At 50.1% G+C, this 141,693-nt stretch overlaps 4 protein-coding genes across 9 annotated transcripts; 1 reads left to right on the top strand and 3 right to left on the bottom strand.

Moving 5' to 3' along the window:
* Positions 1-4,901: 4,901 nt before the first annotated feature.
* Positions 4,902-6,029, top strand: NPY4R2 (neuropeptide Y receptor Y4-2). Its single transcript, XM_040970490.1, has one exon. It carries the CDS (start codon positions 4,902-4,904, stop codon positions 6,027-6,029), a length of 1,128 nt encoding a protein of 375 aa, XP_040826424.1.
* A 17,664-nt stretch (positions 6,030-23,693) lies between these two features.
* LOC121149768 (uncharacterized protein NKAPD1-like) lies at positions 23,694-25,713 on the bottom strand. Its single transcript, XM_040970335.1, is given in 1 exon segment — positions 23,694-25,713. A coding segment is annotated over 1 exon segment (891 nt). The 5' UTR covers positions 25,696-25,713; the 3' UTR covers positions 23,694-24,804.
* Positions 25,714-62,130: 36,417 nt separating this feature from the next.
* Positions 62,131-76,798, bottom strand: LOC121149817 (annexin A8). Of its 6 annotated transcripts, none has more exons than XM_040970406.1 (12): positions 76,670-76,798; positions 73,421-73,515; positions 72,584-72,779; positions 71,523-71,636; positions 71,142-71,232; positions 70,496-70,575; positions 70,049-70,108; positions 69,684-69,777; positions 69,504-69,599; positions 67,914-67,972; positions 66,798-66,920; positions 62,131-63,008 (listed from the first exon to the last, which is right to left on the bottom strand). In XM_040970406.1, exons 1-12 carry the CDS (start codon positions 76,688-76,690, stop codon positions 62,949-62,951), a joined length of 1,089 nt encoding a protein of 362 aa, XP_040826340.1. In that variant the 5' UTR covers positions 76,691-76,798; the 3' UTR covers positions 62,131-62,948. The 6 variants fall into 6 exon arrangements, with proteins under 6 accessions (XP_040826340.1, XP_040826341.1, XP_040826342.1 ...); XM_040970407.1 differs by having other exon boundaries at positions 72,584-72,678; positions 73,425-73,515; XM_040970408.1 differs by having other exon boundaries at positions 69,762-69,777; positions 72,584-72,678; positions 73,425-73,515.
* Positions 76,799-83,730: 6,932 nt separating this feature from the next.
* Positions 83,731-125,929, bottom strand: ANTXRL (ANTXR like). The gene is made up of 17 exons (XM_040970390.1): positions 125,688-125,929; positions 117,198-117,269; positions 115,799-115,870; positions 113,739-113,820; positions 113,599-113,632; positions 112,621-112,700; positions 112,474-112,542; positions 112,373-112,427; positions 109,157-109,255; positions 106,484-106,553; positions 105,889-105,967; positions 100,448-100,534; positions 97,646-97,756; positions 97,009-97,035; positions 95,944-96,051; positions 94,675-94,755; positions 83,731-84,096 (listed from the first exon to the last, which is right to left on the bottom strand). Exons 1-17 carry the CDS (start codon positions 125,927-125,929, stop codon positions 83,758-83,760), a joined length of 1,707 nt encoding a protein of 568 aa, XP_040826324.1. The 3' UTR covers positions 83,731-83,757.
* Between the last annotated feature and the right edge of the window lie 15,764 nt (positions 125,930-141,693).

Below are 141,693 nucleotides of genomic sequence, written 5' to 3'. Positions count from 1 at the left end.
AGCTGGGGAGTGTCCTGCGCCAGAGGTAGAGCGCGCTGCAGAGACCCAGAGCCAGAGCGCGCGGCTGTCACTGGAGAAGGTAAGAGAAGCAGGGCCAAGTGTGGGTGCTGTGGGCAATGGGACAGAGTGGCATCCCTGGACAGATGCAAGCCCCGTTGGCCATCCTTTCCTTCCTGGGAGCTGCTCATTCTTCCAGGCTCCTTGGTTTCCCCTGACTGCAGGGGGTCTCTTTAGGAGAGAGGGGGATGGTAACCATCTCTGGAATCTCTTTGTACTGAGCTTGTGTGCTGATCTGCTGTCCTCTCCCAGGCCTTCGATCCCCAGGTGTGTGCTGATGGTCCCCTGGTTCAGGGTGCCCCCCAGCCCAGTTGTCATCACTGGAGCTGATCCAGGGGTTTGATGTGAGAGCTGAGGGTCCTTACAGGAGGCGGCAAGAAGGAGGGAGGCAGACAGAACTGGTAGCAACCTCTGAGGGCAGATACCTGTGCCCGACAGCCCTTCATGCTGCATCTCTCTTCATCCCAGATGCTGGACTCTGTCTTCTGCTAAGATGAAGTCTCTGAGGATCCCTGTGGCTAGGGGGAAGGCAGCCGCATCTAATGGTGGCATTGCATTTGGCAAGGGTGTGAGGCTGGAGACCAATGGGCCGTCTTTGGAACTACACAGTATTGGGTTTCTGAGCCACAAAATAGGAGTTATGGGCAATGGGCTTTGATCTGGCTGTCACCCCACCCACCCCGCAGGAGCCCCAGGGCATCAGGGCCACCTTCTCATTCAGCTGAGTCTTAGCCTAGTCCTGCAAGGAGTTCAATGTGGCCCTTAGCTCCAAGAGTAGCATGGGCCAGTGAACCTACATTGTCCATTTCCAGCTGCTCTGTCCCTCGCCTGTGCCTGCCCAGGCCACTGGCTCTCTGCCCTCCCTCTCCTGTCTGCCCTTCCAAAGCCCCCTTCTCTGCTCTCTCTCTGCTCTCAGAACTCCCCCTCATATGGTGCAGTGCATCCTCAGTCTGCTTGGGCATGTCGTGGATGGGTTCCCTGGCCAGAGTCAGAACAGAGGGCTCGCTGTGTGCTGTGATCACTGCCTTCCCTACTGCCTCGGCATCCTCAGTGTCCTGGGGTCTCAGATGGACCAGTGTGGGTGGGGCCAGTGTGAGGCTGTCCTATGCAGCCTCCAGCTACTGGCTGGCTGAGTTGGGGTCTGTCTTTGGCTCTGAGTGGTGCAGAGGGGAGAGAGTGATGGGAGAGCAGCCCTTTTCCTTCTTCGCAGGGGCACATGGAGGGCTGGAACAGGAGGACTCTGTCCTTCTGAGGTCAGTACTTGGATGGGAGTGGGTGGTGGGGCCTGGCCCAGGGCCCTCCGTTGAGGAAAAAGCCTCAGTCATGTCAGGTCAGATCCCATCCCCCGTCACACACCACTCAGACCAACTCCATATGGGGTTGTACTCTCTGGATGACAGCAAACTTGTTCCTGATTACCAGTGGCCCTCAGATGACACAGGGTCCAGGCCTTTAGCTGCACCCAGGTGGCATGCCTCCTTGCAGCCACCAGCCCCCTCCAGCTGTCCCTCACTCAGCACTATTTGCTGTGTGCAGGGCCATGACGGATCACCCACAGGTCTGGTGGCACCTGAGCCTGCCTCCTTCCCTGGGAGCCTCCTATCTGGGGCATGCTCAGCTCTAGCACATTTCAGAACAGGGCCCAGCCTTCCTGATGATCTGTGCCCTAAGAATGTGGGCGGCTGCCTCCAGCCTCTGCAGTTTGCTTCTGGAAATGCTTAGTCCCCATGCACCCAGCTATCCTCTGCTGTTTTTCCCCGGTGCATTCATGGGGAGCCGGATTGGAAGTGGAGCAGCTGGGACACAAGGCAGCACCAAAGCAGGCAGGCAGGGGCTTAGCCCTACTGTGCCATCATGCTCCCTCCTTCCCCCACCACCTCATTTCTGCTGTTTCCTTCAGATACCGTGCTTGCAGTTACTCAGGACTGCTTGATACTCTCAGGAGGCCCTGCTCTTTCCCGCCTGAGTTGCCTTTGCTTGTGCACTCTTCTCCATTTGCATGATTGACTGCTCTTCAGCCTTTGGGTCTGCCCACTTCCTCTCATCTGCCTGCTTCCTGTTCCTTCTCTGATATTCCAGCTAGAGCAGTTATGCCATGGCCATGGCTTGGAGCCTCGAGGTCCGTCTGCATTCTTGGTGCTCAGTCTCTGTCAGCTTTGCAGCCCTTGTCTCTAGCTTGGCACTGGTGCGTGTTTGCTGAATGAATGAAGTGAATGTTTCCTGGAGTCTCCCTGCCCGGTCACTGCACACCGATGGTGCTGCACTTGGAATTGCCGGTGTTGTTCCCACGGCAGATCCAGCCCTGGCTAACAGTCAGCCAGAGCCTTGGCTTCTTGTCCTGTTTGCTGTGTCTGAGGCCAGTGCACCTGCTGCAGGTTTAGGAAGCAACAACTAGTTTTTGCCTTCAATCTTAGACCTTGTGTTTGACCGTGTGGTACACCTTGCTGTGCTATGCATAGTGCGCTGTCACAGTTTCTGCTAGGAGTCTGTGATGTGAGCTACGAGGCAGGTGCATGCTTTGATCTTGTAAGAGCCTCATCTTCACAAGTTAGATCAAATACACAGTGAGACATTGAGGAAGAGCTGACAGGTGGATTTTATGGGTCTCTGAGTAGTTTGGCTCATAACTCTGTGAAGCTGCCTTCCGCATGGCATGTGATCATAAAGATGTGCATGCTCAGCATTGGGCCTAGGTGTGGCTGGGAACTTAGAGAAGATCTGCAACCAGGATGTTCACCCATGAACAGTATTTCTCACTGGGGGGTCCAAAGGTCAAATGCATCAGAATCACCCACGCTGCTTATTCAAATGAGGATTCCTGGGCTCCATCTTGGAGTCACTTAACTGCACGTGCTCTGAGGGGCCAGGAGAGCTGCACTTTTGCCATGCTCCCACAAGGACTCTGAGTAAGTGAAGCTTAGAGAGCTGCCACTCTCAAAGCCTATTTATTTAAAATGTGGAGTTACAAAAGGAGAAGAAGATGGGGGATAGGGAGAGAGGCCTTCCATCTGCTGGTTCACTCCCCCAAATGACCACAATACCCAGGACTACACCAAGCTGAAGGAGCCTGGAGGTTCATCCAGGGCTTATGTGGGCACAGCATCTGGATCATCTCCCACTGTATTAGCAGGGACCTGGTTTAGAAATGGAGCAGCTGAGACTTGAACCAATGTCCATATCGGGTACCAGTATCACAGGAGATGGCTTGCTATTCCACAATGCTCCACCCCCATCCAACTTTGAAGGATTAATGACAAGCAGAGACCCTGTGAATTCAGTCACAGTGAACTGATGTTGCAATAGAGAGGCCCCTTTAAATTTTTTTCCCCTAAGGTTCATTTGTTTATTTTAGGCAGAATTACATTGAGAGAGTTTTTTTCCAGATTTATTTATTTATTTATTGGATAGGCAGATATACGGAGAGAATGAAATACAGAAAGAAAGATCTTCCATCTGCTGGTTCACTCCCCAAGTGACCACAATGGCTGGAGCTGAGTCAAGCTGAGCCAGGAGCCTGCAGCTTCTTCCGGATCTCCCACATAGGCATAAGGTCCCAAAGCTGTGGATTATGCTCTACCACTTTCCCAGGTCACAAGCATGATCTGGATGGGACGTGAAGCAGCCAAGACAAGAATTGGTGCCCATGTGGGATCCTGGCAGATGCAAAGTGAAAGTTCAGTCATTAAGCTATCAAGATAGATTTTCCATCTACTGGTTCACTCCTCAAATGGCCTCAATAGCTGTGGTTGGTTAAGGCTAAAGCCAGGAGTCAGGAACTCCATTTAGATCTCCTGTGTGGAGGGAAAGGATCCCAAGCATTGAAGCCATCCTTCACTGCTTTCCCCAGCCACATTAGCAGGGTTGGAAGTGGAGCAGCCAGCACTGGAATCTGTGCCCACGGAGGATGCTGGTGCCCCAGGCAGTGGCTTAGCCTGCTGTACCCAATGGTAGACTTCCTTGTGCCAAAGAGGGCACAGAGGAAGGGAGTTCTGTGCCAGGGCCTGGGTTAGCAGAGCCATCTAGTGGTGTGACTTTCAGGGCACCCTGGTGGTCATCCTGTGACCTTGGTCAGATGAGTGTGTGCACAAGGTCAGCAGAAGTAGGAAGCTGGGAGCTGATGAGCCAGTGTGTTCCTGTCTGGGAGTGTTTACCTTTGCCTCAACATTACCTAGGAGACAAGGCTGTTGGAGCAGGTGGGGGCTGAGACCAGCCCCAGGGCTTGGGCTGTGTCACAGGTGCTACAGGAGGACTCTGCCAGTCCTCCTGCCCAGCACTGTTCACTTCTCTCTTCACTTGGACAAGATGTGCTCCCAGATCATTTTGTCCCTGAACTCTGCATGCCGCATCGGTAGCTTTTGTTGGCTTGTTTACTGATTTTTGTTTTGCAGGTGGGGGGTGGGGGAGGGAATACCATTTTAGATGAACATTATTGTTATCTGCAAAACAGTCAGGAATCTGAAGGCCGGAGGTATCTGTGGGACCAGTTCTGGCGTCAGATGACTTTGAGGACCCCATTACTCGACAGCTGCTTGGCTGTGTTCAAGCTGCTTTATAAAGGTTGCCGTACATCCCAGAACACATTAACAAACACAGGCAAAACACCAGTGTCTAGCACGCAGTGAGTGCCTCTCTCAGGCTAGCAATGCTTGGATGCTGTCAGTTACGTTGAGGCTTCTCCAGGTGCCAGCCCAGGGTTGAACCGTGGCCTCTCTCCCTGGCACCGGCTCCTCCCCAGGTTCCAGCCCGGAGGCTTGAGCCTTGTTTGCTGTCTGTTTGCCTTGCAGGCATCCTCCCAAAGTGGGTCCCTTTAGTTCCAGAACAGCCTCAGACACCTCATTTTCGTCATGAACACCTCCCATGTCCTGCCTTGGCCATTGCCAGGTGCCACACATGGTGTGAACAAGAGCAAACTCAGGGGCATCCCTACCAACTTCACTGACCACTGTGAGGACTCTGTGGACCTGACGGCCTTCATCATCACCTCATATGGCCTTGAGACTGTTCTGGGGGTCCTGGGGAACCTGTGCCTCATCTGCATAATGCTGCGACAGAAGGAGAAGACCAATGTGACCAGCCTGCTCATTGCCAACCTGGCCTTCTCTGACTTCCTCATGTGCCTCCTCTGCCAGCCACTCACTGTCATCTATACCATCATGGACTACTGGGTCTTTGGTGAGGCCCTTTGTAAGCTGTCAGCTTTTATCCAGTGTGCATCAGTCACAGTCTCCATCCTCTCGCTCGTCCTGGTGGCCCTGGAGAGGCATCAGCTCATTATCCACCCCACAGGCTGGAAGCCCAGCGTCCCCCAGGCCTACCTGGGGATTGTGGTCATCTGGGTCATTGCCACCTTGCTCTCTCTGCCCTTCCTGGCCAACAGCGTCCTTGAGAATGTCTTGAAGAAGAACCACTCCAAGGCACTGGAGTTTCTGGCTGACAAGCTGGTGTGCACCGAGTCCTGGCCACTGGACCAGCACCGAGTCATCTATACCTCTTTCCTGCTACTTTTCCAGTACTGCCTCCCACTCGTCTTCGTCCTGGTCTGCTATGTGCGCATCTACCTGCGCTTGCGGAGGCAGAGGCGTGCCTTCCGCAAGGGTGCCTACAGCTGGCGGGGCGGGCAGATGAAGCGGATCCATGGGGTGCTCGTGGCCATGGTGGCCGCCTTTGCCGTGCTCTGGCTGCCTTTGCATGTGTTCAACAGCCTGGAGGACTGGTACCACGAGGCCATCCCTGTATGCCATGGCAACCTCATCTTCCTGGTGTGTCACCTGCTGGCCATGGCTTCCACCTGTGTCAATCCTTTCATCTATGGCTTTCTCAACACCAACTTCAAGAAGGAGGTCAAGGCCCTGGTGCTCACCTGCCAGCAGAGTGCTCCCCTGGAGGAATCTGAGCACTTGCCTCTGTCCACAGTGCACACGGAGGTCTCCAAAGGATCTCTGAGACTAAGTGACAGGTCCAACCCCATTTAGCCATGACATTTGCTGGGCACTTTAGCTTGAGCTAAGTGGGCAGGCTACGAGCTGAAGGTGGGGCCATAAGAGGCCTGGCTTTCTGGGAGACCAGAGAAGCTGGTAAGAGCCTGGGTGGGTATCCAGCTGCCTGTGAAGTCTGCTTTTCATATGGTCCAGCTGCCTGTTACTGGGAGGAAGTTGAGTCCAGATGCCAGGTCACAGTGTGCCTGCAGCTCAAGCTATGAGATGCCAGAGCCGGAAATGTCTGCTTATGCCGGGCTGAATTTGTCTTGGTAACTCAGCAACAGATACCTGGCCTGGGAGCCCAGGGATGTCACCCTACCAGAGAACTCATGAGGCCACTGTGGGGATGCGGGAAGGAGTGCTCAGAAGCAGGGCTGCGGGTCTTGCTCACTTCCTGACCTCTCTGGGAGATGATGTCATTGCATGTGCAGTGCAGATGCAAGGCAGTGGCATTTGTGCTGCCAGATAAGAAGACAGCCCCTGCTGGTCTCAGGCTTCGGGTTACACTGCAGCAGGGATGCTAGAATTCACGCTCTCCTTCATCTTTTTGTGATACTGTTTTCTCAATCACCGAGTTTACCACTGGAAATGAACCTTATTCTGCATGAAGACTGTGACACCCTGAGGGTGGCATCTGTATATCATCTTAGAGCTTGGGCTCTCAATGCTTAGGACAGGCCCTGGCACAGAGAAGGGACTGCAGGAAGCTGTTTCCACGGTGGGCTGCTGGTCAAGATGGCAGTCCTTGTACTTCAAGAGCAGGTGCCTGTGCTATGGCCCAGCAGGGCAAGGGCTTGGGGTCCAGGCTGCTGCACCTGCAGCCTCTCTCCTGTGCTTCCTGCCTTGCTGACTCTGCCTGGGCACAGCAGCTGGGCATGGTTCTCCCTAGGCTGGGACAACAGCATCCTTCAGCCATGCTCCAGTCACTGAGCCAACTAGCCCCAGCAACTATGCCACAGTCCCCTCCCCTCCCCAGAGCTGCCCCAGAACCCTGGGCATCCCAGAGGCCTTCACTGCGAGGCCATGGCTGACAAGGGCTGGGGGAGGGAGTGTGGAGAGAGGGCTGTAGTGAGTGTAAATGTTTCACCTGAGGGGTGCCTACCCTACATGCTGAACAAGAATCAGGCCCAAGGCTACTTCCCTGTGGAGCCAGAAAGTTTGTCTTTGAGGGGAGGCAATGCCAAGTTCACTGCAGCCCCAGGGGAGTGGAAAGTGTCAGGACCCACCAGGGTCCCCCAGGGAAGAGTATGCAGGTGTTGGAGCCCAGTATTGGCTCTGCATAGGGGATCTGGCCCAGGGGATACAGCAGCAGGGGAGTACAGGTCTGGCCCCTCAAATAGAAACCTGCACGGCTGCTAAGTCAAGACCTTGGTGTTAGGAACTGGGACCGTGGGCAATGACTCCTGGGCTCCCCTTACCTTGCAGTGTAGGTTGATACCACTCTCTTGGCTGGCTGGCTGTGCTGTGACAATTCGGTTGCTCAGTTACCCAGCACCCTAAAAATGTGCCACATGAGGTATGGTCAGAGGAGCAGCAGCTTCGCCATTGCCCAGAGCCTGTTTAGATCCACAGGGCCTTGGCTGTCACCCAGGCCACCAAGCCGAACCTGCATTGTATCAAGCTCCTGGGTTCACTGCACATGTGTTCAAGTTGAGAAACTGCTCCTGGAGGGTAGGGGAGGGGCAGAATTGCATTACAGCCCAGAGTCCAAGGCACCCACCTGAAAACACCCACTCCCGGGATGTCTAATAGAGCTCTAGCAACCCTGGGTCTGCAGACATTGTTCAAGTTTGCTGTTGCTGAATTGGTGCACCCGGTTCTGGCATCTCTCTTCTCTGGCTGTGTGTGAGCCTTTCTTGGGAAGCTTTTTCCACCCTCTAATAAATATTTGCCAAATGCATTGTTTGCATTGTTATGTCCACAGTGAACAGGCCCTTTTGTATCCTGCTCTGTTTCGTGTAAAATTGTTTTGTCAACATGATTCCACCTTACCAAAAGGATATTTTTTCAGTTTTTAATTGTTATTTATTTTTTCTTTTTTGAAGGCAGAGAGAGTTGTGGGGTGGGAGTGGGGAGGAGAACTCTGTTTGCTGCAACAACTGGAGCTGGGCCAGGCTGAAGCTTGGAGCAGAGTGGCGGCAGAGACTCACCTGCTCAGGCCGTCGCTTGCTGCCCCCTAGATGTGCAGCAGCAGGCAGCTGGAATCAGAAGCAGAGCTGGACCATGAACCCAGGCACTTTGAGAAGGAATGCGGGCATCCCAAGAGGCATCCACTCTACTAGGCCAAATAGAATTTCAACAGCTACTTAAGGGTAACAGAAGTCACTCTAGTGAAAGCTGGCTCCTCTGGCTGCCACAGGGGCTTCCCCCAACCCACATGCCAGCTTGAATTCTGGATGCTGCACTTCTGCACCAGATCCCTGCTACTGGGAAAGCAGGTGCTTGGCTCATGACACCCATGTGGGAGGCACAGAAGAAAGTCTGGTCCCTGGCCTTAAACTGGCCCAGCTCTGGCTATTGTGGTCATCTGGGGACTAACCCAGGGGGTGAAAGATGCTCTCTGTCTGTAACTCTGTCTTTTTAATAAGTAAATCTTTTTTTCTCAAGCCTTTCTTTTAAAATAAATGACCTTTCAAGCACTTTAAGATCTCTAAAAAGTTATTTATTTGAAAGAGTGACTGGAGACTGTGGGATAGAAGTGGAAGAAGAGAGAGAGAGAGAGAGAGAGATAAATAAAGATCTTCCATCTGTTGCTTCACTCAACAAATGGTCGCAAGTGCCAGTGCTGGGACAGACTGAAGCCAGGAATCTAACTACATTTGGGTCTTCCACACAAGTCTCAGTGGCCTTTGTGTTTGAGCCACCATCTACTGCTTTCCCAGGCTCATTGCTGAACTGGTGCTCTGTTAGGGATACTGATGTCACAGGTGGCTGCTTAAGTCTCTGTGCCACAACTCTGTCCCCTGGTGACAACTTTAACCTTGAAGATTCTAGTTTCTCCAAGAAGGGTGCGCTCTTTACAGCCTTATCAAAGGACAAGTCAAGACAAAAACGGTCATCTTATTAATAAGTTTATTTCAAGGGTATGCAAAAGTAGAGTAAGGAAAGATAAGTAAAAGGAATAAATAAAAGGGTAGACAAAAATAGGCTAAAAATTTACTCAAGCACAAAACTCTAGGAATGAACTGAGCACCTTGTATCTGTGGAGGAAATGGTCCAAATGGCTTGGGAGACAGTCCCCGTAGGGTGACATTGCTGTGAGTGCAGCCTGAGTCAGGTCTCCAACAGTGAAGTGAAGGGCCCTCTACTCCAACAGAGCCCCCCAGGAGAGTGTTTCTTCCAAGAGCATCCTCCCAGGGGGTGGAGTCACAGCAGTATATGACCCAGAGGACCATCAGAAGGCCCCCAGATCTGCCATCTCAGGAGCTATGTCAGTTATCTCAGCTCCCAGATGTTAGCCTTGTAGGGTGACATCCCTGAGCCCACCACCCCACTGTATGTTGCCAGCTGGTCACTGAGGGGTTAATGTGGCAGCCAGCTGGCCAGTGCCAAGGAGCACGGTCGCTCAGCCACATGGCTTGGCTCCCATTCATGTGATGCGCACATACCCAACATAAAGTTAGCACTGTCAGAGCAAATGCCCATTGATCATAATCAAAACATTGATGCCCTTAGATTCATACCATACTAGAGCCCATCACATCAAGTAATCAGTGATGCTGACCTTGTCCCTGCGGTATGGAGCAGATAGGCTATTGGTGGCACACATCCTTACACATCCATGTCTTGTGGCATGCATGACCCTTGGTATATAAATTCTGGAATGAATATCTATGTAGAGAATAGCTCCGTGGCTGGAAAGTGTTCCTTAAGCAAGATCCCTTGAGAGGAAGGGAATTAGGGACTAAGGGGACGGATGTTTTTTCCAGGCTTTTGATGTGTTTTCCAAAGAAGCCAGAATGATTCACAATCCTTGAAAAGTGCTCATTTCATTGTCTCCCAGCCACTGTTAAGGAGGATCTGCCGTTAAGCAGAGAGAGCTGGGATTAAAAGTACCTGGACCATGGGATGTCCTATCTGCTGCCTCAGGCCCCACCAGGCATTGTTGATTGACCTTTTCTTAAGGATTTACTTTTATTTGGAGGACAGATTTACAGAGAGAAGTAGAGACAAAGAAAGATCTTCCATCCACTGGTTCACTCCACAAATGGCCACAGTGGACAGAGCTGAGCCTATTCGAAGCCAGGAGCCAGGAACTTCCTTGGGATCTCCCATGTGGGTGTAGGATCCCAAGGCTTTGAGACATCCTCCACTGTTTTCCTAGGCCACAAGCAGGGAGTTGGAGTGGAAATGGAGCAGTGGGATCATGAACTGGTGCCCATATGGGATACCAAAACTTGCAGGTGGAGGATTAGTTTATTACACCGCTGCCCTGTCCCTATTTTTTCTTTTTAAAATATTTACTTATTTGTTTGAATGGCAGAGTTACAGAGAGAGAGAAAGTAAGATCTTCCATCTGTTGATTCACTCCCTCAAATGGCCTCAATGGTCAGAACTGGGCTGAGCTAAAGGTGGAAGTCAGGAGCTTCTCTGGGTCTCTCACATAGAGTGCAGGGCTCAAGCACTTGCCATCCTCTGCTGCATTCCCAGACACATTAGCTGCACTGGAAGTGGAGTGACTGAAACATAAACTGGCACTATATGGGATGCTGTTGGCACTACAGGTGGAGGCTCAAGCTGCTACACCACAGTACCTGCCTCAGGTACTGACCTTTCCAAGGCCATCCTGACAGTGTCCCTCTGAAAGCTTCAGAGGCTCCCTGGATCTTGAGGGTTGCAGGGCCTTCTAATGCATCACCCAAATGAGGCTGCTTGAGAGGATGCTGTTAATCACATTGAAATGACACACCAAACCACCCCAGGAAATCTGCATGTGAGCCCATTCTACTATAGACAAATCCATACCATCTCTTTTTTAGTATTTGTTTATTTTTATTGGAAAATCAGATTTACAGAGAGAAGAAGAGACAGAGGGAAAGATCTGTCTACTGATTCGTTCCCAGACTTTAGGCCATCCTCTACTGCTTTCCCAAGCCACAAGCAGGGAGCTGAAAGGAAGTGGGAGCAGCCGGGATATGAACCTGTGCCCACATGGGACCTCAGTGCATGCAAGGAGAGGACTTTAGCTGCTGGGCTACCAAGCCAGGTCCAGATCTGGGCCCAAGCCTTTAGCAGGGCTTGAACTCAGCAGCCCCACCACTTAGCTCCAATTTGCTTTTCCCATCTTTTTGCATCCTGGCCAGGAGCACTTACTTGGTCAAGCCAGTTACCCAGAATGTCTTGGGATGCTCTCTTTTTGCAACACTTGACTCCACCACTTCCTGTTCCTGCCTCTACTGCCTCATCCTCTGCCAGTTGATAATGCTGCTTTCTCCATCTGTACAAGTCTGAATGCTGCTCTGCCTGCAAAACACAACTCACATTCATTATTGAATTCACCTGACAGATAATAAATGTTAGGGACATGGTGACAAAACTGAAAATATTCTGCCTCCCTCAGACCTGTAATTTGTGTGTACACTGGGATCAATGGTCATGAAGAGTGACATGCAGACATGTTACCTGTTGTGGTTCTGTGCAGACATCCAACACCCCAACAGCCTATGAGAGTAAAGCCCATGAGACCCCAACTCAGTCTGCCCCACACCCTTCATTCAACAAACATCTGCTAAGACTTTCTATTGAAGGCCCTGTTTGACTCTGATGAGAATTCTCTCATAACAGCTACTAGATGCTCCATAAGACTCCACTGGGTCAGAGGGTAACACAGACCCTAGTGGAATTCCCCTGGGATGCAGCTGAGAGGGAGTTTATGTCTCCTGATTTCATACTACTGCTTCCCTTGAGGCCACAAAGTTACAGAGAGGTTGATTGAGCCACTGAAGACATCAGAACAAGGGAGACTCAATGTTCGATGATGGGTAACTTGAGGTGCTGGAGCTGGGTGCTAGAAGGAGGGGATAGAGTTGTCAGAGACAATGCCCACCTGATTCCTCTCCCCACCAAGACCTCTGTTGTCTCGCTATCTACCTGATCTACCCAAGCTCATTTCTTTGGCAATATCAGTGTCACTGCACTTGGCAGTTAGTCACGCCCCTGTCCTTGACACTTCTGTGTGTGGCTGGCATCTCTGCCCCACTGCTTGGGTCTCTCTACCTTGCCAGACACTCCTCCTCATCCCCCTGTTCTGGACTTTTGCTACCTGACTTTGAAATTTGAAGCATTCTCAGGGGGTCATAGGCCATCTTCTTGCATTCCCTAGGTGAGCTTAAATGCCACTGAACACCAGTGCCCCAAATGTGACTCACTGGTCTGGATTTACCACTGACCTCTGGGTTTGCATATTCAGGCATTGATTTGCCTTAATTGCACATCCAGTTGGCACCTCAGACTCAGCATCTTCAAGGGGTTGGTGTTGTGGCATAGCAGTTAGGCTGCTGCCTGAGACGCCAGCATCTCAAGTTGGAGTCTTGGCTGGCATCTTGGCTTCTGTCTTCCATTTGGCTTCCTGCTGATGCCTCTAGAAAGATGAGGGAGGATGTGGAAGATCAGAATGGAGTTCCTGGCTCCTGGTTTCTCTTCCCATTGGTTTGGGCTATAATCTTGGGGATGATGAACCTTCTGTCCACACTCCATTCAGTCCCTCAGCAAGTTATACAAGGTTCGCCTTCAATATGTATTCATACTGACCACTTCTTACTCTCACTCCCCAAGCTCTGCTGTCTGTGCATGCCGCTATGATGTCCACTGAGGTTGTTTCTGGGACCTCTCTGGTGTCCCTCAGTCAGGTGATCCTTTGAAAGCAATGTCAGATGCCTCTGCATCTCTTTTCAAAGCCCTGCAGTGACAATGGCTTTCCGTAAGAGCAGGCCTGCAGCAGCTGGCCACGAACAGGGTGATGGAGAGTACCACCCTCATCTCTTCAGCACAGCAGGCTTCTCTGCTGCCTCTGGAACACCCCAGGATTGCTCTGACCCCACCCCTTTGTACTTCCCACTCTTGCTACTAGGACACACCCTTGCTAGCACCTTTCTCCATCCTCCAAACTCTTGCTTTATCAGAAGATTGTAATGTTGGCCACGCTGTAAATATCCCACCATCCTCACTTTCCATTTCCTTCCTCTGCTTGCTTTATGACACAGGATTTGGTGTCTCTCTCTGTAACAGAATGCCAAAGGCCTCATAATTTAGGAATATAGTTTTATTGGTCTTACACTGGCAGCTGGAATGTCCAAGGATACAGCACCAGCTTGGCTTGGTATTTGGTGAGGTCCTTGCTAGCAAAGGGGAGAAGGCATCTCATAGAGAGTTGGAGCAAGTATGCAAACTTGAGGGTCTCTTACTCTTCTGAGATAGCCATGAGGAACCCAACCTCGCAATCCCAACTCAAGGCCCCATACCCAAGTACTATGGGTTTGGAAGCATATCCAAAGTATAGCATTCAACATCCTCCAACATGTCGCACATGTTCTGGCATGTCTCATGCCCACAGTAGAAGGTAAACCCCATGAAGGGAGAGTTATTCTCTCTTTGAAGAGTGCAGGTTCACCAACATTGCAAAAGAAATGCCTGTAGTGTGAGTATACTTAGGACTTTGTTGATTGTCACCCTTTAATTTGTGGAGAACAGGACTCTGGTTTTGTTGAGATTCAGTTTCCAGTTGGCCATGTGGCATTTAGCTGCTCCCCTTGAATCTTTCCACTCTTGCAATAGTTCTGTGTATTTAGTGCCCCAAATGCCAGCCCTTTCATATGCATAGCCTCCCCCAAATCCCAAGATCAGGTTGATGACAAGTCTGAGGGTTACTATGGAGGCAGAATAATTGCATCAATATCTTCAATGAGAATGAGACTCAGGATGCTCTGTGACTGTATTTCAAGGCCTCAGGCTTGAAAAGAATCTATCAGATAAGCTCTAGGTTGTCTTCCAGTTCTTGGCTACAGACTTTGAGCTTCATGGGCAATGGAGAGGCACAGAAGGGTTTGGTTCAGGGAAATGGCCTGGGCAGGTGCCATTTAAGAGAGGGACAAGTGGCTACATTAGCATGGATTCCCTGGAGAGCAGTAGTGGAGGCAAAGACTATGGATTTTTCCTTTATTGAGGAGTATAATTGCAGGCAACTCAGATAGCAAAGCAGGAAAGAAGAGAACCAATCTGAAGAGTTGATACTGAGCTGACACTTTCTAGGGAGCGTCTGTTACTTGGTATCTCGTGTGGAATCCAAGGAGAGTCTTTCTAGAAGGAAGGGAGCAGTGAGAATGTATACCCTGGCTTCCAAACTTCACCCAGCAAAGGTTTGTGCTGTGGAGTGTTTATATCACACACATGCGGACACCGAACACATTTAGGTTTGACCAGAGAAGGGAAACCAAAGGCATGAGGGAAGATGCCCTTGGGGTGACAGCTGTGTGTGAAGTTGGTCAGTTCCCTTTACAGTTGGTGCTCTCACTGCTAGACCAAAAGGCAGGAGGGATGAGAGGCAGGGAAGCCAGCAGGAGCTGCGTCTGATGTATGATGGAGCTGGTCCTGGGATGGGAGGTGCTGGAAGTCGAACTGTGTTTTCCACCCAACTCCCATGTGGAAGCCCTGACATCTAGAATCGAACACATCTTTATTTGGAAGTAGGTAGGTTCCAATAGGATTTGTGTCCTTATGTAAAAAAAAAAGGTTGAAGCCCAGATGCTGATACCCAGGGAGGATGCCATGAGAAGACATGGGCAGAGATGGGGGCGATGCTTCTGTTAGCCAAGGAAGGCCAAGGATGGAAGCCGTTACTAGGAGCCAGGATAGAGGTGCGGGTATGTTCTCCCTCCCAGCCTCAGGGTCACCAGCATAACCAGGGCCTTCATCTTAATGTCTAGAACTGAGACAAATGATATCTCCAATGTTTATGCACCTGCCAGCCTATCATGATTGGTCCCAGCTCCTGAAACGGACCAAGACCGCCAGACCCTTGAGTGTGAAACTCCCTGGAGAGCCAAGGCCAAGGTCTGACCCAGCCATGCTATCTGGGTGTGGGCTGATCTGGAACTGGGCACTGGGCCAGACACCATCTAGTTCCCAGATTTGAACAACAGGTCACCAAGGATGCCAAGCAAGTTCTGAAAGAGTGGGGAGGTACTGGTGGACAAACCATGACAGAGGAGCCAGGGCCAGAGAGAAGATGACAGATAAGCTGCCCTTTGCCTGTTTGCTGTAGCCTTAGTCCTTTGGAGAATCAAGAGCAGCTTCAAAGTCAAGGTCCTTAGCTGGAAGGTGGGAGTCACCATAGGACTTGTTACATGGTAGGACTAGGATGGTGCTTGTGAAAATGCTGAGACACCTGCCACTTCCCCAGCAAGATCCCCTCAGGTGGAGATGGAGGGATTAGTGCAGTGGTCACCTTCCCGTCTTCAAGTGGGTTGTCTATCTTACACCTTGTCACAATGACAGACCTAGACCAGACTGGGGGCTCATGGGTCCAGAGAAGATACTGGGACCAGGGTCTGTGTAGCTGACAGCAGCCAGGTGTTTCTTATCTTGGTTGGCTAAGCAGCAGGCATTTGCAGGGTGAACTTACCAATGAACCAGGGCAACACTGTCATCATAGACTTGTGGTTTCTCGTTGTCTAAATGTCACCATTCATCTGAAATGCATTCCCGCTGACTTTGAAAACAGTTTATTGATGTAATTGGGTGCCAGCTCTAAGCTCTCTGAAAATATGTCTTCTCACTCATAGTGTTATTAATGGGACATTAGATTAGTCATTCCTTTCGCTGCCAAGGAGACTATATTGAAAAGAATGCACATATTCAGAACAAGGAAGTACAACTCACTGGCCTAACCTCACGATAGCCAAATCTCCCTTGCCAGATAAGTGAGCTAGCTCTGCCACAGCCTGCAGCCTGCACTGCCTTGTATATAGGATTTTGCACCTCTTTCTAAGCTTTATGACAGTGTGTGTGTGTGTGTGTGTGTGTATGGTAGACCCAAAAAGGCTTTCCCAAAAAGAACATCTGCTTGAAATACCTTGTGTTTTATGGATGGACTGACCATGCTGCCTCTGCACTTACCTGCAGCAGGTGGAAGACCTGGGCCTGCGCTGGCACCTGTCTTCTTTCCTCCAGGTTCCATGGCACTGTCAGAACATGCTGTCACCGACCAGTGGGAATTTGGGCTTATTCCAGGGTCAGTAGGTCTCCCTGTTCAGAGGTCTCTTCTACTTTTGGTGTATATCTTTGAAACAGTGGCACAGAGAAATTGAGACTACAGAGTTAGACTGGAGTTAGACTCAAGACCTTCTTTGCTTTCTTGCACCCAGCAGCCCACTTGCCTAGCACACATCTCTCCTCTGCCCCTAACTTCTTTGGCCCTCCAGATACTGTCCCTCCATATCCTCGTCATAGCTGAGCCCAATTTCTTTACCCTTGTTGACTTTTCAATGCAAACCTGTGGGCCTCCCACTACACTCAGGGTGACAGGTTGATCTTAGTCTCATTTCTCACCCCAATGGCTTTTCTGTTCAAGTGTGAACTTGACACTGACTGGGCAGGTATTTCTTCAGTGGGGGTGGGATAGGAGGGTAGAGAGTACCACAGGTCTGACTCTGGGTATGTCTGGAAAGCTGCAAACTGGAGGGAGCGGCTGCTGCTTGTGGAGAAGCCTTTCTGGATGATGTCTCCAGGAGGCAGCAGCTTGGCTAGCAAGCTCTAGCCCCTGCAGCCTCAGTTTCACTCCCATGCCCTATATTGTCAGATCCCTCTAGGAGCAGCTGGCCATACAGAAACAGTATTCAGAACCCTGACCCTCAAATTGTGATGTAGAACAGAGAAAAGGGGATAGTCGGCCCAACTGCTGGTGAATCACAACTCAGACAAGACCTCATCTGAGCCCCAGCATGGTTCAAATATGGCTCAAGGGCATTCCCCAAGAATTCACATGCTAGAAGCTTGGTGCCCAACATGGTCATGCTCAGACATGGCCCTAGTGGGGGTGCATTTGGCATATTAAGAGGCTGTACTTACTGTGGAACACTGGTTCTGGTGAGAGTGAGATGAGGCTTGCACAGTGGTATAGCAGACTAAGCCTCTGCCTATATAACTAGAATCCCATGGGGGTACAAGTTCATGCCCCAGTTGCTCCACTTTCCATCCAGCTCCCTGATAATGACCTGTGAAGCAGCAAAGAGCTTCTCAAATCCCTGGATCACTGCATCCATGTAGAAGAAATGTCTGGCTCTGGATCAGCTCAATGCTGATGATCATTGCAGCTATTTGGGGAATGTACCCCAGGTGGACTCATTCTCTCTTCTCTCTCTCTCTCATTCTCTGTAACGTCCTTTCAAACAAAAGTAGATAAATCTCAATAGTGAGTGAAACCCTCTCCTCTCCCCTGGCTTTCTTGCCAGGTGGTCCCTCTTGCTGCCCTGTGATGTCATCTGCCATGTGTTGTAGCTCAGGGGACCCTTGTCAGAAGCATAGTGAAAAGACAGCCTGATCTTAGGCTCTTAGCATCCAAAACTGTGAGCTAAATAAACCCAATTTCTCAATAAAGTGTCAGGCAAAGGGAACGAGCCAGTTCAAGACCTGAGTTTGATGCCACAGGGTTGGTGTGCAGCATGGCTTCTGTTACAGCCTCTGGTCTGTGGTTCTGGGCTCAGGTGAGGGTAGACTATTAGATTCAGGGTCCAGGGTAGGTTGGAATGTGCCATTTCTAGGCAATCTGGTCTTTCATTGGGTATGTATTTCCAGGAATATATGCCCTGTGTATGGTGAACTCAGAGCATCCAATGCACTTCCAGAGATGTGGGAGCACGTGGAGATGTCTGGTGACTTTGGGGGAAGAAATGCTGGTCTCTCCTCCCAGACTCTCAGCTTGGAGAGTCTTCTGCTAAGGTTGCTGTGGCATCCGTTAGGGTCAGAGGCTCCTGTGCTGATCCCAAACCTTACTGTTGTGGTTGGAACGTGGTGTGAAAACTTTCTTCTTTTGATCACTGCCAGAAGCTGGGCCTTCAGACTCCTCTGAGGGTGTGTGTCTTTTAACCAACACAGACTCCAGATATGTAGAATTACATGTGTCTACTGTATGGCATCACACACATGTAGAATTACATTTGTCTGTCATATGGGTATCACATATGTTAAATGTACACTTCTGCCTGTGGAATGATGTGTTTCTGCCATATGAGATCAAACACATGTGGAATGACCTGTGTCCATCATATGGCATCACATACATGTGAAATGAGGTGTGTCTGCTGTATGGTGTCACACACATGTGGAATGATATGTGTTCTTATAATATACAATGCAGAATAATGTGTGTAGATCATACGATATTACACACATGTGAAATAACATGTGTCTATCATATGATACCATGTACTTTTGGAATGGGTGTGTGTGACATATGGCATTACACATGGGTCTCCATACCTTTTGAGGCTTGATAGAGCATTTTTTTTCTGGTTGAGAGTTATTTCATTGTCTGCATATACCATAGGGTAACCATTCACCTACTAGAGTTGTTTTCGTGACTTCCAAGTGTTTTCTAGCACAAATGTGGCTGCTGCATTCACCCGTGTGCTGGTTTCTAGCAGACGTAAAATTCAAACTCCTATGTGTTAGGTATCAAAGAGCAAAGATCCCATTGTAAGGGCGTGTTGGGTTTGGAAGGCATTGCCAGACTCTCTTCCCTGTTTTGCACTCCCGCTGGCTGTTAATGAGCACGCCTGTTGCTCCACTTCCTCTCCAGCATTTCAGGTGGTCAGTGTTCTGGATGTGGGTGATTGTAATGAGCAGGTAGCTGGGTCCTTGCCTTCACTGTGTTCAAGTCCTAGCATCTGCAGCAGACGAGTGCTGGGCAGGAGCAGATGCGGCATACACACTCTGATCTGGACATTTCTTGGTGCTTCCTTTGTACATGATGGGACTGTGACCCCCCTCACTGGTGGGCAGCCCTGGACCAATTGCCATGTACAGCGATGAGTGTAATCAGAGTTGGCTGAACTCCCCCCAGAGCTCCTGTAGGAAGGCTTGGCCAGGCATTGGCCAGGCAGGCAGTCTGGAGAAAGTTAGAGCATGCAGTATGACAGTGGGAGGCAGGAAAGCACCTGACACAGCGTGGGGACCTGCACAGAGCAGAGGCAGGGCATTTAGGAGTGGGAGTGAGTTAAGAGAAAACCTGGTTGGAAATGAGATGAAATGCAATGTGGAATGCCCCCTATCTCAGATCAAGCAGCTAAACTGGGCCATGTGCACTTCAGGGCTTTCGGCAGCGGTTGCCACAGTTGAGCTGGAGGTTTAGGAAGCTTTCGAGGCTGCTCACTATGTCTTTGTGGCTGGGAGGGTAACGCAGGCATGCAGCTGATGGTGGGCAGACATGGCAGACACTAGTTTTGTGTAGGGCTGCAGGGAAGTCGGCTCCAGCTGAATCCAGAAGACAAGCAGCCCTGGTAGAGCACCATGTCCCAGGTGCTGCATACTAGAGCAGGTTGCAGGCCCTAACCGTGCTTGTGGCTCTGGAACGGGGCACACCATGCTGAGTTCAGCCACCACCTCTTGGTGGTAGGATCCTATGTTCTGTTCTCCCATGTGAGGAGCTCTGCTTCTGTGGTCGTAGAAGCTCAAGGTCTGAGGTCACTGACCCTGGAGTTCAACATCAGCCAGCCTGCTCCACTACCCCATCGCTTTTATTTATAATGTCTTATTTATTTAAAAAGCAGAGCTACACACAGAGAGAAACATCCAGATATAGAGTGAAGTCTTCCATTTGCTGATTCACTCTGCAAATAGTTACAGCAGTTGACACTAGGCCAGGCCACAGCCAGGAGCCTGTAACTCCATCTAGGACTCCCATGTGAAGGCCAACTTTTGCTACTTTCCCCAGTGCATTACCAAGGAATTGGATCAGAAATGGAGCAGTTGGGATTTGAACTTACTGTACCTTAATGCTGCCTGCTGATTCCTGTACACAGCACTGGAATATATCCTTGGTTCCTGAGCTTGTCTCTGGAGTCCTTTGCTGTTAAATCCTCTCCAGGAGGCAGTGTGGGTCACCAAATCATTTTCCCTTGTTTGTGCAATGAGTTTGGAATTCCAAGCCCATTCCCACTGTCTTTAGCTTTAGCTTGCCCAGGGTGGGCTGCATCTCTTACAACACAAGTTCTGACCATTGCAGGGGTGAGGCTGGATGGGGAGCATTGGGTACCATGGTGATGCTGCGTATGCACGTGTGTCCACTGCCTCCTGTGATCCTCCTCTCACGGCCCACTTGCCCTCCCCACAACGCATTCTTCAGGTTCTGTCTAGCTCTGAGCCCCACGCTTTGATTGTCTTTGTCTTGTTGCTGGAGGCATAGCCAGAACAGCTGCTCACCAATAAAAGTTTGGAAGCAGCTCTCTTCCCTGGAATTCCACTGGCATCTCATGGAGGATGTGGACTAGAGTCTCTTTAGGACTCTGTGTCTTTTTAAAAATACTTATTTATTTTTATTGGAATGGCAGTTACGGAGCGAGAAGAAGAGATAGAGAGAGACGCTTTCCATCCATAGAATCACTGCCCAAATAGCTGCAACATCTGGAGTTGAGTGGCCCAATGCCAGGAACCAAGAGCTTCTCCTGGGGTTCCCACATGCATGCAGGGACCCAAGGACTTGGGGACCACCTTTGCTGCTTTCTCTGATCATAAACAGGGAGCTGAAATGGAAGTGGAGCAGCCAGGACTCGATATGGGATGCTATCTATATGGGATACTGGCATCACAGAGAGAGGCTTAGCTTGTTATGCCACTGCACGAGCCATAGATTCTGGGTCTGCTAAGAGTCCATGATGCCTTTGTCTCCATGGGAACGGGAGGGATTCTGTGGCCCTCCACATTCATTATGGAATACAGCACAGATCTCATCAGCTATGCTGCACAGGACCACTGCATAGAGCATGAGGGACATAGTGCTGGTGATATTCAGCGTCATGTTCCCTTGAGGACTGCCCACACCTCTCTGGTCCCATGCCCCCAGGCTATGGCTTGACTTCCTGGCTTGTTTCATTTGTTAAGTGGACATTTGCTGGGTTAGAGCTGTGCAAGCAGTCATTCAATGATGTTATTGAGCCCTGATTGGTTCAGGCTGCCAACCCCAGAATATCGAGGAGTGTGTAACAACCAGGGACCCATGGCACGGCATTGCCGACCTGCTCCTGGGGGCCTTGCCTTGGGGCCTGGGTCTAGCAATACATTTTGTGAACTGCTCCTGTCTCTGGATGTCAGGAGGGAGTCCTTTTGTGAGCCTTCTCCCTCTTGCCTTGTCTGGTATGGACCAGGGAACATCCACGGATGCCAGCCTGTGGGCACTGGTGGGGCCAAAGCACCTATGGGTGATGCCTTTGGGAAGTTTGCCACAGCTTGTGACACCAACCAACCTGTCCCAGGCTCCCAGCTTTGGATCCCCATGGACACATTGTCACTGCAGGCTCAGCCCCACTTAAGGTAAATCCTATTTCCCTCAGAGCCACGCCCCTGGGGGTGGTACACATTCATGGCCTTCACTCTTCACTTTCTCTTTGCTTCTCAACAGATGCCTGAATCTGTTATTGGTGAAATCATGACCAGCATGGCCATCACCATGAGGTATGACTTCTCATTGTATCATTTCTTGGCTGTTTGGAGCTTGATGCCATGGCCCTGGAATTCATCCTTCCATTAGCTTCCATGACTCTGGTGTGTGCCATCCTTGTACTTCCCAGTAGCAGTTACATGTGTGCTTATGGCTTCAGCTGTCAGTGGAAAGCCGAGCATCCCCAGGTGCACACCTCCTCCACCTATATACTAGCCCAAGAAATGTCCTGCATGAGCTTTAAGCCCAAGTCCAAGACCAACTGGCCCTTCTCTCACGCTCCTGCTGGATTCCTCCACTTTCCTGTTGCAAACCACTTGATTTGCATCCGACTTGCTCTTGTTCCTTTTGCTTGGATTATTACAAGAACTTTCCTTAGGAGCTCTCCCGGCTTGATTTGCTGCCCAGTGGCACCTTTTCTGCCACAATCCTAAGCCTGACCTTGAGTCCTTTTTAAAAGATTTATTTTATTTATTTAAAGGCAGAGTTGAGAGATAGAGAAAGATATTCCATTTCCACTGGCTCACTCCCCAGATGGATGCAGTGGCTGAAGTTGAGCCAGTCCAGAGCTAGGAGGCAGAAGCTTCTTCCAATTCTCTCCCATGGGTGCAGGAGAAGCTCCTTAGCTCTCATCTGCTGCTTTTCCCAGCATATGAACAGGGAGTTGGAGTGGAAGTGGAAAAGCTAGGACTCAAATTAGTGTATGGGATGCCGGCATCTCGGGCAGCGGCTGAACCCACTGTAACACAGTGTCAGTGATCTTGGCTGTTAGCATTTAGTGGTCACCTCCCACCCACCCTGACCCCTGGCAGCCACCATAGTGCTCAGCCCAAGGTCAATGCCCCTTGAAAGGACACTCAAGGGCTTCTGTCACTAAGAACAGGCAGACACTGCAGACTGGAGGTTTGAGCTGGGCCACAGGGAGGAGCCAGGGGCCAGTTCAGAGACAAGCTCTTCTTCCCTGCAGTGCGCTGGACCAGGGCTGTGGCAGTGACTGACAGCCTCAGGCAGGAAGTAATGCTGCAAACCAAACAATGAAACTTTTTTTTGTGTGTGGAAAAATTGGTTTATTTATTTGGAATTAAATTCCAGGTTGTATCACATGCATTATTAAATAAATATCAATCCAACTTTTTTTTCCATCTCATTTTAGTATTTAATATATGGAGAGATCTCTGGTTGGTAGGAACCACTAGAAACAAATATGTTCCAAGGCCAATAGTGCAAACAGGAAGCTAAATTTTTGAAAAAACCACCCAGAGTTGTAGGTTAATGGTTTGAAGAACCATCAAAGCCCCCACCTAAGGCACAGAGAATTTGGGGTTGAGAACAGTGAAGAACAGAAAATAGCTTTATTGCTTATACATAACCAAAAAGTTAATTATGACCTCCCCGGCCAAAAAAAAAAAATTAAAAACCAAAAACAGGAAAGATGTGTATTCCTTGGGAAGGAGATAAGCCTGTTGGAATGGCAGAGGAACACCAAGACCCAAATAAAGCCAGCTTCATGGAGTTGCCTTGTTCTAGTGGCCCTCTGTCCCAAGTCCATGCTTAGAATCAGTATTCATAGAACACATATGAAATGCCAATTCATGGCTGAAAATTCCCAACAAAGATTCCGTATGCTCCAAGGAAACATTTGCTTTAGCTTCAGAGGTAGTGACTACTCTTCTTTCCTTTTAGTTTGCCCACGTGGGACAACTGAGTATCAAAGTATATTTCAAATAAATATCCCCAAAGATAGCACCCACTCATAATCAGGGATAGGGCACATCTGGCCAACCATGTGTAAAACCAAGCACTTTATTAGAAACCTGTTTCATAAAGAACAAACGTGGCAGTGAGGACTATGAAATACCACTTCATGGAATGCTGTATTCTGTTGCTGGTGTTAAACAGTCACACTAGCATGAAGTATCTATTTCGTTGGGGAAGTGAGGCCTGGGAGGATCACTTACCTGCACTGTAGCTTAACAACTGATTACTGGCGGAACCAAGAACAAGAGACTGAGTTTGCAAGATTTTTTACTCAGCCCATTAAGTGACAGCCAGAGATAAACAACAGTGAAGGTCATTTGATGTTTTCGCCCTTCACCAAAGTTTCACGTGTGTTCTGCCAGCCTTCTCAGGGGTAGCCTGGTTTAGGAATTAACACAGTAGGGGTCAACAGTACAGCAAGGGGAAATGATGTGGCCTCTGCTTGGTGCTTAAACTCTAACGGCAGACTGGAAGAAATGGTAATGTCCCCGAGAAGCCTGTTTCCATTTTTAAATGATTAACTTAGTTTCAGGGGAATCTTTAAAATCAGTAATAAAATTTAGAAATAAACAAGGAAGATAACATTCAAATGGCACTTGCTGCCCCGAATCCTGTTCAGGACAGCGTTAGACAGATGTTCCTAATGCTTTCTCACTTTCTACAACTGAAGTAATAGTCGCAAACACACATCCATTTAAACAACATAGAGCAATGTAACTAGAAAACTACTTACCACCCAATTACCGTGTTTGGGGAGTGGGGTATATTAACTAGCTCTTGACCCCGTCCAGCAGGGAAATTTGAGAAAATCCTAGTCCCTTCTAGCAACAAGTCAATGAATGTTACCACAAAGGGAAAAGGTATGTTCCTAGGCCAGTTTCTTCATTAAATAAACTGGACCACAACTGTAGGGTCAAAACATAAGGATCAAAGCACCTAGCATGAAAACAGGTCAGCTGTGAAACCTGCTGTGTTCCCATCATTCTGTTCTATTCACTGATGGCTCCAATCCACCTCCTGATCCCAGCCATTCGTTTCTCCAAATTCAACATTCTCATGTGTATACAGGCCATCATTAGGTTCAGCTTTCTATTAGTTTGGGATATATATTCTCTATACTATAGGTAATTAATCACCAAAAAATAATCTCTTCAAGAAGCCTTCGTAACATAATACCAGATTCTCCACTAACAAGTGGGGATCAGGTTTAACAGGCTTAAATGGAAGACAAGAAGGCTGTCAGAACACATACAGATGGCACAAAACAGCTCTGACCCTCTGCAGTGAATGAGTCACTGGCAAAACCCCAAGGCATTGAGTGCTGTCAATCTCCAGTCACTTGAGAAACAATTTCTTTCCCATTTAGTCATCCTCTGAGCTCTCAGCAGACCTTTCATCTGTAGCCACTTTCCAATTTGTGCGTTTGTTTGTCCTCCGCTGTATTTCATTGTTAGCTACAGGAATATGGACTTTATCCCCACTTTTCCTTTTGGCCTTCTTAGTGTCTCTTTCCTCACTCTCCTCAGAGCTGCTGGATGCTGAATCGTCTGACTGTGAAGTGTCATTTTCTGCTTCCATGATCGAAGCAGGTTTTTTGAGAGACTTTTTCCTGGATTTTTTCTTGCGCTTATGTGGTTGTTTCCGTTTCTTGGTACTAGAAGCTCCAGCGTCTGAGCACTCACTTGATGAATCTGCTGTTACATCTGTGGCTTCCTTTTTGCTTTTCTTCCGTTTTTTTTTTTTTTTTTGTGTGTGTGTGTGTGACCGTTTTTTCTGCTTCTTTTTGTGCGATTTCTTCTTCTTGTGTTTGTGAGATTAGTGAGTTGATGACTTTACTTGGGGAGAAGCTTTTTTCCCATTGGTAATATCTTGATGACCACTGTCTGTTTCAAATTCTTCAGGGTACAACTCTTTATAACCACTGTGACCCCATCTGTCTGGCACGTTAGCTTCATAATCATATAACTTCTTGTTCCGGGATTTAGCCTTAAGAAAATCGTCCTCCAGTGTCCCAGAAACTTCATTCTTTGGCTTCCAGTACTCTCTCTGACCTTCTTCATCAAAGCCATCACTACGCATCCGGCTTGAACTGCTGGGTAGCATTTTCCTTTTGTTCCCCCGGTAAGCATCTCCCATCTGTTTCTCTAGTTCTCTTATTTTCCACATATCTGATTCCTCCTGAATCTTATTGTGAGCATCTGTGCGCCGGATGACATTCCTCAGGAGGACTTTTCCCAAGGGAACACGGGACATCCTTCAATCCCTCGATCCCGAGGTAATCAGGCATCTTGTTAGTGCGAAACGAAGAAACACTTCTTTACAAGCTCTCCTCCGACCCAGGGCAGCTTCACCTTCCCAGCGCTTACGCCCAGGCCCAGACTGCCTCTCTCCAGCCCTGCCCGAGATTGGAGGGCATTCCCCGCCGATGCTCCGCTGGGCCCGACACCGCCGGGGAGGGTTGGGTTGGACTGCCCAGGACAAGAATGGAGGACGTTGTGGATGGGCACAACCTTCCGTTGGGCCCCAGGAAGTGTCTACGGCGTCTGAAGGGGCCTTCGGGGTTTCCACATAGAAGACAGAGCGGACACCCCCATCTCCGTCACCGGGAGCCCAGCCCCCCGGCGACCTCGGGGCTCCCGGGAACTGTCCCTAGCAACTCCCGCCCTACACAAATACACACAAACACACCCATACCGTGCGCCGCAGCCTCGCGTGGCTGGGGTGGGGGAGCGTGAAACTTGACTTTGGTGTCCAGGGGAACCAGGCTTGTCTGCCTGTCATTTAAGAAAGCAGGGCATCACCATGTAAATCTAGATGGGGAGAGGTGGCCATAGCTAGAGACAGATGGGGTGGTGGAGAGAGAGGGAGAAGGGTGAAGGAGAAGAGGAAGGCAGGCAGACCCCTGCCCCCTGCCAGTGCTTTGGGCCTTGGTGGAAGCAGTCCTGTCTTGGACTCAGGGCCTTGTCACCTGATGTTACTTCCTCTACTATTCCTCAGCAGCACTGTTGACACTGGACTTCACAGCATTTGTATAAACCCGCACGAAACAATGAACAAATGCTTGCACTCCTGTGCAAACATACAAACTTCCTTCTGCAGACGGGGGTCAGGAGACTTTTGCCAGTGCACTGAGAAATATGTAACAGGTGCCGAGTCCAAATGAGATGTGGGCCTGCTGCTGTGCCCTCCTTGCCACCAGAGGCCAGCAGCCCAGATCCACCTGTGTCTCTGGGTGTCAGCTGCTGGGCTCTGATTGTTTTGTTAGCAGACCTGATGGGAAGCAGCGGGTGGGGTGGTGTGGGGTGGTCTGTATGCATGGAGTGTGTGACCCAATTACCAGCCCCAGATGGGAATTGCTGGAGGGCAAGCTTGCTTCCTGGTAACCAGATGGCCAGGGAGGCTTGGTTCCCTGAAGAGATGGTCTCCCCAGGAAGCAGTTTGCTGGGGCCTTCTGAGCCAGGGGGAGGGGAGAACCCAGAAGGTAGGTTGCTTATGGCAGCTGGTGTGTGTGATCCAGCTGGCTTCTGCCTGCAACAGCCAAGGCTGGCCCAGGCTAAAGCCAGGTGGGAGCTCCATCTGGATCTCCCACAGCCTGGTTGGGAGGGACCCAAGCACTTGAGCTATGGCTTGTTACCTCCCAAGAGTGTGGGTAAACAGGAAGCTGGAGTGAAGGGTGGAGCTGGGAATCAACCCAGGCACTTCAGGCAGGGAATGTGGGCATCATAGTGGCATCCTAACTTTTACGTCAAACCCCTCCCCTTGAACAATATTTTGAAATAAGGTTATTAAATCATGGAGTAGGCTGCCCACTGTGCACTGGCACATTTGTGGGGGGAAAAAGAGCATCATTGGCAACACAGAAGCAAATTCTCAGAAGTTACAGGTTTGGAGTTTTTTTTATCTGCTCTCTTGGTGTTGTTTACATCTTCCTTGTCATCTACAAAACACAGACACTACATCTACGATCAGAAAAAGCTCCTTTACAAGCCCGCGGCACATACTGGCAAGCACGGGATCCAGGGTAGGGGACAGAACTGGTGGGGGTTATGGGAAATCGCCCCAATTAGGCTGCAGCTCGCACTGGTTTGTGTGAGGACCGAGTATGAAGTGGGTAGGATTGAGCTGGACTACAACACCCATTGGTTCACGAGGAAGACAGCGCTGGAAACAGAACTGACCCAGCAACAGCAACGACCAGCATGTGTATAAGCTGATTGGTGTGACGGACGGTGTTGGAGTCTGTACTAGCAAACTCACTCAAGAATCAGATCTGGGATCATCTCAGATGAAGTTTCTTTGGAGATCCCTCCAACTGAACTGCTGATCTTGGAACCACAACCATCAAGAGACTGTCAGCCAGTGGACTCTGAATAGGTTTCACTGCGATTGGAACTGTGAGATTGGCAGCAATCCAGAACTGTTGAACTATCAAAACTGTTTGAGCAGGACCCTAGGAGCGCACCTCCTGTTGGGGGATCTGGGATGGGTGGGAGGCTGGGTGGGGCTTTTCCCTTTGTTTCTCCCCTGACCTCAGATACAGGCAAAAAACAATCATGTTAGTGTGGAGACAATGGTATTACCCACTTTCACCCTGTAGCCCTTGACCCTTTGTACCCTAATCAACTAAGATTATTAAAATTAATTAAAAAAAAGAAAGAAAAAGAAAAAGCTCCTTTAAAAACTCCTGCCCTTGGGCCTGGTGAGGTAGCCTAGTGGCTAAACTCCTTTCCTCACATGCACTGGGATCCCGTATGGGTGCCAGATCATGACCCACAGTCCCACTTCCCTGCTTGTGGCCTGGAAAAGCAGTGGAGGACAGCCCGAAGCCTCGGGACCCTGCACCTGCGTGGGAGACCTGGAAGAGGCTCCTGGCTTTGGATCAGCTCAGCACCAGCTGTTGTGACCACTTGTGCGTGGAGGGGTGTGGCTCAGCAGACAGAGGGTCTTTGTCTCTCTTTCTTGCCTGCCCTTGGGGCTGGCAAACCACCGTCTGTAGCGCTAGCAAACCATATGGGTGCAGGCTCGAGCCCTTAGCTGCTCTGCTTCTAATTTAACTCGCTGCTAATGCACCTGGGAATACAGCAGAGGATAGCTCCAGTCCTTGGGCCCCTGCACCCATGTGGGTGGCCCAGAAGGAAGCTCTTGGCTCCTGGTTTTAACCTAGTGTAACCCCACCTGCAATGGCCGGAGCCAGGCAGTTCTGAAGCCAGAAGTCTGGACTTAACCTAGATCTTCTTCCATGTAGGTACAGGGGGCCCAGCACATGGCTCATTCTCTGCTGTTTTCTTAGGGGTATTAGCAGGGAGCTGGATCAGAAGTGAAGCAGCCAAGACTTAAACCAGACAGCCCCTGCATGAGATGCTGGTGGTACAGGTGGAGGCTTAGCCTGATACACTGTGGCGCTGGTCCGTATTCTTCTGTTTCTGTCTGCTTGCTGACCATGGGTCTGGGATCCCTGTTGCCTGCCAGGGCTCTCCCTGGGTCCCTGGTCCCTGGTTGCTTCAGTTAGACCCAGGCAGTCTGCCTTTTGCTTCCTTTTCTGCAGCCTTCTTAGCATGCACACAGTATAGTTTCAACACAAGTTGTATTATTTTTTCCCCAGGTGTGTCACAAATGGTACCAACTTCACATCTGAAAAGGAGCAATGGATGCATTCACTATCTGGGAGTCAAGGAGGCCTGGGGTGGGGGTGGGGAGCACCTCTTCCTGGGATCTTTTAGCTTCTGTGGCCTCAGGCACCATGTGTGGCAGTCTTTCCATGCTGTCTGCCCACCTGTTTGCTCTGCCTTCTCCTCTTTGTGTTCCAGCACTGGAATTCCTACCTGGCAAAGCACTAGGACCCAAACTGAGAAAGAGTCCCTGCAGCTCAGCTGTAAGAAGGTGCCTGACTAAAATGACTCGGCCAAGAGGTTCTTGTGAGGTCCTTGATTGATCTCTTTCCATGTATAAAGGCCACTGGTTCAAATGAGGACACAGTTACAGATATCTGAGAATTTGAATGTGGATGTAGCTTTTTTTAGGAGGCCACCATGCCATGTACTATGGAATCAGAAGAGTCAGAGACCTGGGACTGTCTTTATCTGGCTGGCTTGGCATAACCCTTCTTTATTTTAAAGATTTATTTATTCACTTTAAAGGCAGAAAGTTAGAGAGAGGAATGCAAAGACATCTTTCATTCGCTGGTTTACTTCTCAAATGACCAGTGCTGGGCAAGGTGGAAGCCAGGGTCCAGGAGCTTTCTCTGGGTCTCACGTGGCTGGCAGAGGTCCAAGGATTTGGGTCATCCTTGACCACTTTTCCAGGTTATGAGCAGGGAGTGGAGCATGGAAGTGGAGCAGCTGGGCCTTGAACCGGCATCTATGTGGGATTTGCTTCCTCTGCCACAGCCTCCGGCCTGACCGTCTTACCCCACAGACAATTACTGCAGACTTTCATCCTTCTTAATTCCTGGTTTCCCAGATGGAAGTGGGAAAAATGGAGTGCCCTTATTTTCTCCCTGAAAACTTTCCATTCACCTATCATGAGCCTTTTGGCTGATGGAGCATCCATGTCCTGAGCCAGGGGTGTTCCTTGGTTCTCCCTGGTAAACAGGTTACCATCTGGGAATTCAAGTCCTGGGGTGAGGAGGGCTGGGGTGGGCTGCCAGCTGAGCCCATCTGAAGGCAGAACCATGTCCTGGGATGCAGCAGCAGGCAGAAAGCAGCTCTGCAGGTGGGCGCTTTAGGGGAAGAACCCAGAGTGGCTAGGGAGTGAGACAGCCTGGGAGACCCCGGGGGAGCTGAGGGGAGAATCAGAGCTCAGTAAACAGTGGTCACCTGGAGGCTGGGGCTGGAGAAGGGACCCAGGAAGTCCCTGAAACCTCTTCAATACACAGATCTAAAAATGGAGGCAAAATTAATTTGTTTCTTTTTAAAAGCAGGTCATTTAATGAAATTTGTACTGAAGTCAACCTCCATATATAAAAGTATGCAAATTTCAAGTGCATGAGCCGATAAATTTGTGCTGAGTAAACCTGACAGAACCCAGATCAAGGAACAGAACTTCACAAACACCCAACAAATGCACCTGTGTCCTGTGCCAGTCATAATCACCCAACAGGAGCCACCTTATTGCCTGGAGTTCCTTGGGCATTGCCAGCAGACAGTGCTCCTCTCCTGAGTAGGACCACGTGTAGACAGGTGTGTGTGACACACTCCTGGCCAGCAACAGGCCTTCTGGCAGCACGGAGAGCAGACCTCTGCAGGTCAGCAGGCACACTCAACCTCACGGCCACAAGCACACCTCACACGGGGATAGGTGTGAACACTGCGGCTGCCTCTCCAGGCTCAAGTATGATGCCAGAGATAGACCAGTTATGTAATTCCTGGCCAAGAGATCTCAGGGGGCTTGGGCTTGTGGCCCTGGAAAATCTCTCAGTGTATGGCTTCAGGTCAACCATGGGCATGTGGGTATGTGTGAGTTCCAAGGATGCCCTGCCCTTGGAGTGCTCACAACTTCATCAGGGAGATGCAGGGTGAGGAAATCCCTCGGAGGCTGTGAAAATAGATTCATCCCTAAAGGAGAGAGGAGAGGAAGGACCTCCCTCCATCCCCCTGCAAAAGAGATGGAAAAAAGCCTGGTGTGTCCAGCCTAGTGACTGGATGTTAGCTGAGTGGAGTCTAGGACGGCTGGAGGTGAAGGAGGTGACAGGTTGTAGTCCCAGCTTCCTGGCATGGAGCGTTCAAGTGCTTGGGAGTGTCTGCAGTGGCAGAGGCCCACACGTGAATGAGGGTGTGGCTGATAAAGCACATGACTACAGGGCTGGGACTGTGGGCCTCTCAGAGGAAGGGTGAATCCACCAATTGTGCCTGCATTTGTGCACTCAGTTGAGTCCCATGATGGTAACCGTATGTTCCTGTGTCTGGTAGGTGACAATAGCCCAAGGACCTGGAAGCTTGAGAAATGGAGCATAGCAGAGGTGAGACATGGAGAACTTGAGGAGGTGGGGACTATGACCTGCTTGATGTCATTAGGGCCTGTTCAACTATCAGAAGAGGGAGCTACTGCTGGCATTATCCTGAGGCAGGTGCAGCTCAAAGCCATCATGTAAGTAAGACCACTCTCCCTCCTCCCACCAGCCAACCTTCCACTCTTCCCAATGATCACCAGGCAGTGACCACCATGCCCTGGGTCTTCCGACCACAACCCACTCACTCTTGAATTACATCGCTGCTAAAATTGCATTATCACCAGGAGTGTGCCTCCAGCCTCCCCTACCTTGACCACTAATGAATATCCTAATTTGATTGCCTCCAAATGAATGTGACGCAAAATTAAAAGATGCCAGAGGACACAATCATAAATCGACTGAGCTGGCTACAATTTATTATGTTTTGAATTCAATTAGAGTACTCCCATCCTCTCCCAATATTAATCCAGCTGCTGGCTACTCAGCTGTAACTGCATAGGAGAATTATAGTTTGGGTCCCAGCCTGGACCATTCAGCCTGGCATTCCAGCATTGGCATGGGCCGACAAACTTCATCCTGGATGTGCAGGGGTCAAGAGAGTTCAAAGCCAGCTCAAGCCTCCTGCCAGCCAGCCGGCCAGCCAGCCAGCCAGCCAGTCAGCGTGCTTCCTGTCGGGGAAGCGAATCAAAGCAATGTACCCGGTTAAAATGGTTTAAGAATTATTTTTAGTGCATAAACACTCCAAGAGACTGCATAGAAGGCAGCATGGGAGTTATGGACTTTGTCATGTGACAAGCCGCTGGGGACGTAGTGACCTGAGGGCTGGGTTCAGTTTTGCCACAATGTCCCAGGGTGACTTGGACAAATTATCTGCCATTTCCTGCCTTGGTTTTCCCACTTGCAAAATGAAGACGCTGTCTCCCAAGAACTGGATTCTATGTTGCTGTGTCCTCTCATTCCTGGTGTCTACTCACTACCCTCCTCTGTCACCCCAGCAGCCCCTCTTAGTGCCCTGGAAAACTGGCTTCTTCAGGCTGCTTCTGCAGTGTGCTTAAAAGGCTGATCAGAAGTTGGAACTGCTGTGGGGAAGCCATGGCTGTAAGGCAACAGTATAGGAATTGCTTATCTGTGTGGTCAGCATCCCCTATGTGGTGTCTCTCCTTGGCTACACTTCACAGGGATATCCCTGCTCACATCTCGCCATGACAACTGCTCCAAGTGAATGCCGGTTCCGGTCACTGCTCCAAGGAATTCAGACGCTTCATAGGCTTTTTGTTGGAGGTCTGCCATGAAAGCTGGCCCCAGGAGAGGGACCGCAGCTGAGACAAATGGGGATCCAGGATTGGGGTCCTGGCATGGAGTTGGAAGGGAGAGCTCTAAGGACTTGAAAGTCAAGATGGGCCTTAGGGAGGCCATCCCTGTAGGCACTGCCAAGGTCTCCTGCAAAAAGGGTGTCCTGAATGGAGAGGGAGGAGGTGAGTGCAGAGAAGGGCTAGCCAGACCTTCTTGGAGCAGAAGTAAGGCAGTGGGAGGACACAGGGCTGGAGGCTGGAGGGAGAGCATAAGTGGGATCCTGAGGGTCAGAGGGAGTGCTGGGAGAGCTGGGAGAGCTGGTGACACAGAGGGTCGGCTTGCTCTGCAATGGGGCTCCCAGGTGGAGAACTGGAAGGAGAGGGTCCTAGAGTACTAGGATAGAGGGGGAGGCACAGCTGCATCTGGCATCTGCATGGTAACTGAGGATTCTGGGGGCGGGGGTTGGCTCAGGAATGGGCCCCATGCAGGTTACTAAATGTTCCCGGCACGCATCATAGCCCCTGGAGAGGAGTGCAGCATTTTGGTTGGAATGTCTGGTCCAGGATTTCTGTTGGGAGCAGGGCAGACAGGCCTGGAGAAGCCCCCTGCAGAGTGACAGGCCTGGGGTTCCTCAGTGCCAGCCGCAGGCCACGGGCCAGTCAGCAGTGCAGGGCACAGTTGGTCACCTTGGGGTGGGTTCACTGGTCAGGCAGACAGAACTGTACCTCAGTGGCTCCCTTCCTCATCCAGGACCTTGAGTTGCCCGTTGGCGGGACAGAGAAAAACTTGGCTAGTGAATGCCAACTGACCTGGGTCAGTTTAGGGTTCCTCTGCTGTGTGTGCTCAAGGAGTGCAAAAGGCAGAGTGCTAGGAACAGCACTTGGGGGAATTTTAATGGACTTGGAACATCTGCCTTGTGTTGGAAGCATGACCTAGCAGATTCATCCTCCAGAGGTGCATCCCAGCAGGTGAGACACAAGGTACATAAGTCGTAGCTCCCACTGGTGAACATGTGGTCCAGACCTGGGGGTCGGACAAGCAGGGCAAAGTAACTGCCACAGCTGGGTATTGTGTCAATTGGTAATGGAACAGGGTGGACCGGGCAGGACTGAGCAAACCTTAGCCCACAAGCGAAACTAGAGACCAGGAGGGAGCACGGGTCATTCTGAGCTAGGTTCTTGCACTAATGGTCTGCATGAGCCAGGAACGCTAAGCCACAGTGTCTAAGGCAGAGGTCGGGACAGATGGGGGTTGAGCCAAGCTGAGTCAGAGCAACCACTGGCATGTGTGTGATCTATGGCTGGGAATAGGCCCGGTTGGGTAGCTAAGGGGACAACCCTAGCTGGGTTGAAGTTCCTACCAAGGGGCGCATGGGCTGGAATCGGGGCTGCATTCTGAACGGGAAACAGTTGTAGTCTCCCTTGGCACAAGTGTGAACTGGGATTGGATACACTGAGCTGGGCCAGACTCCAATACCATCTGGTGTTCTGGATGACCAGGGAAGACGTGGAATGGACTAGGCAAGGTCTCACCCCTACTGAGCCATATGTGAGCCATATGTGGGTATGGACAAGCCATGGCTGGGCTGAAACATTCAATAGCAAGGACCAGTTTGGGTTGAAGGCCATTCAGGAAAAGCCATTGTTGCTGCTAGGACAGGAGGTGAACTGAGTAGGGCTGGCTCATGGAACCCCTGTGTATGCACAAAGTCTGGCATTGGGAGAGGTTCTGATGGAGGAGCCTGGGCAACGCCTCTAGCAGGACACAGACCCGGCAGGTAAGCAAGAAACATGATAGGAAACAGCCCAGAACAGGCCAAGGAAAGTTACCCACTGGCATACATTTGGCAGGGGTTGGGGGCAGACCAGGCTGAATCTTCACATCATCCACTGGCAAATCCAAGCACCAGAACAGTGTGGGTCCAACCAGGTTCGGTTGCGACAAAAACAAGTGCACAATACGGAATGCCAAGGTGAGGTTGCCTGTACGGGAAGTGACCGCAGTGCCCAACCAGCATATGTGAGAATCAGGAAGGGAGGGGGCAGAGCCGGCAGGGGAATAAGGGAGGGTTCCTTTGCTGGACAGCTACTCCCACAAGAGAGCATGGGCTGGGATGGGGGCAGACCAGACTAAGCAGGGCTACAACACCTGTTGGCCTCATGTGGACTAGATCAGGGAAAAGCCAGGCTGGGCTGATTATTCCTACTGGTGCAAACAAAATTAGAGTGGGTGAGGGTTGTTTGGGCTTAGCCACAGCATCAGCTGGTAGAAATTGGCACTGGGGGCCTAGTTCTGTCAAGTCAAACCACAGAACTACCTGAGAGAGCATAATCTGGGAGTGGGAGAGGCCTGGGAGGGGAATAGTGGGCTCATCTCTCTTGGGTTACCACTCCCATGGGAGGGCACGAAAACCAGGACAGGGGCTGGGGTGGAATGGGGCGTGGGACAGACTGGACTACTGCTACACATACTGGCAAACCAGGGTAGGGGGCGGGCCTGGTGGGGGTTATTGCGGGTCGCTCCAATTGGGCTGCAGCTCCCACTTGTTTATGCGTGGGCCGAGTATGTGCTGGGCAGAACCAGGCCGGACTACAACACCCATTGGTTCCAGTGGAATTCGGGGCTGGAAACAGAACCGACCCAATGATTGTAACCACCAGTTGATCAGGGCAATGGACTGTGCCGGGCCCTGTACTTGCTAGCATATACAAGAATCTGGTTTGAGAACATCACAGATAAAGTTTCTTTGGAGATTTCCCCAATCGAAATGCTGGACTCAGAACCCTAACCAAGAAAAGAGTGAAGACAGAACAGGTCAATCAACCATCTCAGTTGTATGTTGGCAGCAAAATACGGGGCAAACAGAGACTCTATGATGGATTAGGTCAATCAGTGGATGCTTCAAAGACCTCACAGTGCTTGGAGTGGCAGGACTGGCAGTGATTCAGAACTGGTGAATTATCAAAACCACTTGAGCAAGAACCTCGGGGCATATCCTACATCCGGGACTCGGGGAGGGTGGGAAATTGGGTGGGCCTTCTCCCTTAATACCCCCCTTTTAACATGAAGGAAACAATATGGAAATAAGTCTTACCCACTTTCCTATAGCCCTTGAACCTTTTTACCCTAATTAACTATGTAAAGATTATCAAAAATATAATTTAAAAAATTGTGGGAAAAAAAGAAGCAGAACTCAAAACATGGATAAAGAGGATCCCAAGCATTATCCCCCTGTGCTCTGAACATTTTGTGAGCAATGCGATCAGGCCCTTAGATGCTGATCAGATCAGCACTTCCTACATGCAACCCAGGTTGTTCATCCAAACACTGAAAAACCCTGCACAGTCTTAGGATCAAGGTAATCACACACAGAGGAACAAATCAGATCAGAGAGAAGGGTTTATGATGAAAGAAAACAGCATCCAGCCTCACATGGCCCCAGTCCTGGACTCTTTGTCCACAGCCAGCTTGTTTTAAACATTTCCATTTTTAGCGCTTGTCCATAACCCCACATAGCGTTAGGTGCACTCTCACTCGCTTGCTCATTTGTCTGTGCAACATAATTTGGCCTCGTGGGATGGACAGTAAGACAGAGCTTCATGTCTGTGTCCCTCCTCTTCCCCTCTCAGTCTCTGCTTTTTATTGTTATACGAGAATTATTTGTGGCTCTTGAGTTATTTTCTTTGAAAACTATCAACAGCGTCATAACTTTGTGCATGCAGCCATTTGGGACCCATCCCGTACTCTCTGCCTACTTCCTTCTGAAATAACTCTTTCCTCCTATCCGAGTGAACCTCTGCCCCTGCCCGGCCAGTCACTACACACCACGTACTTGGCTCTAGCAAATGCTGGATATTGGGTATGTCCCCCCGGGTGTTTGAGAGCCTCCCCAGGCTTTCTCTGCGAACCCTGCTTTGTTTTCCACCAGTATCTCAGCCAGGAGGCCAACGCAAAGAGAAAAACGCAACATTGTCTCCAGGCAATGCAACATTGTCTCCAGCAAGAGTCTTCCAGACTTCTGCCAAGCGCCAGAGGTGGCCTGAGAAAACAAGCAGCGGAGCCAGCAGAGAGGAGGCTGCTCAAAGGGAATTCAGGTTCTGTTGATGATGTTGCTGGTTCACTATACCTGATGCCCAGATTGCTTTCTTAAAAAAAAAAAAAAAAAAAAAAGGAGATTGTGGGCCTGGTGCAATAGCCTAGCAGCTAAAGTCCTCAACTTGAACACTCTGGGATCCCATATGGGTGCCGATTCTAATCCCAGCAGCCCTGCTTCCCATCCAGCTCCCTGCTTGTAGCCTGGGAAAGCAGTCAAGGATGGCCAAAAGCCTTGGGACCCTGTACCCGCGTGGGAGACCTAGAAGAGGCTCCTGGCTTCAGATTGGTGCAGCTCCTGCTGTTGCAATCACTTGGGGAGTGAATCATTGGATGAAAGATCTTCTCTGTCTCTCCTCCACCTCTGTATATCTGACTTTGCAATGAAAACTTAAAAAAAAAAGATATTGCTAGATTTATCTATTGATTTGCAAAGCAGAGCAGGAGAAAAAGAGAAAGACAAAGAAACATTACTTTCACCCATTGGTTCACTCTACAAATGGCTGTACTAGCCAGATCTGGTTCACCCCAAAGCCACGAGCCAAGAACTGCTCCCTTGTCTCCCACATGGGTTGCAGGGACCCATACACATGGACCATCTTCCACTATTCCCCCTGGTATATTAGCAGGGAGCTGGGTTGGAAGTGGAGCAACTGTGGTTCAATCCAATGTTTTGTTATGGGATGCCAGCATAGCCAGCAGTGGTTTAACCTTTTGCATCACACCTCTCACCTGACTTGATTCTTCATAGTTACAGAAGCCTGAAATCCCATCTTTTACCTCTGGATGGCATGAGCTTGCAGACTGATCTGGGGCAATGTATGGAGTGCTGGGCATGCTGCCTTATGTAAAATGGGTGTTAGCACCTGTGCTCTCTGCCATAGCTTTCTCTTGCCATGGTGATAAATCAATGCAGCTTGCCACCTGAACCCTCTGGGATCTTACAGGATCTTGCAAAACTGGAAAGTCTGCAGTGTGCCTCAAGCAGCTGACATCCAAGGGTTGGAAGGACTGTATCCTTCTTTGGAGATGCTGGTGGGGAAGACCCCTATCCTGGTCCTGGCTTCTGGCTTCTGGCTGCTACCCAGGTTCCCGGCTGGGACCTTCTTCCTGTACTCACATGGAGAGCCACACTGGGCACCTCCACCCTTGTCCTCCATTTTAGCCATTTTCTTCCACCAACGGAAGCTCCACAGGCTGGCATAATCTTTGTATGTCAAGTTCATTAGCAGCCTGAATGCCTTCTGCTGCCCTCATTTCCCTTTTGCCATGTAAGCTAACCTATTAAGGTGCTAGGAATTGAGGCCTGGAAATTTCTCTCCGCATTTCAAATCCTGTTCCACATCAATTGGAATTGATGGATGGTGAACTGTATCTGTTTAAAGGCTCTCTCGGTCAACTACCCCAGCCAAATGTTGGCAATGAATAACTGGGCAGAGACTCTAAGGTGGATTATGTCAGTCAGTGAATTCTGGAGAGACTCATCGTGCTTGGAGTGATGGGACCGGCAGTAATTCTGAATGGTTGAACTATAGAAACCTCATGAGCAGGACCCTCAGAGCATACCCCACATTGGGGATTCTGGGGTGGTGCTGGGTGGCTGTCCTCCATCCCAGGGTGCAGAAGGCGTTTGGGAGGCAAGGTGTGGCTTCTCTCCTTGTCTCTCCCTTTCCCCCAGATACAGGAAGGAAAAAAAGGAGAATGTGGAAATGGTGATTTCACCCACCTTCCTGTAGCCCTTGACCCTAGTCACCCTAATCAACAGTGTAAAAATCATCAAAAATAAAAATAAGTAATAATTTTAAAATAAAGGCACACTTCAGTGAGCTTCAGCACACGCGCAAGCGCTCATCAGAAAGTCCATGGCAAAATGGAAAGAAAAGGGAAGTTTCTTTGGGATCTAAGGACAGCTTTTTCTTATTGTGTATGCTTTGTGAAATTTTTGAAGACCGCTCATAGGTCGATTTTAAACTTCTCATGGTGAAAGGCACATATTTTTGAATTCCATTTTCCATGAGCTTTTTGAAATACTCTTGTATCCACCCACGTACCTGACTATGTGATGGTCAAGGTCATGGCTCAGAAGTTTTCTTACACCCACTCCGACCACAGCTCCTGTCGGGAAGCAGCTATTGACTAAATGTGCTTGTTCATTCCAGACTTTCATATGAACAGAATCTGCTATATTTCTATTCCTATTTGTGTTTCACCACTAAACATAATTAATTATCTTGACAATAATTCAGGTTGCTGTGTCATTTCTTTTTTTAAAAGATATATTTATTTTTATTACAAAGTCAGATATACAGAGAGGAGGAGAGACAGAGAGGAAGATCTTCCATCCGATGATTCATTCTCCAAGTGAGCCGCAACGGCTGGTGCTGTGCCGATCCGGAGCCAGGAGCCAGGAACTTCCAGGGTCTCCCACACAGGTGCAGGGTCCCAAAGCTTTGGCCCGTCCTCGACTGCTTTCCCAGGCCACAAGCAGGGAGCTGGATGGGAAGCGTAGCTGCTGGGATTGGAACCAGCGCCCTTATGAGATCCCAGAGTGTTCAAGTTGAGGACTTTAGCCGCTAGGCTACCATGCCATGCCCTGTGTCATTTCTTTTTAGGGCCGAGTCCAGCATGTGGCTGGGCTGCGGTACTATTTTGTGTAGTCACAATGGTGTGTTTATGGTAATAGAAAGGACCTGGTACCCTGGCATAGTGGGTAAAACTGCCACCTGTATTGCTGGCAGCAATGTGGATATTGCTTCAAGTCCCAGCTGCTCCACTTCTGATCCAGTTCCCAGTGAATGGTCTGGTAAAGGTACCAAAAGGTGGCCCAGGTGCTTAGGTCTCTGCCACTCATGTAGAGACCTGGCAGAGGCTCCAGGCTCCTGGCTTTGGCCTGGCCCAGCTATGGCTCTTGCAGTCATCTGGAGAGAAAAGTAGCAGATGAAAGATCTCGCCCTCTCTCTGTCATTCTGACTTTCAAATCAATAAATTAGGGGGAAGGGGTAAAGGTGATAGACACCCTACTGGGTTATTCCAGGTATGAGACAAGTATCTTCTTCTATTGTGAAAATATCCAGGAATGAAATGGTTCCATCCCATGGCAGAGTTACAGAGGGAGAAGGGAGACAGAGGACAGAGAAAAAAAATCTTCATCTACTGGTTCACTCCCTGATCGCCTGCAGTAGTTGGAGCTGAGCCAGTTCGAAGCCAGGAGCCTGGAGCTTCTTCTGGGTCTCCCATGTGGGTGCAGAATTCTGTCTCCACTTCTCATCCTGCTGCCTACTAATTAACAATCCAGGAGGCAGAAGATGATGACGCATGTACCTGGAGACCTCAATGAAGTGTCTGGCTCCTGGCTTTGGGCTGACGCCTCCCTGGCTATTGCAGGCATTTGATGAGTGAACAAGTAGATGGAAGATCTCTCTCTTGGGTTTGTGCCATTTTCTTTATTTTCTTAAAGATTTCTGTATTTATTTTGAACGTCAGGGTTGAGAGAGAGGAGGCTGAAGGCAGCACCATACCCAACACTGAATATAGTTCATACATACCTTCTTAAGTCACACAGCACTGCTATATGACAACTGTTCACTAATGGTATAACATTACACATGGTGGGCACTTGACTACCTGGAGGCGTACAGTCTAATACCTTATATTGGAGGGCATTGGAATCCTCAGATAATTTTACAATCTTACTTGAGTGGTTTGGGACTTTTATTTGTTTCTGGTATATTTAAATATTTTTAAACCATAGATTGTAGGATTTAGCTTGCTTATTTTAAATTTGTTTATTTATCTGAAAGGAAGTGAAGGAAGCAGGGAGGGAGGGAGAAAGGGGCTAGAACTCCATTTGGGTCTCTCACAAGGGACCAAGGGCCCCAGGCACTCTCCACTGCTCTCCCAGGTGCCTGAGCAAGGAACTGGATCAGAAGTGGAGCAGCCAGGACTGCATCGGGGCTCAGAAGAGGTGGCTTGGCCTATTGTGCCATAATGTAGGGCCCTATTTCCCATATTTTAAGCATTTGAACATTTTAAACATGTAGGAAAAACCCTTAAGATACTACATTCTGGCTGCAGCATTAACAGTGCTGACCTAAGATGTGTTCTCAGGAGTCAGGTGGGGGTGGGGTTCCCTAGGTGTCAGCTAGGATGTCAGTCACCCAGGACAGGGCTTGGGGCACAGGTGTGGATTTGCTGGACACGGAGTGTGGCAGGCTTGTTGGTGCAGAACCTCAGAGGGCACCTGCAAGCCAGGTTCAAGGGCAGCGAAGGGCCTACTGGTTTCCTGAGGTCTGAGGGGTTTGAGCTAGGCATGAGCTGTTCTCTCTGAGTCTCCTGAGCTCTAGTGGTGGCACCAGAGTGGCCCCAGGCTCTGGCTGCTTGGCTCCTGCTTCCTCTGCTTCAGAGGGGAGTGGGAGTCGGGGCATTCCTGGACAGATTCCTCATCCTGACGCTGAGGTCAGGGAAGGGCCAAGGTGCAGAAGGAATCCTGCTCTTGCTGGCACCGAGAGGAGGGAGGAGAGACAAGGTGCTCTAGATATGGGGAATGAAGGCAGCTCCGCTTCTGCTCATTCTAAACACTTTGCCAGGCTCTTTTCTATCTCCGGGCATCTGCTAGGCTTCTATTGGGGAAATGGAAGAGAAAGGCCCCTGGGGACCTTCCTGGTCTCCTGCTGAGGTTGGGAGGGGGATGCCAGGGAGCCCTCAGATTTCAGCATGAGTCTTGCTACTGACACCACAGTAGCACAGTAGCAAGACTCAGGTTCCCAGGGAGCCAGGACACTGGTGGTGCCATGTGACAAAGGGCAATGTGAGATGTGTGTGGCCTGAACACAGTCCAGCACAGGCCTGGCTCACCATGAACCTTGCAAGGGCAGCCCCTCTGCCTCCCCTTCCATTGCCTGGTCTAGGACATGGCATCTCAATCCCACTCCTGAGCCCAGGGCCACTGTGTCCTTGGCACTTGGCCAAGGTTTGCTAATTGACTACAGCTGAGCTACCTCCTGCTTCCTCATCCTCAAAGATACAGCTGGTAGCCAGGGTGGAGAGAGAGAGCTAGCGGCAGTGGGCTTTTAGCCCCCATGCTCCCTATGTGACCATGCATGGGAGCATACACAATAGGCTGTCTCAGACCTGCGATGCTGGGCAGGATGCTGTGAAGACCAGGAGAACCTTGCCAGCCAGCTCTGCCTCATGCCTGAACAGGGACACAGCGTTCTCCCAAGCCCTTGGTGCAGAAGTCTCTCCCCATGCAGCACACGGTCTTTAATCATATTGTGGAGGACAAGCTGGTCCGGGCCTCAGGAACCTGCTTTACTGATAACTCAATTCCGCAGCTGAGTCCCATTTGTAAGCAGTGACGGTACACCCCGCGGAAATCCAGAATCCGATTAGGGTTGGCTGCCTCAGTTCTCATCGCTCACAGGGCCGTCTACGCCTGACCCCCCACATCCGTCTTTTTTGGTTGAGGGCTCCTCCAGGTCTTCCAGCTTCCACACGGGCCCTGGCAGCTCTCTTGATGCTCCTCGCAGGTGCTGAACTCAAAGGTCAGGAGGGCAGGGCCACGAAGGCATGTTGTTCCTTGGATCTCACCTAGGCAGGCAGGCAGGCCCTGGAGGTTTTCAAAGCTCACTCGGTCAAGGTCAAGGATGATCATGTGCATTAAGGACTGGTTGGTGCTAAAGCACAAAATGTTGGAGAATCACATCTGAGGACAAAACAGACTTTAGAGAGGATGTTCAACTTTATAAGAGTATAAGTGTGGGAACTGGCACCGTGGCACCCCATATGGGCACCGGATTTTACTGGAATTCACTTGAGTTTCTAAAATTCTAGGGCTACTGAGGGTGCCCCCCCTAGAAATCACTGATGGGCTGCATTCATTCCACGGTTCAACTTTCCAATCTTGTTAACTATTAAGATGAGGAACAGAAAATATGTCTCCACTTGCACACCAGTACCAACCATAGATTGGCGGTAACTGCTTTAAAAACTAGGTCTAGCAGAACAACTATCCCCACATTCAATTAGCACTTAGCTTTTTATTGGATTACTTCTCAATAATGTTTATGTTGCAGTCAAACTCCCAACTAAAGCAAATTTCGTACATTTTAAGGAAGGAGCCTAGGCTCTTAAAAAAATCATTTAGTTGAAAAGGTTAGAGAGAGAGGGAGAGACAGAGAGAGGTCTTCTGTCCAATTTCAACAACAGCCAGAACTGGGTCAGGTCCAAACCCAGGATCCAGGAGCTTCTTCCAGGTCTCCCACGTGAATGTAGGAGGCCCAAGTCCTTGGGCCATCCTCCATTGCTTTCCCAGATACATCAGCATAAAGCTGGATTAAAAGTGAAGCAGCCGGGATGCAAACTGCTGCCTCTATGGGATACCAGTGCCACAGGCAGCAGCTTTACTCACTACACCACAGCATCAGCCTCAAGCCTAACTTCTTAACTAGACTGAGAGAGGAAGCATGGGAGTTGAACTAGCAAAAGTCTTTGTGACTGCAAGTGGTGAGAGACGGTAAGTGTGTTGTGTGAATATACTGTCTTTGAACTCATCTGTCCTGAGCTTCCAAAAGGCCCTTGTTAGGTCAAAAGAGGCAGGGACCCAGTCCTCTCCTTGCTCTCTGGGGGACAGAGGTGATGGGACAGCAAGCAGTCCCCAGCCACCGAGTGTCATTCTTGTCAAGGCAGGTGCGAATGTCGGGGATGGTCATTACTATGGATGCAGGCACCTAGACCACCCCATGAAGCCTGCCTGGGCACTTAGCTATTGCTTTGCTCTGAGCTGTAGGATTTGCAGGCAGCAGCCACTCAGCAGAGTGTATTCTATTCCTGCTGGTTAGAAAAATCCAGGCCATGGAATAGGAGGGCTCGGAGTGGTGGCTCAACAGCCTAGTCCTCTACCTGCAAATGCTGGCATCCCGTGTGAGTGCCCGACTGTGTCCCTGCTGTTCCAGGTTTGATCCGGCTCCCTGTCTATTGTCTGGGAAAGCAGCACAGGATGACTCAAGTGCTTGGGACCCTGCACCCATGTGGGAGACCCAGAAGAAGCTCCTAGTTCTTGGCTTAGAATCAGCTCAGCTTCTACCATTGAGGCCTTTTAGGGAGTGAACCAGCAGACAGAAAATCTTTAAAAAAAAAAAATAAAAAGTTTAGAAAAAGGATAGAAGGAAAATACCGCCAACGGTAAGATTCAGAACTACTTCCCTAAAATAGAGGAAGACTGGAGTTTCCTGATTGCAAGGTAAGCTGATACAGAGAGGGCAACACTGAGATCTGTCTAATAAGATGAATATTCGTCTTCGGAGTAGAGGCAGCAAAGGATATTCCACCACACAACAGAACAATCACGAAAAATCCCAAACCGAGAGAAACACCTGCAGAAAGGTTTAACAGCAGTGACAACACTGGCAAAGAGTGTCAAAATCAACTTAAAAATTATGTATTTGTTTCAAAGTTAGAGTTACACAGAGAGAGGAGGAGAGGACACAACAAAAAGGGAGAGAAAGAGAAAGGGAGAGAGAGAGAGATCCTCCGTCTGCTGTTTTACTCTCCAAATAGTGATGATGGTCAGGCCTTGGCCAGGCCAAAGCTGGGACCCAGCCTCAGGAACTCCATCTGGGTCTTGCATGTAGGGTATCAGGAGCCCAAGGACTTGGCACATCCTCTACTGCTTTCCCAGTCACATTATAAGGAAGTTAGATGGGAAGTGGAGCAGCAAGGGCTGGAACAGGTACACATATGGGAATGCTGGCATTGTAGGTGTCATTGTCACCCACTTAGGCCACAATGCAACCCCCAAATCAATATTTTTGGCGCTTTGGAAATGAAGTAAGGCTTTCAACAATCCAAGTACCATTTATTCAAGAAAAAATGCTGAATCACAGGAAAAAGAAGGAGTTGTGTGGTATTTTAACATGCATGGTAGACTTAAACATGAAAGGACTTGCAGCCTGGCAGCCACCAAAGTGAACAGAGAAAATCCGAAGTCACCAAAACCCGCCTTCGCAGACTGCTGTCACCATCTGATCTCTCTGACCCCTTAGTGGAAAATCTCCACTCTTAGAGGTTGTCTGCATTTCAGAGCTTAGTCTATAATGGACAGCCCTCTCCTGGGGCCTTTGTCTAAACCCATGAGCAGAACCAGCTAAATATTGCAGCTAGCTGAGTCAGCAAGGCTGGCTGGGACTCACAAAGGTTGATTCAAACTCCTGACATGGAAAACTGGACCCTGAAGTGCGCAGTCTGAGAACCTTGGCCTCATTTCTGGGACTCCGGTAGGTCAGGTGCATGGGCAGGGCTGTGCAGATGCCCTAGAGATACCTGACAAGGGCCTGGTCTGTGACTTGGAGGCTCTGTGCAGCAGGAAGCAAACTCTGGGCTGGGATGCACCGTGCTGGGTGGAGCGCTGAAGTTACAGCCCAGTGCCCACCCTGTTTCTCTGCAAAGGCAGGGAAAGAGATGAGGTACATGGAATTTCAAGAATCCTCCGTGGAATCTCTGTCTGTCCCTAAACTAATTATAGAAAGACTTTGCTGTTTTTAAAGGTTAATTTATTTTATTTTGAAAGTCAGTTCCAGACAAAGGGAGAGACAAAGAAGAGAAAGACAGATTTTCCTTCTGCTGGTTAACTCCCCAAATATCTGCAACAGCCAGAGCTGGACCTGTCCAAAGCCAAAGATCCACGAGCTTCTTCCAGATTTCCAACATGGGTGCTCAGGCCCAAGGACTTGGGGCATCCTCTGCTGCTTCCCCAAACCATTAGTAGGCAGCTGGATGGGAAGTGGAGCAGCAAGAACATGAGTTTGTGCCCAAATGGAATGCTGGCCCCAGTAGGCAGAGTAGTATCTTGCTGCAGCACTGTGCTGACCCCTGTGGAGACTTTCCTAGCCACACATGACACCAAACATGGAGTGGACCACCAGTGTGGGGAAAGTCGCTACATCAGTAAACAGCCATAGCAACCAGGAACAGAGAGAAAAAAGATGAAAAATAGGGCTGCATTGTGGGGCAGTGGGTTAAGCCACTCCCTGTAATGCCAACATGCCATTGAATCCCAGCTGCTCCAGGTCCATCCCAGCTCCCTGCTAATGCACCTGGGAAGGCAGCAGAGGATGGTTCAAGTTCTTGGGCTCCTGTCTCCTAGGTGGGAGGCCTGAATGAAGATCTGGGCTCCTGGGGTTGGCCTGCTGCAGCCCCAACTGTGAGACCACTTAGGGAAATAACTGACTGTGGGAATGCTCTCTCTCTCTGTTTGTATTCTGTCTTTCAAGTAAATAAGCCTTTAAAGAATCTGGGAAGAGAGAATAGAATGGCTCAGAAAGAATACTTGAGGACATACTTATCATAAACTCCCCAAATTTGATGTGAAACATTAATTTACATACTCAGGACATTTAGTGGACTCCAGTGTTAAACCAAATAAAATCCGGGTTTAGGGGGCTTCTGTATCATTTATGTAATAAATTGCAATCTAACTTAGGACATAGAACAACTGAAACCTTTACTTAGAAATCTGCATTTGTAACAAATAGCTGAGTTTCAGGCAATCACAGTAGCCCAATGGCAGCTATCATGGGTGTTGACTCTTCAAATCCAGCAAATGCCATCCTTGAAGTCCCTGGCACCACATCTTCCATTTCTGTACATCACTTCCCTGTCTTCTGTCTGTTGGTGTTAGGTGCCTGGTTACCACCCAGCAGTTCCCAAGCTTCTGCAAGTTCTGAGGGCTAATTTGTAACTTGCACCTTGCTCAAGTAGATATTGTAACATTTACTTTGTTGGGGCACGTGTTTGGTACAGCAACTAAAATGTTTGTTCAAGTCCCAGCTCCAATCTTGGTGCCAGCTTCCTGCCTCTGTGCGCTCTGGGAGGCAACAGATGTGGGTCAAATAGTTGGGTCCCTGCCAACGTGGAAGACCTAGATTGGGTTTCTGGCTCCAGGCTTTGTCCTGGTCCAACCCTGGCTATTTAGGGCATTTGTGGAGTGAATTTGTGTATGGGATTTCTTGTTTATACAAAGACTAAGTGAGGTGCTCGTGTCCATGGCTCTCAGCGGCTGGGCACTCTGGGCAAGTTTTCTCCCAGTTTCTGAAGCCCCACAGGTTTCTGTCCTGAGCTTTCTTTGTTCACAATGGACTGGGTTCAGAATTTGACTGCGGTGGGGGTGGTATTGTGGTGGCTATAGCACCAGCATCCCATATGGGTGCAGTTCTAGTTCCAGCAGTTCTACTTCCAATCCAGGCTGCTGCTTAGGGCCTGGGAAAGCAGCAGAGACTGGCCCATGTCTTTTGGCCTATGCTCTCATGTAGACCTCCTGGCTCTCAGCTTTGGATCAGCTCAGCCCTCACCGTTGAGACCATCTGGGGTGTGAACCAACAGATGGAAGACTTTCTCCCTGTGTGAAATCTGCCTTGCAAATAAAAATAGGTAAATATGTTTTCTTTTGTTTTAAATTGGCTTTGGAATCACAAATGCAGCCCTTTAAGATTTTTTCAGCCTTGGGCCCAGCATAATGGCTCAGTGGTAAAATCCTCACCTTGCATGTGCTGAGATTCCATATGGGCACCGGTTTGTGTCCCAGATGTCCCACTTCCCATTCAACTCTTTGCTTTTGGCCTGGGAAAGCAGTTGAGGATGGCCCAAAGCCTTGGGACCCTGCTGCCCACATAGGAGACACAGAAGAAGCTTTTGGCTCCTGGCTTCAGATCATCTCAACTTTGGCTGTTGCAGTCATTTGGGGAGTGAATTAGTGGACAGAAGATCTTTCTGTCTCTCCTCTCTGTACATCTGTCTTTCCAATAAAAATAAATAAATCACTTAAGAACAAAAGTTTTTCAACTACATTATTTGTTTCAGCAAGCCATTTGGGCCCAGCTTTCTTGGGTCCCTTGAGGGCTCTGACATGGTCCCATGGCTTCTGCCTGGAGGCCTAGGTGGTTCCTTCCAGAATGGGCAGAGCTTTTCAGTGCAGGGATGCTGTGGATCCTTTGCTTTGGGCTTTTGAGTGTGGGATTTTATGCCGCGGGTGGTTGCTTGGCCTGGAGGTGGGTGCCCAGGGTCTGGCGCTGCTGCTAGAGGACATAGGCTTTTTGGGGATGTGTGGTGGCTTATGGCTTCACTGGCAAAGTCAGAACTGGATCCAGACTCCAGTTTAGACCAGAGTTGGTGATAAACTGTATTAGATTCACTTAAGAGGCCTCAGGGTATATGAGTTAGAAACTAAAACTGGGCTCAGCATTGTCTTGTGTGACCCCAGATGCCTGCACAGAGGCTCCTGTTTTGGGACAAGGCATGAGACAAGAGCAGCGGTCCAAGGTTGCAAAAAATGAGGATGGCTCAGTGGCTTAATAGGCCCGATCCTCCATCTACAAGCACCAGCATCCCATTTGGGTACCAGTTCATGTCCTGGCTGTTCTACTTCCCATCCAGCTTCCTGCTTATGGGCTGGTAAATTAGCAGAGGATGGTCCAAAGTCTTGGGGACCTTGTACCTACATGGAAGACCTAAAAGAGACTCCTGGCTTCAGATTAGCTCAGTTATGGCCATTTGAAGAATGGACCAGTGGATAGAAGATCTCCCTCTATGTCTTTCCTTCTCTCTCTCTGCCTTTAAAGAAATGGATGGAAAAGGGGGAAATCTTTGAAACTAATCCTATGAAACTACCATAAAAAAGAATATATATATATATAAAGAGTATATATATTCTTATATTCTTATATATATATACTCTTTATATGTAAAAGAATATATACATATTTATATGTAAAAGAATATATAAAGAATATATATTCTTATATATTTATATATAAAAGAATATATGAATATATAATATTTATATATCATATATAATATATAACACATAAATATTATTATAAATATAAGTATAAATATTATAATATTTTAAAATATAGTTATGGTATATTATAATATATTATAATATGTATTAATATTATATAATATTTTATAATATATTATAATATATAATATATAAATATTATATATATATATAATGAAGAGAAATCCATCTGAGAGGCTAGGTGAGCATCTTGGCAAAGAGCAGAGAGCCAGGTCTTCATGCTGATAGGTGTGGTTTTCACAGATATGATTGTGATTCCCTGAGCTCCTGTGCCAGTTCTCCTCTCCCCTCCTCCCTCTTCTGAAACTAGCTTGGAGGAGTAAACCCTCCCAGGACCTTACCAGGATGCTGTTGTGGCACCTGTGAGCCCTCTGGATGTAGGTGTGGAGGCTTCCCCTCTCTCCAGCCCCAGGATATATTGCTGCCCCCAGTGAGAGGGCCCTCATGTTCTGAATGCATAGTATGATTGAACAAGAGCTATTTCCAAGATGTAATTGCCAATCTGCTGTCAAAATTTGCTTCCTGATTTCATCATACAAAAATTCTCATCCACCCAGCTTCCAACTGGTTGTATTGTCATGGTTCAAGGATCCTGGGCTACAGCTAATTTTATGGATCAGCATTATAAGGCTAAACCATGCATTTTGGGAGAAAAAGGGTTCAAGAGTTGGATACTCTTTTTTTTTTTCTTCCTTTTTTTTTTGCAAGCACATCAGAGAAGGGAACAGAAGTTCAAAAAATCAATGAGCTGTACTCTTGGTATGTGGAGGCATCCAAAAGATTAGATGCATCGTAAACTGCCCCTCCCCAAAACTCTTTGCAAAAGGCAAATAAAACTTTGCAGTAACTCAGGACTTGCTCAGAGAAGATGTTCTTTTGACTGAACTAATTCTATATACAATTTTATTTAATGCTCTGAATCCATTAAACTTGTTCAATTACCGTTCATCCTAGGCTAACAAGAGAGAGGAAGTCAGTAGGGAATGGATTTTTCTGCAAGTTCCACATGCTGTGGAGTGTCCAGGAAATTCCAATCAAACTTATCTCTTAGTAATCAGCATCTTAATAAAATTTTTCTTTTGTCTTCTCCTAAACTGCATCGACCTACTCAACCTGCTCATCTACCAGCAGTTGGGTGAGCATGGTGTTAGAATCAGAGCATGGTGTTACAAATCATGTTGCTTTGTAAAGGGCTGTATTGAATAATGAATCTGTTGACAAGCCTTATACTGAACACTCAGGGGGAAAATATCAGACAGGCCCACCATGCCCTGTCTTGGCTTAATGTAGCTGGTCACTCTGGCTAACTGGGCCCATGCTCTCTTTCCTTGTTTTGGGCAAATATGGTATTCAGGTTATTGCGGAGTACGTTGGAGTTCACAGGGGACACGGATACAAGTGTAGAATTAAATTAGAAGGAATCTTTATTGGCCAAGCTTGGCCACAGGTGCTCCTGCTACGCTCTAAGACAAAGTTTCCAGGCATTCAATTAACTAAGTGGCAGGAAGCAGGAAGGTAGATGCTGAGCCCAAAGTTTCCCTGTAGTTAATTAATCTAAAATAGCATAGTAGAAGGCAAGAGGGGCCCAGCGCACAGAACCTCGTAATAATTTCCTTGCTGTCAATTAACTTGAAAGGTGCAGGAGGCAGGAGGAGCAGGGGTGGGGGGGTGGGGGGAGGTGCCTGCTGAGTTTCCTGACACGGTTTCTGCACATCAAATTAACTTGAATTTGGGAGGAGGTAGGAAGGGCAGGGTGTCTTTTCCAGGCTGTCAATTAACTTGGCAAGTGGCACTAGCTAATCAACCGGCTGTGCTTCTTCAGAAGGTTTGAAGTTAAACCTCTTACTTCAAAGTTTTGCTGAAAAAGTTTTCAGTCTTTCAGTTTTACTGGACAGCTCTCAGCTTTTATTCAGAAGTATACTTATGAAATATAAATTTTCTACCTTGTTTTCATCTAAGTCATCCATTTGAAGTACAAATTTAAGGCAAGAACTTTCTTAGATGGGTATTAAATGATATCTACACAAGTTTGGGTGGACCATAAAGAGGGATCGTTTTTGGTCCATCTAATCTCCCAGGCCCAAAACCAGTTTTCTCTACTTAATCCAGTTTAAAAATTGATAGGCAACATAGTAAGCTACACTTCCACCTGTACACAGCACCAGCATTCCATATGGGCACCAATATATGTCTGGCTGCTCCACTTCCAATCCAGTTCCCTGCTTATGACCTTGGAAAACAGCAGAAGTTGGCTCAAGTCCTTGGTGCCCTGCACCCACCCATGCAGGAGACTCCTGGCTTTAGATGGGTCCATCTTTGTCTATTGTGGCCATTTGGGGAGTGAAGCAGAGAGATGGAAGATCTGGCCCTCTTGTCTTTCTGTAACTGCCTTTCATTTAAAACTCATTTCTAAAAAGAAAAAGTGACAATGAGCAAGTTTGCTAATGGTTACTGAAGGAAGTAACCAACGAAGGAGAAGAGAAGTGTCCCTTGACTCAACCCATTGTTGAAATGGGGTAGAAGTTCATAGGCAAAATTGTCATAGGTTCAAAGTTCTTCTTCAATAGTGTTAATTCTTAAAGTCATGCTAAGTAGCAGATACTCAAGAAATGTCTGTCATCTCTAAGATTGAGTTACTGAACGTTAACTGTTGGGCAGAGGTTCAGAGCACATAGACTTTCACAGCTTGTCTTCAGATAGCATATATTTGAAAATTTGAGTATGATATTAAATATGAGAAAATATGAGAAAACCTGCTTTTAAAAACTAGGAGGATGATTTTTGCTAGTTGGTTTATTATTATTATTATTATTATTATTATTATTATTATTGCCACAAACCTAAGAAGCCAGACACAGTAAGTGAGTCACATGAGAGGTCTTTATTTCCATGGGGGAAGTAGCCATGGGGCAGGGAGAAAGTGGGAGCAGAGAGAGAGAGACAGAAGAGCAGAGAGAGAACAAGAGAAGAGAGAAAAAGCAAAGGGAAGAGGCATATTTATAGCCTTGAGGTGGATATGGGGAGTGTGAGTTCAGGGATTGGCAGATGCAGCCGTGGGTGGACATCAGGGACAAATGCCTCAAAGGATTGGTGGAACACACGGTTTAAAGCTGATGGTCACTAAGCTTACTTAGGCAGTGGGCCTTAAGGGTGCTGAGACCTAGGAAATGTATGATACTGCTGGGTAACCAGGTATTCAGGGGACCGAGACCTAGGGGGTTTACGGTGATCAGACTTTCAAGACCTCAGGTCCAATATGGTGGGGTCAGTCTCAGAGTTGCTGTTCCAATCACTGTTTACAGCTTTCAAGTACAAAATGCTGATGGTGTAAAACAGTTCAAAATTTCTTCCTTTCTAGGTTTTCACTGGAAATGAATATTATAACTCATATAGGATAATTAAAACAATTCCACACTTGAGAAAAGTAAGATGTGTTTCAGCAAGTGCAAAAGAGGTGATTTTAGAATGATTACAGAGCCCAGAGTGTTGTGGAAGAGGAATCTTGTGAAAGGAATTTTGTTATCAAGCTGACTATAATTAGATGTGAATTATTTATAGATTTTTTTTTTGAGAAATTGAGCAATGTTGTAGAATGTTATGTTAGCACAAAACTAAATTTTGGTCTTTTCTGTTAAAACAAGATAGTTTGAGGGAACCAGCACAGTAGCTCAATCGGTTGATCCTTCGCCTGCAAGCACCGGCCCTTGGGTCCCTGTACCCACACAGGAGACCCAGAAGAGGCTCCTGGTTCCTGAGTTCAGATCGGCTCAGCTTGGGCAAGTTGAGCAGCAAGGACACAAACTGGTGCCCATATGGGATGCCAGTGCTGTAAGAGGAGAGTTAGCCCGAATCACAGGATTTGCCACCCCGTGAGCCCCTATCAGATTTTTACCCATAGCCATCTTGAGACCCATCCTTTGTTAATTGCTTTCTTCTTCTCTTATTTGTTTTTTTTAAAAGCGCCAGCTCGATTAGCTTTTAACTACTTTTTTTTCTTTGAAAGGTATACTTACTGAGGGAGAGATGGAGACAGAGAGAGAGATCTTTTATCTGTTGGTTCACTCCGCAAATGGCTGCAACTGCCACAGTGGCCCAAGAGGGGCTGGTTGGAAGATGGGATCCAGTAACCTCTGGGTCTCCCATACAGGTGCAGGATTCTCAGTTGCTTTTCCAAGGTGCATTAGCAAGAAGCTGGATCAGAAGTGGAGCAGCCAGGACTCTAATCAGAGTCCATTTGGGATGACAGCATTGTAGGTGGAGGCTTAGCTTGCTATACTTAATCATTTTAACTTGATAGTTTTCTCCTAAAAACTCTGGGCAATTATAATGCCTGAGTCCTACAGTGTGAGTTGGATTCAGGGAGTCCACAGAAGACTAGAATTATCTTTTTAAAAAGATTTATTTATTTTTATTGGAAAGGCAGATATACAGAGGAGGAGAGACAGAGAGGGAGTTCTTCCGTCCGATAGTTCGCTCCCCAAGTGACCGCAATGGCTGGAGCTGAGCCAATCCAAAGCCAGGAGCAAGGAGCTCCTCCAGGTCTCTCACGTGGGTGCAGGGTCCCAAGGCCCTGGGCCATCCTCGACTGCTTTCCCAGGCCACAAGCAGGGAGCTGGATGGGAAGTGGGACCGCCGGGATTAGAACCGTCGCCCATATGGGATCCTGGCGTGTGCAAGGTGAGAACTTTAACCACTACATTATCATGCAGGCCCTAGAATTATCTTTTAGTTTTAGTTTACCACTAAGTCTTTGAAGCCCCTCTCATTTTTCTTTAGTGAGATTTATGGAAAGAATGGGAAGGACCCCGAAAAGTGCAGATTTCTGATAACTAAGATCACACCATAGGCTGGGGTAGAAACTCCCGGAAGTGTAATGGGGAGACTAACTGCCTTGTGAAGCTGCTGGTCCAGCACCAGGGAGGCGAGATGAATGAAATACGAAGGATCTACATTGGCAGATGTTTCTGCTGAGTCAGCGGCACTGGGATTTTTTTTTTTAAAGCAGTGCAGTTAGAATGAACACTCTGATCAAAAGCCAAGGATTTATGATAACTTATGTTGTTATCTAAGCTATGTAGCTGATGTAGAGAAACAAACTTGGCACTTAAAAAGATAGAGATTGGTGCCCCTCATTGTATCAATTGATGTGTGGAACTTTGTCAGAACCCAAAACTCTGGTGCACCCCAGGCTTCTGTTGAGAGCGTAGAACAAACTACAGAAAGAACAAAACACTCAGACTGCACTTCTGACAACGCCCTCATCAGGAGTCTCAAACTCAACAGCCAAACACCATGCAATGAGAAAATGGGTGAAAAGAGAGATTTCATGACAGAAGCAAGCAAGCGCACAAGATGGAAATTAGGGGCATTGTGAGAAACCACCATTCTATGAAAATGGTTCAAATGAAGAAGTAATGACCAAAGCAATGGCTGGCGGGGATGTGGAGAGAGTGGGTTCCCATACCTTGTTTGTGGGTCCGTAATAAGGCACACAGGGCTGCTCCTGAATACAGGATCTGTTTCTTAAAAACGAAGCTAAGCATGCGTTTCCCACACTGTCCGTCAGTGCATTCCTATGCATTTAGTAGAGCAGTTAAGGTTTGAGTTCACATGAGTGCTCACAGCAGTTTCATGTGTCATCCATGTATTGAGAGAAAATTCATATAACAAAATGTACAAATATTTTTAAAAGACTTATTTTATTTGAAAGACAGCATTTTATTTAAAAGAAGATTTATTTATTTTTCACTGCAAAGGCAGAAATACAGAGAGGAGAAGAGGCAGAGAGGAAGATTTTCCATCCGATGATTTACTCCCCAAAGTGACTGCAACAGCCAATGCTGCACTGATCTGAAGCCAGGAGCCAGGATCTTTCTCCAGGTCTCCCACACGGGTGCAGGGTCCCAAGGCTTTAGGCCGTCCTTGACTACTTTCCCAGGCCACAAGCTGGATGGGAAGCAGGGCTGCTGAGATTAGAACCGGTGCCCTTATGGGATCCCGATGCATTCAAGGCAAGGATTTTAGCCACTAAAGCCCACTGCGCTGGGCCCGAAAGGCAATGTTGTCTAGAGACACAAGAAGAGACAGAGATCTTTCGTTCTCTAACTCACTCTCCAAATGCAACAAGGGGGAGAGTTGAGCTGATCCAAAGCTGACAGACATGGTCTTCCACGTGGGTGTAGGAGCCCAAGGATTTTGGGCCGTCCTCTGCTGCTTTCCCAGACTATAAACAGGGAATTGGATCAGAAGCAGAGCAGCTAGGACAGGATCAGGCACCCATGTGGGATGCTAGTGCTTTAGGCAGAGGATGAGCCAAGGCTAGCCCCCAAATGCACAAATTTTAATTTTTGCAATCAAATGTTTGCACTTGGGTAACCGGCTCTGAATGAGACTCAGTGTTTCTAACTCCCAGAATGTTCCTGCATCCTTCCCAGCTGGCTTCTGCCATGCTGCACCTCTCTCAACTCCCAGGACAACTACTAGTCTGGTAGCTTTGATATAAATGGAAGCGTGCTCTAGATGTTCCCTCATGACTTGGGCTTTGGAGCATGCAATGAGGGCTTAGGTTCCAACTCCTGACTCTAGATTCCTGCTAATACAGCCCCTGGGAGGCAGTGGTAACACTTGAAGGCATCCATCCATGAAAGAGACATGAATTGAGTTCCCAGCTTCCAGCTTCAGCGTGGCCCCAACCCTGGCTGTTACAGGCATTTGGGAAGTGAACCAGCTCATAGGAGTTCTCTCTTTCTCTCCATCTCTAAATTAAATCAATCTTAATTTTTGAAGGCCAGAATTGAGGAGACATATGAGGGCTGGTATAGGTACTGCCTACAATGCCAGCATCATATGTGGGTATCAACTTGTGTCCCAGCTGTTCTGCTTTAATGCAACTCCCACATAATGCACCTGGAAAAGCAGCAGAAAATAGTCCAAGTGTTGTACTCATGTGGGAGACCCAAATGGAACTGCCCAATCGAAACTTTGAGGTGTTCCCAGACCAGATTCTTGTATGTGCTAGCAAGTACAGGGCCCGGCACAGTCCATCGCCCCAATCAGCTGGTGGTTGCAATTGCTGGGTCGGTTCTGTTTCCAGTGCTTTCACTGGAACCAATGGGTGTTGTAGTCCAACCTGGTTCTGCCCAGCACACACTCGGCCCTCACATAAACCAGTGGGAGCTGCAGCCTAGTTGGAGTGAGCCACAATAACCCCCACCAGGCCTGCCCCCTACCCTGGTTTGCCAGTATGTGCAGCAGACAAATCCAGTCTGTCCCACATCCCATTCAGCTCTCATACATGTCAATGGGCATTGAAGCCTAGTTCCATCTAACCACCTCCACTATCCAGTCCACACAGATGTTGTTGAGTGCCTTTCTGTCTAGCCACCCCAGCCCCTGTCCTGGTTTTCATGCCCTGCAATGGGAGTGGTAACCCAAGAGGGCCACTCCCACTCATGCCTGGTGTTTGTACCCCATTCTTTCTTCTGTTCAGAGTTGGCCACCAGAGGGTGCTGTGAGAGCAGGTTTCCAGGCAGAGAGGCACTGGGCATTGCCTGCCTAGCCCAGAATGGTGCTGATCTGGAACAGGATGGGTCACATGTGGTCACGTGGGGAGGCACCTATGAGGGGTCCTCCGGCAGCTTGTGTGAATAGGGCCATTGTGGGACAAAGGCAGCATGGGACCTGGGTATTCCTGGTCAGCTTGGGGCAGGGAGATGACACACTGGGTTAGGGTAAGCCAATGCCAGGCTGGGAGGGTGATGGCCTATGATGGCCCATGACTCACCAGGCTGGGAGCTAAATGGCCAGCTCCTGTTTTGATGAGGACTAACTTGTGAGTCGGGATGGAGGGGGAGTGCTCAGGGGGCAATGATGGACAATCACAGGAGGCGGGGGAGTTGAGGTTGTGGTTTACCATGGCCAAGGTGGGTTGCTCCAGCAGCAAGGCATTCTGGGAACGAAGCTCCTTAGTCTGCAGAGGGAGTAGTGGCCCCAGAAGACACTCAAACGCCCGAGTGTAGTGACAATGCCAGTCCAGGCTGAATGCGGGGTAAGCACCCAGCAGTGGGGACTCAGGTCATGTCTTGCTGTGGCTCTGAAGTTCCGGTCAGAGCCAGGGGCCAGCTAAAAGGTCAGTTCTGCATCCTGGAACAAAGGCAGTCACAGGACCAAGCCATGAGACACCAAGACAGGACCCACTTGGACCCACACCGTGAAGCAGCCACATAGGCCACGGGAGGATCTCAAGCTCAGGCCGAGGCTTTGGGCCAAGAGCTCACTGTTATTTCAGCTACTTTGTAGTTTCAGGGATTGTTGGAAATAAGATCTACTCCTCACTCTAGGGACAGAGATGCCTTGGCCTGGGATTCGTCATACTGTCAGGCCCCCTGCCTCCAGACTCAGCCACACGTTCACCTGCCCTGCTGTGGCCTACAGTCCCTTGCCTTGTCCCCTGTCCCCCCCAAGGTCTCTTGAGCTTCTCAGCTGACAGCAGGAGGCTGCCCTGCCTTGGCATGTCTAGGAAGGGGTTGGCTTCCTTCCTGCAGTTTGCTATCTTTCCTCAGCTCATAACACTCCTCTTTGAGGTCCTTCCTAAGCTCTGCCTTCCTGGCCAGCCCCCACCTGCTGGTGAATAGAAGGCTTGGCCCCATAACAGACACTGCAGATTGCTGACCCAAACACACCCTCTCTCGCTTTGTTCCTTGCCAGGAACATTGTGACACTGCCCAGGTAGCCAGCTCTGGAAAGGTGAGCTTTCCTCAGCTTGAGGGTAAGCACCGTGGAACTGGCGACATGGTGAGCAGGTTAAGCCATCTCTTTCGAAGTCTGCATCACTTAGTGGTGCACTGGTTCCAGTCCTGGCTGCTCTGCCTCTGCATCAGTCTCCTGATACTGCTTGAGGGAAGGCAGCAGAGGATGGCCCAAGGACCTGAGTCCCTGGCGGCGCCCCCTCGGGACAGCTAACAAGAGCTTCTGCTCAGAATAGTGTGAGCAGAGAAAGGCTTGGCTGTGGGACCCGTGTGGGCTCCACTGGTTTGGTCATGTTCCACCCTTCTGTAGAGCAGCCAACCCTGCCAGGGAAGAAGGCAAATCAGCTTCCAGGGAGGAAAATAACTTTATCTGAGGACAGAGAAGAGTATGCACATTTGCATGGCTTGGGTATATTTGAATGTGTCCCAGTAGCTTGCTTTGTTGGAGTGCTTGGTTCTTCCGATGGTGGTTAAGGGCAGTGGTAGGACTTGCAAGAGGTGGGGTTTAACGAGAGGTAATTAGGTTATGGAGTGCACCACCCCTGGAAACAGTTAAGGTTGTTCTGGTGTGAGAGGGAGTTGTTGTGAGAGCAAGCCTGCAGCTGGTGCTGTGGCAAAGCACGTAAAGCCACCACCTGCAGCCTCTGTGGGCCAATGTGGGTGTCAGTTCAAGTCCCAGCTGCTCTACTTCTCATCCAGGTCCTTGCTAATTTGCCTGGGAAAGCAGCAAAGGCTGGCCCAACTCCTTGTGCCCCTGCACTCACATGAGAGACCCGGAATGAGCTCCTGGCTCCAGCCTGGTGCAGCTCTGTTCTTGTAGCCATTTGGGGAGTTAACCAGCAGATGGAAGATATTTCTCTCTCTCTCCCCGTCCCCTGCCTCTACCTTTCAAATAAAATTAAATGGACCTTTGCAAGAGTATTCCTGACCCTTGAATCTTCCTCTGCCGCCTTCTGCCTTCTTCTCCCTTCCTCCTACAGGACTCCTGCCATTGGGAAACCGTCGGCCCCGACATCCTCACCAAAGCACAGCCAATACCCTTGCATTGCCCCCAGACTTCCAGAGCTGAATGCTAAATCAGACTCTGTTCCTTATAAAGTTAGCTTGCCTTTGGTATTTCATTACAGCAATGAAAAATGGGCTAATGCAATCATCCATTGTAGTGAGCCAGGGGAAAAAAAAGGAAGGAGGCAGCAATAACACTTTTTATTACTGCACGATGGCATGACCATGCGCAGAGAGCACTCACTGACAAGGAAAAGAAAAATCGGAGCCGGACGATAGGGACAGTGAATCAAAACAGAGTTCATTTCTGACTATTGCAACAGTGAAGATGCTTAAGCACAGCTAGAAGTGGACTCAGTTCTGAGTCCAGCAAGGCCAAGTGCAGACCATTCAGCCGAGAGGAAACCTCAGGTTGTAGCCAAGTAGATGACCAGGATCTTGCTGCAAAAAGCCCAGGGTGACGGGATGTCATTGGCAGGGCAGAGGGGAGAGGATGGGGGTGAATGGTGGGGAATTCAGAAGCTAGTTGGGCATTGAGAGCGAGCAGCCCTCGGGATTCTGGGGGATTCTGGCTAAAGCACTTTAGCAGGGTTCCTGCTCACCTGGATTATACAGGAAGTGCACAGCTTTGGTCTAGCCAGGAGTTTTTGTTATCACGCCTGTCCCTCCTCCCCACCCCTTTTGGCCAAAGTGTCTTTTAAATATGTGTGTTTGCTCAGAAGTGTCCAAAATCCTCTTCTGATAAACACGGCATGGATGTGCCAAGACTGCTCCTAGTGACCCATCCAGGTCCCTTTTCCTTCCCCAGTGGCTATGAGAATCTACAGGTGGGTGGTCAGAGCCAGTTGCAGACACAACACACACACACACACACAAGGCTAAACCCACTGCAACTCTCATCCTGGGAGTGTGGGCATTCCCTCTAATCGGAGGGACCTCCTGGCTGTCCCCCGATCTGGCGCCAAGATCCTCCAGCTTGGTGCCCAGTGGGACCATGTGTGGCTATGCCTGCCCACCATACAAGTTGAGCTCCCTGCTGGGGGTGGGGTAGAAAGCCCAGGAATGGCAGATGACAGATCCTTCAGTTGGGTACCCACTGGGGGGCCTTGCATGGTTGTGGCTGTACTCCAGTTTCCCGATAGGTACCTGTTTGGGACTGGGCTGTGGAAGCATCCTGCACCTCTATTGTTTGTAGTCCAGAGGGGGTTTTGTCAAAGGTCTGGGCAGAGAGCAGGTGAGGGGTGGACAGTGACTCAGCAGTGAAAGCGAACCCAGGGTGGAGCTTGAATGGAAAGAAAGAAAAAGAGGAGAAACAAATCACTCATCCTCTCTGGCCTGTTTCAAGTTGGGGAGTCCTGTGCGACTTTAAATGTCTGCAGTGCTTCAAGTCCTGGTTAGGAAAGGAACACTTGTGCTTGGAGTCCCAGGGCAGGCTGGGGCCTGAAGGTGAGGGACAAGATCAGGGTCAGAGGAGGACTGGAGATTCAGGGGGAGTGTATTTTCTCCCTCTTGGTTTCTCTCTCTACCCCATTGCCAGTAACGTTAGCATTGCAGGAAGCCACATGAGGATGCCCAGAGAAAGTGGCAGTCCACAAGCCAGGAAGGAACTTCACCAGGTATGGCATGAAGAGCACCTTGACAGTTGACTCGGCTGTGCCAGGGGTGACAAGGGGCAGATTCCAGCTGCCTGAGCAGACACTGCTGCTGCTTTACTGAGGTGCCAGCTGAGATACTTTGGCACAAAGCCGCTGCCTCCTTTTTCCTGGGTGACTCACCTGCATCCCAACAGACAGTCCCCGACCCCTCCACTGAGGAGTGCCTCCTACATTCTTCCCCTGTTTCAAACCTATGCTTGTGCGAACCATTTATGGCAGATTAAAGATGAACACCACCCACTCCTCTGCTCCACCCACCATCACTACCAATTCATGGGTACTTTCTCCAGTGCCAGACTGGGTGGGTTGTGGTTCCTTTAACAAATGGGTTGTGGGCTGGTGCTGTGATGTATCAGGTAAAGCCGCTGTTTGTATAGCCAGCATCCACAAGGGCACCAATTCGAATCCCAGTTGCCCCACTTCTGATCCGGCTCTCTGCTAATGTGCTTGGGAAGGTAGTGGAAGATGGCCCGAGTACCTGGGTCCCTGCATCCACATGAGAGATCTGGAAGGGGCGCCTGGCCAAGTTCCAGCCATTGTGGCCACTTGGGGGAGGGAACCAATGGCTAGAAGACTCTCTCTGTCTCTCCCTCTCTGTAACTCTGCCTTGCACAGGCTACAATGCAGGGCTCTGGGGACACTCCCACTGACCCCTTTGAGGACTTCAAGCCATCTCAGTCAGTGACCAACATGAACGTGAAGAAGCTTCCAGATGATTCCAGGGCCCTCAAGTCACCCCGACCAGTGGTGTCCCCAGAGCTGCTGGCACAGACATGTGGGCACAGTGTCCCAGCTGAATGCCTGACCCACGGAATCTGAGAGCATCACCTAGTGGAAGAGTATTACTCAAGGTCTTACTGCTGTGATTTGATAGCTAAGATAACAAGTGCACAAAGAGAAGGAATTTGTGTAGCTGACAGTCTGGGAGGTTCCAAATCCACAGCATGGCGAGGCTTTGGTTGTAGTGAGGGACTCAAGTGAGGGTGCTGAGTACAGTAGGGAAAGGCCACACAGTGAGCCTGGGAAAACAGAGGCAAGGGCCAATCATGGGTTTTCAAAGCAGGGCATCAACCTGTGACCAAAGGACCTCCCACAAGTGCCACCACTAAGCACTGTGGTTGGATTATGTTTCTGCGCTCTTGGCTTACCACTCCAGGAACTAAAGACCTGCATGAGCTCAGGGGCCAAAGCATAACCCAACTGTGGCAGCTGGCTTATATCACTACCTCTAGGGTGGTTGGACGTGAAGCAGTTACAATTGAGGCCTGTTCCGCAAGGAACCTGTGGTTCAGAGACCAGAACAGAACTGCTGAGCCAACCTGGGGAAGATAGAGTCCACTTTCCATCCCTGCCTCGGAGGCCACCCTGTCCCCTCCTCCCCATCTCTTGCCTGGAGGTTTAGCCTTACCCAGGCCTCGCAACTGGAGTTGGCACATTGGAGCGTGTTTAAATGCTGTGGCCCAAGCTAGGCTCCAGGTAGGACAGTTAGAGGCACTTAAATATACTTGTCCAGATAGCCAATGTAATGCTTCAATGAAAACGTTCATATTGTGGCACTAGATGGCAGAGTTGAAAGCTGTGGCACAATGGGGCAGATGTCAGCTCAGTGGGATGAATCATATCGCATTGATTGGTAGGTTGGCTGGTTGGTTTGGTTGGCTGTCCATAGCGGCAGTGAGTGCTCATCTGTGAAGGAAGCCAGGACACTTCAAGCACATCAAGTACAGCCTGGATATACCAGATGCACTAAATATACCCCAGTTATACCCAGTATGCCCAAGTATACCAGATATACCGGGCACATCCCAAGTCTGCACCAAGTCCACCCAGGTTTGCCCCTGGGTGTGTGTCATGCAGGAGCATCAAGCCTCAGGTGGGAGCTGGACTTGGTGGTTTGTTAAGTCCTTCTCAACCCCAAGGTCTCAGGATTCATGCTGCAAATGTCCCATGGCTCACCTGGTGTGTCCCCATGGCAGGGGGGGGGTAGGGGACATCCACAGGTGTGTGTGGGTTTGGCTACTCCCCAAATCTTTGTTTCTAGGGGCAGAAATAATTCACACTGTGCTTGCTGATGAACACACAGAGGCACTTCTGAACACACAACACTTTTTTATTCTGAAAACCGTAACAAAGGCACCTCCTGCTCTGGACGTCCGGCCCCAGCAGTCATTTGGGTGAGACAAGAACTGCGCTCAGGGTGTAGGCGAGTTCCTCTAAGGCACATACTGCATTGTGGGAAGAAAGGGCACCAGAACTGATCCACGCCTGGAAGTCTGAGCCACCTGGAACATAGTGTTCTTGGGTCTGGACAGATTTGTAGCTCAGGACAGTGAGAGAATTTTCCTTCCAGCTAGAGCCCAGTACTGTTAGATGAGCCCAGTACTATCAGATGAATGTTTGTGGCAGTATAGTTGCCATAGATACATGCAGCCCCATCTCGGTGGCCCACGAGTGTATGTGGATTGCAGCAGTGGCTGTCCAGGAGAGAAGCCCAATGGCTGGGGTGCTTGTTGAAAATCCACACTCTTGGCTCTCTCTTCTGGGGAACCCACCTAATTTAGGGGGACAGGCAGGGTTGGGGTTGGAATATCAGTTGGACTATCAGAGCCTGGGCCCTGCTGATGCTTTGGCCCATAGAATTTGAAATGTTCATGTCTCAGGAGGAAGAAATGAGCCCCCAGCACACCGTGGGTCCCTCCATGCCATGGCATCTGTTGGCCTGGAGAACATGAAGGTTGGTGTTGAGCTCATCCCTGGAAGGCAAGTGCAGGGAGCAGCTCATTGCTGGCTCAGAAACACTGGCTGCAAGCGGAGAGACGGAAGAAGACAGAGGCTGGCTGAGGTCCACGGCCAAGGGCTGCGCCAGAGGTCTGTGGAGGGGTCTTGGCCTTTGCTGGAGTTCTTGGGTGCCTTCAGGGGTCATTGCCCACCAGGCTCAGCAGGGCATTCTTGTAGTCGCCACTGGTGTCCTCCTGGGGGCAGGAGGCACAAGGAGTCAGGTGGGGGGTGTCTGGGAAGCTGAACTGGCTCCCCAGCAGCAGCTTCTGGCATTAGGTTTCTTGGGATCTCTCTGTTGCTCCTTTACCCTGAGATACCCTCCTCTTTTCTGGCTTTCCATCTCAGGCTACTCCTTTGTGTCACCTGTTGGTTTTCTTACGTGTCATATGGGGAGCTGATGTGGCTAGCGGATCAGAGACACAGCTCCATCCACAGGTAAGGAAGTGTGGGTAATAGGGAAGGGGACATGGGAGGTGTGTGTGGGAGGAATGGGGGACTCCCCAGGGCTCTTCCCTGTGTTTTGCATGGGACCTGGGAGCACCCAAGCATTCTTTCACTCAATATGGCCCATTCAGCTGCTGCTGCTGCTACAGTTTGGGAAGTCACAGCTGGAAGAAAGGGGCCAGAGCGATGGTGGGGGCTGGGTGATGTGGGGTATAGAGAAAGTTCGGATCTAGGTCAAATAGACCTGAAGCACAGCTACACCCATACATACACAGACCCCACATGGAACAATCTTTTCACCTCTCTCAGCCTCATTCTCATGTCCATGAAATGATATGACCCTGAGGGTGGGCACTTTGCAAGGGAACAGCGGCAAAGGTGAGCTGGCTGCTTGACTGCTGGCACACCTGGGAGTCAGGCAGTGCCCGTGTCCCCAGAAGATCGAGCCCATGCACCCATTTCTGAACTGTTGGTAAATGGGACTCACTTCGTGGAAAGGTTCTGTGTGCAGGGCTGAAGGGAAGGGGTGGGGTCAGATATGCATGCCCTTTCTCTGTGCTTGAAGACAGAGACTGGAGGGGCAGTGGATCCACTAGGAATTTCAGCAGCCTCCTTCATGCCCTGACAACAGAGCAAACCTTGCCGGTCTCCATCTGCCATTTTATTGTAGATGTTTAAATTTCCTTTTAAAGTAGTATTTTTTTTTTAATTGTAAAGGTAGATTTCCAGAGAGAAGAAGAGACAGAGAGAAGGATCTTCCATTTGCTGGTTCACTCCCCAAATGGCTGTAATGGCTAGAGCTGAGCTGAGCTGAAGCTGGGAGCAGGTACAGGGTCCCAAGGCTTTGGGCCATCCTCCACTGCTTTTCCAGGCCACAAGCAGGGAGCTGGATGTGAAATGGAGCAACCAGGACACAAACTGGCACCCATAGGGGATCCTAGCACTTGCAATGGGAGTATCAGCCAACTGAGCCATTGTGCTGTCCCAAAAGTGCTATGATAAAGATGATTTTCTGTAATTGAGTTTGTTTAGAAAGCCATCAATTATGGCCCATGTTGTGGCATAGCTGGTAAAGCTGTGACAGGTAAACCTGTGACACTGGCATTTCACTGGTTCAAATCCCAGCTGCTGTGCTTCCAATCTATCTCCCTGCTAATGGCTTTGGGAAGCAGCAAAGAATAGCCCCAGGCCCCTGCACCCATGTGAGAGACCAGGAAGAAGCTAGGGACCCTGAATTTAGCCTGGCCTGCTTATGCCTGTTACAGCCTTTTGGAGTATGGACCAGCAGGTGGAAGATCTCTCTGTATCTGTCTTCTCCCTCTGTCTGCGTAATTCTGACTTTCAAATAAACTAATCTTTTTTTAAAAAAAAAACATTGTTTTTTAAATATAAGTTTTAAGAATATATAGGTTATACTTGTGGTTTTAAAACTCTTGGCTATTACTTTCTGTATGGGAATTTAAAATGATTTATTTATTTGAGAGAAAGAGAGCTACTATCCACTGAACTATCCACTGGTTCATTCCTCAGACCCCTGCACTGGCTGGGGCTAAGTTGCTGCCAGACCTGGGAGATGGGAACTCAATCCAGTCTCCCTCCTGAGGGACAGGAACTCACATTTGCCACTCAGGGCCTGTGAGGGCAGGCAGCTGGGGGAACAGGGAGAGCCACATTTTGAACACACAAGCTGATGTGGGTCATGGGAGCCTTGACCACTAGGCTAAAGGCCTGTTCCTAAGTGGGAATCTTTAACACCTGTAGCCCTGTTGGAAAGCATTTCTGTTTCGATGGTGTCTGTAGCAAAAGAAGACCAACGGCCAACTTGCGCACAATTCCAGCTGGATTTTCTTATATGACATCATGTAAAAATTTAAAAAATGTCATCTGGTTGAGGGGCTGGTTGAATTCATCTGTTGAGATGAATTCTGTAGCCTGCTGAGTCTGTCTACAGGGGTGTACGTGGGTGGAAGAAGACTTTTTGACTTTGTTGTTCAAGGATGACTGCTTTAACTAAGAAGGGAAAGAATCGCTGGGATGCCAGAAGTAGTCACGTGTGATGGAAAGAATTCAGGACAGCCAGCTCATCTGCCTTCCCGTGCTGGTTGGTGTCTAGCTCCCTGTCTCCTGATCAGATCAGCTGGGAAGCCTGCAGCAAAACACAGTCAGACTCCAAGGCCTCCACCCTCAAGCTATGTGCTGTCCCATTCCGAGATGCCTTAAAACAGAAACACATAGTTGTCTCAGCTCTCACAGGTAATCAGTTCAGGACTCCCCATGGGTACCAGAATGGCCCCAGTTCCTCTCGTGGAGTGTTATCAGAATAGGCTACTTCCAAAGTACATGGAACATGGAGTTAAAAGATGCATGTACTCGGGTGCAGATACTTGAAATTCATGCACGGATTTTTCACAAGGCACACTTCTCTGGGGAGACCCCTTGTAAGATCTACACACATCCTCCTGTGCGATGTCACTCTAGACTGTAACACCAGACACAGTGGAAATGTGCCATGTGAACGGTTGTTATACCATGTCATTTAGGAAGTAGCAACTGATAAACTTTTCTGAGTAGTTCTGATGTATGGTCGGTTGGAACCTATGGATGTGGAATGCCCCACTACGGAGGGCCAACCATGTTGGGAGCTGTGTGTTTCTTGGACAAAATAGTGAAGAGTAGATATTTACAGGGGAGCTAGCTACTTGACTCTGTGTGCAGAGAATACATTTGTGTTTGGGAATACATTTGTCATGATTTGACCTCTGTTCATGGAACTGCCTAAGCATTGGTGGGGTTTATCTACTCAAAAGTTTGCTGCCAATGGTGGGCATCTGGGGAGGAAGTATAGAGCTGTTTCTTGGGATGCCCCATTCATATTTGAGGTACCTGGGTTCAAGTCCTAATTGTGCTCTACATTCCAGCTTCTTACTCACATAATCCAGGCTGGCAGTAGGTGAAGGCTGAAGTAGCTGGGTCCCTGCCACCCATGCTGGCGACCCAGAGTGGCTTAGCTCCTGGCTTTGTGGACATTTACAGAGTAAACCAGTGGATGGGCTATAGCTCCCTACTTCTTTGCTTTTCAAGTAAACAAGAGAAATAGAAAACAACAATTAGTATAGTATATGATATTGTAGCCAGTCTCACTCTGGAATTTAAAAAAAAGTTTGTTCCCAGGACAACTGGATATAAATGGTGGCTTCCATTCCTAGCAAACTATACCTTCTGACTGACTCATCAGATACAGTTCTTGCTGCAAGGATTTGGTGTATCTTTAAAGGCACAGCCATGACTCAAGGGCAAAGCCAACTTCCTGGTGGGACATGTGGGAGCTTCCAGGATCTGATCTCCACCTGCTTCCTCCTGCACCCACTCCCCTCAAGCTTGCTGCATGTGGACACCGGGCTGGGCCCTGACAGGCCACTTGGTAATGAAGCTTAGGTGTGCTGCCCAGCCAGAGAGGACAGGCAGCTGTGACGTCAGTCTCGTCGCCTGCTCACATCTCTGTTTTTGAGATGGCCTGGGGTTGGGGGACCCCAGCTTACCGTGATCATGCTGCTGAGGGTCTTGCCGTACATCTTCTTGAACTGATTCTTGATGAGATTTAGGTCAATCTCACTTCTAGAGACGATGTTCCTTATCAGGGTCCCATCAAGTGTCCCTGCTCCCTGGACAAGACAGGGACATTCACCTCATCACTCCCTGCCTTTCAAGCCCAAGTCTCTCTCCTCCTCTTCTTAGGAGCCAAATGCTTCAAGATGCTGTTGTTTTGTTCCAGCGGATTATAGATATGAAACATGCATGGCTGCAGGGAGAGTTCTCCCTAGAGCAGGAGCATGGCCAGGGTCAACTTCAGACTCTCCCTCCACACTCACTTTCTCCCTGACCAGTCTCATGGAAGATGGAGCTGCAGGGCCAAGGTGCTCTCTCATTTCTCAGGCAGCCCTGACCAGACAGCTGGGGGTGGGAGGAGTTCTGGGTGTGGATCTCTTTTTTAGCTGATGCCAGCAACTATGAATCAGAGAAGGTGGTCACTGGTTTTAGTCTCAAGGAAGTCATTTAAATTTGGTTCCAGATACTGGAAAGTCCATCTAATGACTTTCCATCTAATGAATGGTTTTAGGGCCTCTGTTTTTTTTTTTTTTCCATTGTTTTGCTTTGTTTTGTTTTTGGCTAGTGCAGGCCTTGGGGCCATAGACAAAGCAAGCTGCATGTGTGGCAATCTTGCTGGCAACTTGTCCAGACCAAAGGTGTCCTATTTCCCAGCAATCACTGGTGTGATCTCCCGTGATAAATGAGTTCCCAAGGAGACCACAGGAGGCGATGGAAAGAACAATTAGGCTGGTGCGGGTTAAAGCCCAGGCTCTCTTCTATTCAGCAGCTGGTGGCCATGAACCTGGGCTTCTTGGGCAGCAGTCCCACCGTGGGTCTCACAGGACTTTGAACGTTCGGTGCCATGCTCACTGCTGAATGCACCTGCTTAGACTCATCTTCAGGAGATGTGGTGCCCTTCCCCAGGCTCCGTCCACCCGCTGAGAACTGATGTCTCTTTGACCCAGAAGAGGTTGGGAAAAGAGACCCCAGTGTGGAAGACAGTGGTGGTTCTGCCTACCTTGGCCTTGCATTTGGAGGGAGCGGATAGTTAAGGGGGGGGCACTTACCTTCATGGCATAGTGCAGTCTTTCAGCAAAGTAGCAGTGGACGTTCCTGGTGCACTTCACTGGCAAACAGAAAAGCTCTGTTAGCACCTGGATGCTGCGGGCAAAGCCACGCACACCTTTGTTTATTCATGTCTCGCCCAGGGCTGTGAGCGATCCAGTTGAGCAAGCTGTGCTGTGTTTCTTCACTCCCCTTCCAAAAGGGGAGGCTTGTGTCAGGGGATGGTGGGTGGGGAGGGAATTCCTGGGGCACTGGGCACGGTTCCAAAGGCCCAGAGCAGGCAGGTCAAAGGGTAAATTGTAAGATACACTGCGGGGAGGGGAGGTGCACAGGGCTCCTACACCTCTGGCCTGTCAGGGGGACAGCTCAGTCCCACATTAGCCTGGAGATACCTGCACCGAGAGCCTAGCCAGGCAGCTCCACAGAGGCACTCAGCATGGTGGCTGCTGGCCTGCTAGTGTTCTTGCACATCCCTTGTGAGTGAAACCCTGCATTTGAATTCCCATGTGACTAAGATACTAAGGCAGAGCCACCTGGTCCAGAGAGTGCCTGCTGGGTGTGTCTGTCACAGAGGCTATGACAGACACCAGGCCTTTGGAAAGGAGGCTGGAAGTGGCGGGGGTATGGTTGGTGATTCAGCCCCAGGCTGCAGGTTTTGTGGGAAGCCCACCAGGTTCAAGCCCTGTGACTAAAGGGTGAAGTGAGGGGAATGTGAGCTGCAGGGGAATAAAGATGGCCCAGTATGAGTGCCAGCCACTCCCTCCTGGGAGATTTCATTGGGGAGTAGATACGAGCTCTTGGGGACTGAGGTTACAGCAGGTGTGGGGGTGCCAGCTGTGCCAATACAGGCTGATCCATCATCAGGCAGAGTTGGCTGGGGGAGTTCCGGATGCCTCCTCCCCAATAGGACAGGATGCAGCTAGGATTCCCTTGGGAGCAGGGCTTGTGGGGACATGGGGAGGGACAGGAGGGTGTCCCACCCTGGATCTCAGGTCTCATGCTCTGCAGTGACCACCCTAAGTGTGGTCCCCTGGGAGGTTGTCAGTGCTGCCCATATCAGACTGCTGGGCACTCAGCCCTTGCTCCACAAGCAAGTGAGACAGGGGCCAGGCAGCACAGGGTGACATAGGAGACATTGCTTAGGGCTTGCCCACTGGAGTCTCAGAGCTCCCCAGGAGGCTGCTGTGCTGGGGCCTGGCATGTTAAACTCACACGCCACCTTGCACGCACTCACACACTCGGTCTCACACACCCACACCCTTGCACATGCATTCTCATGCTGTCTCTAACACACGCCCACATCAGTACACTCATACACATCACCCCTACGCATGTACAGCTCTGTGCTCTTACATACACACACTGATACACTCCCTTACTCTTGCACACACACATCCCCGTGCTATAACACACACTGACACACACTCACACCCACACGTCACTGGGTGTCCCACAGAGCCCCACCCATGGTGCCAGGGTCCTGGGCTGAGGGGTTCAGACCGCACATTTGGGACCTCTGTCACACCCCACTGTGGGCTGAGGGGTTCAGACCGCGTGTATGGGGGGCCTCTGTCCTATCCCGCTGGACTTACCCACAGTGAGCATGGCCTCCTCCAGGGAGCCGTGGGTCTCACTTTTGATGCTGTCCTCGATGCTCTTGTTGGCAATTTTCTCATACTCTTCAAACACTGTGGTGAGAGGGCTCCAGTGAGTGTTGCAGAGCTTATAGCCCGCACGCTGTCTGTCCCGCATGGCCTCCCGCTTCTCCCTACCTCTCATCAGGTGGGGGGCACTGCGCGTGCACAGGATGGTAATGAATTTCATCTCATCTGTCCCGTTAATCTTCTCACCAGCTGCGTACAGATCCTGCCATGGGTGAAGCGGACTGAGCAGGTGAGAATGAGAACCCTGCTTTCCCCCATGTCCACATCTGGTCAGCCTCCTGGGCTGCTCCTGCAGCTTCAGCACCTCCCACCCAGACCCTGCTCTGTCCCCTCTTCCTCTATTCTCCCAGTGCTGCTGAGCTGAAAGGGTCTAAGTCCAGCATTAAAGAAAGGCCCCCATAGGCAGGGGTGATGGGGGGAGGCTTCCAGGCCTCAGCCCCAAGTCCAGGAAGGCGAGCCAGCTGCATCCTCACCTGTGCATCTTGGAGAGCCAGTCCTGGGTCCACAAAGCCACTCACATCATCTCTGCTGCCCTGGGAACACAGAAGGCAGGTATGTCAGGCCAGCCAGCTAGCCAGCCATCCAGTGCTGCCAGGGGCTCATGGTGCAGGCAGGCAGGGGCATCTGCCTCTCTGGCCCTGTGACCTTCAGTTAGCCTCAGTTTTGTCATCTGTGCAATGGGACTGCTAAGGCATGCCTCATGGGGAGCACAGGACTGGGCCTGAGGCCTGCCTGAGGGAGTTGCTTCTTCTGTACCTGGCTAAGTCAGGGTTCAGGGAGTGGGGGAGAGGCGTTGCTGGGAGCACTGCCTCCAAGCCCCTCCAAGCATGCTGAGACACACCCAAGGTACTCCTGTCCTTGCCTCTTCTCGAGGCAGAGCTGAGGGACCCCCAAGCCCAGAAGCGCCCCGCCTGTAATACCTGCAGGAGGCACACCAGGATCCTCTCCAGGTAGCCGCTTGTATCTGCTTGGATGTCTTCCTCCAGGCTGGACCCGTAATCTGCATGGAAATGGGGGAGGGAGGCACGGAGTGGGCCCAGAGCTTCCCTTTAGTGCTGCTTCTCATACTGCTCACAAAGCCTGCTAGGAAGGGACCCATCCTTCCTTGCCACCCAGTGGCACAAATGTGCTGCCAAGCCACATCCAGGGCAAGCCAGGGCTGCTGAATGGGCTGCACTTGCAAAGCCAAGTTCATAGCATGGAGCATTGATTGGCTTCTGCTGGCCACGTGTCCGATAGACCATGGTTGCTCACCACAAGGGGGCCTGGCAGATGGCCCTCTGTGGGCTTACAGTGCCCCTTGGTGGGCAGACTTGGGCGAAGGCAGCAGCTGGCCACTCCCCAGCATCTGGCCAGCATCAAGACTGGATCTGGGCCATGTCCAATCTCACCATCTCCCACTGGGCTTGGCAAACAGCAGGCACTAAGCCCTGTGTATGGAAAAGTCTCCAAAGGGTCCTTTTCCTATGTGATTCGATGTCAGACTGCTGGAGTTCCTGTCCATCCCGGGAAAGTCTCTGCCCCCCCCCGCCCCCACGCCCCTGTCCACCCTGGTGCTTCCCTCACCTTCCTCATAGGCCTTCATGATCTCCTGCAGCTGCTGCTTCGTCCGAGAGGCCAGGATCTCAATGATGACGCCCTCCTTGGTCCCTAAGCCCTGGGGACAACAATGTCTGAGCTCAAGCCCCACGTGTGGTCACCTGCTGCCCCATCACCTCTTTCTCTTTTCCAGGTCTTGGGAAGAACAGATCCCTGCTCTGTGCTGCTCTGATGGAGGAGGCTTCTGGTTGCCCTGTCCAACTGGCCTCACTGTGCCTTGAGCAGCACTGACTAGGGCTGTTTTCTGGCCAGTCAGCCCTGGTGCCAAGCAGCAGGCTTTTGGCTCACCGGGCACAGCCAGGGCATGAGGGGACCGTGGCAGGAGGTGGCCCTGAGTGTGGAAGTTACCTTCATGGCATCGTGCAGCTCCTTGGCCTCATATCTGTACGGCGGGTACATGAGGGCCACGATGAGTCTCTCAAACTTGCCGCTCAGCTCCGACTTCAAGGTCTCAGTGAGATCCTGAGGGAGGAAAGAGCACAGGGGGTGAGCTAGGTGCCAGCCTTGTCTGAATGCAGGAGAGCAGGGTGGTCAGTGTGTGCTGGGCACAGCAGAGCCTCCAGGGAAATGTAGCCATTGTGGCTCACCCCATGGCCAGCTCTGAGCATGGTGCCATGGTGTTCTGCTCGCCATGGCGATCGGTGCCTGTGGCATGATGGACGAATGTCTGTCTACTCTAGATGCCAGTCACTACAAGGACCCAGCGGGCCACCTCGAGTCTGTCTGCACACAGGAGCAGACACACCCAGGGCTTTGTCCAATGTAGATTGAAAGTCTCAGGCTTGCTTACCCATTCTGAGACTGGGAAATCTCTGCAACCTCTCTGGACATTGTTTGTGTGGTCAGGAGGTGAGGCGAGCGCAATTGCACAGATGTACCCCGGTCATGCCAAGGAACTATTTAAGCTTCACCACTGATCTTCATGCGTAAAATCTCCACAAATGGCTAGATCGGGCCCATGGAGACTCCCAGTGACCACAGCAACACACTCATTATTCCTGCGTTTCTTGAGACTCCCAGGTGTCTAGCTCTGACCTACGGGCAGCTAGAGTCATCTTGGACTTGCCATGGGGCAGAAGGGGCGATGCCTGGCACTAGCAACTCCAATGAGAAGATGGCAGAATGGACAGCTGGGGTTGGGAAGAGGCATGGTTTAGGTGCAGGAGAGGGAGGAGCTTCGGTGTAGCGTCTGAGGAGCCCCTTAAGGACCAAGGAGGGAGAAGAAGGCGGGGCTGGGGAAGCCATAGTGGGGCGGCGGGATGAGACAGAAAAGCCACTTAAACTTGACTTTACAATTAATTTTAAAAAAATATTAGTTTAAGAATGTCCCTGGAGAAGGCCTCACCCCCAGAATGGAGTGACCATACAGCTAGTCCCTGCAGATCCCCTTTCCCAGCCCTCCCCCTCACCTTGCCGAACTGAGCCTTAAAGGACTTGGCTATCTGCTGCCGCTGCATGTTGCTTCTCCGCGTGAGAACATCCGTGATGGCCTGCTCGTTGGTCCCTGCAGAGGGACACAGTGTTGAGTACCCCTCACAGCCCCACCCCAACTCCATGGGTACAGGTAAGGGCAGCGGCCTGGGGTGGAGCAGTAGGCCCCTTGCCCTGCCACCATGTGGCTAGTCCGAACAGCCAAATGATGTGCTTGGGGGTAAGCAAGACACGCCCTCACCCCCACTTCGCCACCCACATCCGGTGCGGCATGGTGATACAGTTAAGGACCTTTGAGCCATCTCTGCTGCCTGACTGGCTGTCCCTCAGGGTGGATGCAGTGGGAAGATGGTCATGACCAAGAGTGCAGACCACCCCACCCACATGGCATGGCACAAGCAGCCTCCCCTCCCGGAACTTTATTTGCTCATCTGGCCAGTGCAGAGAATAAGGAAGCTGTTCCAGGACTTAGAGAATGTGAAATGATTGTCACGTTGTCTAGGAATAATTGTGTCTCAGATGAATCCCCCAACCCCTGTCTCTCAGCAGCAACAACAGAGAAAGAAAAACTCCAGCTGGGGTGTCTGCCAGGCTTCTGGGCCAGCCTTTTCCCTGTCACAGCCATATTGGAGACAGGCAGGAAGCTGGCTCTGTGGCCAGCCACCAGGGGTTTAGGGGCATACTTTCAGACTGGCGGAGTCCAGTGGCTTTATGTAGGAGATGGCCACTGTCTCCCAGCCCTCTCTCCAACCTTGGGGCTGCAGGTCCTCCCACAAGAGGCACAGCCCCACAGTGTCCAGGTTGCACATGCCCACTCACCGATTCCCTTCATGGCTTTGTAGAGGGTCTCTGCGTCAGGGTCCGGGTTGAAGTGGGGGGTGCCCTTCACCGTGACTCCCTCTTGTTCGATCTGCAAAGAAAGTCGGGTCTGCTTAGAGCAGGAAAGAAGCAGGCAGTATGGCACAGGCTCTGGGTCCAGCTCCCTGGCAGGAATCTTTTCTGGGTGCCTGAGCCCTTGAGCCCCTTGGGCAATAGGCTGGAACAGCTGGGCCATTCCCCTTCTCCTGCTTTTGCCAGTACCATCTGAAGCAGGCAGCAGGGCTGGCCACACTCAGCTTCCTGTGGCACCATCTGTAAGCTGCACACAGGCACATGCCACCCAAAGCCAGGAGGGAAATGACCACCCCAGACATCGCTTCCTGGTGCTAGGGCAGCCCAGGTGAGGCTAAGGAACCCGACAGAGCTATCTATGTTAGGAAGCGTGCTATGAACTCAGTCTACCCCTTTTCGAAGACTGGATACTTCTGGAAACTTCCAGGGCTGGAGTCCAAGTAGGGTATTCTGACAGCCGATTGGGGTCAGAGGGTCAGGTTCAGAAAGAACCATAGGATGTTCTGCAGACAGGTAATGTGAGTCTCCGGGGCCCTTGGCTTTCAAGCCTCCTGGCCTGCCTGAGGCCTCTTTGGCTGTGTGCTCTGTGCAGTTTCCCTAATCTCCTTAAGACACAAGATCACTCTTGGGGATGATTGGGATTGGATTGGAAGGAAGCTGGAGGCAGGCCTGCTTTTCTTTCTCCCTTCCTCCCTCCCTCCGTCTCTTCCTCCCTCGCACCTTCCCTTTCTCACTGTCTCTCCTTCCCTCCCTTCTCCCTCCCTCCTTTTACACCCTCCCTTTCTCCCTCTCTCCCTTCCTCCCTTCCTCCCTCCATCCCTCTCGTGCTGCCTCCCTTTCCCCCTTCTTTCCTCCCTCCCTCACTCTCACTGGACCACATCTTCAAAACACAGAGCCAGTACCCATCTGTGCTGGATCTGTGAGGAGACTCCTGAGTCAGGAGGCGAGACATCCCTCTGCCTCCTGTGCTTGACCTTCATGCGCCCCTTGCATGCCTAGCTCCTGCTTTAGCACCGTGGAGTTGTTAGAAAGAGCTCTGTGGGAGTCCAATCCAGTCAGCCCAGGGTGGGCCCAGGGGAGGCCAGCTGCGTGTACACGCATCGAGTCCCTGGTTCACACAGCCTTATGTTGCTGTTACTACTGTGAGCGACTTGGGCATCTCGGCTGTGCCAGGGGCTCTGCATGCAAGGCCCAGCTTGCTGGTCATCCCCAGCAGTGGCACCAAGTGAGGGTGAACGCCCCGGCTGAGCTCATAGAGGGGCCGCAGCCAGGAAGCTGTGGTGTGGGGACCTCATTCCCCCTGTGACTCAGCCTCATCTCTGCCTGTGACTCAACCTTCCCCAGACAGGGCACTTTCTGGAAGATTTCACTAAAGGCATTCTGGCCCACGAGAACACAAAAGGCGTGAGGACACCTCCACTCTCAATCCTGATCTCCAGGGACCTCTGAGGGGCTGCCCTGGCCTCACAGTGTCCCTTGGGGAGCTGTGACCTGACCAGGCCACCAGGTTGTGGGGGAAGGGCTCAGGTGACAATGCTATTGGGCCTAATTTACAAGCTGCTCCCTGGCTGGCTCTGATTGCTCTGTAACAACCAAAAATAAAAGTTAAAAAATATATATATATGGGCCCAGCGCGGTGGCGCAAGTGGTTAAAGGTCCTCGCCTTGCACACCCGGGATCCTATATGGGCGCCGGTTCTAATCCCGGCAGCTCCGCTTCCCTTCCAGCTCCCTGCCTGTGGCCTGGGAAAGCAGTCGAGGACGGCCCAAGGCTTTGGGAACCTGCACCCGCGTGGGAGACCCGGAAGAGGCTCCTGGCTTCGGATCGGCATAGTATCGACCCATTGCGCTCACTTGGGGAGTGAATCATCGGATGGAAGATCTTCCTCTCTGTCTCTCCTCTCTGTATATCCGCCTTTCCAATGAAAAAATAATAAAAATAAATCTTAAAAAAAAAAATATATATATATATATATAAAATAGTGTGTGTGGGAGTAAGGTGTGAGGGGATAAACCGACATCCTTGGGGCAGGGGCCTGGCTAACAACAGGAGTTTCCATCCCAGAAGCGGTGCTGGGTCTTACTTGCCTGGTTACAGGCTCCTGCCGGGACTTGTCCATCTCAGGCCAGTCCAGACTGGCAGATTTTCACTGAAGAGGTGAGTCAGACAACCCATGACTTCAACCCTAGTGCATTCTGTGATAGGCACGGGGCCACTGCTACACCTGGGCTTTCTCCTATGGGCGAGGCTTGCAGTCTGCTCTTGGCTTTGAAAGCTGTCCAACATTAGACTTTTCTGGCAATGTCCCAGCAGCAGGGATGAAACTGAAGGCCACGCTGGCACCTTGCCCTATGCTGACCGCTGCCCGCTTCCCGATGGACCAGCATGGCTGGGCCTGCTCCTCATGACGTCCTCCCAGCCTCACCTGCCCAAAGCTCAGCTTGTTGGGCTCCCTGAGGACTCCCTCACTGGGCTGGGACATCAGGCCCGGTAGCTTCCTTGTGTCCCTGAGCCTTTGTGTCCTTATCTGTAGCCCTGAAGTCCCCGGGGGTGGCCACTCCAGCATGCAAGGTCCCCTGTAGACCAGGCCCTCCTGCCCCCTCCCCAGTCCTGGCAAATCAACACTCTGCCGTCCCTAGAAGCCACTTCCTCATACTTGGTCGCAGCCTGTCTAGGCAGGTTCCTGTCCAGCCTCAAGGCCTTGCACGGCTCCCCAACTGTTCTAAAGGTGAAGCAGGAACGCCCTGGCCTGCCACACCGTGCTGGCTTCTCCGTGCCTGTCTTTGCACTCAGGGCTGTGTGGAGCCACTTACTGTGGAGGCCAGCAGCTCCTCCCCTCTGTGCTTTCACATAAGCTCTTCCCCCTGTGCAAGGAACAGCCGGCCTAAGCTTCCCCAAATGCAGGGGAAAAACATGTGAGAAAAACACCCCATCCCCTGGCTTCTTTCCCTTTTTTTGCTTTCTCTGGCTGCCTGAAACTGCCCTCCCCATCCTTCACCCGCCACCATCCCACTGCTACAGGCCTGGGGGGGCTTTGGTTTGTGCTGCCTGCCCCCCCCCCCCTCAGGTAGCCAGCCAGTGGCTGAGCTGATCTCCACTGAGCTTCTGTCTCCCAAAGTGACTAGTGACCCCATACTATCACGTTCCCTTCTTCCCAGTGAGTTGCCACATACCCAAGCCTTCCACCAGGCCATCTCGTCCACCTCACAGCGACTTCCCAGCAAGACAGACAGACGGACGCACGTCAGCAGCTAGCAGGAGACTGGACGCAGCTGGCTCCGGCTGCTGGTTGCCAGGCAGGAGGCTCTGGGGTGGGTGTGGCGCCTACAGGCCCTGGGCCCCACCCATCACTGCCCTCCTCTCCTCCCCTCACTCTGCTTTGCCTGGCTCCCAGCCCCTCCCGTGGTTGATTCCCAGCCCCACCCAGCACCACCACCGCTGCTGGGGAATGCCTGAGGGACGTGGCTCCCTGCCAAGTATTTGGGCTGTGGTGGCTGCAGGGACTGGAAAGTCTGATTCCCACCTCTGAGAGCCACTCCAGGAGCACAAGGCGAGGCTGTGTGCAGCCTCTGTCGGCCCTTTGTGCCACACCAGGGGCGCCCTGCCAGGGACATGGCCTCTGTTCACCCGGCTGGTGCTGCCTCCAGGCCCTCCCTGTCCCTGTGGATCCTGAGGGGAGGGGCACTTACCCCAGGGAGAGTGTTGTTGACTCTATGCGCCCACCCCCCGGGGCCCTGCAGGTGTGCCCAGGTGGCTCTTCCTTGGGCATCTCCATTTCAGAGCAGGCCACTGTCTGCTGTCCTCATTAGTACAGAGATGCTCCATGAGGATGTACGTGCTCCGCCCCCCTCAACCCTCCACCTGGTTCACCCCCTCCCCCGTCCCTTGCTTTCTATCCCAGGCTACTCTTTAGTGTCACCTGATGGCTCTTTTGCTGTCATATGATGGGCTGGTGTGTAAAGTGGGTCACAGAGATAGCTGTACCCACAGGCAAGGAAGGTGTGGGGAGTGGGGAAGAGGTGTGGGAGTATGTGTGGCGGGCATGGGGGTTTCTCCAGGGCTCCTCCCTGTGTTTCACAGGGGACCCAGGAGCACCCAGGCATTCTTTCACCCAACATGGCCCATTTCCTATTCAACAGCTGCTGCTGCAGTTTGGGGAGCTACTGCTAGAAGCAGAGTGCCTCCCACCTGTGCCCTGACAGAGTCACTGGGTGATGGGGTAGAGAGAATCAGAGTTTGGGAGATCCAGGCCTGAAGCACAGCATCTCTCTCTCTTTCCTCCCCCAAGGCTCCTGTAGCCTCCAGCATAGCATAGCTCCAGGATGGGTTGATGTTTTCCAAATCCAAAATGAAAATCAAATCCATGTAAGGGTGAAAATGCTCAGAAGAAAAACAGAATTGCTGTGAGAATAGAAAAAAAAAAAAGAGACAAAAAAGGAGAAAAGGGAGGAAGGAAAAAACAGAGACGATGTAAGAGAGATAAAGGAAGTTAAAAAAAGGTAGGGGAAGAAGAAAAGAAAGGAAGGAAGGAGAGGAGGGAGGGAGGAAGGGAGAGAGGAAGGTAGGTAGGGAGACAGCAGAGGAGGAAGGGAGCCATGGCGAGGGCCTGCAGGAAGGGTCTGCGGGCCCAGGGGCTTGGCCACAGCAACTCTGCTAAGCATGACCTTGCTTAGCAGGCCACACTAAAAATGCTTCTCAGAGGATGCGTGCTCAACCACTGTCAGTTCACCCTGGGACTACCGTCCACTACGAACCTATGTGGCCAGTGATGATTGGGAAACATTGAACGTGACCCTCCCTCGCAGGGTCCTCTAACGTCCTCCCTGCGTTCCATTGCGGGGCCGCTCTGCTCCTCCCCAGTTCATCTCCTTCTGGGAGTCTCTGCTGTTGAGGTCAACACAGATGACAAGTGGCCCCTGACCCAAACTCACAGCGCCCAGGGCTCTCTGCTGTAACACACACAGCATCCACAGGCTGCTCCATCTGCAGGTGCAGGCATGGAGCGGGGCCAGGCAATGGAGGCAAAGCAGCAGCCACACCCTGGACAAGCAGGCACTACCTGAGTGCCAGGTGCACAGCACAAAGGGGCGTTGTCTATCTCAGGGCAAGGCCATAGCTGCCTCTGGGCATGTGGATGATGAAGTAGCTGGGAGGGGTGAAGCAGCTGGGGAGGGGTGAAATAGCTGGAGTAGCCGGGATCAGTGAAGCTCTCTTTTTTTCTTTGTACTCTTGGACATTCCTTCTGGTCTCTTCTGCTTCCCTCAATGTCTCCAGGCCCCTCTTGGACCAGTCTTCTCTCCTGGGCATCGGTGGGACTTCCACACCTGAGCCCTGAGCTCAGAGCAGCCCTAAGGCCATCTGGTGGCTCCTGCAGGAATGGGTTGGCCGAGCCCACAGACTGTGTACACTCAGCGAAGAGTCTTGTGCCTTTCCCAGCAAAATGTGGGTCCTAGGGGAGCATGTGGGACAGTTAAGATGGCGGGAACTCAGGAACCAGTCTGGTGAGCTCCTGTGGGTTCTGAGTTCCCCATAACACCTGTGACTCGTGCCACACCCTGCTGCACACAGGACTGAAGGTAGACTGCCTTCCGAGGTGGAGGTGCTTTGCAGAGAAGCAGAGGTTGCTGTTTGGAGTGCACTCTGCAGGGGTCTGATGGCACCTGGCACCTGTGCTGCTGGGGGAGGCTGTTCTCAGGAAACCAGCTTCCCCTGGGCTCTGCAGAACCACAGGTGTGTGTGACTGGGAGGCCGGGCGGTGTGGTAGGCAGGAGAATGCACATGGGGCCTGGGGCCTGTGGAGGGCACGTAGCTTGCTGTGCCCTCGTCTCTGCACTAAGTGTGGTGCAGAAATGGGGCTGGTAGTGTTCAAGGTATGGCTACTTCTAGCTGAAATGCCAGGGACAGAGCGGTCTGATCTGAGTACGCTGGGGAAGGCCTGTGGGCTGTTGCTAGGGCCAGTATCCAGTGAGCCCTGTGTTTGCAGAACCCACAGCCTGGCTCAGCCAGGGTGGAGTTAGAAGACCAGGAACCTACCAAGAGAGGGGTTGGGTTGACATGCACTGAGGGTGGTGGGAGGCCTGGGGAGAGGTGGGCTCAGGACATTATCCTCAGACTGGGCAAGATGGGTCCGTTTTTGCCATGCTGGCTCCATGCCTCGGGGAGCCCTGACCTGGATCTTCTGCCCTTAGTTTCCCAAATTTGTTCCTTTGTGATTCCCTTGGAGTGACACCCAGAACACAAGAAACTAAGCAATGCCCCGGGGTCTACCCTGCTGCCAGAACACAAGTTAGTGCCCATAAGGAATGCCAGCGCCGTGTGGAGTAGCAGCTACTGTGACCTGGACCACTTTGCTGCTTTTCAAATCGTGCCCTTTTCCCATCAGCTGTGCGTGCTGTGTGACTGTGGAAGCTGGTGATGCCAAGATGCTGTTCCCAATAGGCCGAGAGCACACAGAGAGGGAGGTGCCTGCTTGCCTGGCTCAGGTGAGAACTTTCTCTAAGTGACACTTCTCCTTCCGTGTGTGGTTCAGAACCTTCCTGGAGAGATGGAATGCAGGACAGCATTGGGTACAGTGTCTCCATCTGACACCTCTTAGGGCATCTGCATGCCTTGACTGTGTCTGGGTTTAAGGTCTACCTCTGCTTCTGATCCAGCTTCCTGCTGACATGCAGCTTGGGAAGCGGCAGTGACAGCCCACGACCTTGGGTTCCTGCCACCGATGTGAGACTCCTTGGTTGAGTTCTGTGCTCCTGGCCTCTGCGTGCCAGTCAGTCCTGGCTGCCATGGATATCCAGGAAGTGAACCAACAGATTTTTGTCACTCTCTACTCGTGACTCTACCTTTTAAATGAATAAGAGTTTTTAAAAAGGATATGATGTGGGGCCAGTATGGCGCAGCACTTTAAGCCACCACTTATGATGCCGGCACCCCGATTCAAGTCCCAGCTGCTCCATTTCTGGTCCAGCTCTCTATTAACGTGCCTAGAAAACTCCCTACTAGTGTGCAAGGGAAAACAGCCTAACTGCTTGGGCCCCTGCCACCCAAGTGGGAAACCCAGATGAAGTTTTTGGCTCCTGGCTTCATCCTGGCCCAGCCCTGGCTGTGGCCACTTAGAGTATACCAGTGGATGGAAGATCTTTGTGTCTCCCTCTAACTCTGCCTTGCAAACAAATCAATAAATCTTTAAAAAAGAAAAAAGGAAGGAAAGAAAGAAAGAAAGAAAAAGAGTAGAAATAAACATGTTTATCCCACCCTAAATTGAAATTCACAGTTTTTTCCCATAAATGTTTGAAGACTTCCTCATGTTCAAAGATTTCACTTTTTAGAAAAAGATGTTTACTTTTATTTGAAAGACAGATTTTACACACAGAGAGAAAAGATAAAGACATAAGATCTTCCATCACTGGTTAGCCGCATTGGACAGAGCTGAGCTGATCCAAAGCTGAGAGCCAGGGTCGTCTTCCGGGTCTCTGCCATGGGTTCAGGGACCCAAGCTTTTGGGTCATCCTTCCTTGCCTTCCCAGTCCATAAGCAGGGAGCTGAACTGGAAGTGCAGCTGCTAGGACATAAGCCCCTGGGCAGAGGATTAGCCTCATACATCATTGTGCTGTCCCCAACAAGGATGCCCCCCACTTTTTTTGCACAAAATAAATGTACCTTTTAGTACCATTTTCCATGACCGTGTTGTAGTCCCCTCCTAGGTGCAGCCTGTGCTCTGCATGGATTTCCGTGCCAAGGTTGATCTTTGAATGCAGTGACTTGGGCAGGATGCTCTGGGAGGAACTGTCACCCAGTAAAGCACCTCCACCAGCAAGCTGACTCCTGCTCCTGCCTCTGATCTCCAAGACCAGTGTACTTGGCCTCCAAGTGCCCAACATATACTCTTCCTCTTCCTCTTCCGTATACGTACAATGCCCTTGTTGACACGCATGGCACCCCAGGCCTGTGAGGTCCCCTTGCAGTGTCCTGTCTCTTGCACATAAATGCCTTTATCCTTTGGAGAATCCCTCTCTGATTATGCCTGAGGTTGGTGTAATTTTAGTCCTGCCTGTTTGGACATTCATATGCGCTCATTTTAATGTCATTGTCAGATCAAGTTCTCCTGGACCTCAAATCTCCGTGCTAGACATCTCTAGCTAGACACCACGGGGTTTTGTTTGCCTCCCTCCTCCCCGCCCCTGCCTTGTAACTTTTCTTCAATGGGAATCCTAGGTTTGCCCTGGGAATCCTGGATGTAGGCATCGAATGTGAGGACTTCCTGTTGACTCTGCTGGAACCCCTCAGATGCTTGTCAACCACAGAGGAGTCATGGTATCAGCTGCCCCAGTCACTGTGGGCTGGGAGCAGGGTGGGAGAAGGAAATATATTAATCCTTTAGGCACCAGGTCTGTTCTCATGAGCCTGTGATTCTACACCCATCCCATTCCTTGCCTTAAGTGTCTTCTTTAAACACAAAGAAGCTGAACATGGCATAAAGAAGCTGTGCTGAGTGTTGAGGTTCTGGTTACAGGTGTGGGTGCCAACCTGCTCAGGGACATCCAGGGACCCAGCTCAGGTGCCTCTGGCTCCTTTCACATGGTCTGATGTTTGACCCTGAGCACGTGGCACAAAGAAAAGGAGCCAGGCCCCATGTGTGAGCGAGTTGGGATCGAGTGCCAGTCTCTGGGGTCATGGGTTACCTTTAGGCTCAGCATTGTCTTAGCAGGCAGGCAGGTAGACACTCTTCCTACCCAGCCCCCACAGCAGGTCCTGCTCTGGGGGAGGGTTCCCAGCATGCTCTGCAGGCAGCTTCTCCACAATGACTTCTGGTTCATGCCCTTAAAAGCAGGGGAACTCTGGGCTGGCACTTGTGGATTCTCAGAGCTGGGGCTTCCTAATTCGACCGAGGAGGAAGCGAGCAGGTTTCTCTCATGGAATGCAGGTGAGGGAGATGACTTCTGCTGCCTCAGAGGCACATGGGCCAGGGGCACTAAATCAGGAAGAGCGACAGCTGCCTGAGGCTCACTTGTGATCCTGCCCCCAGCCCCCTCTGGCCCCAGTTGCACCCTGGAGGTCCTGGCTGCAATCTCCCCTGATTCCAGGTAGTGGGAGGGGATACTCAGGCCCTCAGGACAGTCTAGGGAACAGCACAGAGCCTTGGGCTGGGCTCAGAAGACGTTGGGCCCAGCCCAGTACCTCCACTGCACCTGCTGTCCTCTGGCCTGGTGGCTCACCTTGTTACCACTGTGGCGTCCCTGCGTTGGTGAGGTTTTAGGAACATCTTCCTACTGAAGGATCACTCTTCAAGCTGTCCATTCTTCTTCTGGCTGACCGAGGCTGTGCCCTGTGGCTTGTCCTAGATTTGTGAGTTCTGACCTGGCCCCTGCCTCTCAGCTGGTCCACTCCATGTTTCCTCTCAAGTCCTGTTGTTGTGCCTAAGAGACTTTCTTCGGGAACCCAGGGGACAGCATGGTCATCGCTATCCAACCAATGCTATGGACTGGACACTGGTGTATGTGAATAGGGGGGAATGTGTCTACCTGTAGATCCCTTGCAGAAATGTATCTAATATGCATTAAAGATGCAATCTTCAAAGAGATGGGAAGGTGGAAAGCCCTATTATTGGCTCTCAAGGTGGACTGGGGATGGCTGAGCAACTCGGGTCACAGTCATGGAGACAATCCTGTTCATATGCCCACGCCTGGCTCACACACTGCTCTGGGTCTCACACATACTGAAGCCACACAAACATGTACAAGTCATGCATGTGGGGGCCATGGCTTCTTGGGCGATACTCAGGATGTCCTGGATCCCTCCTGTGCTTGGGAATGTCATGGGGTGTCAGGAAAGAGAAGTATGCCTTCTCCAAAGGCCCTTGCCACCTCCTCTGACCCACCTGGGATTTGGGTATCAAAAAAGATAGGATCTAGGGACACAGGAGGCCCAAAAAAAAAACATACGGAGCTTAGTTTTGTCTTTGCAAAAAAAAAAAAAAAAAATGGAGGCAATACAGGTTTCAAAGATGCTTTGGGCATTGTTTCTTCAAAAACTTGGAGCATGTTCCTCCAGTGTCCCAGGCCTTGGTAACAGGATTGTTGGAAAGTGGCACCAACCCACATAATACCCAGGGATCCTGTCCAGGCAGGTTTAACATAAATTTATCTTGCATAGTGGGAGCATGTCTCCATTTTTGCAGGTTAGCAACAAATGCCATCTGTTGTTGACTACAAACCAAGACTCAATGTGTATGCAAATAAAAATCTCTTAATCTTAGGTTTTGGGGTCATTTAGAGCATGGGCGCCGGGGCTGGGATCGGGATAGACAAAGGGATTTCCGCTTAATAGGAGAAAGCAGTGGCAGAGTCCTGGAGAGCGAGCTGGAGTACCTGGTTGGGAGCCTGCAGCACTGCAGTAGGCTCTGGCTGGGGCCGAGGCAGATTCTTGGGCTGCAGGGTGCCTGGGGGATGCGGATGCAGTCCTGGCTGGCCTGGAGGCAGATCCTGGGGTTGCATGGTTGTGGTGCCACGTGGAAGCACTCCCTACTGGGTCGAAGGCAGACCCTAGAGCCGCAGGGCACGGGTCCACAGCGAGGGTTCACCAGAGCCAATTTGGGACATCTTCTCTGTATGGAAGGGAGAAAGGAGGTCACCGGGCATCCAGGGAACTGATGGGACCAGAAGGCTGCTGCTGTATGGCTCAAAGGGGTCGCGGTCTCAGGACGCGCAAGGTGCACTTTGGGGAGGATCTCGCAATGTCCAATCAAATCACTTGCATTAAGCCCTAACTAAAAACAAATAATAATGAAATCAACAGAGTTGGAAGGTGGTGAGTGTGGGTTGTCGCATGCATAAGTCTGATAGTCATCACAAAAGACTCTACCAGCACTGTAGCCTTGCACCAGGGCCACTGGAAAGCCATCCAGCAAATGGCTGCAGCTCTGCAGATGCAGGAGAGGCGGTCCTTTTTAAACCTCTCCCCTTCAACATCCTTCTGTAAGGACATCTGCCCACGTAGGGTCTGTTTAGTTTTGGGCTCACACCATCCTTGCCTCTGATCCTCGAATAACCTCATCATTGGTCTCTGGTGGCCAGGGATTATTGCCTCAGCTTGAGCAGTCTTGCTCGTGTTGGCCTTCAGCCTTTCCCTTTACACATAACCTTAACTTTCTAGGGTGAGGACATTTAGTCCCATGGCAGTGCCCTACTGCTCCACCACAGACCTGTCATCTTTCTTGCTGTTGCTAAGGTTAACCTACCTGCCACCTAGAAACAGGATGCCAGCCAATCACCTTTGGAGGAAACCTTGAAGCGCTTTGTGTTGTTTCCTTGACTCAATGCTGTCTGTCCTGGCAGGGCCTCTCTCTTCCCCTCAAAGAGGATCCCTGCTGACTCCCTTTGGGGTCTGCACAGGTCTATAAGAGTAATCATTTGTATCCTTCCTGATAGCAGGGTAAACACCCTTCTGCTTGGAGTGCTCTGTTTGCCCACAGCGTGCGTTCGTGTCTGCGAGGATGTCACTCATGTCCTTTGTGGTGTTGTCCTGCCTGCTTTTGCACGCCCTGTTGAGCATCTTGTTTTCCCTGACATGCCTGATTTGAAGGCTGATGTGAGCTCGCTTGTGTCACTGTGACTGTGTCTGTGAATGCCTCAGCATTTTCATTCCCTCTTTGTTTTTCTAAATGTTCCCCCCAAGAGCCAATTTCAGCACTCAAAACGCTGGGGCATGGCTGGCCACTTTGCGAGGGTGGCCACCACCATCTCCCAAGGCCTCTCAATGTTGGTATGGGTTATGAGCAAGCAAGATCACCCTCTAGGACACACACTGGGCAACTTGTAAGCAGCTGGGAGACCGTGGTCACAGGCCAGACCTCCCGGGGCTAGTCTAGTCACCAGGTATCAAGAAAATCTATGCCAGGAGCAGTTGTCAGAGCCACACACCTGCCTCGGGCCCTCACAAAACATTCACATGACTTGTGGGATTTTTTTTCCCCCCTATGATGCATAGGGAATGCAATGAAGACCCCCCCCCCCCACATTGCATAACACACACACAAAAACCCACTTACATGGGGATATTTCAAAAGCATCATGGAAAAAATGGGATTAGATTTGGCACAAAAAAAATTTGAAATTGATTTACTGTTTTTTTTCCCCCCATGGCGTATACTTTCTATGAGCTTTTCCAAGATCCTCCTGCACTTGGGTTTCAAAACTGCCTTGCACTAGAACAAAGCATCGTCTACTTCCATTTTCTATAAACTTACTCTCTTATTATGATCAGATGCTGCTGCAACTGTCAAATGCCAAAGAACACCACAGGTGAACTGTGGACGCTCTAGAACATTGTTGTCATCATGACCTTATTATACCCTGGGAAAGGAAAGAAAATGCTTCTGGATTCAAGGCTATATTATAGCTTCTCCATGGCAACCAGTAACCTAAAGAATCATCCCTTTAGAAAAATATACATTTAGGCTAAGTGACTAGGAACTCAAGTAAAAAAAAAAAAAAAACTGAAATAATAATCTGAAAAGAAACTGAAGAACCTAAGTGTTTCCTGCTTTTGTGATTCTGCCTACTTGCTTGGCCAGGAGCTGTGTGAACTCCAGGCCTGACAGTCTATGTGACACCCGGCAGGACACCTGGCAGGTCACGTAGGCAGAACACTCCTCAGGATGGAGGCCCCTGGTGTTACATTAGACCCACTGCCCTATAGCCCATCAGTTTGTACTTTTTGAAAGTTGCTTGTTTCAAACCCACAAATAGAAGCCTGCGAACTTGCTCTTTTTAAAAGTTAACAGTTAAAACTGACCAATCACGACTGTATAATTATATGGAATTGGCCTGAAATGTGTAAGAACTCTGTGCTGTTGGACCTCAGCCCCTCCTTTTTTCGGACCTTCTGCCCTTTCTGTTGCAGCTTTTCCTCCTTCAGGCGCCACGGTGGCGGTCACTACTGCTCCCCCGTCCTGCTGGGCTGGAAGGCTAGGTTAGTTTGAATAAACTGCCTTCACGTATTTGCATTGACTTTAGGCTCCTGATGATTTTCTGGGGATCACAATATCTGGGCACAACAAAACAACTATGTAAATATTTCTAATCAATATTTCAAATCAAACGAGTGTGTGTTATATATATTAAAAAAAGATGGATTCCCAATGAAAACGTTAAATATATCTTGACAATAGGATGCTGGGCTCTGACACTGTCTGTACCAGCAATGTCAGGATACACTTAAATAGCAGAATGATGGACTTTTGACTGCTTATGGAGGTCTATACTATTATAATATGGGGGAAATCAGAGGGTGGGGGGAGGGAATTTTGGGAATGGGTAAGGAAATCCCAGAGCCTGTGGAAATGTATCATAATTTTTTTTTAAAGAAACTGAATACAACAAAATGAAATTTCATGAAATATTTTAACTTTAAATAATAACATTTTAAATACAAGCTAATGCAAATCAAGCTTGTACAGTGCCTAACTGAAAAACCTCAGTAAATAAATAAAAATCTCATGCCTAAAAAAAAAAAGCCCATACTGTGATTACTAAAATCTTGAGCTCAGAGCAATAACAAAATACCCTTCTGTCTGACCCAGAAATTCCTTCATCTGCCTCTTCGCTATGGAACAGGCAGACTACTGCAAATGCCCTTTTCAAACTGATTCCCCTCCAGGACTTTTTCCTGCCCACACGCCTTAGGCAGAGCAGCCAGCAAGTAAACAACAAAAAATTCCAAGCCATCTGAAGATTGTTTTTTCTTTACATAACTCAACCAGTTAGCTAAAACACAAACATCGGTAAACACAGCTTAAGTAAATCTTTGGTACCTAAGTTGCCCTTCAAGTTGGATACATTAAAAAAATGAAGCCATTCACAATTGAAAGCAGACTTTTTTGTTGTTGTTTTTTGCCTAGGTTGGCGACAAGGCCAAGTTATACTTAGGACAGAGCAACGCGGTGACCACTGCCGTTGATCAAGCACAGCAATTTAATTGGCAGGGTTACATTTTGACAGGGTGATTATACTTGCCTAATAATCTGTTTTCATAATTCATCTAGGTATACTTGCAGGGAAGACATTGGGTGTTAAGTGGGATAATGCTTACAAAGGAACTATTCATGCAACTTCAAGTGCAAGCTGTATTAAGATAAGGCAGAGATACCAATGCCTTGAGCCGTTATTAAGGAAGTTGCAATGCTGACACACTGATTGCTAGGCATGTTTCAGTATTCTTGGAGAAGCCGTTTCAAATTATTTAAGTCTGTTTATAAATAGGTACTTTATTACATTGAAAAATTTCTCTGTTCACTTATTCAAAACCAGAATCAATCTACTGTGTTAAAACTTGGAAGATTTGCTTAGAATAATGATTTGTTCTTAATTTTTAAAATGGCAATTTAAAAAAAAAATTGTTTGTTTCAGGTCTGGTGCAATGGCTTAGCGGCAAAAGTTCTCGCCTTGAATGCTCCTGGATCCCATATGGGTGCCAATTCTAGTCCCGGCAGCCCCACATCCCATCCAGCTTCCTGCTTGTGGCCTGGGAAAGCAGTGGAAGACGACCCAAAGCCTTGGGACCCTGCACCTGTGTGGGAGACCTGGAGAAATTCCTGGCTCCTGGCTCTGGATCGGCATAGCACTGGTCGTTACGGTCACTTGGGGAGTGAATCATTGGACGAAAGATCTTCCTCTCTGTCTCTCCTCCTCTCTGTATATCTGACTTTGCAATAAAAAGAAATCTTTTCTTAAAAAAGATTTATTACAAAAAAGAATTATTTATTTCAAAGGCAGAGTTATTGGGGGAAAAGAAGGAAGGAGAGGGGCCCGGCGCGGTGGCGCAGTGGTTAAGGTCCTCGCCTTGCACGCCCGGGATCCCACATGGGCGCCGGTTCTAATCCCGGCAGCCCCGCTTCCCTTCCAGCTCCCCGCTTGTGGCTCCGGAGAGCAGTTGAGGACGGCCCAAAGCTTTGGGACCCTGCACCCGCGTGGGAGACCCGGAAGAGGCTCCTGGCTTCGGACTGGCATAGCATCGGCCGTTGCGCTCACTTAGGGAATGAATCATCGGATGGAAGATCTTCCTCTCTGTCTCTCCTCACTGTATATCTGCCTTTCCAATAATAAAAAAAAAAAAAAAAAAAAAAAAAATCTAAAAAAAAAAAAAAAAAAGGAAGGAAGGAGAGACTTCTATCAGCTGGCTCACACACCCCAAGGCTGCAGTGGCTTGGGCCAAGGCTGGGCTTGTCTGAAACCAGGAGCTTCATCTGGGTCTGCCAAGCGGCTGCAGGGGCCTAAGCATTTGAGCCATCTTCCGATGCTTTCCCAGATTTTCACTAGCAGGGAGCAGGATGGGAAGTGGAGCAGCTGGAATAAGAACTGGCACCCTTGTGGCACAGCAATCTTTCAAGCAGTAGGGAGGTAAATCTGCTGTATTACAATGCCAATCCCTGCCAGACATTTTTCACTTTAATTGTGAAGTCTGTGTCTTTAAATTTGTAACCACCTTCTGAATTGCAGCTTTTCCTGTTTCCATTTCTGTTTTACTGGTGGGTTCCCCTCCCTTCCCCGCCCCTGCCTGCCCATCTGAGTCAGCTCTGTAAGCTGTCCTTCCTGGGACCACGCCCAGCTAGAGTGCCCTGGAGGAGCAGGGTCCTCCTCGGGGTAACCCAGCCTTGTGGATTGGGCTTTCCCTGATGAATTGTTGCACTGAATCAGTGTCCCTAGGTGTCTGCTTTCTCCGAGAGCCAGCCGTTCTTCTGCTCAAGGTAGCAATTTGCTGGTTTACTTCTGTAACTGAGTGTTCATACACAGCGTCAGACACCCTCCTCCGATAGCTAATTAAATCCAAGTAACTTTTCATTGGAGTTGACATCCAGATACCTAAATGGGTTTCCCATATGAGAAGCAATCACATTGCAAGGTCTTTTGTTTGTCTGTCTGTTTTCTTTTTTTCTTCTCTCCCCCCCTCCCGCCCCAAATCTTTAGGTAAGTGACCTATGAAAGCAAAAATCTATGTATGCTTCATGTTCCAGATTATTTAGTGAAATGCAACCTTGCAAGAGCCAAGACTATTTAAGTTTGAAGTATTTTAGTTGTCACTCTGGTTAAGTGAGTGACTGTTACATTCACTATTTTCACAGTGACTTGTGATTCTGTTTATTTTTACCCCAAAATTATTTGAAAGGCAGAGCAATAGGAGAGAGAGAGAGAGAGACAGAGACAGAGAGAGAGAGATCATCCATCTACTGGCTACCACACTTGGAGCCGGCTAGGCCAAAGCCAGGGGCCGTAGCTCCATCTGATAGGTGCAGGGCCCAAGCACCCGAGCCAACCTTTGCCTCTTTCTCAGGTGCGTTATCAGGGAGCTGATTCAGAAGCGGAGCAGCCAGGATTCGAACTGGTGACCCTAAGAGATGCTAGTGTCACAGGCAGTGGCTTACTTTGCTATGCCACAAGGCCAGCCACATGTGATCCTATCTTCCTCCAGGGTTTTAAATATTTGGCATCTTTGACAGGCTTCCTTCTTTGACAGGATCAAAGCTCTAAATCAAGTATTTTTAAGCTTCAGTTGACTTTGAGATTTTCCAAGGGGGCCTCGGAGTAGCTCAAAAGAGGTAACAGGTCTTACGGAGCTAGGTAAATAAATAAGGTTTATTATATGGGGAAGATTATCGCATAATCAAACAGTCCTAAATATCCAGGCTCCATTCGTATAGATGTGGTGCTGATATGAGTGCCATAGAGTTGATACATAAAGGCCATGATTCTGGTTATGATGCTGTCTGCCACAGAAGTATCCACACTTTCTTGTTAATTTCTGATCATCAGATTTTTAACCATGGCTATTCTAAAGTGTCAGCTTTGGTTTTGATTTTTCTCTCAAAGCACTCGCAGTTGGATCCCTGGAAGAGACTCCTACAAATTCCCTGAATCCAGATTTCTGACAACTTTAAGATCAACAGAATAAAACATTTCCAAAATTTCAATAAGGAAACCCTCAAGGCTCATGCTAAGATACAGGTTGGAACAGGTGAAGGGAGATCTGTGTCTTTCCTTCGATGAAGCTAAGGTGGTCATCTTTCCAGGTGTTGAGAGAGTGAGGTTGAGGCAGATGGGAACACAGCAGACAATTGCTTCTCCCAAATGGGAAGGCAGGAGATGGGTAGGGACAAGAGGTGGAGCCCCCATCTCCAACATTTGTCCGCTAAATACGGAGAGGAGACACATGTAGTGACATGGGAGATCCCTAGCCCTGATGTAGGAGACAGAGCCATCCCTCTCCACCCTGACATTGTAGTAGGCAATAGCCATGAGGTGCAGGCTGTAGGCAGGTGGGCCTGGCCCTCAGGAGCTCTTGTTCACCTGGATGCACAGGCTCAATTGACCATTCCTAAGCTTCACGGTAGCATGACCTAGCACTCCTTAGAGCTGCTTCAGTTGTGGAGTTTCTTCGTGTCCTGAACTTGAAGATGGGAAGGAGGATATAGCTCAACCTCACTCAGCCCATTTGTTCCAGGAAAACCCTTGAAGAATGACAAAGGGACTCTTCACTCTCCATGACTGCACCCCAAACAGGTCTCTCTGCCTCCAGACACAGCAGATCTGAAATGTCTCCTTGTGTGGGACAGAAAGTGCATTCCTAGGACCATGTCTGTCTGGAGTTGCTCATCATTCATTCATTCATGATTGGATCTGCATACACAGAGGTCAGATGGTGCTTCTGCAAAGCCTGTTCCTGACAGCACCCCAGCAGCAGGCCTGGCGTGTGCCTGTTTCCCACACCCTACATTCATGTGACGCCGAGTCTCATCAGCTACGGCTTGACTGCTAGGTTGAGGAAGATAGGATCTGATTTCCTGCCTTTTCCCTCAGCAAGTGCAAGTCACGCCAGGGCATTACTCTGGATGTTTCCTGTTTGGAAAGAATGCCTTGGTTTTCACTCCACCAGCTCCTTATCAATTCGCATTCCACCCACCATCTTAAAGTTTCCACTCCCATCCCCTGCCTGGAGAGTCTTCATTGGATAGTCAAGCATTTGCTGGCGTAGTCTCTGAATAGCATTCTCTGACATTTTCCAGAGAAAGCACCGGCTCTGGCATTGCAGTGGGAAATTTGCTTAGTTCATTTTGTCTTCTCCAGTATCTGACATGAGGATAAATCTTTGCTGAATTCATAGATAAGATGAAACTCATGAATATACTCATATGTGAATTCCTTCCACTGCTTTTACACTTATCCATTTAAAAATATCTATTAAGTTGCAAGGCAAAGAGAGAGAGAGAGAGAGAGAGAAACACAATGGCCGGGGCTGGGCCAGGCAGTAGACAAGAGCAAGGAAGTCCGTCCCAGTCTCCCTTGTGGGTGGAAAGAGGCCTAAGCATTTGGGCCATCCTGCTGCTTTCCTAAATGTCTTATCAGGAAGCTGCATTGGAAGCAGAACAGCTGGGACTTGAACCAGTGCTCCCATACAGAATGCCATTGTAAGCAGTGGCACTTAACTTGCTGCATCACAATGTCAGTCTTTATACTTATTTAGATGTCTTTAGTGGAAAAAAAGTTCAGCTATGATCACTGTGGATTTTCAGATATTTTAGCTTTTAAAAATGATTTGGAATTTGTTTTGGTATGTGCATTTCGCAAATTTCATAAAATCATTTGTTAAGCAATTGGTAACATACGTGAGGTCACCCAAGTACACTCACACTTGCACTATTACCACTAAGGCCTACTGCCTCCATGGTATAATCCACTTATTCTGGGCGGGAATGGGTTGTTGTTGATTAGGATCCATCATTTTATGGGCCTATTATTTTACTTTGTGGAATTTAATGTCTCTCTTTTTTTTTTGGTTGAACAAGTTTATTGAACTTAGCAGTTCATTCTTAAATCAGAAACATAAAAGCTAATATTGTAATATTTGAAAAACAGGGAAAAGAACACAGTGCACAAGACACAATGAAAAATAAATACTTGGGTTTGTGCTTAAGAACAGGAAACCTACAGGATTTTGAAACAGCAGCATGACACTGGAGCTGTACAGAATATGGCACCATCGATAAACCTCATCAGAGTTTGTAGCTTCTGCACGCTTTCTGCTAACCAATGATAAAAGGTAGATATCCTGATATTGTGAAAACAGTTTTGACCTTGCAGACCTGCCTGTGCTTGGGCAACAGGGATGTGGCTAGTCAGGTACCATCTTGCTCAAGGAACAACCAAGACGAGGCTCTCTTGGAGCTTAACGTTTTCAAGACAAGTCTCCCCTTACTCTTTCTGTTTTCAAAAATTCCTTAGCAGGAGTGGTCCCATTTACACACAGCCCCAGGGACCAGTCAGGCAGGCTGTCCTAGGTGGCTTAGACCACAGCAGCTAAGTGGTATTGCCCATTCTCAAGAGGCAGCATAGCATTTTGTTATGATGATTCTTGACCCCCTGAACCCATGGCATGTGCTTGGCCAGCTCGCTTATACTTCCAGTGAAGACCCCAAGAAGCAGCTGAGCCCCCTGAGACCCTGAGAACAAGTTGGGTTACCTGCTCAGTGATCTTTAGCTCTTGGGAGCCACTGCACCTCCAGTCCTGAGAAATTGATCCTTGCTCCACTGACTCCTGAGAAATCATCTTTGCAGCCCTTGAACTCTGACACGGACCCTGTTGGTTCACTGGTCTGGCTTGAAATGTGCAGCACCCTGAGACATTAATAGGTGCCTTACGTACCCAACCCCAACTGGGAAAGCTGTGTTAGAACCATCAGGAGCTCCTGGGGCTTCTATATCCATCCATGGTCCTTGAGAACTGAAGGTTTGCCCATATATACAGCCAGAAGTGCCATGCCCAGAGCTGCCAGCCTGAGAGAACTGCATGCCAGCTGGCAGTGCTACCTCAAATACCTGCAGCCTAGGCCATGAGTCACCACAGGCCTTGCTACTGTTGATTAAAGCTGATGAAGCTACAAAAGACATTGTGTTAAAACATCTGCCTGGAACTGAAACTAACAGAGCTTACCCAGGACATATCACCAATAGTAAAATTTTTTAATATGAAAATCACCCTGTAAAATTGGTAGAGGCACCTGACCTGCAAGATGAGCAAATAACAGAGTGGATACATAAGAAGGATGGGCAAATAAGGCTATATCTCCAAGGGAGCAAAATACTTAGTAATAGGCTTCCACAGGAAAGTATAATCAATGAATTTCCCCAAAAGAAATTCAAAATAATGATTTTGACAAACCTCAGTGTAATACAGTGGAATGCATACGGACAATTCAGTGGCAGCCTATGGTATATATGAAAAATTTATCAGAGCTAGAAGTCATAAAAATAACAAAACAGGAATTTTGGAGCTGAAGACTTGAATAGAGGAAACCAAAAGGCTAGTTGATAGCTCAACAGCAGATGAAATGGAAAGTTTCTGAGCCCTCTGCAGAGGGTTGCGGGTTCAGGTGTCACTTTAAGTGCAGCAAACGCACAAAGAGGAATGACCTAGAGTGCCTCCCTATCTGACTCAACGCTTGGGTACCCAATATGCATCTTACAGGACACCCAGTGGTGTCTTCAGGACCACGATCGGGAGGGGCAAGGTCCAATTAGATGGTAGCAGAGGAGCAAGAAGAAAGCCCAGACATATGGACAGTCACAGGCCTCCCAGGTCTCAGGAAAGATTTGGGGTTGATTTCACAGAACCCTGGATTTTGCTGATTTCTCTGAAGCAATCCTAAACAACTTCCTGGATCTCGCTTGGCCCTTGTTCTGCTGTCAGTAAAATAGGAGTGGTCATTGCCACTGGCAGGACTGCAGGGGTCTTGGCAGCTGCAAGGGCCGTCCACCAAGTGATGACCCTGCTACCTTTCCTCCTGGAGGGGACCATTACACTGTTATTCAATCCTTTGCCCTCGTTTTGCCAGGAATGAAACAACTGTGCTTTCTCCCATGGCCATCCTCTAGCCTTGTCTTTGCTCAACATGTTATGCTGCATAGCCACAATCCTTTAGGTAGCTCTGGTCTTACCATGTCTGGCCACACAGCAGTTGCAAACGCGACCCCAGCACTGCCGCCCCCAAGGGACCAGCCACATACACACATGAAGTAACAGCTCTGCAACCAGTGCATTCCTTTCAGTACCTGCCTACCACAGCTCTGAGCCACAGTGGGCAAGTGTCAAAGGTAAAAGCAGTGGTCGTTGTGCCCACAGGTGTCCCACTCACCTGATTCCTAGTCCGACACCACATCACTGGCACCTGGTGACAAGCTGGTTGGATTAAGTTGCACAAGCCATTCATATTACACTGAAAAGCAGACATAACTATGAGCGAGCAATAGACATTGCCTCCAGAAAGCTCCCAGATTTCCATGCCCTGGGACAGCCTGAGACCAATCTCCACCCTCATCCTGGGCAGGGTACTGGTGCTCTATGTGTTTATGGGGTGCTCACTGAACACCATGTAGAGTTCTGGGATGGTGCAGGAAGTTGAAGTATTCAGGGCTGATTGAGGGGAAAGGTTCCAGGTGGAGGGATACCCGGGGGACAAATGGGCACGTCACACAGTGCACATGGGTGTGGCTCTTGGCTGGAGCTCAAGTAAGGGGAAGGGGCCTGCTTTGGGGGGATTCAGGGAGAAGCAGTGAGGGCCCCTGTGCTGTGCTGAAGAAACAGGCAGGAGTCTGAGAGCCAGGGAAGGCAAAGAGGAAGCAGCTCCTAGGCCGGAGAGAGCCCTGTGGGGCCCTGCAGCCTGGGTCCCAGGCGAGCGCAGTGGGCTGCTTAGCTCCCTGAGACTGTGGCTAGGCTTGTCTGTGTCTAGCATGGTCAGGGGACAGGCAGGCTGCCCTACAGCTGCCCTCTGAGGCTGCAGAGGAGCCGGAGGCTCCCTGGAGCCTCATCCTGTAGCAAGCTGGCCACTGGGGTCCCTTGACCCTGTCCTGGGGTTCCTGCCTGCTGCATGGCTAATCTTTGCCTCTCAGACTGGGCCAAGGGACTTCTGGGAAGAGGCAGCTCCTATACTGATGAGTGTATGTCCATCCCGGAGTGCAGTCTGCAGCTCGGGGGCTTCGGATGGCCTTGGAGGGTACTGTGTTTTGCTCCTGAGGCTGCTGTGTGGCCTGGACTCAGCAGGCCACAAGATTGGGAACAGCTGCCTTTCTGGGCAGGGTCTGTCTGGCCAGAGCTGGGTGGGCCCTTTCTATGCAGTCTACTCTGGGTGAGTTTTACTCATGCACCTGTGGGCCCAGGGCTTGGCAACTCAGTTGCTGCCAGAGCTGGGGATATTCCCCGTGACTCCAACTTAGCCCCGTGTCTAGAGCTTGGGCACTGCCAGGCAGGGGTGAGCTGGGGGCTGGTTTGGAATAGGCCTGGGGCTTGGGACAGGTTTGTATTCTCATAGCCTCTTGCCTGCATTGGCCTGGGGATTTCCCGCTCAGGGGCCCAGGTCCCTTCAGTATGTATGCCCGGCTGGCCTGGGATCATGGTGCCGTCTCACCTCTACGCCATTGGAGCATCCACAGCCACAGCAGGAGACGATCACCGTGGGGCAGGTGTTTATGGGGGGCGGGGGTGGAGGTGGTGGACACGGGTGGTCCTCTGATTCCTAGAAAGAAAAACAAACATGTGTTCCTTGTCTGTCATCCCCCAGAGCCCAGGGACAGGGATCATTGTCCCAGGACATGGCCCAGGGCTGCCCAGTCTGTGTTGGGTTGGGTGAGAGGACCCTGAGGGTCTGTACCAAGTAAAGGACACAGCCCTCCATGTGGCCCTCGCACAGCCTCCCCTGGAGATTCACGTGACTGTTCTCCAGATGTTGGCTCAGTCCCTGTATTCCTGGGTCCCCCAGGTGGCCCTTGCATGGCAAAGCATGGTCTGCATGCTGTGCTGCCCTGCAGGGGACTGAGCCAGCTGCCTGGTTCTGGATTTGCCCACAATGGCACCTTCCTGAGATCATCCACCTGGGCAGGAGATCTGTCCCACCCCACCCACCAGCCCATGCAGAACCAGGCCCACCCTCCCTGCTTCAGTCATTTGCCATGGCTTGTGGTCCCTACTCACCCATCCTAGTCCTGTGTTCATGTAGGTACAAGCACAGTGCCAGCCAGGATGCTGTTGTCTTTCTCAGCCCCACCCTCTCCAAGTGCTAACCCAGTCGTGCCCATTGGCCCTGCTAGGAGGGAGTCGTGAAACTGGTCCCCAGGAGCCCCATACTCCTGGGGTCTGCAGGTGGGACCAGGGCCCTGGAGCCCGGGGGATGCTTGTCCACAAGCCCAGTCCATCCTCTGCAGCCTACAAGGGGCCCTCCGGGATGGAGAAAAGCTCCTATGTCAGCGGGGACCATCCCAGAGCCCACCCACCCGGGTTCTCCAAGGCGTTGTGCCCTCTCTAGGGCTCAGAGTCCAGAATTGCTGGGAGCATGGAAGGAGCTGTCTGGGACATCCCTGAGAGTCCCAGGCCCTGTGGCCACCCCCAACCCCTTAGGAGGGAGATGCTGGGCCTCGGTCTCAGGATGCTGTGGCTGAGGGGTCCCTGATCTCCCCAGGCAGGGGACAACACTGACCTTTACTGGCGGCGGCTCCTTGTACCTCTAGAAAGTGAAAGACACAAACAGGGGCTGTGTAGGACTGTGCAGGCTCTGCCTGGGATCCGCACGCAGGGGGGAGGCTAGGGCAGCAGCTCAGGACATGGCCCTAGAGGTGCCCGTCTGGGCACACTACAGCTGTGGCACTGTCTCATTCTCTGCCTCCTGGAGTCTCAGGCACCATTTTATCCTTTCTTCCTGCCCACCTTTCCCCACTGCCTCATTCTGGGTCCTCAGTCCTTCATCAGGGAACTTCTCCTCCTCCCTCCCCACACGGGTCACCCCATGAACCCACACAGTGGGTGGCTTAAAGGCAACCTTGGTCTCATGGGCTGGGGTGGCCTCTCTTTGGGAACCAAGATGGGCCTTGGGCCAGAGCTCAGGTATCCCAGACCAAGTCTCTGGGATCAGACTGGGGCAGGAGGCGCTGGGGGAGGCTGGGGTAGTGTCAGGAGCAGCCATGGGAGGATAGGGTGTGTGGCTCTGCTGGCTCCTGTGATGGCCAGGGAGGTGGTGGGCAAATGGCCAGAGGCAGGCTCAGGGGCTGGGACAGGCACATGTGCCTGAGTGGGGTGGGCAGGGCTTGAGTCCTGGCTGGGCAGCATGGGACACTCACCCTGCAGCAGTATCGCCAGCAACACCACAGCAGGCAGAGGGCCAGCAGCAGGGCCAGCAGCACTATCAAGTAGATGGGAGCGTTAATAGTCACGTTGTTGTTGTTGCTGGGCTGTGGCAGTTGAGGCAGTTGAGGCAGTTGAGGCAGCAGATTCTGTCAGGGTCAAGGCCAGCAGAGGGCCTGTGTGTGCATGTCCTGCAGTGGCCACTTCCTAGCCTCTCCATCACCTACTGCCTTTCTCCCAGGGCTGCCTGTCCTCAAAGGGGGCACGGCTCAGTTAGGGGCAGGGACTGAACCTAGAGAGAGGCAGGCCCCACCACTGATGCTGCTCCCTGCCTCTGACCTGGGGCCTGGCCAAGGCAACCTGTGAGCTTCTCCAGCTTGACTGTTTTAGCTCTATCTGCCTTGGCTGAAGCCTGGAGCTTAGTGAGGACCCCTGGCTACAGGTACCAGGTGGATGAGGGTCTCTAGGAGTTTTTGTATCCCTTATCTGCACAAGGGGACACAAAATGCCCTCCTTGCGGGCGTGTGTGAGTGTAGAGAGAGAAAGAGGGAGAAAGAGAGAGAGAGCAAGAGAGAGCCTAGCGCAGTTCGGGCCATGTGGAGCGTGGGGTGGGGGCAGAGGCACCTGGCTTCCTGCTTAGTCCTCACTCCTAGGGACCTGGAGCTTCAGTCCTGGGGAACAGGTCCTCCTCTAAGCAGATACCATGCTGAGCAAGGACAGCAGGCCAGAGCAGCCTGCGCCTGGAAACCCAGGCTGGCAGAAAGTGGACCAAAGTGGAACTGGCTAGCCTCAGAGCCACAGCACTGCACCTGAAACTGTCTTTAAATACACCTGCTGTTTTGATGAGATGTTCTCCATGTGATTAGAAGGTCTAGGAGATGGAGAGGGGTGACATGAAGGCTATGAACCCTGTTACCCTGTTAAAATCAACCCAGCCAAAAGACTGCCTGGGATGAAACCCTGACTTAAATACCACACTGCTGGCGGGTCACCCGGGCTGCCCCACCCTTACTCAACACAGGTGCAAACACAGTGTGCTTCCTGCTGCCGACCTGGTTCCACATGAAGCAGCACTGGTGCTAACTTCCTGCACCAGAGCTCTCCCACGCGACCCTAGCCCTCCTACCTATTTTCTCTGTGGACCAGGTAGATTCACTGCAAATGATTTATCCCTCCAGTCCCCAATTTTCCAATGTAAACACAACTCTCATTTCTGTTAAAGGATGGAGGGAGATGCACTCTCCAGCTGCTGCGAGCAGGTTCGGAGCCTACCGCAAGCACAGATTGTTCTGTGATCACCTGGTCACTTGGGCACCTTTGGCTTCAGCTGAGTGCTTTAAGATCTCTATCTCGGGAGAAGCTGAGGCTTTAGGACCATGACAGACTATATGCACATATGTGTCCATATCTGACAATGCATGGACAGGCAGATTACAGATGTGCTCCCCAGCTGCACTGCACAGTCTTCCCTCCACCCCTACACGTGGCAATTTGGGGCATGCTCATTGCCACTTAAAAGAGTGCTCCTTCTCGCTGGAGGCAGGGGACTTCGGAAATGAGTCCCAGGATCTTGACAACAACTCCTTCTGGTAGCTTTGCCGATTAAATTTGCCAAGAAGCAGGCCCATGACCTGGGGACAAGAAGGGGTGGGCACCTCTGCTTCTACATCCCGGCCTTGGGATCAGGAACCATGCGCCATGGCTCTTACGCTTACACCCTAAAGGACAATGTGGAAAAATTTCAAACATGATTAAGGGACACTTTTTCATTGGCTTTTAGAGTTCTGAGAGCTCCCTGAAATTTGATACTGTTCTTTATTGTGAGTTCCACTCCTTTATCATTGCTGTCCAGTTTTTCTGGGTTAGCTTGCCTGAGATCTTTGCGCGCATAGCGACACCATGTGGCCATTTTATGTCCATACGCTCTGGATCTTGCTCTCAGGAAACCAGTGGCTGAGCTGTTTCTTGTATCCCAACAAGAGTGGATTATGAAACCCACTGTGAAGATGAGAGACATGTCGCTGTTCCTGTCTCTCTCAGGGACATTTCCAGAGGATTGGATGCCTCACAGAAGTGTTGGGACACAGTTCCATGGGGTCCCTAACAGAAGGATGTACCCCGCTCTTTGGCTAGGAGGACACATCTGGCTTGCACTAGAGCATGCACTGAGGGACAACCTCGCCAGGAACCTCAAACATCTGGACACCACATACCTTTGAGACACTCAAAACAGTAGTTAGTGAGCGACTGGTGACACTTACGGGAGCCACATTGACCAAGCAGCATCCTACGGACCAGACACCCCCTGGGGTGATGGACTGGGTAAAGAGTCTGAAGCTCCCCCTGCCTCTTTGGAGAAATGCCAGCAGGTGGTAAGGTCTAAGAACAACAGGTCCGAACGGTTCACTTTTTCTAGAAAGGAGTTATGCTCACTAAGGGAGCCAGAACTGAGCAGCAAGACTCTCCTGTTAAAATGACTAAAATCAGAAATTAAGTTGAAACAAGAGGAGGAGAAACAAAAGAAGGAAAAACAGCTCCGGGAAGCTTTAAAAGGACTTGGCCCAAATATTATCCCTCTTCCCTCCTATAAACCCATTTTTTTTTTCAACTCTCCCTTCACCCAAGCATGGGCAGGCCAAAAGAAAGTTACAAATAGAAAGTTTTTCTCAAGGTGAAATCCTCACTCAGGTCAAGCAGGTACCTCCAACACGCCCCACGGGGACTGCATCTCTCAACGGAGCAAGGCCCATGAACTTAAATAAACACAGCAAGCCTTACCTTGGACCATTTTGCCTTACCTGGACTGGTAATGTACCCGGCAAAATACGGTGTTTAGGTCTATGTTCTGTGTCTCTGAGATGTAAATTTTTTAGCTTTTTTTTCACCTACGAGCCAGACATTTGGAAATGCAAAGTTAGGGTTGCCCAGCTTTGTCCACATTTTTCTGCATGAATGAGTACGTATGTGTATTGTCTATTATGTCTATGTGGACACTTGTGTCTATACATGTGCTGTTTTGTTTTTTAAATATTTTCAAGGCAAAGAGACAGAGACAGAAACAGAGGCAGATCTTCCATCTGCTAGCTTACTCTCCAAACACACACGACCGCCAGGAACAGGCCAGGCAGCCTGCAGCAACTGGGATCTCAATCCAGATCTCCCAGGTACATGGCAGGGCCCAGCTGAGACTGGGATGCAGAGGGAGCAGGTGAACGACCTGGGGAGAATGCTGTTTTCCCCAGACCTCCAGGAGAGGTGTTTGAGTCTCCTTGTTCTGAGGCTAAACAGGCTCATGCCCAGACCAGGCTCACACCAGTCTAAGTGCCCAGTGTGGATCTAGATTTGATCTCCCGTCCTTGTGATCCTTTAGCATGTGACACACCTGTGAGCTGCCAGGACAGGAAACATCAAACCATCTAAGGGAGTTGGATTCCTGGACATGGCCCTCCCCTCTCACCAAAAGACCCCTGTTCAGAGACGGGCCCCTTTCTCTGAGTTGGCCCCACTTTGTCTGCAAGGGTTTTAGACCTTTGCTTTCTCAGTAACACACTGCCTGCTCATTCTCCGCCATTCTCAACTGAATCTCCTGCAGAGAAGCTAAGAACTCAGGCTGTGGTCAGGTGGCACCACAACTGCTCGAGCCACCACCTGCTGCCTGCCAGGATGGGCCTTAGAAGGAGGCTGGGAACGAAATAAACCAGAACTTGTAACCAAGCTCTCCAACAGGGGATGCTGGTGTCCCAGAGGCCCCCAATACCAGTCCCCACATGTGCCTTTGTATAATGTCTAAGGAGTACTGTGTTGACTTAGCAACACAAAAATGAAACCCAGTGTTTTTCACAGCTTACATGATGTCAGAAGAATATTAAGTGAGGCTACTTTAATACTGTTGGCTTCATGAAAAATATCTGTCTTTGGAGCTATGCAGTATCCTGACACGTACAGATTGTGAGTGGCTTGTGGTAAGGGCTGACGTTAGCTCTGAGCTCCCATTCCAGGAGCAATTCACACACTCCTGTCCAGAACTAGCAAGTGCAGTGGATGTAAATGGGGTAAGCACCTGTAAGCGGACTCTCCATAGTCTGAAGAATCTCCTAAGGTTATCTTCTTTGCAGTCATATATTCACTAGATGTGAAAGTTTCTCAACCACCAACTATGAAACACGCATTCAGAATTTTACGCTTAGATGTTTTGTTCGTAGGATGTAAAACGCACCAATTCGAAGATGCTAGTTAACATGTCCCCTTTCCACATTTAAACAATGTATTAAGAGAAGTCCTATCTTAAAAAAATGACAAAATGGGGTTAGGCTATAGAGTATTGGCTCCCAGTTGCTAAGGATTAATATGCAAGAACTAAAACAAAATCTAAGAGGAAGCAGCTGTGTGTGAAGAAGGCAAGACACACTTTCTAAACGAAGTTACGGAGCACAAGAACATCCTTTCATGGAGGGAAAAAGAAAAGGCTTCCCCCCGCCCACCCCAAAGACAATTGCTTGTTCCGGTTAAGAGATGTAGCAAACAAAATTCAGTGTACAGAGAAGGTATCTCAGGGAGTTACAAAAAGGAATGGATCTGGTGGGGAACAGAGATTACATCTGATCAAGTTGCCCAAAGTCTCAAGTCTTCTGCAGGTTGAGCCTTGGCATTGCATCCCGCTGGTACCCAGCTCAGGGCTGAGCTGGTGGGCTGGAGGATCAGGGTTATCTAACAGCCTTCCTTTGCCTTGAATAGGAAACACCAGGAGGGTTTCTTTATCTTTGGGACATCTGGCTTAGAAGACAAAGACCCTACAAGATCTTGCGCTTTTTGCCTCTAAAATTTTTTTGGTTTTGTTTCATAATAATGCTGTTTAAAAACCAAATTCTTTTTATTTATTTATTTTGAGACACACACAGAGGGAGGGAGGCAAGCAAACATTATGGAAACAAAGTTACAGTTCACCAATTCATTTCCCAAATGCTTGCAATGGTTGAGTCTGGGCAAGGGCCAAATCCAGGGGCTGGGAACTCAGCCCAGGCATCCGTTGTGGGTGACAGGCACCCAATCACCTGAGCCATCCCTCTACCTCCCAAGAACTATGACTACGAAGCCAGAGTTAGGAGACGGATTTGTGCACCAAACCCAGGTGTTCCAGTAGGGGATGTGATACCTCAGTTGGTGTCTCCAACCTTCAGGCCCCCTGGAATGATCATAGCTAACCAAGTGTTTAAACTTTTGGTAGACTTAAAAGTATCTTAAAAATAAATTTCTAAAATTAGTTATTTATTTAAACCTAGAACTAACTTTGGAATTTCTAGATGGCCCTTGAAAGTGTGTTTATATATGTGTATATATATATGAAATTAGCATTATATAACTAACACATCAACATCAATAATCTTTTAATATTTAATTATATAACATGTTAATATACAATCTAATAACAATTATTAACATTATGTATCATAAAATGTAATATAAACGTAACGTAATTATTATATATTGTTTCTCTTGTAATGTAATATCTCAATTAATGTATTACATATAATTAATGCCTGCTATGCCCCATTGTTGGCTTTAATATCTGTGTTTGTGCACAAGCAGGGCAGGGATCCCTTCTTTCAGCAAGGATGAGCTCCTGGTAGTTCAGGAAGCTGCAGAAGAGAAGGACATAGCTTCCCAAATCTCTCCCCCTTTCTTGCACACACACACACACACACACACACACACACACACACACACACACACATCTAAACTCTGCCTTTCTAATCAAAATTAAAATTTTTAAAAAGGCTCACAGAAAAACAGAAGGAAAAGGTAAGTTTTTTTTAGGTGCACAGGAGTTGAAGTCCAGGTGTTGTCTTTTGATGCTGTGTGTATCCAGGAGCTGGACAGCAGAGTCTAGACAGGAACCAACTGGCCTGGGTAAGAAGCATGAAGTGCTTCAAGTCATCCAGTCTGGCTCTGCCGAGGCAACTACAGATGAGACTCAAATGCAGCCCATCTGTAGCAAGCTGGCTTTTAAAAGCAGATAATGTTGTATGGCTTGTGAAAAATGCTGTAAATATCCAAAATGGCGCTTGGCAGAATAAAGGCTTCCCCGTCCTGCTCAATGACCTAATAGCAGGGAAAGGAGGGGTATGCCCACACAACTGCTGACTACATGATGTGAGAAAATCAAGTCTCTGGAGCCCATGCTGCAGTGCAGCAAGCCAGGCTACTGCCTGCAATGACAAGCATCCTATACTGGAACACCAGTTTGAATCCTGGCTGCTCTGCTTCTGATCCAGTTCCCTGCTTCTGCACCTGGGACAGCAGCAGATGAGGGCTCAAGTTTCTGGGCCTTTATGGGTGAACCCGGTGGCCTTCAAGACTCCTGGCTTTGGTATGGACCCACCCTCCCTAGCCACATGTGAACTAGCAGATGGAAGATGTGTGTGTGTGTGTGTGTGTGTGTGTGTGTGTGCATGACTGTCTCATTTAAATAAAATTAAAAAAAAGCTCAGATTTTTGGCATGATAATTAAGCTAATTACCGCATGAAATTGGCTTATTGCTTAAAACATTACAAGCAAGTTTAAGAATTCTACTTTGCGTCCTTTCAATGGTGTACATTTGTGTTTCCCAACACTGTGCAAGTCGGTGGCCTGAACCGCAGCCAACAGCATCCTTGATCATTCTGAAAGAAGCCACTTGCTAATGTTTGCACTCTATCCCTCTCTGCCTATTCTCTTGCTTTGCCAGAAGTAGGGCAAGTGGGACATCTCATTATCATTACCCATGTATCTTTTTCTCATCTGCAGTACATAATCACTAGAAACAACTGTGGCTACAGATACAGCATGCGCTCTTAACCTCACAGGACAAAAACATAATAAAAAAGTATAGCCAGTGTTGAAGCGTGCAGGGTTAAGCTGCTGCCTGCAATGCCAGCATCCCATGTGGGGGTACGTGTCGGTTTGAGTCCTGCCTTCCCCACTTCCAGTCCAGCTCCCTGCTAATATGCCTAGGCAAGGCAACAGAAGATGGCTCAAGTGTTTGGGTCTCTGTCACCCATGTAGGAGACTCAAACTTAATTCTTGGCCCAGGGAAGTAAATTAGTTAACACCCAATTGTAAAACCAACAAAAATACTGTAGGTGCTGAAATTTGGACTTTAGTTCCATCACGGCTGGCCACCAGGGCCAACAGCTCCTAGCCATGTACAAATAAGCCCCTGGACTGTGGACCCCAACCAACGCAGAGCAACAGGGACCGAAGGACCACTTTTCTGTCCTAGGGATGTCTCCACTTAGTGTAATCTGCTTATCTGGAGACTACGGAGGTTCTAGGTCAGCAGCTGCCTCCCTCCTTTCCTCTGGTTTCCATTCTAAAACAATATTCTTCAACCTGGTCTGGGGGTCAATGGATTTCCAGCTGCTATCTAGTCCTGTGGCCAACAGTTCCAGCAACTATGTCAGGACCTAGCTGTCCCCTGTGTAGCATTTGTGACAGCTCATGAAACACCTTTATTCCTAAGATCGCCCTCAGTCTCAGGAGAGATGGCATACCACCCATGAGGGCTGCAACAGGTTTGGCTCCTGATGTATGTATGGATGGACAGGGTCACCGAGGCGCTGAAATCTCTCGCAAGGGCAAGGTCGAGCCAAAGCGCCACCCCCATCCCAGACATATGCTCCCTGTTACACTGCCCTGGACCAAGATGCCCAGAAGCTGTGGAGCTGGGAACAGTGGGGTTAGCAGCACCTTCACTCCCAGGTGCACCTGCCTGAGCTGAGCCCTGGTTCAAACCCCAGCTAGCTACCCCTTCAGCAGCAGGAGGGAAGCAACTCAAGCTTGGAGAAAGCAGAAAGAGCATGAGGATCCTTAGAAAGCAGGAGAGGCAGGAAGGAGGCTGAGCAAGCCAAGGAATGATGGCAGATGTTTGCTACTGTGTGGAGAGGGCTGTGTGAGTTTAGGGAGAGCTCAAAAGCTAGGCATTGATTCAGAGCATATCCACTCTGACTATGGCTGGGCCAACCCTCCAGGATGCCCCCAAAGGGGACCGAGAGGTACAGAAGTTCTGGACCCTGTTGCTAGCACCTCCCCCCCACCCCCCCAGTAAACACACACACACATACACACACACACACACACTCACCCCACAGGAGCATAGGAAGAAATTGGTGGATGAGGTGCCTGCATGCTCTGGGTCCCCTCACCCCTTCTGGCCTCCCCAGGGAACATGTGCACAGAGAACAACCCCGCTTTGGTACTCACGCAGTGTTTAGTGCTCATGTTCAGTTTGTTTCCAATGAAGTTTTTGCCGTTGGTCAGGCTGACTTCAACAGAGATGTATCTAACACCCAGAAAAGAGAGGTAGTGAGAAAAGCTGAGGAGACACAAATCTTGCCCTGGGTGATACTGCAGCCCCCAGATCTCCTCATGCTCATGACTCTGCAGCTCAGCCTCTCTCCCTCACCCCTGCCCTGAGCACCGACGACTTGGGTCTGCAGAGATGATGGAGGGGATGTGGGTCAAGCCATGAGCCGCCCTCACAGGGTCTGGAGCCATCTGGGTCTGGGAGGGCTGTCCTCGTCCTCACTCTTCCCTCCTTTCCTGGTGTTCTGGCTTGGCTGCCAGGGGCGGCTGGAGCATGAGTGCCATTCCTGGGGAAATGATCTCCTGCAATCCCCACCTCCCCTCTGCTTGGGCCACTGCCCAGGATACCTTAAGAGCCACTCACAGTAACAGGTGGGAGGAGTGCCCTTATCCTGCCCTGCCCCAAGACTGACACTTCCATCCCCAGTTGAGTATACCCAACAGAGGCAAATATGAATCACTGGTTTTTCTGCACATCAGCAGGGACACTTACCGTTCAGCATTCTCTATCACTGGCACAGGGCAAATGATCTTATTTTCTTCCATACTGACGGCCTTTTCATCTAAAAACATGACAGAGGAAGAATGTCACCATGCATGTCCCTCAGCTCCATCACACTGAGCTGCCCTGGGCCAGCAGAGTCATGTTGGGCCGATGTGCCATTTGTCTGTTCCACTTTCCCCTGCTGCTCACAGGCACCTGCTGGGCACGACAGCGCCCCACGCACCCAGGAGTTGCTTCTACGTGTTCTGTAAGGAGAGGGTCAAGGCAAGGGGTGGTGGATGGCAACCACCGGCAGCAAGTGGCAGGTGGCGAGGACATCATACAGTTCCTGCTGCTGTATGCACTGTGGACTAGGCCTGAGGACCCAAGAGCCAGCTCTGTGCCTGCTTGGCTCTGACATCCCACATTGCCTGGGCTTCCTGCTACAGGTGGTAGCGAAGGCTGCAGAAGACCCTGTAGCTCTGCACTCCATGCCTCTGGGAGGATGGTCCCTTCCCTGCCTCTGCACCCTGCACAGTCCCCTAGGCTCTAGGAATGGGCTGTCTCTTCAGATGCCTGACCCTGGCTCTGCACCTGCTATGCTTGGGGAAGACCCCTTCCGATCTGCAGCCCCAGGGCTTGGTCGCAGGGCGGGAGACACTGCCACCTCTGGCAAGGGGACATCCTGTGCCTCCCAGGCTCCAGGGACATCATCTGGAGATTTCAGAATGGGGAACTTGCCCTAAGGTGTTCTTGTGATTTTTTTTTTTACAAAAGCTTATATATATATTTTTTTTCTCATCCCACTCTAGTAATTTTCTTCCATCCAATTCAAACTAAATTCAGTGTACCATGCCATAGTGAAGAGAGTTGATATCATTTAAGTTTTGATTAAGGACTGGTTTTTTTTTTTATTTATTCTCCATTGCTTTCCACACTGTAGCCCAAGACAAAGGTGCAGCTACAAGGCAAATGGTCATGTCCCTGAGGGTGTCAGGCTCTCTCCTATACAGGACACAGGTTTTGAAATTTGTCTTCTTTGTGCCTCTGTTTTACAAAAATAGCAGCCCAATGTTCTATAGAGGAAAATGTGATGAAAAGAAAACCAGCCTTTGTTACTGTATCTGAACTCCTTGCAATAAACCCCTGAGCACAGCCATTTTGGGCCCAGCCACAGATCAGGACCAAGTGCAGTTGGGATTCTGCACGTCAATCCTGGTATAGCCCACCTTGCAGAGAAAACAGTGACCCCAGGATGCCCATGGGTCCCCTCTGGGATCATCTGGAGGCCCCTCCTGGATGTTGGCTGGGCCCCGCCTTCCCCAAGCACCTTTTACCTTGGAGAGGCAGAGAGCCCTGGCAGAAGGGTCCCAAAGCCAGTGACTCCCATAGACAGGGCCACTCCCTGCCTAAGTCACCCCTGAGCAAGGGTGGTGTGTTGAGGGATACCTGACTCCCAAGGCCATGTGCACAGCTCTGTTCAGGGGGAGAGAGCCAGAGACAGCCCTGTGCATCCTGGGTGTATCCAGGGGAGGAGGTGGCTGAGACCCTCCTGGGGGTGGGGTATTGCTGGGTTTCCCAGGTGGCCCTGGAGTAGGACCCCACTGCACACAATGTCATCGGGTCAGATGAAGGCACCAAGAGGCCATGCAGGGAGCTGAGGAGGATGCACAAAGTCCCCCCACTGTCCCAGGGAAAGACCACAACCACCTCAGCCTCAAGGACAGGAAGTTGGCCTGGCCTGAGCTTCCTGAAACCACATCCTGTCACAGAAGTACCTGACTCTGAGCATTGCCGATTCAAGACCATGGCGTTCATTCATGATCCCTCCCAGCCCCACCTGGCCTACACAGAGACCTGGCTCAGGTAGTGAGGCTGCTACACAGGCTCCATCTGTGGGAGGAGGATGGGGCCTGCTCTCAGAGAGCAGGTGCTGGATCAAGGTCCTGCACCCAGTGTGTGCCTGAGCCAGGTCCCAGTGCCTAGACCGGACTGGGAAACCCTCTGAGTCCAAGGTCTGCCACCTTCCTGGGGATGCTGTGTGCATCTGGCCAGGTTCAGGGACCTGGGCTGCTGCTGTTTCCAACCTACCCAGAGATGAGAAAGCAGAGGCAGTTCAATGTCATTCTCCCTGAGGGGTGAGACTGCTCCCATGTCCTCTTGGGGTGTCAAGGGACCTGCTACACCCCTGCTTTGCACACACAGAGAGTGGTGGCTGGTATCCCAGCCAGATCCCTCCTTCCAGAGTCCACATGGCCTCTCATCACACAGCATTCACTGGGAACCACTTGCAAGGGCTGGAATCTTGGTTGGCTGCTGCCATTTGAACACCTACCCCTAAATTCAGGCTTTTGGTCTTCAATGAATTGTGTTAATAGTAATAAGAGTGTGAGAATTTAATTGAGTTAAGTATTTTGGAAGTGTGAAGTGTTTAGATGGCATAGGGTGGAGTCCCCAAGAATGAATCCTGGGCTCTTAAGGGGTTCCCAAAACACAGACACACCTCGTCTCTTTCCATGTGATGCCTGGCATCACCTGGGTCTCAGCCAGAACCTCCAGAATCATGAGTGTATCCTAAAGATAGCCTGCCTCTTGTATTTCATCACTGTAATGTAAGACTGAGAAATTCACTCTCTGCAGGGCAAGATGGTGTTAGGTGGTGACTGACCAGGGACTACCTACCCACAACATTGTTCTTGTTGATATGGAATCTGCAAATGACTTCATCCTCACTCTTTGCATTGTGAAAGCCTTGTCCAGTAATGGTTGCCTGGTAACTGTCTGCAATGGCAAAACTCAGACGTCAGAGGGATGTACAGCTAATGCTGCAACTCATCAATCTCACCATTCAGATATCACCATTCCCACTGCCTTCCCAAAACACCTGCCCAAGCCAGTAGGTACATGTGAGAAAACAGCTGTGCCCATGTCTTTCCTGTGCTCAGATGTCATGGGTGATCTGTGCTGAGCATTGAGCTGGGTACTGTTCACTGGAAGGCCCTTCTACCCCACAGGGTCTTACTCTGCAAGCCTGTGAGGGACCAACTCAGCCATGGAAGCCCTTGGCAGATCATCCAGGTTTGCGATTGTCAGGACAGGTGTGGGAGAAGCAAGTGAGGCACCTTGCATCTGCTCAGAGAAGGCATCCCAGGAGGATCTTGCCTGAGCTGCAGGTGCTGAGACCACAGCCCTGACCTCCTCCCTACTTCTTCCTGACCTTCTAGGACCACAACCCAGGAAGTCCTTCCTTCCTCTGCAGTGTCCCCCTGACTGAGCCAACACTGCAAGGGACACAAGGAATGCAGGGGCACAGCTGCTCCACAAAGATCAGACAGAATGGCTGCAAAGCATTCCAGGTACTGTCACAGCTCCCTCACCTCCCCTGCTATCTCCTTTTTCATTTCTACCCCTGAGATATCCCAAGGGACACTCCTTTGACCCAGCACCCTAGTCTCTCGGTTTAAGGAAAGAGCTCCTGTTCTTTGGTAAGAGGGAATCAAGCTCCTGTTTTGGTTTTCCTCTATTAACTGTGAGCACATGTGTGGCAGGTGGCATCTTTGGATGAACTCATCAGCTTAGGAAGCTCAGGGCAGAGCCCAGTGTGATGGTTCATTGGCTAAATCTTCTACTTGCAAGCACCAAGATCCCAAATAGGTGCCAGTTCGTGTCCAGATTGCTCCACTTCCCATCCAGCTCCCTGCTTGTGGCCTGGGAAAGCAGTCTAGGATGGCCCAAAGTCCTTGGAACCCTGTAGCCATGTGGGTGACCTAGAAGAAGCTCCTGGCTTCGGATTGGTCCAGCTGCAGCCATTCATCTGGGGCTGAACCAGTGGATGGAAAATGTTTCTGTTTCTCCTTCTCTCTGTAATTTTGGTCTGCCTTACAATAAAACTAAATAATTAAAAAAATAATATGCTCAGGGCAGAGACGGTGGGTGTGTATAGGGGTCACTTGTCAGCTGAGCTCAGCTCCCCAGGAAGGAGCGACAACTCCCCTCCCCACCTGGGCTCTGCTAAGCTCCCCAGGAATCAGCGTAGTGCAGGCGGCAGGTGTAGCAGGAACACACCCAAGAGAGAAGGCCTCACTCCCAGTTCCCTCATCACTGACGCCTCCCAACTTGTCCTTCCTGGGGAAGCTGGAGAGGGGAGCCCAGAGCCAAGGAGCGGCTGGAATGAGTGCTATCCCTGGGGAAAGGGATGCTGACGGCTTCTCTCTCCCCATGGACCGTGGTGGGCAGGTGGCAGCTGGATGCCTCCAGGGTTCTTCAGGAAGGGAGTGTGCCATCTCCTGTGGGCAGTGCGCTTAGCCTCAGTCCCCAGGGGCAGGGGCCCAGGCCTGAGGGAGAGGGTCCTCTCTGTTGGCTCCTGGTGCTGGGGGGCAGGCATTGACTCCCTGGCTACTGTGGAAGGCACATCCTGCCTGTCTCTGTAGATGCCTCTGGGCAGCTGTGCAGGTCTCTGTGTGTCACTAGGATGTGGGTGCGAAAGGCAGTGTGTCCATTGTCTGTCATTATCCACTGAGGGGCTAGCCTGGGTCTCAGCCCCATTTTGCTCGTGAGCTAACTCCCTGGACACTCCCTGTCCTGATTCAGCCCTTGTGTGTCTGGGATGAGCTCTGCCAGCTTTGCTCACTCTTGGCCTTTGTGGACTGCTTCCTCCCACCACCACCTGCTGCTGCCTTTGGCCTTTCTCAATGAATTGATTGGTCTTAGCTTTGTCATGATTCTCTCTGTTGTGAGGGTAAAAGAATGGCTCCTCTTACATATACACACGCTGTCACCCACACCATGTCCCCCTGTCGTCTATAATGACTACACACCCACTAAGAAGTCGTGTCAGCCACATGTGCACATCTACCCATACTCTACACTCAAGCACACACAATGCACTATCCATGCACTACCCACCCATGCACACACACCCCAGGACATCATGCACACCGCTTGCACCATGTACATTCTTACAGTCCTGCCTATGTGCTGGATTCTCCCCATGCTATAAGCTCGCAACAGAGGACACATATGTAGCCACACATATGCCTTGCACTCCTCACACAGGCAAAACACATGCATGTGCCACGTAACACACATCCTGCCCATACACCACATGCAGTATACACACACCACATGCACATAGAGGCACACCATACACTGCCATACACTGCCATATGAAGACACCTGTCATGCATACACCATCTACAAAACCATGCAAGTGTTACACACAGCACTCACACACCTGCACATGCATTTGTTGCACATGCTACGTATACCAACCACACATACATAAGGCACACATCAAGGGGCAATCGTCCCCCACCACACACACACAGGCCGCTCGCAGATATGTGCATATCTCATGCACACATATGTTCCTGAGCCACACCCCTCTGTGTACAGCTACGACCCCGGCTCTTACTGCCTACACACACGGATGAAGGTTCCACGGAAGTAATTTCAATGCAGGATTTTGGTCCCAACTGAAACAAAGAGGTAGGCAGGGAGCCGGGAGTGAGAACTGCACACCTACAAGCCAACCCCCCCCACCTTCCTCTTGGCCCACAGCCAGCCCCACTCACTGAGGTAGCAATGCCTTTCAGATCCTTGAATCCAGTGTCCACACCAAATGCATATTCTGGTCTGTCTGCAATGACCTCCAGCTATGAGAGAGAGGAGCTGGCTGAAGCAATGTCCCCACTACCACATCAGCCAAAGCTTTGGCGAGGCAGTAGGGCCACAAGCCTTGTTCACAGTGTCCATTCGTCTGCTTGGGGACAGTGGAACACCAGGATGCAGGGCTAGACCTGGCTGGTGACTCCAGGAAGTCCTGATTCCTCTGCTTTCCACTGCAAGGTTGGACCCAGACCAGAGCTGATTGCATCTGTAATGGCATCTCCCACTCACTTGGAGAACCCCGGAGCTGCAGGGGGTTCCTGGGGAAGCCACCATGGACACCTTCCTTGACAAAGAGTCCAGATGCCACCAGGTTTCCTGATCTGAGTTACCTGGTCTTTCTGATAGTCTTTCACACCCACAGTATAAATGGTTGCCCCCATTTGCCGAGCCTTTGCAGCCTGAAAGAAAGAAGGTTTTGAATATAAATCTCTGCAAGACTTGGAAAAGAATCCTGGTAACTGGGGAGCAGCACTCACTTCATTCTTAGACAACTCAAAGGCCTCGGGCACCAACGTCCCATCTGTCATAGCGATGATCATGCTGGCTGTCTTCTGGTCTGCACAGGGGCAAGGGACATCCTGGTTGGTCCTGTGTCAGCCCTAGAGTGCCCCAGGCTGCTAGAGCACTCCTTGGAGTGCTGCCTCATCCTCCTTGAAGCCCCTGCCTGCCTAGATCCCATCACTCCCCCCACACACACAGCCCCCAGTGTGAGAAGGGGACTTGGCCCACGCTCCTGCCACAGAGCATCTTACTAAGGTGGCCTGAACTCCACTGTGTCCCAGGCTGGACAAGCCTGGTTGCAAGGGCAGCTCATGTCACTCCTGGACAAGCACCGGAAGGTCATGGAAACAGGAAGGGGCAGCCAGAACCTCCTGGGCACTGCAGGCCCAGTGCAAGTCAGGTTCTGGCTTTGGGCTCTGGGCTCTGGGCACAACCGCAGGGATCCTGGGGGCATCCTTGGGCCCAGAGGTTCAGGACACTGGTCAGCAGTGCTCAGGCAGGGTGTCCCTGGGTTCCATCTGTCCACCCTCCCTCCTGCTCCAGGCCCTTCTCCTTCTTGACATGCTCTGGGAGCCACGGAGGTGGGGGATGGTGTCAGCTCTGGGTGGGGAGATCTGGTCCCTGAGGAAAATGAGTTAGGGAGAAAGACAAAGAGGAGGATGAGGAGGAAGGCTATGCTTTCCACACAGGACCCACAGCCTGCTCAAGGCTGCCCAGCACTGTTCTCCCTTCCTCCCACTGGTCCACATGGAGGCCAGGTGCACTCACACCCACAGACATGCATACTGTGTCCAAGGGTTGCTCAGGGCCATGCTGGGGCTCAAGGGTAGAGTGGGGAGCCCGAGACAGATGGGGACCAGGATAGAGGGGCCTGCTCCAGGAGCCAGAGGCGGGGAAGGCCCACGTGGAGACTGTGTTGCACCTGCCAGAGAGGAAGTGAAGAGGCAGCTTACCTCCAGAGTTCATTCTTTGAATCTGCTCATTTGCCTGCAAGGGAAGGAGGAGATGTTTGGGGAGGACAGCGAGGGCAGCGAGGAAGGAATGCTTTTGGGGTCTGAAATGGAGGGGCTTTCAGGGCTCCAAGCAGTCATACCCTTTTAAGTCCTTCCTGCATGTTTGTGTCTCCAGCAGGAATCACTTGCTGGAGGTTTTCCAGTCCCTTACGAATTTCTTCTCTAGGAAGTAAATAAATAAATAATAAATAAATAAGAGCAGAAAGTTGGATGGAGAAAGACTGACTGGCAAAGCAACCTCCAAGCAAACCCATAGCATTTGTATGGGGAGCAACTCCAGGGCGGAGTGTGCAGTCAGGTAGCCCTGTCACCCCACCTTTACCTTCATCAGCAGGTGAACCAGAGGCTTCCAAGGGGGCATTCCACCTTAGCCCAGTCCCTACCTTAACCTTAATGTCAGCCCTTAGTCCTAGACCTAACAGTAGTTTAACCCTAACTCCAAATGTTAACTCTAACCCTAATGTTAACATTAATCTTAACCCTAACATTAACCCTAAACCTAGTTTTAGACTTAACCCTAACTCTAATGTTAACTCCTACCCTAATGTAAACCATAAACCTAACCTTAATGCTACCTTAACCCTAACCCTAACCCTAACCCTAATGTTAACCCTAACCCTAAGTCTCCTTCACATGGGCCCTCTATCCTTCCATAGGTAAGACTCAGTTTGAAAACGGTCATGCTCACCTGTTCCCATCCCCCGGGATGGCAAACCCCTGACATTGTCTTGATAATGGATCAAGTCACCCTCTTCACCCTGTTAAAGTCCCAAATTCTGCTTAGGGAGTAACCAGAGCTCCATGACTTCATGCAGCCTTGACAGGAAGAGCTCACCTCCCCTGGGAGGTCCCTAGCCCATGTTCCTTCCCAAGGCTGAGTGTGAGCTGCTGACCCTGCTTTGGAGACTGGTGGCTCCAGGGGCAGCCTATCAGAGCTTTGTGTAAACAGGTAAAGCTCAGGTGACATCTCTTGCCAGGCCCCTGCCTGCTTCCCCGACACAGTCACACATACCAGGCTTGGCCTCAAGTCACAACATGTTTCATCAGGATAAAGCATCTCAAATCAGCCCAGTGAACACCAGGGCCCCATGACATCCTGGGCTCCCAAAGCTCTGGTAAGCTCTGGAAGCTCTGGTAGCTGAGCCTGAGACAGCTCAGCCATGATCTGCTCTGCTCAGCCTAGCAGGACTCAGGGCAGGGGCAGGGCTGGCTCCAGTGGCAGGATAGGGACAGGCAAGGGGTACCCAGGGACTGCTGAGCCAGCACAATCAGGACAACCAGAACCTGGAGCCTGAGCACGGCTACCTGCACAAGACCCTGGCTGCTTCCAATTCCCTGTCAGGTGGTTCTGGGTCACAAATCTAGACTCAATCCCAGGCCTCAGTGTGCTCAGCTCTGCTCTGGACTCAGAACTCTGAGCAGACTCCAGTGCAAACCTCCTTCACCTCCTGATGAGCCAGACACTCTGGCCTCAGCTCACTGTGGAGCCCCTGCAGCCCTCGGCTGCTGGCTGCCTCCTGAGCACCCAGCCCAGCCTGGGCTCAGGCCCTGTCTCCAAGGAAAGCAGTTTTCTTCTTCAAAGTTCCCAGTGTTTCCTCCTCATTAGATCCTGCCTTGACTCAGCACTCATCCCAAGCAGAGTTCTGGGCTCACAGGATACATTGAGGACAGGAGCGAAGGAGGCACAGGTGGGTCTCCTTCCCTTAGGACAGAGGCCTGCAAGCACAGCTGGGGGTCAAGTTTAGCACAAAAGGTCTCCTGACAACACAGGTGGACAGTGTTTCCCTAAAATCATATGTTAATGGCCAACGGATGAATGGGGAGTCTCGATCCAATTAGGTGCCCAGTGGGAGAATGTGAGGTCATGGGAGCGGGGTATGTGTGCTCTTGGAGGGCAGGTCTCCTACAAACTCTTACTGCCTCCTGGTTCTTCAGCCACCAACCTCCTTCCCTGGATGCCAGACAAGAGGGTGGCCTGATCTTGCACTGTGAATCGCCAAAAAAACATGAGCTGCAGTCTAAATTCTTTCTTGCTCCCCAAGTGGCTCCTCTCAGATATCTGCTGACATACGCACTCCCTGGGGTCTTATCAGAGCCCACGACTCCCTGGTCCTGCTTTGGGGTTCGCAGCAGCACTGACCTGTCTGAGGTGAGTGGCATGAGGGTTACGCCATCTCCGGAGTACAGAATGAAAGACATCCGCGTGTTGGGGCTAGGGAGGGAAGCAGAAGCTTGTGAGAAGCCAGGGTGCAGGTGGAGCACGGCAGCGAGGAGCCAGGAGGAGACCTGCCCACATCTCCATCCTGCCCTGTCTATTCTTCCTCCTTTCAGGCATAAGGAATGTGAGGGGATCAAGGAGGGTGCCAAGGTCTGTGCAGACCTGGGGTCCCACAGAAGTGAGCGTGCAGGGAGGCCTCCTGCTCAGTGCCTGTGGAAATGGAACTCAAGAGACGCAGCAACACACATAATAATCCACTCACATGCTTACTCACACTCATCCATACATCGGTACACACATGCACACACGCATGTGTTATACATGAGCACAACTTCATGGACACGGGAGCACACATACACACACGAATACAGAAGACTCATGCGTGTACACACACAGAGAACACACATTCACACATATACATGCATGTACACAGATTACACACACACACTCAGGCCTACACATACACAGAACATATGAAGGCACACACAGTCCTCCATGAAGGCACCTCCGACTGGCCTCTTTTCTTGTCCCTCATCTTCTCTGACCTCACTCTGCCCTTCTGCTATCCACCTCCTGTCTGAGAAATCCGATTCTTCCTTGGGAGGCATTCTCACACACATATGAGCATACCTGCTTCTGCCGTCCGTTTAGACCCTTGGTCTCCTCTATGCCATTACTATCCCCTCCCTGCTCAACGCCACTGCACCTGCTCTGGGCCACATCCATTTGACCCATGGTCATAGTCCTGTCTTCCTAGAACTCAACCTTCATGGCATTATTACCCAAGAACCTTCTGTGGCTCCCATAAGCAATCTTGGCCCCGAAGCCTGGATGGAGGAGTCTGATAGTGTTGGCCCTAAGCTGGCAGTCTCATCTCTCAGGCCTCTGGTGGGGACCCCTGTCCCCATAGCCATCAATGGCTGTAGTTACATAGTGGTGGCCCCGCTCACCTGCCATCCTCCCTGGCCACACCCCCATTGTATAGCTGTGGCCTAGGGATCCTTACTCCTCCCTCACCTTGTCAAACCTTTGTCCCTCTGCACCTCTGAGTCAGGTGTGCAGTCCCAGAGCTCCAGGCTTACCTGTGGTGAGCTCCTCCTCGCCAGGACCAGCCCTAGCACAGGAGGTCCTGGAAGGTTCACCATTTCCCTCACTCCTAGGCTGGAGCCACCCATGCTGTTTGCACCCCAGGAGACCAGTGCTCTGCCTGCAAGGCAGCCCAGAGCTCCTCACCGCAAGAATTCCCACCCTCATCTCATCCAAATTCAGCGCTCTCTGTTGGTCAGAGGAAAAGAGAGCCTGCAGGGCCCAAGGATCTTACCGTTGGAATTTCTTCACCAACTCCTCCACAAAATTGTAAATGTCTATCCAGTTGTTGTTCACGCTGCCTGACCTGAGAAGAAAGTAGAATGGAGTGTGGGGTATATGCATGATGAGGAGGAGGGTTGCAGCAGACACCCTGCCCTCTACAGCATTGCCACAGTCCTTTACCCAGTCCAGCACAGTTGAGTTCAACCCAGCAGGTGAGCTGTGAGCTAAGGAAGGGTGGACACAGCAGAGCCCACCCCACCAGGGCTGGCATCCACCCAGCTTGACTGATTCTGGATGTGAGATGGGTGAGGGTGTCCTGGCTGCTGGCCTTGGCTCTCTTGGGATCCGGATCTCTATGCAGGGGGAGGGGACAGGTACTTGGCTACTGTCTTCAGCATTCCAGGCTCAGGAGAGTCCACCCTGGTCAGTGATCCCTGGGTGACTCCTGCAGTTTTGGGCATCAGACACGTCACTTAGCTTTAAAAGCCCACTAGATGATTATGGCACTCATAGACTCTGCTCACAGCTGAAGAAATCAAGCAGAGATTTCTGGGCTCACCTAGAGCCAAACGCAATGCTGCTACCTAGCAGACGCACGACAACATATCAAAACCAAAACCAAGCAAACAAGCAAAAAACACCACAATAATTTCCACCTAAAGATACTCCACAAGGAAGAAGCAGTTGTTAGAAAGATGTGTAGACATCCATGTGGGGACCCAGAAAATGTGAACAAAGAAGCATGGCACGTCCAGAAAAACACACAGTTACCCAGAAACAGATGCTGAATGGAAGGAAACCTATGAATGAAAGAACTGAAAGCAATTCACAATACTGATCTCAAGGAAATTCAGCGAGATTCAAGAAAATACACAGACAATTCAAAGAGCTGAGAAAATTCAACCAGGATGTAGAAATCATTAAAAAAAAGACTATTCTTTTTTTGTAGCTGAAAACATTAATAAAGTTTAAAATATAATTAAAACTTTTAGCAAGTAAACAGACTAAAGGGAAAGAGGAATTTCTAATATGAGGACAAGATTTCCAAATAACCCAATCTCAAAGATAAATAAATAAAGAGAAAGGCTTTAAAAGAATGGTGAAAGTCTTGGGACCCAATGCAATGGTTCAGTGGCTGAATCTTGGCCTTGCACATGCTGGAATGCCAAATGGGCACCAATTCTTGTCCTGGCTGCTACACTTCCCATCCAGCTCCCTCCTTATGGCCTGGGAAAGCGGTAGAGCCCAAAAGCCTTGTGACCCGGTACCCACTCCAGGGTCCTGGCTTCACACTGGCTTAGATCTGGTCATTGTGGTCCTTGAGGAGTGAACCAGTAGGTGGAAGATTTTTCTTTCTGTCTTTCCTCCTTTCTATAAATCTGCTTTTTCTCAGTGGTGGTTAATGGCCTGGGTTGCATTGTATCCAGGTAGCTAATAGCTGGAGGGCATCCTGGGTCTGGTTAATGCCAAATCTGTATTAATCATACCAGTGTGCCAGCATAGATACCAAGCCTATTTTTAAAAAGATATGTGTGGGGGATGTGCTAGGTGTGTGAGCCCCAGGGGCAGGTGGTCCTACAGAGTCAGGGTCACCTGGCCTGGTGCCATGTCTGTGAGTCCTGGGTTTGGGGGGTCTGGTGGGGCCTGGGTTGGGTGAATGGTGCTGGGTTAAGCCCACTGACTGCCCAGTGCGGGGACCTGAGGGCTCATGTCTAGGATTGGTGGTCTGAGTGCGGAGTACATGTGTCAGAACTGAGCTTCCTCAGTGGAAAAGACGGAGCAGTGTACGGCATACCCAGATGTACACAGAGAATGTGGAAGCCCATCGGGGCCTGCAGTAGACATTTGGTACCATAACAGAGGAATGAGGGCAGAACAAATTGGACAACTACCCTTCAATAATAGCAAATGACTGGGCCAATGGAGACTTTAAGGTCAATTATGTCAGTCAACAGATGTTGGAAGGATTTCCTCATCCTTGGATCAGTGAGATCGACAGGATTTCAGAACTATCAAAACCACTTAAACAGAACCCTTAAAATATGCTCCACATAGGGGATCCTGGGTTGATATCGGGTGGCCGTTCACTGTCCCTGGGTACTGGGGTTTAGGGAGCTGGCTGTGGCTTCATCTCTTATTTCCTCTCTTCCCCCAGACTCAGGAAGAAGAAGAAAATGTGGAAACAATGGTCCCACTCACTTTCCCCTAACTCTCTGTCCTTCTCACCTTGATCAACTATGTAAACATCCTCAGTAATAAAAACTTTACAAAATATATCGAGAAAAGAATAGAGAAAGCCTATGAGATATTATTAAGTGAAGGAATGGGCATATTCATTATAGGTGTTCCTGATGAAAAAGAGAAGGAAAAAGAACCTATAGAATATGATCATTGTTGAAAATATTCCAAGTCTTGGAAGACATATACACATAGCTGAAACACAAAGGATCCCAACTGGACTCAATCAAAAAAAGACCTTCTCCAAGGCATTTTGTCCAAGATTAAGGACAAGGAGAGAAAAAATAAATTATATATAAAAAAATCTGTCTGGCTTCACAGCAACTTTTCAACAAGAGTCCCAAAGGCCAGAAAAGAGTGACATGAGGTATTCAAGGTCTGAAAAGAAAACATTTCCAACCAAGAATATTATATCCAGTGATGCAATCCTTGAGAAATGAAAGAAATTAATAAAGTCTTAGACAAGCAAACATTGGATTCATCAGTATCAGATCAACCCTACAAGAAACCCGGAAAGGAATACTATGTTAACAGTAGCCATGACAATACCAAGTCCACTAATGAGCGAGGACACAAAAGGAAAGAGAATCCAAACTCACCATGACAGAAAGCTCCCCAAACCCAAATAGAAATAATAGGAAAGGAAAAAAGAAGAATATATAAACCAATAAACAAGCAACCAATGAAATGACAGCTGTTCTTGTCTATTAGTGTGATGAATCTTGACTGCAAATAACTCACCAGTCAAAAGATGTAGGTTGGTTGAACGGGTAAAACAAAACCAGCCAATCAGCCAAGCAAACAAACAAAAACCTAAAAAACAAGAACCAACCACGTGCTACCTGCAAGAAACTCATCTTGACTGAAAGTGAGAGTTGGAAAAAGTGTGCAAATGGAAAACAAAAATGAGCTGGAGTAACTATATTCTTCCTTCGATATCAGACTTGAATTCAAAACCCGTAAAAAGAGACAAAGACATTCTATATTGATGCAGGTTGATTCAGTAAGGAGATATAGCAATCAAACTCACTTAGGAACCAATAAACAGAGGCTACTAGGCCTAAAGGGAGAAACAGGCTCCAATACAATGATGATGTGGACTTCAGTAGGTACTGTCACCAAAGGACAGATCATCCAGGCAGGAAACCTACACAGACAGATCCGAGATGATCTGTAGAATACATAAATTAACTGAGCAGTTACAGAACACTTTGTCCGATAGTAACAGATGCACATTCTTATCACCATATGGTGAAATTTCTAGCATGTATCATACATTGGGCCATAAATCAAGTTTTGATAAATTAAAAGAAATGATATCATGAGATACAGCAAAAGCATATTAGCAGAGAGGTTTAATAAGTGCAAGCATTTTTACTTTCAAAAAAAGATTTCTTTATTTTGTAAGTCAAGAGTTGAGAGAGAGGAGAGGGGTGTCTCATCAGCTAGTTTACCCCTCAGAGGCAACATTGGCTAGTGCTACACTAGGCTGAATCAGGATCCCAGAACTTCATCTGGGTCTCCCATGGGGTGAAGGGGCCAAACACTTGGCCCTCTCCTGCTGCCTTCCCCAGGCCACTAGCAGGGAGCTAGATTGGAAGTGGAGCAGCTGGGACGTGAACTGGTCCCATATAAGATGCTGGTATACAGGTGAAGTCTTTACCTGCTGTACCATAATGCTGGCCCTGAGGAATAATTTTTTTTAAAAAGAAGGATTTTAAGAAATGTGACAATGCGTGTTAAGAATCTCAAAATAAAATATGAATGAATCAAACCCCAAAGCAGCAGGAAGCAAGAAATATCAGGGATCAGAGTAGAAATGAAATTGAGACAAAAAACACATAATATCAACAAAATGCAAGGCTAATTATTGGAAAACATAAGTGAAATAGAAAAACCTTTCTTCAGACCAGCAAAGAAGTAAAAGAGAAAAATTCATCAAATTGAAGATGAAAAAAAGATACGTTACAACTGATACCACAGAAATATAAAGATCATAACAAACAACCATATGCTAAGAATTGGAAAACTTTGAAGAAATGGATAAATTCTTGGACTCTTACAACCTACCAAGATTAAATTATGATGTTAAAAATCTAAACACAGCTGGGCCTGGTGCAATAGCTTAATGGTTAAGGTCCTCGCCTTGAATGTGCCAGGATTCCCATAAGGACACTGGTTCTAATCCCGACAGCTCCACTTCCCATCCAGCTCCCTGCTTGTGGCCAAGGAAAGCAGTTGAAGACAGCCCAAAGCCTTGGGACCCTACACCTGTGTGGGAGACCCGGAAGAGGCTCCTGGCTCCTGGCTTTGGATCGGCACAGTACCGGCCATTGTGGCCACTTGGGGAATGAATCATCAGATGGAAGATCTTCCTCTCTGTCTCTCCTCCTCTCTGTACATCTGCCTTTCCAATAAAATAAATAAATCTTAAAACAAATCTAAACACCCATAACAAGTAATGAGATTGAAGGATTATGTAATTCTTTCATCCAGGAAAAGTCCAGTGGCTTCACAACTGAATTCTCAAAACATGTAAGTGGAATTGATTCCAATACTTTTAAACTAATTCCAATGTATTGTGAAGGACTGAAGTTTGCCAAACTCTTCTTAAGAGGCCAGCACTATTCAAATACCAAATCAAAGACACAGCACACAAAGAAATTGCCAAATCAAAGTTCTTCATAAGCATAGATGCAAAAATTCTCAACAAACCAAACCCAGCATTACACCAAAACATGTCACACATGACGACCACCACAAATGGGATTTATCCCAGACATGGAAGCAGAGTTCCACATTAGCCAGTCAAGAAAGATCATAACACATCAACAGAAGAAAGAACAAAAACCCTGGGACCATCTCAATAGATGCAGAAAGAATTTTGAGAAGATTCAATATCCTTTCATGATAAAAAGTCTTAACAAAGTAGAGACAGAAGAAACATAGCTCAAAATTGTGAAGCCTGTCTATGACAGAGGATGACCAGTGTCACACTGAAGGAGGAAAAGCTGGAAACAGTTCCTCTCAGTTGTGGAACAAAACAAGGACATCGTCACCAGTTTTACTCAACACAATGTTGGAAGTATTAACCATTGTCACGCAGAAAAATGGCAGGGCTGAAAGACGGCAAGTTCAGTGACATAGGTGCAGAAAGATAAATACTACGTATTCTTCTTCATATGAGAGGGGCTGACAAAATACCCCATACCTCAGTCTGAATACAGAATCATGGTTAGCAGAGGCTGGGGTAGGGATGAGTTCAATTTCTGTAAATATAAAGTGCTAAAAAAAATTAAAAACTGTCACACACCAAAATATTCAGTTCCAAAGCAATGCTTAGATTGACACTATCATCACACAAGGACGGATGATGTAATTATAAACTGTGAGGTTTTACCAATGGAATTCTGATGAACCTGTTTTTTTTGCTCAAAGCCTTGGCTTTTGTCTAAGTTTTGCATTGTAGACCAAATCGTCAAAGTCCTCACAAACATCTGTTACCTACTGCAGCTAATAAAGAAGCCTCACTATTTGTGATAACATGGTAAACTCAGAGAGGGTAAGGTAAAACGAAATTGGCTTGGAATAGAAAAGAAATAGTCCATCATTTTTTCCACTGGAATGAGTGGAAAGATCACTGGGCACCTGGTACACACACCATCAGTTCAGTTGAAGAGATGATGTGCTAAGGAATCTATCAGAGCACTGGGTGCCCACACCCAAAGCCTTCCTGCAGAAAATACACTGTTTGGCCTCGGAGACACCACAGGATTCTCAGGGACTCCCCACACTCAACCCAGCCAGCTGGCTTTTGGATTGGGTTTTGGAAACAGTCATTCAGTTCTGGCTCCTTGTATTCCTGGCTGGGAGCTGGGGTGAATCATTTCCAATTCTGAACCTTCCTAGCCTTGTGAAGAAGGTTCTCCTTTCACTTTGTGACCTTGCCTCAGTCTAGACCACACCCCACTTCCTCCCATGCCCTCTGTCTGGATCTAGCAGCCTCCACCCTCACCGCACACCCAGAATCTGGTGTGCCCTACCCTCCTGTCCCCTGCAGACTTTGAATCATGCCCTTCTCAATTGTGACTTTGCAGGGCAGGAATCACCACCTCTTGTTCCCCTCCAAAGACTGCTGGGCCCTCCCCTTGCAATGTATGCAGACCCTTCTCTGAGTCCCTCTTTAGAAGGCCTTTCCTTGAACACCACTCTGTCCCCGAGGATCCTGATTTATCCTCACTGCACACAGTGCTTTCCTCTGTGGTTGGTTTGTTACCCGTCTCTGTCCCAACCTGGTTGTTCCAGGATGATTTGCCTAATGCTGTTTCCTGAATCACCCACATGGCCTGACACTGACTGGCACTTAGCAGCCATCCAGAAAGACTTCTCCAGGCAAATGAATTAATCATGGGAGGATGAATGACAATATCGGCTCTTCCTGTGAATGTAGGGCCTTAGAGGACCTGGGAGTGTCTGTGTTAAATCCCTGGCTAATTGCACCGACCCCAGTCAGATGGGTTTGAAGATACCTCTCTGGCCGATGGGGACACTGGGGGACTGAGAGAAAAGGCCACTTGCTTAGATCCACATGCCTGCTGAGTGGAGTCTGGTTGACTTCAAACTCAGCTCATTCTCTTTTCTCCAAGAGTCACAGAGCCGGCACGTTCTATAGCCACATTAACACATTCCAGAAGAGAAGATCCCTCATGCTCTAATCCCTTCTCATCTAGCCAGCTCCAGAGACAAAGCCAGGCCCCTTCTCCCATGCTCCAGCCATAGTCAAGAGCAGTTGTGGAGGCCAGACCTGGGACCCAGCAGGGAAGCAGCCCAAGGATGCCTGTGGGGGACACAAGTGGGGACCTCTGACTCAGGAAGCCATCTGTTGGTCCTGTTCCAGTCCCTGACATCACTTCCAGCTTGGGAGAAAGGCAAAGACACACTTGTGGATGTTAACTCGAAGTTGACTTTGGCTGACCATGAGGGAAAACACATTAACCTCAATTTCACCAGTGCTTAGTACCTGCATTGGCAACATCAAGTGCTTAACTAATATTTCCCCTGCATATTTCTCTCAACTAACATTTCCCCACCTGTGTCTACAGCCTTTCCCTACCCAAAACAGGGCTGAGCTGGGCCTAAGAGACAAGCAACAGGGCAAGGGGCAGGAGGGTATAACTGGGTAGCAGTTGCGGGGTTCAATGAGGCTGTCAGTGCCCATCATTGCCTATCTATCCTCCATTCCAGAAGCCTTTTGCAGCCACTGTCTTCTGGCCATGCTAACTAGCAAAGAAGTAAGGCCTGGGGAGGGACTTCTCTTCCAGTGGGCAGGTGGCTTACCAGGTCCTGGACTGAGCCCATACCTTCCCAGTCCGCAATATTCTTGCAGAATTGCAACACTCAGAAGGACTCCATCTGAGACAGAGGAATGAACAACAGCCCAGGAAGCCCACATCTGGTCACCAGCACAGCTTCGGAGCCATTGCACCTGACCTCAGGAACCCACATATGGAGCCCACATACGGAGTGGATGCCTCCATGCCTCAGAGGGTCCTGAGGGTGCTGGATGAGGCTGATAAGGGCTTTGGAATCTGGAAATGTGACCACAGTGCTCTGACCCTCTTCTACTGTCACAGTTCACCCTCAGCCCCACGTGAATAGCTGAGAACAGAAGCAAGGCAAGCTCTCCAAGCACGTTGTGCCTTCTCTGAGAACCAGCACGTGCTTAACACCCAGCCCAGCTGACCCAGGGCCACACTCAGCCCCATTGCTACTCCTGGTGATAGCACAAGCATTCTCCCATGGCCCACAGATGGAAAAAGCGAGCAGGGAGTCCAGGGAACTTTAGAGACAGGGCTTTCTATGTAGCGACACTGTTGGGATGGCCAGCAGAAAAAGCTCAGCAAAATCACTGGTTGTGGGGACAACATTCCGTTATGCGCTCCTGGCAGGTGCCAAGCCACAGCTCCCGGCAGCCACTATTGTATGAGAACTGCAGTTCCAGGATCCTATCCCTGATGATGGAAGGCCAGGACAACATTCAAAATGTCTACAACACACATTTTCCCCTCCAAAGACAAGCACTAGGAAACTGGTGGCCAGTGAATCCCCTCCAACTCAAGAAACACGTTCTCTTTCCTCGAATCCAACCAACAGCCTGGTCTTACTTGAACCACTGCATAAATTATGCCTGCTTGGGCTCTGGCCTGCCCTTGACTGCTGCTCACTATGGACCATTGTGGACAGGGCAGGACGCAGTACTCACTTGTCCAAGATGATGTAGAGGTCGAAAGATCCCTGGCACTCCTGCTCATGTGATTGGCGCCAATGCTTCCCACCTGGGCCTCGGCGATGGTGTAAGAATCTGGAACTCATACCCAAGCGGTTAAAGATTTTCCAGCCAGGACGATGGTATGGGTGGCTGCCCGCTCTGAAAAGTGGCGGAAGCAGCAACAGCAGCAGAAAGAAGAGTGGGAAGCCAGGTGCACAGGGATTATGGCTGCCCATTTTCTTGGCTGTCCCTGTGATCCGACACAATCTTGGGTGGCTGCGGACTTCTCAGCCACCTTCACTTGTGTCCAGACACCTGGCCCCTCCTGTCCTGTCACCAGAGACCGCTGAAGCCTCCACGCAGTGCCTGCGGAGAGCACAGGGGCTAGGGGGAGCAGGTGTCTGTGGGGCCACCTCCTGAAAGGTACTTGCATGGCCCTTCCCCCACCCAGAGGGCGGAACTTCCAGGGGTTATGATTGACAGGTAGGTTGACATGGTGACTTTGTGACCTGCAGCTCTCCTAGTGTCTGTATATTGACAGAACTAGTGAGAGTTAGAGAATCTCTAGGGGTGGAGATGGAAGACAAGGGAGGAGGAGAAGGTGCTGGGGGTCCAGGGTGCTGAAATTGGGGAGACCCCGAGTGCCAACTTGGAAGCCCACTCAGGCTGGAAGCACCTGGATGAAATGGAGATGTTGTGTGGCCTCCAAGTCCCTTGTGAAGCAGGACAGGGTCACCCGTCTGCTGCTGAGTGACAACCACCCCACACTCAGGGACACCAAGATGACACTTGATTCTGCAGTGTCACCCACACTTCTGTCTGTGGGTCAGACACACGGACAGGGAAGAGTGGTAAGGGAGGGCCACAGTCAGGGCACAGCACTGCCATGGTCGGGGACTGGGGTCATCTGGAGGTTCACCCACTCACACACGGGCTTACAGCCAGGGTGATCAGCAGCTGGGCTCAGCTGAACCTCAGTGGAGACGCTGCAGGAGCTGCTCACCCACAGCGTGTTGGCTTCAGGGCACTAGGGATGGCCCAGGTGGGCTCTGAGCTCCCAGCTGAGCATTTGAAGATTGTGAGGTTTTCCTTTCATGACATCACGACAAAAGCCACCCAGTCTCACTTTCCTGCACACCACTGATCACCATGGTCACAGCCTCTCCAAGGTGGAAGGCAGGAAGGAGGCATGGCCAGTGTGAGAGTGGGCGTGTCCCAGCCCAACTGCCACTCATGAGGGAGGCAGCAAAGTCAGAGTGGGGACCACTGGAGACATTGCTGGGAATGCCTTAGCTTTCTCTGTGTGCACACGAGTGACATCCTACAGGTCCTTCTCCTTGATTCAAGTCTCAGACAGACATGTCAGTAGGCATAACGCTAAAAGGCCAAGGCACACGAAGCACTGGGCTGAGGGATTTCTTAGTCTAGGGTCTGCTCTCTGCTGTCACGGTGTTTGACATCACAGACCTTCTTCAATCAGTGGTGCTTCGCTCCTGATGCACTCTGACACTCACCCCCAACAGCATATTGTGGTTCTCTTGCTTTGTCTGCTTCAAGACACTTGGCAGTGCCATGATTTATATTTCTGCCTATTGCCTCAGCCACTTGCTTCTCCAAATTCTTCAAATCCATAAGTATCCCAGGAACAGCCTAAGTGTGAATTTTAATGTTTTTTGTATCAAAAGTAACTTATCTTTGTTTCCTGCTCTCCATGACTTTTTTTTTTTTTGGTCTTGTTGGATGTGAATGTGCTGCACAAAGGGTGAATCACATCCCAGGAGGGTGGAGCAGGCTAGTACCAGCTTGCATCGCCGCTACTCAGAAGGACACATTGAAAACCTATGTGTTGATTATTTCTAGAATGTTCCATGTAATGTTTTTGTGATCAAATACAGTTGATGAGAAGGATCTGGAACTGAAACATTGAAGACACAAGTGAGGCGAGGCCACTGTATAGTAAACACTGACAGTCACCAATCTTGAAAGGGAACAGAGGAAGGTAGCAGAGTGGAGGAGGAGCTGTCTCAGAGTATAGAGGAGTTCTAACAAGTTTCACCTGCTGGTGGGGAGTGCTTGAGCCGTTGGGGGTCCACGAAAGTTCCAGAGCCTTAACTTCCCTGCAAGGCTCCTCCTTCCCAGAAGAAGTCCTGGAAGAGGGTGCTGTAGTGGTGGTAGTTGGGGGAGGGGGCTGCATTCTCAGGATGCCCTCCACTGTTAGAGGATGGTCATGCAGCTCTACAGTGCTGTCCATGACAGGGGTCTTAACTTAGCAGTTCAAACCCAGATTTGTAAGTTTTTAAAAGATAATGTACACAGATATTTTTCAAGAGATCTACATAGCAGGAGAGGGCATAGAGCATTGTTGAAGGTACATGGAGCAGGGCCAAGCAAAGGCAGAGTTAACTGGAGCCTTTGACACAGAGAAAACACTGGTAGGATTGAAGAGGTTAAATTTCCAGTGACATAGTAGCCTGTGACTCCCACTTGCTATGTCAACATGCAGGGTTGCTGAGCAGAGCTGTAGGTCATAAAGTCACCATGTCGACCTTCCTGTCAATCTTAACACCAGGGAGTTTTGCCCTGGAGGGGAGGCAGCACATAGCAGCTCACCCCAGAGTCAAACGCTCATTGCTGTCTCTGTGCTTAGAGCAGACGCCTGGTGCAGGTTGTAGCACACACTGGTGACAGGGTAGGAGGGATCAAGTCCCTGGACACAGGTGGAGTTGGGCAAGAAACGAGCCACAGGTAACCAGAGGGCAGGCTCCCTGGACTTGATTCCGAGATTCAAGAGTGAGAGGGGGTCATGGAGATGATCAAGAAAACGGAGAGCCCCAGTCCCTGTGTGCCAAGCTCCCTACGCTTCTATCTGCTGCTTCTGCTGCTGTTGCTTTGTCTGCCACGAAACAAAGCTCAGAGCTTTCTGAATTTGGGCCCTCCCTGGAAATTCTTATGGTCCAGTGCCCAGGACTCCGTAAGCATCCACAACAAGGACAATGATGACCTTGACCACGGTAGCCATGATAAAGACCGCGACCAGGAGGACTTTGCAAGTGTCCCTGATGACTACAACACTGACCATGACCAGAGCTCTGCAAGTGTCCATGATGACTACAACACTTACTATGACCAGGAACCTGCAAGCATTCGTGATGACTATAACACTGACCATGCCCAAGGTTCTGTGAACAACCCTGATGACTACAACACTGACCATGCCCAAGGTTCTGTGAACATCCCTGATGACTACAACACAGACCATGCCCAAGGTTCTGTGAACATCCCTGATGACTATAACACAGACCATGCCCAAGGTTCTGTGAACATCCCTGATGACTACAACACTGACCATGCCCAGGACTCTGCAAGTGTTCCTGATGACTACAACACTGACTATGCCCAGGAGTCTGCAAATGTCCCTGATGACTACAACACAGACCATGCCCAGGAGTCTGCAAATGTCCCTGATGACTACAACACTGACCATGCCCAGGACTCTGAAAATGTCCCTGATAGCTACAACACTGACCATGCTCAAGACTCTGCAAGTGTTCCTGATGACCACAACACTGACCTTGCTCAAGACTCTGCAAGTGTTCCTGATGACCACAACACTGACCATGCCCAGGACTCTGCAAGTGTTCACAGTAGCTATGACAAGGATGACATAAATAAGTGGCATCATGTGGAACTGTTTTTGAGGATGGGACACGGAATCCAAGAGGATGTCATGCAGTACTGCGAAGGCAATTTTGACCTGTATTTTGTCGTTGACAAGTGAGTGGCTTTGCCTGTCTTGCCCCTAGCAGCCCCTTGAAGTCATAACCCCTGGTTCACTGGAGGCACAACATGGCCACCTCTCACCCTTCAGGTGGGGTTAGGAGAAATTCGTTTTTGTGGCATTCTTCATTCTTGGGTAGAGAGAAAAAAACATCCCTCACAGGGGTTCAGAATGGCACTCTGACCCACCAACAACAGGGATAGGATCCTGGAACTGCAGTTCTCATACAATAGTGGCTGCCGGGAGCTGTGGCTTGGCACCTGCCAGGAGCTCACAATGGAATGTTGTCCCCACAACCAGTGAGTTTGCTGAGATTCCTCTGCTGGCCATCCCAACAGTGTCACTGCATAGAAAGCCCTGTCTCTAAAGTTCCCTGGACTCCCTGCTCGCTTTTACCATCTGTGGGCCATGGGAGAATCCTTGTGTTATCATCAGGAATAGCAACGGGGCTGAGTGTGGCCCTGGGTCAGCTGGGCTGGGTGTTAAGCACGTGCTGGTTCTCAGAGAAGGCACAAAGTGCTTAGAGAGCTTGCCTTGCTTCTGTACTTGGCTGTGAGGTATGAAGAAGAAAAGCCTTTCCATAGGTGGACTCCTGGGGTCAAGTTCAAGGCCCCGAGGCTGTGCTGGTGACCAGATGTGGACTTCCTGGGCTGCAGCTCCTTCCTCCGTCTAGGATGTAGTCCCTCTGACCACATTCTCATTTCCCATGGATCAAAGACTATGGGGTATGGGTCCAGCCCAGCAGGTGCCAACCAAAACCACCTGCTAACTGAAAGGGAAGTCCCTTTTCCCCATTGTCTAGTCCAGGATATCCTGCGATACCCTAGAATATCTCGCCTCCTGAGCATATCCAGGGATGTTGATTTCCCCAAGGGCTTCTGGGAGGGAGGGTAGCTGGGTATGCTACGCACCACAACCTTGTTGGACCAGTCCTTCCAAATAGGGGTCCTCTCAGCTTCCACTGGCTATACCCCACTCTCCACTGCCTCAGGGTTCTAGAGTGAGACCCAGTGGAGCCCAACCCAGCTCCGGGATGGATGAGAAGGGATAGAGGCATGGGTATGCACTGTTAAAGAATAGTTATAGAGCACTTGAGGGTACCAAGCAATGTGCTTCCTCCTTTCTGACCCCCAGCACCTCTGCACACTGCCCCCTGCAGGGAGCTGAGTATTGCTTCACATTAGGGCAGGCAGCACAGTGAAGTTCACCGTGCACAGCACCAGTGCTCGGTGAGCTCACAGGCTCTGAACTCTACTGTCCAGTCTTTCTCGAGCACTCACTGCTTTCCAGCACCCTTCACAGAAAGAAGCTCCCACATCCTTCCCTGAGCCACACAGCATCCGTGACCTCCCAGCTGCCTTTCCTCAAACTGCTCAGCACTTCAGAGTCACTGGATCCCCTCACATTGGGTGGCTTTCCCTCAAGGCTCCTATGACCTGACCTCAGCCAGGGCAGACAGAGGACAGCTTCGGGTTGGTATCCAGGGGTTTGTTTTCTTTGCTTGGTCCTGCTTGCTAGGTATCAGAATTCCCTGCTCAGACAGTCCCAAGGGCCTGCGGACTGAGGACCTATCCAGTCATGTCAAATGTCTTCTTGCCCAGCCCTGGGACTGAATAGTGACCTGAAGCACATGAATTTGCCACTCTTTCAAGAAAGACCTCTGAATTGCAGGCCACCCTCCCTTCTTGGAGCAGCATTTTAATCCTTCTCTGGGGTGCTCCTGTCTAGAAGTTGGCTCTGCTCCGCCCCCACCCCAGACAGTGCGGGCAGCTTTCCCATAGTTCACCGTTTTTATAAACACCACTGGGTTCACTGTAGACCTCCATGGTCTGTTGGCTTTGAGACTCACTCCTTTCCAGTCTTGGCCCCTGATTTCAGGTAAATCAGGGACTGTGTCTGAGATGCCTGCCTTCTGTGGTAATGAATTTTGAACTCAGGCAATAGGAATCTACTGATTTTGTCCCTTTTGTTAGAGATGAGCTTGTCGCGAGTGTAGTATTTGAGTCCCTTGAGCTTGTGTATAGATTTGGAGATGAATTTTTCCATTTCTTCCCTCCAAATGCTCCTTCAGTGTTTAAACAGCTTGCATGGAAATGGACAGTTCCATCTGGTACTGTTGTTTTAACAAGATCAAGTCTTTGGATCCTTAAGAATTTGATATATCTCTAATCTTCATTTGTGCTCCTTTAAGTTCTTCCATCAGTGTTTTATAGTTTTGGGAACATGTATTGTTTCTCGGGTTAAACTTATTCCTAACTATCATGTTTTTCAGCTAAAGTGGTTATTAATGAAATTGTTTTTGAATTTCATTTTCCCCTAATATATTGTTAATGCCAAGAATTGTCACAGATTTTTGAACTTTAATTTAGTATTCTGCATCTGTGCTAAATTAACTTAGTGTCGTCATTTTTTGTGTGTGTGTCAATTATATTGGCTTCTTTTTAAAAATAGTTAGTATTTTTACCTAAAAGTCAGAGTTAAAGAGGGAGAGAGAGAGAGAGAGACTCCATCTGATGGTTCACTCTCTAAATGGCTGCATTGACCAGTGTTAGGCTGGTCCAAAGCCAGGAGCCAGGAGCTACTTCACGGTTTCTCATGTGGGATCAGGGGCCTAAGGTCCTGGGCCATCCTCCTCCACTCTGTCAGAGCATCAGCAGGGATCTTAGACTGTAGGTAAGTGGAGCATCTGGGACAAGAACTGGTACCCATATGGTGTGCCATGCCTCAAGTGAAAGATTAGCCTGCTATCCCCTTTGTCAGCTTGTATTGTGGATTATATCATGAAGTCTTATGTTCACCGTGATTAGCATACATGCACATTTCCTACTTGGATGTCTTTTTCTTTCTAAATTACTCTTGCTTAAGCTTTCAACACCAGCTCTAGTAGAAGCGATTAAAATGTGTATCATCTTGAAACCAGCAACAAAGCTTTTAGTCTATCCCCACTGGGTGGATTAGTTTTACTTTTTTATATATGGCCTTCACTATATCAAAGAGCTTTTTGCTCTCTCCCTAATTTAATGTTTTGATTATAAGAAGCTGCTTAATTTCTTTGAAGTATTTATTCTTTGAATTGAGATGATCCAAATGCTCTTCCCTTCCTCCATTTAATACAGTGCATTTCACTAAGTGATATTTACATGTGGAAATACATCCCATTTGCTTGTGACGTCTGCATTTTCAATAAGCTGTATGATTGGGTTCTGTGGGATTTTATGAGGATAGCATCACCCTGAAAAACTGTAGAGCAATATCCCTAATGAATGTTGCTATAAAAATAGTTCAGCAAAAATTATTTTCAGAGTGATGCCATCCTTACAGAATGAGCTTGGGAGGGTTTTTTCCACTGCCAGTTTCATAGGAGACGATTCACCAATAAAACCGTTTGGTCTGGTGTTCCCTTGTTGAGAGATATTTCTGTTTTTTCTCACTTTGTTTTTTTTTTAAGATTTATTTTTATTATTTTTTATTGGAAAGGCAGATATACAGAGAGGAGATACAGAGAGGAAGATCTTCCATCCGATAATTCACTCCCCAAGTGAGCCGCAACGGGCCGACACTATGCCGATCCGAAGCCAGGAGCCTCTTCTGGGTCTCCCACGAGGGTGCAGGGTCCCAAAGCTTTGGGCCATCCTCGACTGCTTTCCCAGGCCACAGGCAGGGAGCTGGAAGGGAAGCGGGGCTGCTGGGATTAGAACCGGCGCCCAAATGGGATCCCGGGCGTGCAAGGTGAGGACTTAACCACTTGCGCCACCGCGCCGGGCCCCTCACTTTGTTTTGATAGACCATATGTTTCTAGAGATTATCCAAGTGATCAAAACAATCTATTTGTTGATATGCAAATAGTTCCATGCTCCACCATCTTTTATTTCTGCTAAATTGGCTGATTTTAGTCACTTCAGTTGTTCACCTTGCTCGTCAGTCGATGCCAGTTGCACTGCTCCTTCTGTAGGATTGTAGTTTCATCTGTATTTCCCTCGGTTTCTATCTCCTCTTTCATTGATCTCTGCTGTCATCACTTGCATTTTTCATCTTCCACCTCCGTAGGATGTAAAGCTAATTTGCTTTTTTTTTTCGTTTAAACCTACCTGTTCAGAGCCACAAGGATCTTGCTGAGCACTGCTCTGGCTGCACCACCAATGATTTAATGCGTTTGTTTTTGAAGATTTCCTCGGGATATATTGGACTCTTGGGTTCTTTCAGAACATGTCTTTCCATGTTACCATATTTCTGAATTTTCATGGCTAATTTTTTACTTTATTCCATTGGGATAGAAAGCACTCTTTAGTGTGATTTCAAGCTGCTTATGTAACTACAGGCTTGTTTTGTGACTAGCATGAGACCCACTAAGGATAATATTTCATGTCCTCTTGAAAAATTGTATATGGGGCCATGCACAATGATTTGATTGGCTAAATCCTCACCTTGCGTGCACCAGGATCCCATATGGGCTTCAGTTTGTGTCCCGGCTGCTCTACTTCCCATCCAACTCCCTCATTTTTGGCCTTGGAAATTAGTAGAGGATGTCCCAAAGCCTTGGGACCCTGCACCCATATGGGAGACTCAGAAGAAGTTCCTGGCTTCTGGACTCAGATCGGGTACAGGGTCCCAAGGTTTTGGGCCATTCTCTACTGTTTTCCCAGGCCACAGCAGGGAGCTGGATGGGAAGTAGAGCAGCCAGGACACAATCATGTGCCCATATGCAATGTTGGTGCTTGCAAGTGGAGGATTAGCCTGCTGAGTCACCACACCAGCCCCTCTACTCCACTTCTGATCATTCTTTCCAAGGTAGCCATTCCTAAGTCCTGGCGCTTTGATTTCTAATGCTGTCACCATTTTTCTAACAGCAAGCTTCTTGCCTTCTTACTGTGCAAGGCTCCAAGGTGTAATTTTGTCCCTCTCCCCAGGCTCCTCCTCCTGCCTAGATATGAAGAAAACAAAAAGGAAGAGGGACTGGGCAGTTGGAGTGGGAAGGGCCTGTGGCTGTCCATTCTGGTCAGGAGCAAGAGGCCAGGTCAGCAAGGCTAAGCCTGCCCCCACCTTCCCCTGGCCGTGGTTGCTGGTAAAGTCCTTCCAGTTCAGTGTGGCAGCTGGGCAGGCTGAAGATACGGCTGGACGAGGATGCATACAGTCAAGGGCTCTTCCTGCCATTCCCAGGGTTTGCCCCTGGCTCTGCAGTACTGGGAAATGAGGGGAGGAAGTGACATCCACAGGTGATGTGAGGGTCAGACACTGGCTTCAGGAGGAGCCCCCTCCCCTCACCTCCACTAAGGGATGTGTCTGACACCTAAGACTGCAGGAGTCACCCAGGGATCACTGGCTGAGATGGATTCCTCTGTGGCCTAGGCAGCTGAGGGCAGTGGCAAGTGCTACTGCCTTGCACAGAGAACTGGGCATTAAGAAGAGTCAAGGCCAGCAGCCAGGACACTGTTCCTCATCTCAAGTGCAGGATCAGCTGTAGTAGGTGGATGTCAAGTGTCTTTGCCCCATGAGTCTCAACCCAAGTGGTGGGCCCTGCTGCATTCACTCTCCCTCTGCCTGAAGCTTGCCTCCTGGGATGACCCCTGAGCATAGCTGTGCTAGACTGGGAGGAGGCTGGGGAAAGGCAGGGACTGTGCCCTCAACAGATGCACCACATGCCCCTACCTCACTCAAGTGTCCTTTGCTTTCAGATCAACCACTACAGGCCCCTGGCTTGAAATGTTCTCGTCTTGGGAAGACATGATGGAGAAGTACCTGAAGTAAGTCACGTTCCCCTGGCAACAAGGAGAGGGAGCTGCGTTGAGATGGCATGGGCAGGGTTTGTAGAGCCCAGTGTGACTGACTCAGGAAAGGAGGGCAGAGCCAAAGGTGCTCTGCAGCGTCAGGATCTGAGGGCGCCTCTTGACAGGCAGGCCTGGATTCGGGGACCGAGGAACAGAGGTCTTGCAGGAAGAGGAACAAGTGAAGAGATCTAGGGCAGAGGTGTCAATGACTGGCCAGAGACTGTGGAGGATGGAGTGGAGGCAGAGCAGGGGCTCAACCCTGCATGTGCTACTGCCACTGAGGGAATCTGTGAACAGGGGTCCCCAGCGGAGGGCTGGGAAATGCAGCCACTAGCTCAGGGCCAGCACCATGGGACTTGTCCCTCCAGGTGTCCAGGCCAGGATTCTTTGCAGGAGCCACATGAAAGTTTCTTGAGCAGGGCAGTGAGTGGCACCTTGAAGGTTGAGTTCTAGGAAGACAAGGCAGTGACCTCGGGTCAAATGAGTGTGGTCCAGAGCAGCTGCAGTGAGGCTGAGCCGGGCGGAGGAGGCAATGGCATAGGGGCCACCAACGGTCTGGACTGAAAGGAGAGGGGCAGGGTAAGGAAAGGGTTGGGTGTGAGCACAGCTGCCAGGAGGGAAAGGATTCTTAGAGAGGAGCCGCAGGAGCAGGACAGGGGTGTGGAGAGAGATGGCAGCAGAGTAATGCTTTCTAAGAGGGTTTTCTGGAGCTGTGTGTGCCTATGTGACTGAGTGTGTGTCTATGGTCGTGTGTATGTGGCGTGTAGTCTGGTGTGTATGTGCTACTGAGGGTGGGTATGTGTGTGGTATTGTGAGCATGTGTGATGTGTGTGTCACTGTGAATGGCATGTGGTGAGCATGTGGTGTGTGCTGTATGCTGTGTGTGTAATGTTTTGGTGTGTGCTGTGTTCCTGCACATAGTGTGTGTATGTATGGGTACTGCTATGTGGGTGTGTGATATGTGGTATTGTGAGCATGTGTGATGTGTTCATGTGTGTTGAGTGTGGCGTATATGGTGTGAATGGAGTGTGCTGTGTGTTGTGGTATGTGGTGTGTGTGAGCTACTGTGTGTGGCTGTCCTGTGCTGCTGCATGTGGTGTGTTTGTAGTATACAAACCTGTGTTGGCATGTGTGTGTGCATGCGTTACATGTGTGCTACTGTGTATGGTATATGTCGCATGTGTTGCTATGTGATGTGTATGGAGTGTACGGTGCTTGTTGCTGTGTGTGTTGTGTGTGGCAGGTGGCATGTGCACACATGTGGTGTGTGCCCTACTGTGTTGATACGTGTTGCATGTGCTGCGTGGTATGTGCAGCTGTTGGTGTCCCTGGGGACATGCTTGGCATGGGGACAGAAAAGGATGCGTTCTGGGGACTCTCCCTTCCATAGGGGTCACATCTCCTTGAAACTCATAATCCTTCCCTAAATTCACCCAAATCCTAGTGCAGCACAGAACAAAACTACATGTGGGGAAAAGGTGAACACAGGGACAAGGGGCCAGAGCCCAGCTCGGGCTCCGCCCCTCACATCACTGCTTTCCCCAGCCCTGAACTGCGGATGTCTTACATTACCTTTGCCAAGATAGCTGATATCAGAATGCCACTCACCGGTGACAGGTAAGTGCCACTTGGCATCCACAGCAAGCCTGCTGGGGGAGGTCACAGGGACCTGGGCTGCACAGAGACATGATGAGGGTCTCACAAATGCAGAGCGGCTTGGATAGGGGCTTAGGGGACCTCTAATCTCCAATCCCAAATCCCCACCCAGGTTCCCTGGGCTCTGGGGCCCAGAGCTCCCGACCCTGTCAGCTCCCACTCTGTGTCTGTCCTGGGAGCTGATGGAAAGGATTCTTGCATGCCAGGAACCTGATGGAACAGCTGGGTAGACTGTGCATGAACATGGTCCTTAACTGCCCTGGACAGTGTGGCAGGAGCCCAGAAAGAATAAAGACTTGGGCCCAGACAGGGGAACCTTGAAGTGCGGCTTGGAGAGGTGAGAGCAGCCAGCAGCCAGCAGCCAGCAGGGCCCCCTGGCCTACCTCTGCTGCAGTCAGCTGAGACCAGGGTGGCTGCCAGCAGGCTGGTCAGGTTTGCACAGTGACACTGGAGTCTGCTCAGAGTTCTGAGTCCAGAGCAGAGCTGAGCACACTGAGGCCTGGGATTGAGTCTGGATTTGTGACCCAGAACCACTTGACAGGGAATTGGAAGCAGCCAGGGTCTTGTGCAGGTAGCCATGCTCAGGCTCCAGGCTCTGTGCTGACTGTGCTGGCTCAGCAGTCACTGGGTACCCCTTGCCTGTCCCTATCCTGCCACTGGAGCCAGCCCTGCCCCTGCCCTGAGTCCTGCTAGGTTGAGCAGAGCAGATCATGGCTGAGCTGTCTCAGGCTCAGCTACCAGAGTTTCCAGAGCTTACCAGAGCTTTGGGAGCCCAGGATGTCATGGGGCCCTGGTGTTCACTGGGCTGATTTGAGATGTTTTATCCTGATGAAACATGTTGTGAATTGAGGTCAAGCCTGGCGTGTGTGACTGGGTGTGGCGGTGGAGGGAAAGCAGTCAGGGGACTTGGTAGGATGACATCACCTGAACCTTGCCTGTGGATACAGAGAACCCAAAAGATGGAACCTTGAGGGGTAATGTCCATGTTGGGGTGAGGGATAGAGGGCCATTGGGAATGTCTGCATAAGTACATGCTCATGGCTCAGGTTTCGGGTCAGCACTGGGGTTAGGGTTAGGAACCATCCTCATGAGGTTTCCTGGCTCATGGTGGTCCTCACATAGGGTGCTTCCCCCACCACCAAGAATGGTCCAATCAGGGTCTTTGGTGAGTTCCCCTAGTTCCAAGTGTAAGGACAGCTTGCACTGTGCTCAAAGCTGTTCAAGCTGACACTGCCACCCATGCCTACTGGACTCCAGTGCTCAGCACCCATTCAAGAGAGCAGCATCCCAGGCCATGGGGCTACTTCTCTATTAGTGGGGCTGTCATGGGGCTGTTTGCACCTTGAACCTTTCTCATCCCATTCTCCTCCTCTATTTATTTCTAGGAAACGCTTCCGTGAAGTTATGACCGAAATCAGCAAGTACTCCGTTTCAAGTTCATTTTCCAACGTGAACGAGGGATTGAAACTGGTATGGAATCCTTGTACTTGTGAGCACTTGTTGAGATGGATCTGAGAATGCTCCTCAGGCCTTACTGCTGCCCTCTTCCAACATTGCCCTACTTCCTGGCAGGCTTACCAGCAGATTCAGCAAGCCAATTCCTTTGGTAAGCTGTCTGACCCCTTGACCCACCTCAGGTGCAGGGAACAGAGCAGGTCAGGGGGGCACATCCTACACAGGCCTTCTCTTCCTCTGGTTCCTGGAGCAGGCCCCTCCCCTTCCCTGAGCCTCAGGCCTCCCACTGTGCAAGGACCAGGGTCCCCCTGAGCCCCAGCATGGCTTCAAGCAGCCCCGGGACACAGCATGCACGTCCATGGGTGTGAGTGGGCAGGAGGCGCCTGGCCTCCATGGGGGACCAGTAACAGGAAGGGAGAACAGTGCTGGGCAGCCTTGAGCAGGCTGAGGATCCTGTGTGGAAAGCATAGCCTTCCTCCTCCTCCTCCTCCTCTTTGTCTTTCTCCCTAAGTCATTTTCCTCAGGACCCCTACCTCCTGGGTCCATGTCTCCCCACCCAGAGCTGACACCATCCCCCACCTCCGTGGCTCCCAGAGCATGTCAAGAAGGAGAAGGGCCTGGAGCAGGAGGGAGGGTGGACAGATGGAACCCGGGGACACCCTGCCTGAGCACTGCTGACCAGTGTCCTGAACCTCTGGGCCCAAGGATGCCCCCAGGATCCCTGCGGTTGTGCCCAGAGCCCAGCGCCCAAAGCCAGAACCTGACCTGCACTGGGTCTGCAGTGGCCAAGAGGCTCTGGCTGCCCCTTCCTGTTTCCATGACCTTCTGTTGCTTTTCTTGTGGCCAGGCTTGTCCAGCCTAGGATACAGTGGAGTTCAAGCCACCTCAATGAGGTGCTCTGTAGCAGGGGTCTGGGCCGAGTTCCCTTCTCACACTGGGGGCTGTGTGTGGGGGAGAGTGTTGGGATCTGGGTAGGCAGGGGCCCCAGGAGGGTGAGGCATGGGAACCCCTGGCTCCCTCCCTGCATGTGGGTGGTCTGGGGCAGTCTGAGGCTGTGGGCCCAGGACCCTGCTGAGACCTTGGCCAGGTATGTCACTTTCTGCTCCCCTTGTAGGCAAGACGGTTATGAGTTTGATCATTGTTGTGATCAGCGGACCCGTAGATGGTCCTGCGTTTGAAGAAGCTAAGCAGGTGGTAAGTACATTCTTCAGAACCAGTCCTAGGCTCCTTCTGGAGTATTTTGGAGATTTCACCTCCCATGCCTTCTTTGTCCTAGGTTAAACAGGCTCGGAATATGGGGTCATTCATTTACGTAGTGGGTGTGATGTCAGCTCAGAGATACCAGGTACCTCAGGCCATGAAACCAGGTGATATCCGGAGCCCCATCAGGGACAATGTCTAAAGCTACTGGCCAGCACCAGTGGGCGAGGGCACAGGATGCCATTAAACATGTGATGTACAAGGGATTGGCTCAGATATCCCAGGGGTGAGGTGAGGCTGGAGGGCTCCCTGATGCCACCTGCCAGGGTCTGGTCCTAAATCCTGACATTCCACTGTCCCCATGCAGGAGGGCAGATGCTGTGTCCAGGATATGGGACCCTGCTTCCTCAGCAAGCCCCTTGCCTGGGGGGGGACTCAAGTCATTTATTTTCTCTTGTAGCTGGAAGCCCTTGCAGACAGCTCGGACCATGTGGAGGATGTGCAAGGTCCAACAGTTAAAATGCACTCGCATGTGGACTGGGTGAGTAGGGTCGGTGTGGGACAAGGATCTCTCTCAGGTGTACTGGGTGAGTGAGGTCAGGTGTGGGGGAGGAACTTCTCAAAGGTGTCGCCCAGGTTACTATCGTCTTCTCCCTGCCACCCCTCTCCCCATTGCAGTTTTGTACGAGGGCCTGTCTAGAACTGAGAGAGGTGCAGCCCGATCCTGTATGTGTGGGAGGTAGGAGCTGGAGCACTGTTGGGGAGGGCTGGCTGTATGCATAAGTATGGGATTGTTGGGTGGGGAGATAGTCTGTGTGCATAAAGGTGGGTCTGGGTGGGTGGGGGGAGACACTCTAGTGTGTATGCCTGGGGGGATTGGAAGTCACTCTGTAGTGAGTGTGAATGTGGGTGTATGCATGTGTGTGTGTCGGGGAGGCCCTCCACAGTGTGTGACATGTGTCTGCATGTGCCTGTGTGCATGCTCATGTGGTGTGTTTGCTGCTTTTGCCTGTGTGACATGTGAGGTGTGTTTATGTTTTGAGGCGCTGTTTGTGGCACATGGTGTGTCTGTAGTCGTGGGTAGTGCATGTAGTTTGAGCACCATGTGCGGTGTGGTGTGTGTGTCTGTGTGGGTGTGTATGTGGCTGCTCTTAGAGCACGCATCTCTTCATGTTTCTCAGGCTGCATTAGAGGTGGTAGCGTTTGCATATCGTGTGTCCGTGTGCAAAGTGTGCTATGTTTGTGGGGTGTACTGTGTGCATTTTCACAGAGGTGTGCTACCCCCACTGTGAAGCATGCCTGTGTGTGTGTTTGTGAATGTTTTTGCTGTGTGTAAGAGGGACGAAGAGTGTGCTTGTGGCAGATGTGGAGTGTTTATGTTGTGTTTGCCTGGGATCTATGATGTGTGATGTGCTTATGCATGTGCTAGTTTGGTATAAATGTGTGAGTTACATGTATATACAGTGTAGGGTAGTGAGTGTGCAGGGGTTGGGTGCTGTGTGAGTTAGCACGTGTGCATGGATGGGTAGTGCATGGGGAGTGCATTGCGTGTGCTTGAGTGTGCAGAATGTGGGTAGATGTGAACATGTGGCTGACACGACTTCTTAGTGGGTATATAGTAATTATAGACGACAGGGGGACATGGTGCGGGTGACAGCGTGTATATATGTAAGCAGAGCTATTGTTTTACCCTCACAACAGAGAGAATCATGACAAAGCTAAGACCAATCAATTCATTGAGAAAGGCCAAAGGCAGCAGCAGGTGGTGGTGGGAGGGAGCAGCCCATACAGGCCAGGGTAAGCCAAGCTGGCAGAGCTCATTCCAGACACGCTGGGCTGAATCAGGACAGGGAGTGTCCAGGGAGTTAGCTCACGAGCAAAATGGAGCTGAAACTCAAGCCATCCCCTCAGCGGGTGAGGGTGGAGAATGGATATAGTGCCTCTTGACCCACATGCTAGCAAAACAAAGAGACCTGCACAGCTGCCCAGAGGTGTCCGCAGAGACAGGCAGGGCATGCCTTCTGTAGTAACCATGGGACCAGTGCCTGCCCCCCAGCTCTGGGAGCTGACAGGGAGGACCCTCTGCCTCAGGCCTGGGCCCCTGACCCCAGGGTGCTAAGGACAGCCTCATTGCCCACAGGAGATG

This window comes from Ochotona curzoniae, unplaced genomic scaffold (genome assembly GCF_017591425.1).
Source record: "Ochotona curzoniae isolate NIBS_2020 unplaced genomic scaffold, NIBS_Ocur_1.0 scaffold_4763, whole genome shotgun sequence".
NCBI classification, from domain to species: Eukaryota; Metazoa; Chordata; class Mammalia; order Lagomorpha; family Ochotonidae; genus Ochotona; species Ochotona curzoniae.
Note: the sequence above shows the minus strand (reverse complement) of the source record. Positions and strands in the feature narration are given on the sequence as shown.

Excerpts from the sequence above, each read along its gene's own strand:
- ANTXRL (XM_040970390.1), bottom strand. The coding sequence starts at position 125,929 with ATGGGCAGCCATAATCCCTGTGCACCTGGCTTCCCACTCTTCTTTCTG. Across the intron at positions 112,428-112,473 it reads AAGACTATCAGAAAGACCAG|GAAGGTGTCCATGGTGGCTT; the intron begins GTAACTCAGATC and ends CTCTTTGTCAAG. Across the intron at positions 94,756-95,943 it reads GATGCTCCAATGGCGTAGAG|TGTAATATGAATGGCTTGTG; the intron begins GTGAGACGGCAC and ends TCTGCTTTTCAG.
- NPY4R2 (XM_040970490.1), top strand. The coding sequence starts at position 4,902 with ATGAACACCTCCCATGTCCTGCCTTGGCCATTGCCAGGTGCCACACAT.
- LOC121149817 (XM_040970406.1), bottom strand. The coding sequence starts at position 76,690 with ATGGCCTGGTGGAAGGCTTGG. Across the intron at positions 71,233-71,522 it reads AGCTGCACGATGCCATGAAG|GGCTTAGGGACCAAGGAGGG; the intron begins GTAACTTCCACA and ends TGTTGTCCCCAG. Across the intron at positions 69,600-69,683 it reads TGCCCCCCACCTGATGAGAG|TGTTTGAAGAGTATGAGAAA; the intron begins GTAGGGAGAAGC and ends CTCTCACCACAG.